Source organism: Polypterus senegalus, chromosome 15 (assembly GCF_016835505.1).
Source record: "Polypterus senegalus isolate Bchr_013 chromosome 15, ASM1683550v1, whole genome shotgun sequence".
NCBI lineage: Eukaryota > Metazoa > Chordata > Cladistia > Polypteriformes > Polypteridae > Polypterus > Polypterus senegalus.
Window position 1 is genome coordinate 54,133,946 of NC_053168.1, and position 144,179 is coordinate 54,278,124.

General features: G+C 36.5%; 1 protein-coding gene and 1 pseudogene across 5 annotated transcripts; one reads left to right on the forward strand and one right to left on the reverse strand.

Annotated features, from left to right (window-relative positions):
- Window positions 1-7,454: 7,454 nt before the first annotated feature.
- LOC120515488 lies at window positions 7,455-102,074 on the reverse strand (annotated as a pseudogene).
- Window positions 102,075-114,544: 12,470 nt separating this feature from the next.
- Window positions 114,545-123,108, forward strand: LOC120515767 (transcription factor Sp8). Of its 5 annotated transcripts, none has more exons than XM_039737057.1 (2): window positions 114,545-114,670; window positions 121,387-123,108. In XM_039737057.1, the coding sequence occupies exon 2, from the start codon at window positions 121,420-121,422 to the stop codon at window positions 122,743-122,745; it is 1,326 nt and encodes a 441-aa protein (XP_039592991.1). In that variant the 5' UTR covers window positions 114,545-114,670; window positions 121,387-121,419; the 3' UTR covers window positions 122,746-123,108. The 5 variants fall into 5 exon arrangements, with proteins under 5 accessions (XP_039592991.1, XP_039592994.1, XP_039592992.1 ...); XM_039737060.1 differs by lacking the exon at window positions 114,545-114,670 and adding an exon at window positions 114,689-114,762; XM_039737058.1 differs by lacking the exon at window positions 114,545-114,670 and adding an exon at window positions 117,486-117,591.
- The last annotated feature ends 21,071 nt before the right edge of the window (window positions 123,109-144,179 follow it).

A 144,179-nucleotide genomic window follows, 5' to 3' on the forward strand; every position in this document is an offset into this window, starting at 1 on the left:
TTCTTTAAAATTTAGTGGTGAGGTCCTATGTTGGGCTTTCCAGTTTTGTTTATTCAATAAAACTGTTTTTTATCAAAACAAAGAGTTTTTAACAACATTGCTTTTAATGGCAAAACATGTATTGAGATGTTCATAAAGGGCAGCATGGTAGTGCAGTGGTAGTGCTGCTGCCTCACAGTTAGGAGATCTGGGTTCGCTTCCTGGGTCATCCCTGCGTGGAGTTTGAATGCTCTCCCCGTTTCTGCGTGGGTTTCTTCCGGGTACTCTGGTTTCCCCCCACAGTCCAAAGGTTAGGTGCATTTGTGATTCTAAATTGTCTCTAATGTGGGCTGGTGCCCTGCCCGGGGTTTGTTTCCTGCTTGCACCCTGTGTTGGCTGGGATTGGCTCCAGCAGACCCCCTGTGACCCTGTAGTTAGGATATAACTGGTTGGCTGGAGATGTTCATAAATTAGTGTGCTAAGGCAAAATCAACAATCCAAAGGGCTTTTTACAAACAATCCCTCCTGCTAGCAGACCTGGGGAGGTGATCAGTATTTACTTCATCACAGCTCTATACAACCATTCTTATGTTAGTGGATCAGTTCTTGCAATGTGCATAACTCATTCCTTTGAGAAAATTACCTACACCTGAGGAACCGCCTAATGTTTTTGTTTCAGAGATCTTTCACTGTCACAGTTTTCTAAATTGCATTATTGCTGACAGGAGTCACCAATTCATGTCCTACTTTTGGCAATTCTTTTGTGCAAAATTATGCTGTATCCTTCATCTTATTGCAGTATATTACCCTAAGTCTAATGTTCAGACTGAGGGGATCAGTTGAAACCTGAAAATATTTTTATGTTGCAATCTGAATATCTTTCAAGATGATTGGACATTTATGTTGCCACTAGTGGAATTTGCCTGCAATGTTTTATACCACTCTAATATTAACATTTCCCTGTCTGACACTCCACTCTATATGGATTTCATTCTCCACTGCACAGTCTTCAGTATGTTTTTCAGCATCTTCAGTATCATTTCTAGACTATATGAGACACAGGGAATATAGTGAGAAAATATATATAGACTGTGGAATCCTATTCTATCCAGTTTGTAGATCATAGACGTCATGTTGCCTCTTAGTTTAGAGTCAGACTAGCGACACAAGACATTCGTGTGATTGTTTCTTCCAGCAAATGAGGGCCATGATTTATTAACACATATTCTGTTCTTAAATGTATTGTTCTAGCCACCTATAGATTGGTTCTTTCAGGCCATTTCAAAATTCATCCCAAGTTTCCCATCTTAAATCTGTTCATTATGGCCTATGGTTTATCCAAACCTGTAAAAAAATAATAAATAATTAGTAAATTTTGACAGTTGTTATAGGGTAGCATTCTGAGGCTCCATGTTACACAGATTGCACCAAGATTCAGCTCTTTCCCAATCAGGGTTTATTTCAGAGTCAGTCGAAGAGTTTACTTATTCAATAAAATGAAAGAAGGTGACAAAAACCTTCATCCTTCTTTATAAAAAAAGACCTCAGGTTGAGAAAGACATCTTACGTTAGAGAAGTGAGGACTTAGAACACTTATATTACCTTGACAGATGACTTCCACCAAAATATCCAGTTTTGCAACTAAGCTAAGCTAAATTCAACATTCAGTGTCTTTGCTGGAAAAGTTGTCTGCAAATGTAAAACTGGTATTTCTCCCATCACATTTTAATAACGGTGCTTTCCTTATTTTTGAAGTGTATACTCATTTTACCAAAGGCCCAAATGAAAATACCTGGTGTGTTCCATATTTTTACAGATGATTATTGAGACAGCACAGCATTACAATTCACAAGTCACCACTGGTGTCTTTATCTAATCCATAAAGAGAATTAAAATGTATACAATCCTTTGCAACTTACCTTTATGAAATTACTAGAAGAAATAGCCAGTGCTTTAATAATACATTTGAAGTTCTTCTTTGTTTAAAAACACTTTCGTTCATCAATTTAAACTACTGAACTACACAATTTATTAAACAGTCCATGAGAAAAGCATGTATTCTCCCAGTATGTTCCTACTACATGTAAATTTTGATATTAAGCTTTTTATGCTGATCACTGAAATAAATCTACTTGGAAGTTGCAGCCCTTTAAATGAAAGAACAGTTGATGTGATGCATTGAGACATGCATGGACTCCAGCAGTATGTTTTAGTATTTACAGTTTCCTCTATAACAAAATCATTGGAATTTTCAGCTTTTAATTTTTCACCACTACAAAATTATAGAAATGTAATATCTGAGACGTGACAACCATGAAAATTCCAAAATGTTTAAGAATTCTTTAAGATCGTGAATAGTCTCTTCATTGTGTACCATGACATCAAAGGATTTATATTCATTTGAAGTCGTTATTTTTTTCCTAGATGAATTTACACAGCTAATAACTCTTTATTGATGATTTTTGCTCCTTTATATAAGAAATATAAAATCAGACAAGATGCACATATAAATGACGTTTGTAAAATAAGATTTAATATGACACACACAAAAAAAATATTATTAGGTTATTTATCATACAAGTAGAAACACATATCTTAAATAGTTTGAGGACTGAAACTGAAAAAATATCTCAAGGAACAAACATTATGTAAGTTTAGTTTAATAACTATAGTATAAATGCCCAAAGTTGCACAGTACATTTAAACACTTGATATAACTTATAATAATTATCTATTGATATGTGAATCAAGTCATTTACAGAATACTATTATATTTTATCCTTATGACTCCCCTTCGGCAGTTTTCTAGTGATTTCAGAGATCTTCATACACGTCCATTTTAAGCAAATATTTCTTTGTACTACTCTCTGTCTTTGAATATAACCTTTTTTTCAAATGTTCCTGAATATAGTTAAAGGATTTTAAATACATATCTTTTATATTGTCTGAGTTATTCTTGTAAAAGAAATACACACAACCCCAGTCTCCAAAAAGAAAATATTACACAGAATCTGTTGCACTTTACAATTTAAAGCTGACACAGACACACCTAATCTTTTTTATTTCAAAAGTTAGTTATGCTAAATCTCTATGCTTGTTCTGAATGACATCTTGTGTCTTTGTACCCTTTAACTATGTCTTAATAATAGTATCCAGACAGAATCCAGAATCACTTATTAAAGGAAGTAATCTTTTATATACGGAGCTACAAAAATGCACTTGCAACTAGTTTTAAGTCTTAATTTAATAGTGAAATATATTTTACAAAAGAATAATTGCCTGTTACTCTCATTGTATTTGTTTCATTGTTTCATTGTTCACGAGTTAAGGGTAATTGATTCAAAGCATACATTTTGTTTTATTTTCTGAATGTGAATCTTTCAATATGCCCATAAGTATGTCATATTTAAAAAAAAAACTTAAGCGTATTTCACTGCTCCATTTGATTTATCATCGAATATTTTTGTCTTGCTCATATTTTTCACTGCACTGCCCTGCTCCCAGTCTTCATGAATATACTGACAAAATTTCTAATCAGCATAATTCATAGATTTTGAGTTACTGTAACGACAGACACAAATATACAAGGTCTATTTATTTATAAGATTAATTATCCCAAGTGATGCTTATGTTAAAATATCTTCCTTACCAATGCACTATAATGCTTTTATTATAATATTTCCTTTGTTTTTGATAAGAACTGAGGAGGAGCAATTGCATATGTGGTATACTCAGGATGCACCAATCAGTTAGTCTTTGATTGGATTCTACTTGACTCATCAGTTTATGAATGGCTGATTGTTTACCAGTTTTATGGAAAAAAAAGATGAGAAGTAAATGTGTGGAAGTGTTGTCCTCTTGGTAAGTGAAAAGAACCCAACAAAATGTTTTGTGGTATAGCAAGTGTCTCAATGAGAGAGGGGCAGTAGTAATGGTTGATATCAGTGAGAAGATTAGAGAAGCTAGACTGAGATGGTATGTACGGGGGATTGAGAGTGGAGGATGTGAATTCATACAGCAGCTGACTCTTATTAAAGAATATTCTATACTAGCAAAATACTCGCGCTTCGCAGCGGCGAAGTACTGCCTTAAAATTTTTTATTAAGAAGAAAATTAAACCTTTTTAAACTGAGGGAAAATATACCAATAATTATTTGTTAAGGATCTCTTTGTATACCATATTGTCAGTTCCGCCCTCCGGTTGTAATATGACCAAGCTGTGCGCTGAGCTTACTCTTGAGCATGCAACGTACAGTTGGCCATGTGAAAAGTAATCTTGTTTCAAATCTCACAGCTTGGATTGCTGCTGTCATAATCGGTTTGAGTTTCATGGTTTGTTTCAATTACGACAGTATTTGTTGGACTTGTGTTGAAGTGACATTCGGCATCTGTCAAGCATTGTAAGCATACAACCGGTTTCATAGATAACTTTACATCCAGCTTTTGAGAGTTTAAACATTCATAAACATCAAAGTATCCACTACTGAAATCGTCACCTGTGAACATAAGATGTTTAAGAGGCATTGGCGGTTGTCGAAAGGTGTAAAATATTTGGCCATTTCGGTACACCTGAAAGCAACAACCGAACAATTCAGCGGCAGCCATCAACTCACATGCAGAACCATAGGTAAAGGGCTTAAGCATTTCCCTCTTATAGTGCTCCTGTGTAGTATAATTATCTCCTGTACCGTTATCAGTCCACACCTTGAACCTGTCCCAGTCATTCAATACATAAGACACAATGTTCCTCCGGATATCAAGAGTGAGCCTGATATGGCCGTGCAATATGTAACAAAGACAATGGAAAAGGCAGGTGCCATCTCCGGGCATGGAAACCACTCGGTAAGTGACAGTTCTTTGATCGATGGTGATCACCTCGATAGACATGTTAATGGGGGTACGGTTGGAATGATAAAGGAAATGGGTACCTGAACAATGTAAAGTAAGTCTAAAATACCTAAACAATAACTATAATCGTAATAAATGAACAATAAAACAAGCCGTGGATTAAATAAAAAGGCTGTAGTTATCAGCAGGGAGACGTGAATCCCGAGGCGAAGCAAGGAAGGGAATGTAGAGACTGGAACGAAGGACGGCCTTATATAGGCAGGCAGTCAACAACGTGCAAAGCGTTGGGATGGGGGACCCAACGCCGCCTCACACGGTGACCAAGCTGCAAGCTATGGACATATATATGTACGTAAGTAGGATTCAGTTAGTGTTGGGAACCCGTGTACCAAATTTCTTGAAGATGGGCCCATAAGTAACAAAGATCGTTGAAAAGTTCAATATGGCGGCGGACAGTGGCATCATACCACCGAAATAAGTACCAAATTTCAGCCTTCTACCTACACAGGAAGTTGGAGAATTAGTGACGTTGGAAAGTTCAATATGGCGGCTGACAGTGGTGTCATACCACCGAAATAAGTACGTACATTGGTTTCGGTTAGCGCAGGGAAGCAACCTACCAAATTTCGTGAAGATGGGGCCATGAATAAGAAAGTTCAACATGGCGGACGTTGTTGACCGTTATGACCATTACGTGTAGAATTTCGAAATGAAACCTGCTTAACTTTTGTAAGTAAGCTGTAAGGAATGAGACTGCCAAATTTCAGCCTTCTACCTACACGGGAAGTTGGAGAATTAATGACATTGGAAACTTCAATATGGCGGCCGACAGTGGCATCATACCATTGAAATAAGTACGTACATCGGTTTTGGTTAGCGCAGGGAAGCCACCTACCAAATTTTGTGAAGATGGGACCATAAATAAGAAAGTTCAACATGGCGAATGTTGTCAACCGTTATGACCGTTACTTGTAGAATTTCGAAATGAAACCTGCTTAACTTTTGTAAGTAAGCTGTAAGAAATGAGACTGCCAAATTTCAGCCTTCTACCTACACGGGAAGTTGGAGAATTAGTGACATTGGAAAGTTCAATATGGCGGCCGACAGTGGCGTCATACCACCGAAATAAGTACGTACATTGGTTTCGGTTAGCGCAGGGAAGCCGCCTACCAAATTTCGTGAAGATGGAGCTATGAATAAGAAAGTTCAACATGGCGAACATTGTTGACCGTTATGAACGTTATGCGTAGAATTTCGAAATGAAACCTGCTTAACTTTTGTAAGTAAGCTGTAAGGAATGAGTGTGCCAAATTTCAGCCTTCTACCTACACGGGAAGTTGGAGAATTAGTGAAGTTGGAAAGTTCAATATGGAGGCCGACAGTGGTGTCATACCATCAAAATAAGTACGTACATTGGTTTCGGTTAGCGCAGGGAAGCCGCCTACCAAATTTCGTGAAGAATTATGTAGAATTAAGGCAGTTCTGAAGGCGAAAGGGGGTCAAACACCGTATTAGTATGGTGTTCCTAATAATCCTTTAGGTGAGTGTATATATATACATATATACACATATATATACACAGTTATATATATATATATATATATATATACACACATACATATACATGTAAATATATATACATTGTAAAAAGGTGCTATATAGGCGCCGGACCCGACACAGATGGACACAGTGACACATATAACAGGTACAAGACCTTTATTTTTTTTCACCCGTGGGCGCATGTCTTCCCCGTGACCCACAGGCAATACACAGTCCCACAAACCACCAGTCCAACTCACAGCAACACCACCTTCCTTCCTTTACCACCAGTCCTTCTCAAGCTTTGTCTCCTTCCTCCCAACTCTGGCTCCTTGAGTGGTGGTGGCTGGCCCTTTTTATAACCCACCCGGAAGTGATCCAGGTGCTTGACCACCTGGTCCTAATTGCACCTCCGGGTGGGGCTGAAGATTCATCCAGCCAGGCTGCTGAGTCCATGCAGCTTCCCCTAGCGGCTATCCGAGCCCCCAACCAGTCTGTGGAGGACTCCATCTCCCATGGAGCCCTGCGGGTGGTTGGGGAATGGAGGCTGCCACCAAGCGTCCCGGGGGAGGTACTGGAGTGCCCATGGTGGCTCCCCCGGAACATAAGCAGCAGGGGAGTCCCTGCCGGGCATGGGACCCGGCTGTCCGTCACAGTTCCCCTCCCTCAGATGAGGCTTGTGGGGCTCATCGGCCTGCCTCGCGAGGGCCAGTCCTCTCCAGGACAGGGAGTCGGCCTCCTTGGCTCTGCAGCTGTGCCCTGTAAAAATATAATGAACAGGTCTGGGGGTGTTGCCCCGACGTCCCTGCCACTTGGACGTCCTCTCCAGACAACACCTCCAGAGGTGGCCACCGTGACCACAGGTAAAGCACAACCCACCCCCTGCAGCTCAACCCTTGTGGAAGCAGGCAGGAAACTCCTGCCCCTTCACCCGCTCCGAGGAGGGCTTGTGACATGTTCGCCCCTCCACAGTGTAGCCCTGCTGCACTGTCACACCAACGGGCTTACGCTGCACCTTGTCAGGAGTTCCCAACCTCTTTGTCCGGATCCTCCTTTTCCTCTGGGGTGCCCCGACGGTCTGGGTCCCCTTAGGAAGGGAGACCCTGTGCCGTCTGGACCCCTCTAGACGACCGCAAGACCGGCAAAGGCAGATGGGACGGAGTTGTTTGGCAGCCGGCATTCACCAGCTGCCTCTCCGCACGCTCCTCTGCCACACTGTCGGTCATCACGGCTGCGTCTCGTATAGTGGGCGGAGCCACCTGGTAAGCAGTACTGACCATCACTCCGACCGCTGCGCTCTGTCCCCTTTCCTCTATGGCCCAGGCTTCACCTACCTGTGCCGTTCCGTCCTGTAGGCTCAAGGGTGACGCCCCACGTGTGCGAAGCCCCTCAATAAAGGCTTCCAACGGGGCGCGAAGTGTCTTGTCCAGTCCCTCCTTCGTCTTTCGCAGGACCTGCAAAACCTTACACAAGGACTGCAGGGGCAGGAGCACAGATTGCACCTCCCGCGCAGCCCAAGAAAAGGTACTGTTATCGGTCGGAGGTGGACTTGCGTTCCCCTTGTCCCCTCCCGTCGACTGCGAGCCATAAAGGTTCTGCGGCTCCTCCACAGGCCTCTTCGGGTACTCCGGAGGCGTGGGGAGAGGGTTTGTCGTCTCTGCCTGCCGACCTTCCTCGGCAGGCAACTGATGCACGCTACCCCCCCCATTACCTGCTTCGGCAAGCCGCTCCCGCTCCTCCTGTGGGGACACCGAGCTGGGAAGCTCGTCCGGGCTTTCCTCCCACAGGCGATGGATCGGGCCCTAGGGAAAGCACAGCTCCGCCTCGCTCTCTCCCGAGCTTTCTCCGCCATCCCTCCATGGACAGGCATCGTCTGGCCACCACCGGGTGCTTCGCCCCTCGTTACCTAGGAGGTAGGCTGACATGAATGCGGAAACCCCTGTCCACGGCCCGTCACGTACCTCCGGCTGAAACCCGTGGCGCTGATTGGTATGGCGGCGTCTGGCCGCTGGCTTCTGTGTCTGCCCGGCTTTCTTCTTCCCCATTAGGAGGTGTCTTTAGAAGCTCCTGGGTGTTTATCCCACGGCCCCTGCTGCAGCAGCGTGCTTCGGTGTGGTGGGGTTGCCGGAGGCCTTGGTAGCGCTCTATCGCGCTGCACTGCGCGCTCTGCTTGCAGCTGTGAGCACGCTATCCCACAGCTGTGCTGTGCGTGTCCGCCGGCAAGTCTTGCAGGCGCGTACCTCGGACTGCGGACTCGGTGGCGCGCTTTTGGCGGTGGCGCTGAAGTCCAAAGGGCGCTTCTCAGCGCTGTACTCAGATAGAGCACACTCCCTGCCTCAGGAGTGTGCTCGGCGCTGCGGTGCTGTATGCGCTCTCCGCGCTGGGCTATACGTGCCTCTGGGGCTGTGCTGGGCCGTTACACAAATTTTCTTGCAGGTCCTGGTCCAAATGGACGGGCCGGAATCCTGCCGACTACACCAGTGTAAAAGGCGCTATATAGGCGCCGGACCCGACACAGATTGACACAGAGACACGTATAACAGGTACAAGACCTTTATTTTTCTTCACCCGTGGGCGCACGTCTTCCCCGTGACCCACAGGCAATACACAGTCCCACAAACCACCAGTCCAACTCACAGCAACACCACCTTCCTTCCTTTACCACCACTCCTTCTCAAGCTTTGTCTCCTTCCTCCCAACTCTGACTCCTTGAGTGGTGGTGGCTGGCCCTTTTTATAACCCACCTGGAAGTGATCCAGGTGCTTGACCACCTGGTCCTAATTGCACCTCCGGGTGGGGCTGAAGATTCGTCCATGCTGAGTCCATGCAGCTCCCCCTAGCGGCCATCCGAGCCCCCAACCAGTCTGTGGAGGACTCCATCTACCATGGAGCCCTGCGGGTGGTTGGAGAATCACCGTCAGCTATGGAGGCTGCCACCAAGCATCCCGGGGGAGGTACTGGAGTGCCCATGGTGGCTCCCCCGGAACATAAGTAGCAGGGGTGTCCCTGCCGGGCATGGGACCCGGCTGTCCGTCACAACATATATATACACATATATATATACATACACACACATATATATACATATATATACACATATACATATCTACATATATACTATATATACACATATATATATACAAATCTACATATATATATATGTACATATATATATTAGGGGTGGGTCTCAATTAAAAAAATTAATCCAATTAATTAGATACTGTGTAATAATTAATCTTGATTAATCGTATGTAATCACACATGAAAATTTGCCCCAAATCGCAAATGTTTTTTTTTAATTTAAAAGGGTTTTAGTGGGCGACAGAATCAAATAATAGACATGGAAATGAATATTGTAAACTCAAGCTCTTTTAATTTCTGAAAAAAAAATGCTTTTAAACTGCATTTGAATTTAAAACAGAAACAAAAATATCATCCCTGGTTAAAATTGGGCAGGCTTAAAAATAAAGTGGTAGTTTAAGTACTTTAAGTACATTTTCAGAATGGTATTGTCTTTAAATAATAATAACCAAAATTTCAACATCAAGTGCAGTTTTTCTTCTTAAAAAAATAAGTCAGAAATATAAAAGATAATTTGACCAACTTAATCTTTAAACTCTGAGTTATCTTAGCCAAAATTATTTTGTACATTAGGCTAAAACAGTGTGATCATTGAACATTTTGTAATTAGATGTAATTAGAATTACTAACGGTCACGGAAGTCCAATGATCCCCAGTAAGAGCCACAAAGTCCGCTTTCTCTAATACATCTAATTTTGCTTGCTTTTCAGTGTGCACAAAAGCATGCTTTTATCAAGGCTTCGGTCGGGTAGTCTTTTGAAATGAAATTTTCCTCCGATCAGTCGTGGGAACTCGCTTTATTCCGACTCTAACATTTTTGTAGCTGTGATGTGTGCATCAGTGTAATCGATGTACCAGGAAATCATGCATTGACAAAAGTTCCCCTTTGCTTGGAATTGAAAGTGTGATTAAATGTGTTATTTTTTAATGCGTTATGGAGTACATGCATCGAAGCTTCTCAGCTGTGCTTGTGCTAAGAAAAGGAAACATTTTAAAAATAATGTAACATGATTCTGCGTTAACCGCATATTTTTTCATATGTCCCAAACCAAGGAGATGCAAGGGTAAAATGAATCGGAAAGCGTGCGTACATACTCAGTGCATCCATTCTCGGGAATTGAACCTCGGATGTCGGTGCTAGAGGCAAAGCCTCTACAATTGCGCCACTGCGTGTGGCTTCTCTATTTGAGAGTACGTACATCGGGGTATATATATATTCGCAGCGGAGTAGTGTGTTAAAGAAGTTATGAAAAAGAAAAGGGAACATTTTAAAAATAACGTAACATGATTGTCAATATACAGTAATTGTTTTGTGAGTGTTATTGAGTGTTGCTGTCATCAAGGATTTGATTATCATTATTTCTTTCAATCAGGGTCGTATTTGTACGATGTGTTGTGTTCAAGTTACATTCCGTGTTTGTCAATCGTTGTAAAGATAAGAGGTTTCATTCATCGATTCGTTTCTTACTGCATCAATAAACAGCTTGTCTTCCTCTTTATCTGAGATGTGACACACTGCATGCACATTTTTTTTTTTACACTGTCTTCCTTTAGCGGCACATTGACTTTTTCCACCGTGTGCTTTGTTTCCGCAGTAGCTGCACTTATGAATATGCTTGTATGTATCAGACGCTTTATATTTTTTTGCTGCCTTCTCAATTGTGTAATTCGCTTGGTGTTCATGCATCGAAGGTTCCCAGCTGTGCTGGTGCCATCTTGTGTGATGTCCACGGCTGTATGTAATGTTAGCTAAGACCCGGCACTTAAAAGTTTCTCTCGCAGTTTTGCTGAGTTTGTGCCAAACACCACCCTGACCATCTCATCTTCTTCTGCATAAGCACAGTCCTTCACCCGTGAATATTTAGCGGCAGTGTTTCTATTGGATTGCCGTTGACGGACGGCCTCATACGGGCAGGCACTAAATTACAAACACCAGCGGCAGCCTGTCTATGCACTTAATTTAAACTTTAGGTTTACACCGTGCTTTGTTTCTGAAGTAGCAGCACTCATGAATATGGTTGTATATGTCAGTCGCTCGCTTCTTATTGTTTCTCTGCCTTCTCAATTATATAATGCATGTTTTCTTCAGCGCTTTTTTGAGCTCTTCGTGATTTTCTACATACTGCGTTGATAGTCAGTTCATGTGATTACGTGGGAGGCGTGATGACGTCTCACGAAACTCCGCCCCCCACGGCCATCCAGCTCAACTCCATTACAGTATATGGAGAAAAATAGCTTCCAGTTATGACCATTACTCGTAGAATTTCGAAATTAATCCTGCCCAACTTTTGTAAGTAAGCTGTAAGGAATCAGCCTGCCAAATTTCAGCCTTCTACCTACACGGGAAGTTGGAGAATTAGTGATGAGTCAGTCAGTCAGTCAGTGAGGGTTTTGCCTTTTATTAGTATAGATAAACATTTAATGGTTATTTACTTTATCATTGCAGTAGTATATCAGCAAATCTGCTCATGTGTTCTCAGCCTGTATTCAGTAAAGAGTGCTACTGTATATAAGACAATATACAGATTTGAATCCAGTCTTATTGGATACATTCACTAATGAAAGATAACATTGCCTGGCTGTGAATAAACACATTGTCTTTGTAACACATTCACACACATAGTTAAAAAAATTAAAAAGAAAGCTACAAACTAAATGTTTTGCTTATTTGTCTTTTAAATAGGTATAGCTAAGCAGTCAAAATGTGTCTATAGCATTCTTTTTAAGTTTTCAGCCTGGAAATAACCTTTAACTATTTTTAGTTTATGCAAATGCATATGTGAATTGTCTAACCATATACAAAACAGTATTATTTGTAAAGTTGTATATGACAAACTAATATGCCATTACAGTACACAAACAAAACAGTACAGTAACAAAATTTGAAATAATTTCAAAACCAATGACCTTATGTTTAAAAAAGATTTACACTTTTACTCTTATGTTTATTTGTCTAGCAGACGCTTTTCCCCAAAGTCACCATAATTGAGTAAACATCACTCTTGTGGTCTTTTGAGGAACAAGTGTTACAGGGTTTGTTACAAGGTTACAAAATCATCACAACTGAAGAACTTGGAGCAAAACACAAGAAAGTTACAATTCCTAGGTTACAAAACCTAATAGCAAAGTTATATAGAAAATCACCAAACAAGGCAGTCTACAAATACAGGTAAAATTCCATTACAACGAATATCTTTACAACGAAATTTTCATTACACCAAAGTACAGTGGAACCTCAGTTCACGAACGTCTCAGAACACGTACAGATTGGTTTACAACCAAAAAATTCACCAAACTTTTGCATCTGTTTACGACCACACACTCGGTATACAAACAAGTCAGTTTCCCTTTCGGTTTGTGCGCACAGATGATTTCCGCATGTGTTCAGTCTCTCCCTATGCATGAGAGAGAGACACACACACAGGCGCGTGAGAGAGACACACACACACAGGCGCATGAGAGAGAGAGAGACACACACACAGGTGCGCAAGAGACACACAAATACACAGGCGTGCGAGAGAGACACACACACAGGCGCCCAAGAGAGAGCAGACTGGACGCATAAGGCAGAGAAGGCAGTTAAAGAATGCACTGGACTTGTATTTGTTTTCACTTCTGTTTACAGCGATCGGTTCGCAGCGTGCTGCAATGTTACTTTTCTTGGTGGTTTACTAAATTACGGATTTTTCAAATGTTCATTTTTTTTCCCTGTGCTTAAAACTCATTAAAACAAAAGTGTTTTTAGCGAGCGGTTCGTAGCGCTGAACTTTTGCAGTGTTAGTTTTCTCTGTTGTTCAAGGTTTTCTCAGTGTTATTCAATGTTTTTACATTTGGTTTACTATTACTCTCTGCATTCTATGGTATAATGAACTATATTTGTGCTTAAAAATCTTTAAAAAAAATATATTTACATACAGTTCGTACGATCTGGAACGGATTGATTGTATTTACATACAATCCTATGGGGGAAATGACTTTGCTTTACGACCAAATCGGTTTACAACCAGAGTTTTGGAACGAATTATGGTCGTGAACTGAGGTTCCACTGTATTTTTATGGTCCCAACAGTTTCCCCATATGACACGAGTCTAGAGAAATCTTGTTACAATGAAATATATTCAGTAGTTACTTTCATTACAACGAAGTGTCCAAAAGACCTTGAAATGCCTGAATGAATCATCCACAGAACAGTTAGTTTTGTGGTCGCAACTCAGTTGTGCACAACGATCCCCAAAAGAAACATTGTAAATTTTTTTTCTTTCTTTGAACTTTCCTCGTATTGTTTTTTTTGTTGTTTTTGTTTTCTGTGGTTTTCAGTGATGCCTTTTGCTTACTGCTCATCAACATTTGAAAAACATCCATTGGAATTTAACTCATTGTCACCCTCGTATAGAAATGGCAGACACAAAAAACGACAACAGTTGATATCAGTAAAAAAAAACTAACTTGTTTGCGGCTCTCGATTCCGGCAATAAGAAAAAAGACATTGCCAGTGAATTCGGAATTTCACCATCGACACTGTCAACTTGATTGAATGATTGAGCAAAAAAAAAAAATCTACGGTTGCAAATGTATGAGAACTGCTGCATTTGAAGACATCAAAAAAGCAGTTTTTATATGATTCAGTAAAGCTCGTTCAAGAAACATTCCTATTAATGCGGCACTCATTCAAGAAAATATTATGTTTCTAAACTCTCTTGGGACCTCCCCCAACTGGACAATACGCTGGAGAACATCCTGAAGTGCGATCACCATGTCTGTGGAAGACTGTTTATCTGTTTCCAGGGCAACAGCAAGCTCAACACCGGTGAAGTAAACAGAAAAGATCTCGATGGGTGATGCATGGAACATTGTAAATACAGGGAACAGTATTACTTGGCCACTAAGCTAGCCACAACCCTGCCTGACAGCTGTGTTTGTGTATAGGAGAGTGGTGGATCCTGCTACAATAAATAACTATGCTGTTCCTGTTTCAAGCTGAATAAAGCTGGTTTTGTTAAAGTACTGAGACTCAGCCTTGTGTTTTGGGGTGCAAGACAAGGACTTATAGCATGACCACAATCTTTTAGGATTTGCTTCTGTGGCTCCTCACTGCACTGCTGTGAGCTTGCTGTTGCCCTGCTCTGGCAACAGACAAACAATCTTCCACAGGCACAGCACTTCGGCATTTCGTCCCATTGGGTTGGGGGTGGTCCCAAAAGAGTTCAGAAACCTCACAATATGAAGAAGAAAAGGATGATTCGGCTTCTGACTGATAACTGTGCTGCACACAACATGCTTCCACATTTAGATAATGTCCGCATTGAATTCCTCCCACCCAATTGCACAACAGTGTTTCAGCCATTGGATTTACCCTGAAAGTGTATTATTTCAAGGAAATGCTGAGAAACATTCTTGTCAGCATAACTTGTAGACAGGAGGAGATTAAAATTAACATGAAAAAAGATATTGAAAGGATTGCAAACGCCTTGATGGAGGTTAAAGAAAGCACTATAGTGACAAACACAGAATCTCATTACTACAAAATTTTCATTACAACAAAATATCTTTTAGGTCCCTGGCAGTTCATTGTAATGAAATTTTACTTGTACTTCTTAAACACATTGAGGAAGTCAGAACTTTGAATGGATGTGAACTGCTTTTTCTACTTGCTAAGAACTACACATGAAAAAAGAAGAGTCTAGGTTGAGATTTGATGCCACACAGATGTGACATCGTCGGATGCCATTTATTAACAGGCCTGCATGGTTGAGAAGGAGCGTAGAACTTCTCCAGTGTTTCCATATACTGTATTTACAGTAGGTGCTGACCCAATGAATACACTGTAGGCAAGGATCAAGGGCAAATTAGACAGATTAGTAAATGTCTGAATTATATTATTGGTAACTAGCTTTGTTAAGAAAAATGTATTTTCTCTGAAGTGTGGTGCTTGACAATTTAATTATAATGAAATTTAATTAATAACACTTAATACTCCAAATTGAGCTGTAGAAGAAAAGTTCAGGGATATAAATATCACTTGTTAAATGATACAGTATATGTACAGTATTGATGTGTTAGTGAATCCCACTGCTACACTTAAGCAGAAAAAACACATGGACAAAAACAACAATAAAAAGCTACTGCTTATCCAAAGACCATTTTTATTATTTCATAGATGTCAGTAAATAAAAGAAAGAAACAAAGAGAGCCCATTAAATTGAATCCAAATGATTCTTTGATACAGCCTTTTAAGAACATGTTCACCACTGTTTTTGAGTATCCCACTGATTATGGGTCAACATTACAGCAAATAAATGGCCTCATAGCAATCTAACGTAATGGTTATGATCACATGTAATTGGTGGGAATTGTTAAAAGCAAGTGGTCTTCCTGCTAATTTATAGCCCTTTGTCAAAAGACCATAAATCAGAAGTCTTAAAAATATCATCCCTATATCATGACTGACAGGACAAGCACAGGTAAATGGATAGGTAGGTATGAGACTAGATTTATCTTAATTTAGCCCTTTTTGCTCATAGATTTTTCTCTTTTTTGGTAGAAATGTTTCATATTTTATCTTGAATTCTTTGTTAAAAGGGAGTCACAGATGAAGAGTCACTGTAATTTTTAATGGGGATGCTTTTTAAGTTTGTTCTCAATTACTATTAAACAACAACCTCCATAAAACGTTCTGTATGTAAATGAGATTTTTTTTGCAACTGTCCTCAGCATAATTGATACAAACCTGTAAACAGCTCAGAGGGTGAGGTTGCCATCTTTAGAAAGTTTAATTTGCATTATGATGTCTGGCATATTATAATATTCAGTAAGACAACAGTTTTCCCAAAAACACTATATATATATCCAAGTCATAATTACATGCATAGTATTGACAGCATTCCCAATTGATATTTTTAATATATTACATATTTTATTTGAACTTGACATTTTTTATTATTTCTAGAAATAAGACATTAATAAATTGTTTGCTTAAACTAGTTTCAAATGAATGTACTAAATGGACCTTTACTGGTTTCTTACATATATTTCAGTAAATTGAAGGTGAGCTTTAAAATAGGTCATTGAGTCTGAACCATTAGCAAAGAAATTCATATTGAAAGAAGAGGACCTGGGAAAAGGAAAATCAGATTAAACAATTAGTGTCAATTAGCCCAGGCAAAATGATTCTACAAACAATTGGTCTCAAGTGCCCTGCTTAATTATGTGCGACTTTCACCGCTCCTTATCAAGTCATACGTCTGCCTTGATTCATGCTTGACTCTTGAGTTTCCCAGTGGTACAATTAATTATTCTCCTGTAAACAAATGCTTGATAATAAATGACACCACAAAACAAAACAGTTTCTTATTACCAACGCCTTATGCATGTGTTACTGAAGCATAACTGAAAACCGACAAAAAGGCATCAATAAGTTACAATGGGTTAACATAGAAGAGGCAGTGTTATCTTGGCTAAATCTATGGATAGGTTGAGAAGTAATTATAATGGCAACACTAATAATAAACTTTTAATTCAATTAGTTATACATTTTCATTGAACCAGAAAAACATTGAATCTTCTACTCTTTATATATTTTTTGTGAACATTTTAACTAATGTTTTCAGTCTGACCAGGAAAGGCATTTTTTCTTCTAAATTAATAACACACTTCATACAAGTGTTACTCCCTATTGGTTTTTTGAGATGTTTGGGTTAAATCTTTTTTGTTCTTTAATTGATTTATGACATATATAGTTTATTTACCAAGCTAACAATATTTGTATAGCAAATACCCTTATAATATATCCACACACACATACTTTCAGTATGCTTTCTGTTTAAATAAGGATTATGCTACCAGTTAATCCTAAAAGGTTCTTTTATTAAAATACATTTAATTAATTGCTGTCTAGACTTATTCTTAAAATGACAGTGTGTATAAGAAAACTGAATATTCTGTTATTACAGAAGAAATTAGGTTTTCAAAGCTCTAAAACCTTTCGATGCCATATTATTCCTAAATCACAGTAATGATACAACATTAAGGGGTGTAAAAACCTTGCGTGAACACAATGCAAATATATTTCCACTGGTTATTTTAATACAAATCTTTATGTCACATCATTGGAACAACTAGGGAGCACAACACAATGTGCACAGAAAGCAGACAGCAGGCACAATGACATGTTAAATTACCCACATGATGAATAGCTTAATGAACCCCCTTGTGTTGATCAGGCTTGGCATTAATCAACAGACATGAACAGATTTCCTTATTTTCTCAATGCTTCTCTGATAAACTGCAATTTCATTTAACCTTGGACTGGAACTTTAATAGCTTCCACGGGACGACTGTCAATACTTTCCTGGCTGTACAGTGATTAAATTGCAAGGCTAGATATGTGTCATGATTTTCCCCACATTTGATATTAGAATCTTTAGTTTCAACAAGTTTCTTCCTAAGCCAAATTGAAAATTAAACAAATCTTTACATTTGATGTACATTTTTCCATAAAAATACTGACATCTCCAATACATATATCTTGAGGTGTAAAATAGAGAAATAGAAAGCAGCTTTAGCAAGCTTTCTTAATAACAATTTATAATAAAAGCTACTTTCCATATTCACAGATATGAAATACAATATTTTATTTATTAGAGGTATATTATTTTTGAGAATAATCAAATGTGTCTGTTAACATTATCAACAGAGCAAAATGTTATGTATTATCTATTTTAGATATTCTTGTGTTTGTGTCTTCTTATATAACACAGCAGTATCTATATTAATATATACTATACTCTCTCCTCTGTGTGTGTATATATACACACACACACACACATATATATATATGATATATAGTACCTGCTAAATAATGCAAAAAGTACACAACACGTGTTTTGCTGTAATTGGGGCTCATCAGATTACTCACTTTTGCTTCCCCTTGCCTTGATTTGCTTCTCGCAACTGAGTTTGCATGGCAGATGTCTGCCAACTGGCCAACCAACTGTAAGCTTTACCTGGTAGGTAACCACCCAAATGTCGGATTGTGAACAGACCTCTATGCAAATATATATATATATATATATATATATATATATATATATATATATATATATATATATATATGTATATATATACAGTATAACACAAAAATACATACATATATATAGTAAAATGTGGTACATACTAAATCAGAAAATGTCATATTTTTCTCATTGAAATTATATTTGTGTATCTTATGGAAACAGGTTTCAAGGGTGCATGGCTGATTTGGATGTGACACAAGTATTTAACATGATTTTTCCTTTCCCCATCAAATGTGAAGATCACAACCAAGAAGAAGAACAGTAACCTTACCTTAAGATCTGCCTCTTCCAGTTATTAGAGGAACTGTCTGTCATTTGCAACACCAGTAGTGTGCTGGTCAATTGCTGTTTCCTAATGCTCTGGCACTAATCTCACTTATTTTTTTTACTTGATCTACTGGCGGCCATTCTGACATTTTGCCAAGGGAAATTAATCTGCAGTCTTTTGGGATGTGGGAGAAAAGTCTCATAGATATGGAGAAAATATACAAATTCCATATGGATAACAACCAGGAGCAAAATTCAGACCCAGAATGTTGGATCCTTAAGGCAGCAATAATTACCACTCTGCCAGATTTTCATAGCAAATTATCTGACATTAAACCGGTAATGCAGAAACACATATTCTTAATATAATGAATACTCTCATCTTAAAAGTAAACTCTGATTTAATGATCCAGATGTATTAATCTGTGTATTGTTAAAATGGTTATATTTTGAGATTGCTTATTTGTCTTTATAACTGAAAATGCCTTCACCCCCCTCCACATCACATACATGCACACATACAAGAGAAAATAAATAAGGCAACTGATAAATGAAACATCACATCTAGTGACCTGGGTAGAGTCTTAATGATTTGTTTGTATGCTGAAGCAAGATATTTGCCTACTGTCCTTGTCTTTTTAGCATAAATTATCACAGAGAATTCTGCCAGTGCCTGATTAAAAACAATTGTCAAGGAAAGGACACAAGATCTCGCTTAACAGATTACAAGCACAACTGATGGAAGCGAGCACTTCCCCCTGTGGGAAATGGTGCCTTGCACTTTAATTAACTATTACATTCTGCTTGGTTTAGTGGTCCTTTAGAATAAAATGTCAAAATTCCCTTTGTTTTTCTTCTTTCTTGTTTAAATATGTTTGCATTATGTTTGAGAGAAATAAACTGAAAAACCTGTCCAATTCCAAATGTCCTGTAATATTGAGAGTTTGCAAATTCATGGCTGTAAAATAGCATTAAATATTGTACCTTATAATAGACTGGAAGGTACATAAATATTGAATACATGCTTAATGGAAAGCACATCTTTTGAGTTAACACGACTAATTACTCATATTCATTCCTTCTGAGGGTCATGGATTGGAGTCTTTCCTGCAATCACTGGATACAAGGCAGAAAGCAACTGGGTGACAGTCCATCAAAAGAATCATAATGAAAAACATGTTTTCATTTGAGTTTTTGTTAAAAACACATGCATACATCATAAAATCATTCAGAAATGTATCATTTAGTTCTATTCTACAATCTTGATCAGCTAATTTTAAAATCTAAAACTGCTTACCCAAACTAATATATATATATATATATATATATATATATATATATATATATATATATATATATATATAAATAAAAAAAAAAGAGGTCATAAAGTTTTGGGGTATGCATCCCCGTATACTGAAAGGAAGTTCATTTCCTTTGGTCAGTTCATACATAGAACATACAAGACAAAAAATACAGCGACAGGCGGACAATTTACGGGGTGGGAACGGAATTAGACAGATGGAATGCTGGGAAGGAACCATGGTGGTTGATGGTGGTAATGACATCATCAGGAGGGGACCAGAGGACAGGAAGGAACCTGGAAGTGACTTGCGTCTCTACCGAGTCCGGGTGAATTCATGTCGGTGTTGCTTCGTTTTTTTTTGAGGGAACAAAGAAAGAAAGGTTAGTACCCTGTCGTTGTCCCCTTGCATGATATGTCACGGTGGGCTCCCTATGTGCTCATGCGTGACTATATATATATATATATATATATATATATATAAATATTGTTACACACATGCAATTGGGAGACAACTTGAGGGCTCATCCAGTTGTAATTCCACCCTGAGCCTAGAGTTGGCACTCTTACCTAATGCCTCCCTTCCTTTTGTGCCTACTGATTGGACAACCACCAGGCATGATGATGCCACTTCCAGGTTATCGTCTCCTGGCCCTGTTCCTTCCAGTCTGGCTTCCTCTTAAGGGGTAGCACCGCCATCTTTGCCTCAGTGAACAATCTGACTCCATCTGTAAAGACGTTGATCTCTTTGCCTCCTTTCCTTGATTTCTTCCATCAAATATTTGGGGCCTTCAAGGGGTTTGCCTTTCTAACTGTATTTTGTTTTTTATTACTATATATATATGCTATATATATATATATATATATATACACACAGGGTGGGAAAAGTAGGTTTACAGTTGTTTGTATGGAAAAAGACATGCAGGTTATGATTGTTATTGTTACACTAAAGAACACTGTAATACTAATAATAAGAATAAGAGAATAATTCAAATAAATAATGCAATAATTGATACATAAATAATAATACAACAATAAATTGTGTGTTTCACATACTCACAACTATAAAACTACTTTTCCCCACCCTGTACTTTTGATTAGGTAAAACAATATGCCACATTACAACAGTGGAAGCTATAAACAAATTTTATTTCTGTATACAACACTATTTTTATCATTGAACTACTTTTATTACTGTATAGAACACTAATACATTGTTTTACATTTCTTCAAAAAAATATAATAAGTATTAATAACAAAATATTCTGTACTTGTCATGTATCTCTCTCATGCTCTTAAGAGTTCTAAGAAGCAATATCAGTACAATTAAAAGGCAGAAGCACAGCTAGGAGATGCTGTATACTGTCTACCACATTGTACATCTTTTTAAGAATAAATGTAAAAATATAAAGAATCATCAAACAAGCCAGTATTTTTCATGTTTATTAGTAAACACTGTTTATTGTATCATTAGCTTTTATGAAAAAGTTCCCAATTCTGTGAAGATAGACTTAGTCAAATGTGCCTTTCTCTTAAATAACACAGCTAGAGAAACATGCTTGAGTCTGTAAACGTCTAGTGTTGTACAAGTAACAAGAAAGGCAAACATTTTGTCTTAAAGCCTTTGTCTGCTCCACCCCCACTTCAGCTTTGACAGGCAGATACAAACTTTGACTATTATCTTTTTCGGAAGTAATGCCTTCTCCAGAGAATAATTAGGTTAAGTTCAAATAGGAGACTAATCCCTGCTACTTAACTTTAACGGATTGTTTGACTTACTTATCTCAAACCAGCTTACTGCACTGACAGAGGTCTAGAACTTCTAGGATGAAGTGCCTGAGTGCTATGAAATCTATCCAGGCAGCAAAAATCCAGTGTTTATGATTTGTATGGCTGATGTTTTCATTTAAATGACTCTCTTGTCATGGATTACACACAGACTGATGAACTGTAGGTGATTGTGATACTTAAGTTTCTGCAGAACCTTGTTTCTTCTATATGAGAAGCAACACATAAAGTTCGTTTTGAAGGTTTTTTTTCTTTTATAAATGATTAGTGATTTTGAACATTTCTCTTGCTTCTAAAATTTTCTTTAGTTTTCATTCTTTGCATTTTTGTTAAGTTACTAGAAATACTGGTTTTAATGGCTCTTCATTTTAATTCATTGTTTGTTATTGTCTTATTATTCTCTCTTACAAAACATAAGTTGATCTTAAGGGTTAAAGCAAATGTTTAAGAGGTGCTGACCATTAACGTATTTCTCATCCATGAAGTATCACAAGATGGGCAGGACAGCTGTAGCTTTTCTGCTTCTTGGACAGAGCAATAGTGAATGGGATGACAGATGCAGCGACACTTTTTCAATAATGGGCAGGAACTCCCCTCTGACACAACACACAAGATTGACAGCCTCTGGACCTCTGTTTATTTTAGTGTAAAACCAAAAGCTGACACAATACATTCATTTAAACAATCAGACGTCTCAGAGTTCCATTTTATAGATAGATAGATAGATAGATAGATAGATAGATAGATAGATAGATAGTTTGGATTAATATGTTGTTTTTGATCCAATTAATGAGAAAGTTAACACAGGACAATGTGCATCCCAAAAACATTCTTCATAGCAACTGATGGTAAAATGAAACAAATGTGCAGCAATAACTTCACATATCCTGAACACAGGTAAAGTTATATTATTTCACATTTTAACATGTTTATCTAATTAAAATCTATTGGCACAATTAAAGACACCTGATTTTAATGTCGAAAAACATCAATCAAGCTGCACTTCTCAACCTACCAGGATCAGGTCTTTACTATTTCAAAAGTTCTTGCATAGCTCAAAAGTACAGTAAATTAAAGATTCAAAAATGATGAAATTAACTTTTCAGCAAAAAATGGAGGAACGCTGGCATATTTTGCAGGAACAGTATGCTAGTCAGTGTTTTTATACAGTGGTAATGCATCTGTACATTTTTTGAGCCTTTTTATCCAGTTCATGGTCACAGGGCAGCAGAGCCTTCCCTGGCAGCATTCACCTCATGGCTGATACCAAGCCTGGATGAGGCCCCAGTCACGAGTAATGCATACAGTCATCCAGTGTCAAGTCTGTTTAGTAAAATCCAGGATCACGGTGGGGTGCAGCCTGTCCTGACAACACTGGGTAAACCTCGATTGCATTTTCCATTCCAGGATACGTCTACACACATGAGTGAACCTGGAAACCTAGGGTTATTGGAGACTCTAATTGGTGAACCTGTGTCACCAAAATGTGGGCATTTTTTATTTATAATCTATGCTAAAATGCACAACTTTAAGATGTTTGAAAAAAAAGTGGAGAAAACCCATGCAGAGACTGGAAGAATACTTCACAAAGACAGTGTCTGGCCATGATCCAGTCTTTTGGAGCTGTGGGAGAGGAATGTAAATCATCTCAAAACTATACCAGTCACACTGTTAATACGTGATTTGTAAAATTATTCTAATTAATTTTAATCAGATATCTGCATTTTAACATTAGGCATCTTAAGTGAGGTTGTGGCTTGGTCGTCGTGTTGGTGGTTCAATTCTTCTCAAACACTGTTTTCTTCTGATAACTCAAATATGTGCCAATTGGGCGATGCTACTAGTGTAAACTTTGGATTTCTATGAAGTTCCGCACAACTTAGCAGGTTTTGGAGAGTTAGTAAATATTGGATAAAAATTTAATTCAGAAACTGAAAATAGTTTTATTTTTATGTAGTGGATTCTGTAGGTGACATAGGTCCATTGCTAGCATTTGTTATATTTCAGTAAATGAAAATGAACACAAAATCAAAGAAATGTGTAGAAAATACAGTAAGTGCCTGTCTTTTGGAAATGTAATTCATTGGCGTACTGTGTCCACCACCGCTAATCATTTCGTGTACCACTTAATGCAGTTTTAAGAATGTGGGGAGCTGAAGCCTAACCCCACTGCACTGCACATATAGCAACAATCCTTGGGTGGACTGCCAAGTCTGTTAAAGGGTCCAAACCCTCACAGACATACACTTTTTTACAATGGACTCAAGTTAAAGTTAATAGTGAAGCGAACAAAGACATTTTTGGAATGCTGGAGGAAAACCAGAGAACCTGAAGGACAATGCTTGCAGATAAGGGAAGAATATGTAGATACAACAGAGACACTGATCGAATAGGATAAACACATTGTTTTAAAATAAAATGTGCTATAAAGTACAGGGTTAGAGAGACTCTCCTGGTCCAGTTTTTCTCTATCATGAATGAGAACGTGGGGCAGGTATGATGGTTGGAAAACCCTATGAGTAGGGAGTGAGATTAAAAACATTACATAAAAGGGATGAAAGGTCACTTTAAAACCTCAGACATTTCATAAGTATTGAACACAATTAGTCTTCTCATGAATCTAAGAATTATTGACTAAATTCTGAACAATTTTATTAGTAAACATGACTTATACAAAATTTTGGTTTATACATATGTCGTGTTATTTTCTAACCTGCTTTATCCAGATATGAGTCACGTCGGGGTGGAGCCTATCCCAGCTAGCATAGGATGCGAGGCAGGAACAAACCAAGAATATAATAATATTGCAAGATTATACATATATATATATATATATACAGTAGAATTTATAGAATAAACACTGTTATCTATTTAACAGGTGCTATTGTTATTACATTTAATGTACAATGGGAATTATTGGTTTAAAAAGTGGTAGAAAAGCATTTACTAAATTTATTCAAGCCAGATGTAAAATAAATATTTTGTAACATACTGGATGTAGCTCAGCTGAGAAATACATGATGATAACATTAAGTATTCATGTTATATGATTAATGACTGTGCCTTCATATTTATAACATATAGTAATAGAAAAATTGTGAAGAGTTGAAAAAAATTAGGTATGTGTAAAGTAATAATAGAGAAACTACAAAAATATATGTACACACTCAGTCTCACAGTACAGAGAATAAGGTAATGTAACTTAAAAAGTAACCAGGAACTTTCAATAAAAAGAAAAGTGAAAAGAGACAAAAACAGCAGCTGTCTGGTTGATTAGCAACAAAGGTTGAAAGGTTAGCATGCTGTTAACTGCCCATTTGGCCTGATAGACATTTATATCATTGTCTATGGCAGAAGAGACTGCTTGAGCGCCCTCAGATGTTATGTCTCCTATGGTTTGTTCCTCTGTGCATGGGGGGTTTAAATATTCATAGTGTCTGGAGCCAACATTTGGCCACAGTGTATTCTTATGGCAATTCACTTGTCATGATAAACACTTTGAACCTTAATAATTCTAAATATGTCTATGCAAGATTCCAGCAGATTGTTCATTTTCAGTTTCTTTCATTGCTTAATCTCAATATATATATTATATTTTACACACACACACATATATATATGTACACTTCAACTTTGTTCTCATATACTTACTTTTAATACTTTCTGTTTAACTATAGCTGTAGTAATTTTAAGTGCGTGCAGACCACCTACACAATGCTACAGATCCAAACATTTATAAAAAATATATTAATATTAACCATAATATTAATAAAAATGTTAATTAAACATCATGTTTTACAGACCTGACAACAGTCTTCACTAAAGTATAAAAAAGCAGTAACATATTAAAAGTAAAACAAAAAAAAAACATTTAATCACATTAACATACACTAAGATGTAATAGTAATTATAAAAGCATAATAATAAAGTCAATTAAAAGCAGAGCAAAATAAGAAGGTTTTAATAATTTTTTTTTAAAAAAGCAAAGATTGTCAATGGCTCACTGGTAAGAAATTATAAAGCTTGAGGATGTAATAATAGAAAGCTGATTCACTGTATTTAACCTAATTTTAGGAATAACCAACGGAGCACAGTTTCATGATTTGAGTGGCCGAGTGGGAGTATACCTGACAATCATGTCCCTAAAATAGAAGGGCAAGGCCATGCAGGTACTTAAAATCCAATAAACAAACCTTTAAATCACTTCTTGAGGGGATAGGTAGCCAAAGGAGAGCCTTGAGAACACAAAAATATGATCGTTATTAGTAGTATAAGTTTGAATTCTCCCTTTGGCATTTTGAGCTGTTTGAAATGATGGAATAGCGCACCTTGGGAGGCCAGCAAAACGAGTGTTGCAGTAATCCAATATACAAGATTCAAATACATGAGAATGTTTCCCATATTTAGTGCAGGTAATGAAGTTTGGCTGCTTTTAAATGTTATGCAAAAATGCATAGTTTACAGATATTATTAATGTGACATCTAAAACTATGATGACTCTTAGAATCTTGGCCAAGGAAGGTAGCTTCCAAGAAGAGCATATCAAAATAAGGCTGTAAACCTAACCTCTATATGCTCTTTTCTACTTACTAATCCTCAGTTGGTGTTTAATGGTAACAGTTTGTGAGGCATCTTATCTTTAGCAACAGTAATGCAGATGTTAAGCATGTTACTGGCACCTTGTACCAGGTATACAGTTGAGTATCATCAGTATATTGATGAAAAGAAATATTGAATCTACAAGTAACACTTGCTACCTGACACACATATAAATGAAATGGCATTGGGCCAAGAATCAATCCCTTGTGAATATCAAGGGAAACAGTGTAGTGTTGAGATCAAAAAGGACATTAAGGTTATCTGAATCATTATTTATTCTAAGATCATTTAGGACTTTCAAAAGAGATGTCTCAGTAATATGATAAATTCTGAAACCCAGACTGGCATAATAATGTAGGTTAAGATAATTATTCAACTAAATAGTCACTATGTCTTGAATACTTTTTCAAGAAAATTAAAACTAGAAATAAGTCTATAATTGCTCAACACAAAATGGTGTTATTGAAGGCTTTCTTCAGTAACAGCTTAACAACAGTAGTTTTAACACAGTTATGAAAAATTAAGATTGTATGCTGAAAATTAATTGAAAAGTTCCTTGAAGTGACTGGTGGTTATTGAATTAAGAGGATAGCTAGAATAATTCCAAATGCAGTAATTTTAGTAAGCGCTGGCAGACTAATTTTGGAAAAAGTGCACAAATGACCTTTAGTAATCTTGGAAATGGAGGATACAGCAAGAGTCAGGGGAGCAAGTCTTCATGATATTATCTGTAGATAGATAGATAGATGGATCTTTATTGTCATTGTCACTTTTACAAAGGAACAACGAAATTGAAGGTAATGTTTATAATATTATTACAAAATGTAGCAATCCCATTAGAGATATCCTTAAAATAATTGAAATAAGGATGCTTGAGTAGTTACTTGATAGTAGAAAAGAGAAAGTTGAAATTATGTTTGTACCTGTCAACAAGGCTAGAGAAGTAAGAGTTCATTGTTTAGTGCTTGCAAATGTTTCTTAGAAATATAATAGTAAACAGTTAACTTAGTCGATTTCCACTTCCTTTCTGCTTGTCTGCATTCTCTCTTAAGTTTAAAATTCTTCAAGAAAACTTCCTTGGAGCATTAGCAGACAGAGTCTTGTTTTTCAGTAGAGCAACAACACCAATACGGTCAACTAAGCTTAGTGCTGTAGTTCTTGATAGATTATCAACATTCATTTCAGTCAATGGAAAAAAGGAAGCTACTGTATATCCTCTGCAAATTCTTCAGCAATGTGTGCATACTATTTAGTCACAGTCCTTTCAACGGACATGGTCTTTGAGAACATGACAACTTCAACATAGTTATGTGTGTTTGCTTGTAATAAAATGAATACCTATTCCATGAGCAAAGACTAAATTGCAGAGAAACTGTTGGTGTAGGTATAGAGGCAGCTCACACCAACATAGTGTTTCAAGCTCACATGAAGTCTGGATATTTTTGAAACATCCTGCTGTACTTGAGTCTGGTTTAATAGTGTTTTACGTTCTAAAAGTCAGTCTTCTGTTGATAAGACCATCATGTAATGTACAGTAGGTGACTTGTTTTCTCTTTCCCTTTTACAAGCTGCAATACAAAATTTACTATGTAAGCCAAGTTACTCAAATGGCACGATTGACAAACCAGGGTTTCAGACAGTCATTATATAAAAATGTACTTCCTGTGACCAGTATAATGGTCATAAAATGTTAAATATTTACGTTGAGGGGTCTGTCCAGTCATCACCATTTCCATTTCCATTCCCAGAATTAATGACTTGCCTTTTCTTTGGGGGTCTGCTTAAATTAGTCAATTAAAGTTTTAAACGTGCACATGCAGCCACATTTATTATTTTATACTTTTGTCTCAGGTAATGCTGGATGTCAGAACCTATTCTGGCAGAAATGGGAATTAAGCAGCAACGATCTCTGAACAGTGTGTACAAAAAAACAAAAAATTACAAAAATATGGGAAAGAGACATACAATGTGCAGAAGTGATTCTAACCAGTAATCAAACTGTGGTCCATCTGTACTGTATATCTATATAGTAAAATGCTAAGAGGTGTAATTTCATCACTGAGTTTTTCTATTTAAACTCAATCAGATTTCAAGATACAAAATTTTATGAAAACCTTATTATCTGAAACCATGCATAAAAGTTTCAGAATGTGAATTTCATTAATATTATTAAGCTACTTAAAATAATAAAAAAATAATCAAAAGTCTAAATTTGGGCACGCCTCCCTAACTCAGGATATTCATAAGAAATTAAATAATTTACTATATGAGGTAGACGTACGTATAAGAATAACTGCATGAAAAATAAGAATATTTTAATAAAATATTAAAATACTTGTCTCAATTTAAATGTTTAAAGTCTAAATACTTTTGTTCCATCCATCCATCCATCCATCCTCTTCCGCTTATCCGAGGTCGGGTCGCGGGGGTAGCAGCTTAAGCAGAGAGGCCCAGACTTCCCTCTCCCCGGCCACTTCTTCCAGCTCTTCCGGGAGAATCCCAAGGCGTTCCCAGGCCAGCCGGGAGACATAGTCCCTCCAGCGTTTCCTGGGTCTTCCCCGGGGCCTCCTCCCGGTTGGACGTGCCCGGAACACCTCACCAGGGAGGCATCCAGGAGGCATCCTGATCAGATGCCCGAGCCACCTCATCTGACTCCTCTCGATGCGGAGGAGCAGCGGCTCTACTCTGAGCCCCTCCCGGATGACAGAGCTTCTCACCCTACCTTTAAGGGAAAGCCCAGACACCCTGCGGAGGAAACTCATTTCAGCCGCTTGTATTCGCAATCTCGTTCTTTCGGTCACTACCCACAGCTCATGACCATAGGTGAGGGTAGGAGCGTAGATCGACTGATAAATTGAGAGCTTTGCCTTACGGCTCAGCTCCTTTTTTACCACGACAGGCCGATGCAGAGCCCGCATCACTGCGGATGCCGCACCGATCCGCCTGCCGATCTCACGCTCCATTCTTCCCTCACTCGTGAACAAGACCCCGAGATACTTGAACTCCTCCACTTGGGGCAGGATCTCTCCCCCAACCCTGAGAGGGCACTCCACCCTTTTCCGGCTGAGGACCATGCTCGGATTTGGAGGTGCTGATTCTCATCCCAGCCGCTTCACACTCAGCTGCGAACCGATCCAGAGAGAGCTGAAGATCACGGCCTGATGAAGCAAACAGGACAACATCATCTGCAAAAAGCAGTGACCCAATCCTGAGTCCACCAAACCGGACCCCTTCAACACCCTGGTTGCGCTTAGAAATTCTGTCCATAAAAGTTATGAACAGAATCGGTGACAAAGGCAGCCCTGGCGGAGTCCAGCTCTCACTGGAAACGGGCTCGACTTACTGCCGGCAATGCGGACCAAGCTCTGACACCGGTTGTACAGAGACTGAACAGCTCTTATCAGGGGGTCCGGTACCCCTTACTCCCGAAGCACCCCCCACAGGATTCCCCGAGGGACACGGTCGAATGCTTTTTCCAAGTCCACAAAACACATGTAGTCTGGTTGGGCAAACTCCCATGCACCCTCCAGGACTCTGCTAAGGGTGAAGAGCTGGTCCACTGTTCCGCGACCAGGACGAAAACCACACTGTTCCTCCTGAATCCGAGGTTCGACTATCCGACGGACCCTCCTCTCCAGAACCCCCGAATAGACTTTTCCAGGGAGGCTGAGGAGTGTGATCCCTCTATAGTTGGAACACACCCTCCGGTCCCCCTTTTTAAAGAGGGGGACCACCACCCCGGTCTGCCAATCCAGAGGCACTGTCCCCGATGTCCATGCGATGTTGCAGAGACGTGTCAACCAAGACAGTCCTACAACATCCAGAGCCTTAAGGAACTCCGGGCGTATCTCATCCAGTCCCAGAGATGGGAGAGCCCACCTCAGAGTCCCCAGGCTCTGCTTCCTCATTGGAAGGCATGTTAGTGGGATTGAGGAGGTCTTCGAAGTACTCCTCCCACCGACCCACAACGTCCCGAGTGAAGGTCAGCAGCGCACCATCCCCACCATATACGGTGTTGACACTGCACTGCTTCCCCTCCTGAGACGCGGACGGTGGACCAGAATCTCCTCGAAGCCGTCCGAAAGTCGTTCTCCATGGCCTCTCCAAACTCCTCCCATGCCCGAGTTTTTGCCTCAGCAACAACCGAAGCCGCGTTCCGCTTGGCCTGCCGGTACCTATCAGCTGCCTCCAGAGACCCACAGGACAAAAAAGTCCTATAGGACTCCTTCTTCAGCTTGACGGCATCCCTCACCGCTGGTGTCCACCAACGGGTTCGGGATTGCCGCCATGACAGGCACCGACCACCTTGCGGCCACAGCTCCGGTCAGCCGCCTCAACAATAGAGGCACGGAACATGGCCCATTCGGACTCAATGTCCCCACCTCCCTCGGGGCGTGGTTGAAGTTCTGCGGAGGTGGGAGTTGAAGCTACTTCTGACAGGGGACTCTGCCAGCCGTTCCCAGCAGACCCTCACAACACGTTTGGGCCTACCAGGTCTGACCGGCATCTTCCCCCACCATCGAAGCCAACTCACCACCAGGTGGTGATCAGTTGACAGCTCCGCCCCTCTCTTCACCCGAGTGTCCAAGACATATGGCCGCAAGTCCGATGACACGACCACAAAGTCGATCATCGACCTGAGGCCTAGGGTGTCCTGGTGCCAAGTGCACATATGAACACCCTTATGCTTGAACATGGTGTTCGTTATGGACAATCCATGACGAGCACAGAAGTCCAATAACAAAACACCGCTCGGGTTCAGATCGGGGGGCCATTCCTCCCAATCACGCCCTTCCAGGTCTCACTGTCATTGCCCACGTGAGCATTGAAGTCTCCCAGCAAAACGAGGGAATCCCCAGAAGGTATGCCCTCTAGCAACCCCTCAGAGACTCCAAAAGGGTGGATACTCCAAACTGCTGTTCGCGCATACGCACAAACAACAGTCAGGACCCTTCCCCACCCGAAGGCGGAGGAGGCCACCCTCTCGCCCACCGGGTAAACCCCAATGCACAGGCTCCAGTCGGGGCAATAAGTATGCCCACACCTGCTCGGCCTCTCACGGGGCAACTCCAGAGTGGTAGAGAGTCCAGCCCCTCTCAAGAAGATTGGTTCCAGAGTCCAAGCTGTGCGTCGAGGTGAGTCCGACTATATCTAGCCGGAGCCTCTCGACCTCGCGCACTAGCTCAGGCTCCTTCCCTTCAGAGGTGACATTCCACGTCCCAAGAGCCAGTTTCTGTAGCCGAGGATCAGACCGCCAAGGTTCCCGCCTTCGGCCACCACCCAACTCACACTGCACCCAACCTCCTTGGCCCCTCCCATAGGTGGTGAGCCCATGGGGAGGAGGACCCACGTTACCTCTTCGGGCTGTGCCCGCCGAGCCCCATGGGTGCAGGCCCGGCCACCAGGCGCTCGCCATCGAGCCCCACCTCCAGGCCTGGCTCCAGAGGGGGGCCCCGGTGACCCGCGTCCAGGCAAGGGAAAACGTCGTCCAAAGGTTTCTTCATCATTGGAGGTTTGTTGAACCGCTCTTTGTCTCATCCCTCACCTAGGACCAGTTTGCCTTGGGTGGCCCTACCAGGGGCATAAAGCCCCGGACAACATAGCTCCTAGGATCATTGGGATACGCAAACCCCTCCACCACGATAAGGTGACGGTTCAAGGAGGAGAAATACTTTTGTTTTTAAATGTAATATAAAATTGTCATAGTTCACGCTCTGATAGAGTGTTAGGTCCCTAGTAAAGGAACAAAAATAACATGACTTTGAAACAGTCTAAAACAATACCCCATATGCTTATGTTTGAAATTTAGCATTTTTAACTTTCTGGGAGCGACTCTTAGAGTGCTAGGACCACCGGCAAAGAATCAAATATAAACAATGTTACCATACTCATAATCAGTAACCTAAAAATAGCATAAAAGAACAATCCTCATGCCTATATTAACGTATCCCATTCCTTCAAGTTTTATGAAGAGGAGCATCTTTTTCATATTCCATTAAGGTGTGAACACCTGTGGTTGGTTGCTGTAACATACAGAAATTCAAGTCTTTTTGATCATTTTTGTCAAACCATTAAAAAAGAATGTGCAAACAGTGGTTTGTGAAATGTCATTGTTACTATCTCCCAGAATTCCTGCATCACACAACACTTCTGACATCATAGACGTGACAGTGTAAAGGTTGACCTGGGCATCTAAGTGGTATCTGAATTTGCAGGTAAGAACCTTCTCTTTCTGTTTTCCAAAAGACCTTTCTTGATTTTAAATTCCTGGTTAACACAATTTTTTGCTCTTCTCTTAACTTTGAGTTTTGGTTAGTGTTTTTGGCTCAGGCAAAAGATTGATTTGTCTCACAGTTTTGACCTTACTTTGTTCACTGATTATATTTATCTCCCAGTCATCTTCATCAAAACTAACTAATGAGACAGTACAATAAGGTTTTTCACAAGTTTGAATTGTGAACTTTTACACATAACTCACTTTACAAAATTAAGAACAAATAAAAACTGACAACTAAGTTCCATTGTATAGCCACAGTTTAAGTTCCCAGTTTAATTATAATCCAAATACTTCAAAGAAATACTTAGTGCAGAGTTTGTGAAAAGAAGATTCTGGTGTTGGAGTCCTGGAGCATTGCATGTCATCCATTAACGATGAATATATATGTGAGAGAGAGTTGGCAAGGCATTCCTGCTTCAGAAATGGAGGACAAATGAAATTCCAGATGCACATATGTTAGTTAGGTTTATATAATAAAATTTGGTTTGAAGTGTAGAAAAGAACCCAAAGATAAAACTCAGAGAAATGTCAATGACTCAAAGGTGGGTAATGGAAGAAGATGATCACAACATTGGTAATGACTTAATGTTCAATGAATCAGAATTCTTAACTTGCATTGGAAACACCACAAGAAGCACCAAAAGAGACAGTTTCAGATTGTTTTATTTATAGAAAAACATCCAGCATTCAAGCAAGCATAACCACTTTACTTACTTTTTATCTGTTTGAGGTTTCCATAATGATTCATAGTTTCCCATTTGAAATTATTCAATATTCTGAACCTTGTGAAACTGGAAAAAGCATTATATAAAAATAAACTGTAATTTTAACCAAGTTAAACTTGATTCAGTGAGGGCTGATTATGCTTGTGGGAGTCCGGAAGAAGACACTGCAACTTGTCTAAAGAAGGAGCCTACATATTGTGATCTGTTCATTTAGCCAATAAAAGGTGCCATTTTGCTTGCCTTCTTATTGCAAGAAACTCCCAGAACTTTAGGGAGACTTGAAATGTTTGTAATTCTAACAAAGTGGTCAGTAGGTATTTCACTTTTCTAAAAAAAGAGTAGATGTGTGTTGGCTAATTGTGTGCACTTTAACACAATCTCATTGGTAGCCATCATTAACAATGCTATCTGACCATATGATACCCCATTGCCTAATTTTTTGATACATACTCTGTTACAAATTTTGAAAAGATACCCTGTTCTCAGCAAAATAGTACCATCAAATATTTGAAAGTTATTTTTAATGAATAAAATTTGTATTACTATTTAAACAGATAAAAGCAAAATAGTATTTTAAAAAGTAAATAATAAAGATTATTCAATAATCTATTAGATTATTGATCCATCAGTTTGTTGATTTTAGACTTAAATAAAACAACAGAATTATCATGAGGATGCACAAATCAAAAAAGCTGGGCAAAAAAATGTTTATAAGGCAGCAGAATAGAAAGAAATTTATGTAAAATGATGAACGAGCGTTTATTTATTCCATATAGTTCACCATTCTTTTTTCAGTTCCAGTGTTTATGCAAACCTCAATAAGCAAAATTTACATAAATTTTCAATTCTTAACTGTGTTTATGCAACCATAACTACCAAAATTAACATAATGACAAAGGCATTTATCAAATATGCAAGAGACAGCAGTGTTGCTTAAAAATATTTACTGCTTTAGTGATGTCCTAAGATTTTCATATATAGTATTTCATCTGTAAAAATTAATAAAAACCTTCCATACGGTAGCTACCTCAAAGAAACACATTCTTTATAACATAAATAGAGAATTTAGCAATGGATTATATAGTTGTCAGTGACATTCTTGAAGAGTATTTGGTACTGCATTCAAATTAGTAATGCTTGCACTCTGCCAAGAAACATATAATATTCTATTTGACACACACATCCTAAGAGGATTTCCCCACATAGAAGTTGCATCTTTAGAAGGTCACATTATTTACAAACAATGCAGAAACAAATTGGAAATAAATCAATGAAAATGGAAACGATATCTTATAATATCACAAAACACACTAACTAAACAAATTATTGAGAACAACTGTATACCTGATTATCCATGTAATTATCTAATCAGCCAATTATGTGACAGCAATGCAACATGCTAAATCTTGCAGATACAGGAAAAAAGCTTCAGATAATGTTCATATCAAACACCACAATAGGGAAAAATGTGATCTCAGTGAAGTCGACCACTGCAAAATTATTGGTGCCAGATGGGCTGGTTTGTGTATTTCTGTAACTGCTGATCTCCTAAGATTTTCATGTGCAGCAGTCTCTAGAGCTTACCCAGAAAGGAAAGAAAAGCAAAAATCTAGTGAGTGGCAGTTCTGCAAATGGAAATGCCTTATTAATGAGAGAGGTCAAAGGAGAATGGCCAGACTGGTTTGAGCTGACAGAAAGACTACGGTAACTCAGATAACCACTCTGTACAACTGGGGTGAGCAAAAAATAATCTCAGAATGCAGAACATGTCGAAAACTGAGGGAGATAGGTTACAACAGCAGAAGACCACATCTCATTCCACTCGTGTCAGCAAGGAACAGAAAGCTGAGGCTGCATGGGTACTGGGTCACCAAAACTGGACAGTTGGAGACTGGAAAATGTAGCCTGGTCCGATATGGCACATAGATGAATCCATGCACCCAACTTGCCTTCTGTCAGCAGTCCAGGCTAGTGGTGGTGGTGGTGTAAATGTGTGGAGAATGCTTTCTTGGCACACTTTTGGCTCATTAATACCAATTTATCATCACTTGAGACCTATTTGAAAATTGTTGCTGATCATGTGCATTCGTTAATGGGCACAATTTACCTATCTTGTAATTCCTACTTCTAGCATGATAATGCACCATGTCACAAAGCAAAAGTAATCTTAAACTGATTTAATGAACATGACAATGAATGCAGTGGTATTCAGTGGACTTCTCAGTCTCACAGAAGATTTGCAGGATGAATGTGCTGCACTCACGTCAACATAGTGCAGAATTTCAAAGGAATGTTTCCAACATCTTGTGGAATCCAAGCCATTACTGTATTATTAGTATTAGTGTAGTGTTCCTATATATATATGTACCTGTATGTAACCTTTATCAAGACCTTTTCCATTAATATATATTTTTTTGTTTTCATGTAACAGCTTTTGAGTGGGGAGTGCTAACAACATTTTGATCCTATTTTTCATCAGTGTTCCAGCTATAAGAAAGGTATGAAGAAATTGGAAAAACATGGCTCAGTATGATGATATTTCAGGTTGCAATTACAGCGACTCTTTTGCTCTGTTATTACATAAATGTCATTATCATTTAACACACAGGTAGAACATGGAGTTCTCATTATGTTCTTAACAAGAAAACTATTAATAGTAGTTGTAAGTGCCAATAATAGAAAGTTATTTATTATGTTAAATTCATGTGCGTGTTTAATTGGAATGGAATGTTAGTTTTACTTTGCTAATGGAAGGTGATGCTTTACTCCCTGTTATTGGAACATTCTTGACAGTTTGCTTAAATTCTGATGTAACAACAAAGTGAACTTAGATAGAAACATGGAATGTTAGATAGTTCACTTGCAAATGAAAATTGTTTTGAGGCATACGTATGTGTATGTCACATTGAATGTTTACTGTGATTTGTAAAATAAACAGTAATGAATAAATTAACTTAAAGAAATATAACTAACATTTAAAGCCTTAAACAGAAATATCATAAGTGAATTATTTTTTGTGTATGTTGTAAAATATTTCTCTTCATTTATCATTTATGTATGAACTGTTTTTTCGTTAAATTTCAATAAAACAAAAATGAAGGTACCTGAACTGTGGGCCTTTTTTTGTATGCATTACACTCAGTGCTCATACCTGCAGTAGATGCAAAATTTTGAAAACATTGTAAACAGCAGCAACAATAGTAACTGTAAGAGTAGAGCATGCTGAAATTCTAAAGGCCAATGGCCATTACACAACATTCCCAGTGTTTTTCTGTCACAAGCTTTATTTACGTAATCTTTATTAGTCAGAGAATGTTGCCATGTGCTCCTGTGATTTCTAGTCGTATAGTGTGATATACCCAGCAATTCAGTCCAACCAGTCTATAAACACGAAATGGAAAATGTGAGTATGACAGCTCCCATCCAATGAGTGCAAACTCTGAGGTAAAATGCACATAATGCAGCTATGAGGAATAAGGACTACAAGTATTTTGGACATGACAAACAGAAGAAAGACCTCTCTGTCTGGTGTTGCATATTTTTTGTGCCATCACAGAATGGAATTATAGGAGAGTGAGGCTGAACTCGCCATACCTATAAAGCCTTCACATGGATACCGGCTCTGCCATGCAGTACATTATACTTTTGTTTTCAGTAGACTAGATTACTGTAACGCACTCCTCTCAGGACTACCCAAAAAAGACATAAATCATTTGCAACGAGTGCAGAATGCAGCTGCTAGAATCCTAACTGGGAAAAGAAAATCCGAACACATTTCTCCAGTTTTGATGTCACTACACTGGTTGCCTGTGTCATTCATGATTGACTTTAAAATACTGCTTATGGTTTATAAAGCCTTAAATAATCTCGCCCCATCGTATATATCGGAATGCCTGACGCGTTATATTCCAAATCGTAACCTTAGATCTTCAAATGAGTGTCTCCTTATAATTCCAAAAGCTAAACTTAAAAGAAGTGGTGAGGCGGCCTTCTGCTGTAATGCACCCAAAATCTGGAATAGCCTGCCAATAGGAATTCGCCAGGCAAATACAGTGGAGCAATTTAAAACACTGCTGAAAACACATTACTTTAACATGGCCTTTTTATAACTTCACTTTAACTTAATACTGATACTCTGTATGTTCAATTCTTCATAATAACTATTCACAGGGGCTCCAAAATCCATACTGACCCCTACTCTCTCTTCTGTTTCTTTTTCCGGTTTCTTTGTGGTGGCGGCCTGCCCCCACCACCTACTCAAAGCATCATAATGCTCCAACATTGATGGACTGAAAGCCAGAAGTCTACGTGACCATCATCATCAGGGGCCTCATGTATAAACGGCGCGTACGCACAGAAATGTTGCGTAAGAACTTTTCCACGTTCAAATCGCGATGTATAAAACCTACACTTGGCGTAAAGCTACGTACTTTTCCACGGTACCTCATGGCTTGTCGTACGCAAGTTCTCCGCTCGGTTTTGCAAACTAGCGGCACCCAGCGTCAAAGCAATGGTACTGTTCTTGTGTGATTACTCATTATTTTCATGACGCGGCTTTATAAATACACAGAAACTAACCGCATATTGTTTATTAGTGTAATGCATCTGATTGTAATTCGTAACAATATAATGATCCAGGGAACAGCCATAGTATTCCAAATACCATAACTGCTTTAGTGTTGTTACTCTCACTTCTTTTTCTTCTTCTTCTTCTTCTTCTTTCAGCTCCTCCCGTTAGGAGTTGCCACAGTGGATCATCTTTTTCCATATTACTCTCACTGCACCACGCGGAGTATTTATATCACTGTATCTGAGTGTGAATCACAGCAGCAGCTGATCGGAAAGAGAATTATCGGTATAAAGCATTAAGCACACGCTACCTCAGCCACGGCAAAACGTTTCAAAGCCTTTCCTGTACGGACCTCGCGGTTCAGAAACAGTTTAATCCCAAGAACTTTAAATGCACTCAATCAATTGCTCCTTGTAGAACGGTTTGTACTTATAAGTACAATCACCTCACTGTAAACTTGCACTACAGTTATAATATCTCACAACCTGGGCCACTTTATAAAGCGTATTTACATATGATGACGATATCATTTTAAGGTGAAATGCAGCAAAATATGTTTGTTAAATTATACACATAAAACTTTAACTTCATTTAAATAATCAATATTCTTCACTGGCAGTGTCGTGAAGGATAGAATAATTAAACATGTACTACGAAGATATTTCAATGTTCTTTAAACGTTTTGAAGAATCGGCGCTATGCTTACAGATGGCTAAACGCGTCTATTACAGAGCTGATTGTATGGCGATCGGTTACTTGGGGAAAGAAAAGCAAGGACTCTTGGGCGCCACGCCAATATATATTGAATATAAAACAGAAAGAGAAAATAACAACACAGCTAAAAGCAGCGACAAATTTCGACAAAAGATAAATGCTTGTCATGAGCACGAGGCTCATGAAACACATGTTTAATAATGTGCTTTAGCTCCTATCATCATGAAAATGACATCATGCATACATCTCAGTATTTTAGTTATTCAGAGAGCTGTAATATCACAAATTTAATGGACTCTGTGTCCAGTTGGAGGAAGAGAGCCGGTTTAAGAAGCAAGTAGTGATTCACACACATAGATCACATACGAGTAGAAGATCAAATACAAAACAAAGCATTTAACATGCTACTTTAATTACGATGTAATTTTGAGAAACTGGTTAATTAAACGATTTTAAGATGAAGTTTATAATGTTTTACTAAATGACAAAATAAACTACGTGATTAAAGTGGAAAATTCGAGATTAAAGTTGACATTTCGTGCTTTTTCCCCACCGTGTGCCTTTTTTCTCTGTACCCTAATAAGCTTTCATATGACACTCAGACAGTGGGCTTACAACTCGGCTTTCCACGGCGACTTTGATATGTGACTTCTTTTTATTTCCGCACTGTGCGATTTTGTGAATGTGAGCTTTCAAGTTTCTCCAACACGCTATGCCACTCGATCAACTTCCTTTTGTTGATTATACCACGGTTTATTTGAACAAATAGTATGTTTTTCCTTTGCCTCCACTTGGTATTCGCTGAAATTCTTATATTTTCCCTGTGCTTTTCCCATTGTCTTTTCACAGAAGGCTGCGCTTAAGGGCGATTTATATTGATTTGCATATTCAAATAGGTGTAATTCTGGGAGGATTTGGGGCGTTACATAATGCGCGTGCACGAGCGTTAGTTTTCACGCTGATCGGGATTTATGTAACGGAAGAACATGGAAGTTGAGATGCACAGATTCCTGCATCTGGATTTTTCTGTGCGTAAGCACATTTCGGCTTTTGTGCTTACGCCATGTTATAGTGCGAGTTCTACGCAAGGCGTTATACATGAGGCCCCAGGTCCTTCCATGAAAACCCTAAATACAAAGAGGACTGTTTGACTTATGTTAGGTAGATTGCCCAGAGGGGACTGGGCGGTCTCTTGGTCTGGAACCCCTACAGATTTTATTTTTTTCTCCAGCCTTTGGAGTTTTTTTTGTTTTTTCTGTCCACCCTGGCCATCGGACCTTACTCTTATTCTATGTTAATTAATGTTGACTTATGTTTATCTTTTATTGTGTCTTCTATTTCTCTATTCATTTTGTAAAGCACTTTGAGTTATATTTTTTTGTATGAATATGTGCTATATAAATAAATGTTGATTGATTGATTGATTGATAGGCTATCAGAAAAAGTGTCGGCCTCGCAATACTTTGGAAATGTGACACTATGCTGAAAAGATTTGCCACAGTTGTCTGATTTGATATACTCTACAATTTCTAGTTGTATGACATCCCCAGGCATCAAGATCAGCAACTAGAGTCATCAAGTTTGACATCTCCAACTAGAAGTTATGTAATCTGACATCTGCTTAACACACCATAAGTTGACACTCTCTGGTACCATGACAGACAAAAATGCGTACCTAATGTACTCTGTAACCCGGTTTAAATACCATTTGTGCAGTTATGATCCTGGTTTCTGAAACCTGAGAAAACCTCAGTATAGTAATCACTCAACAACATTTCTATAGCTGGTTCAGTTATCACCCTATGGATTTTTCTCTGTTTCTGTTTGTCCAGGCAACATTCCCAGAATAATAATAGCAACGATAATATTCAAATCTGGTAATAAATATAAAAACATTTGCTTTCTATAAAAGTTACATTTCAATGACCATAAAACTTACATATGCACTTTAATGACCCTTGGTCTTCCAGTAGAAAACTATTATCTATATTTTCATTTAATGCTTCAAAATGTGGAACACTTTGTATTACTCAAAAGTCCACTGTTCTAGACAGTCAAAATCAATTAAGATATCCGTCATTTACTCAAATCTGCAAAAGCAGATTTTGGTTATCTAAGGAACTAGATTTTTCAAATGTGACAAATAAGAATGAATCATGTAAAATACGGTGTTGAGGTTGAATACAAACATGTGGAACCAACATTGTAAGATTAGTAGGGGCTTTTATGATAAACCAAAATAAAAACTGTGTGCTTTAATTGGTAATTTTAATCAAACAAAGCTTGCAGTTCTATTGTGAAAAAATAATTATTTCCTCTGTTTCTTTTTTTAAAATGAAGTTGCGTCATGAAGTTCCTGCAACGCAGCATCTTGTATGGTATGAAACTGAAATATGCATTCACAATATTCAGTTCATTGCAGGAGGCATCCATAGCAAATAGCATATGCCAAAATTGAATGATGTCATGAAACACATGAGAAAAGATTGTAAAATAAATATCAATGTTGAGATGATAGAAATATCATAAAGACTACAGAAATAATCCAAAATAACTAAAGTGCATGACAGATAATTGTTCTCACAAATGAAGCCAAGACAAATGGTTTGCTTGGGGTGATAAATGTGCAGTGTGGCATAATAGTTAAGTCTTAATGCTTTGGATTTTGAACCCATAAATTGTGGGTTTAAATTCTGCTACTGACATTGAGCAAGTTTTTCCAATTGGAAAAACAAAACAAGTTTAACCAATTGTATCTCAATGTCCCTCTTAGATAAAGGTGTCATCCCAACATGTAAATGCACATGAACCGTGTTAAGTTATTTGAGATATATCATACTTCATAAGCTGGTGGTGTACCTCACCAACAGTGTTGTCTCACAAGCACAATAGCGATATGAATTTATGACTATTCGCATTCATTCATTCTCTTCATTGGACGTTCCATGTAACCTAAACATCAGATAGTCAAAGGAGAATTTTCATTACCAGCTCAATTAATGCAAATACACCATTGTGGGGAACAGCAAATGCTTCAAAGATATCTTATTAGGAAATGATCACACCAATTTATGTGGCACATGTATAAAGTATCAGCGGGAATGAATCAGACCCTTTAAGGCTGAATAATGCAGAAAGGATGATGAAAAATGAGGGGAATGTTTTGAATTTAAGCACATATTAATGTTGTTTTGTTTTGTCTTTTAATTTTCCCATTTGTTTTCGAGTTTTCTTTAGTCATATTTCTTTTTTCTGTTATCTTTTGATGCTGGTGGTTTCTTGTTTGGATGACACTGTTTGACATGTTGTACTTTAAGTGATACTTTGTTGTGGATGTCATTATCCGGGGTGTGCAAGCGCATGCTGTTGTGTCATAACATTTTTTAAATATGATATGGTGAGGTTAGTACCTCCTTTTTAGTTGTCTGTTTTTGCCCTGGAGACTCTGTCAGTTTGCTTGTTTTTTGTCAAAGAAAGAGATTTAAGAGCTTCTAAAGAATAATCTTATTCTAAACTCTTACTTTTGTTTTAAATCATTGTTCTTATTTTGTCTTCTTTTCTATGACTCTCATTACATTATTATTTTCATGAGTTTGTCTAATGGTATAAATACACTTAATCTCTGCTATTCAATAAAAACTACGTAAGGAAATCAAGCAGCTACTGAGAAGATACATTACTTTTGTTTACTCTGACTAAGTAGATCATGACAGCGACAAATATAAGAAATTTGGCACTATCTTTCCTACTTTTTTGACCCATAGATCACTTCATGGAATACAATAATCCTTATCTGTAAAGGAACCCTGATGGTGATCAGTGGTTTAAATAATCAAAGATTGCTCCCCTCTCTGCCTGTTAAAATGTATCAACACTTCAAATTTCATCATCAGGAAGAGAACACAGAACTGCTGTCTGTGCTAATGCAATTTGTTTGAGTATCCTGTCTGAAGATTTCAGTAAAGTTTATTTCTGTAACATTATTACTACTGTAAACAGCACAGTAATTCATCTTTGAGTAGCAACCTAAAGGCATGGCATTGAAAAATTATTTTCCTATATGACATTAAACTGAAGATAACTGCATGAATAAATGTGTAAATATTCAAAATTAATTTTTGACATTCAAAACTTAGATAGACTGTGTGGTTTTTCTCTCTTTGTTAGGAGATTGGATATTGACCAGTTATTAGATAAAAAAAGTAACCTCAGATATGCAGTTTTTAGAAGATCTGGCCTTTTACTTTGTAATTGTATTGATTTCGTTTTATGTTGTAGCCATGTTTAATAATATTATAAGCATATACTTACTGTTCCCTTGCCTTTCCACCAGTAAATATAATGTAAAACGTGTTTTGCTCAAGTTCCTGTCACAAAAGCAGACCACAGACATAAAAAGGTTTGAGGCAGCCACCCATATATTTTGCCAAGGCTGCAAAATGGAGTTGAAATTGATTGAGATCTTCACAGGGTTGAGTCCAAAATAGAACTGTATTATGAAAACATGGTGGCTTTAAAGCGCAAGACTGGAAGTGACATCATTAGTACCAGAACCAGAAGTGATGGTCTCACTGGCGCCAGAACTGAAAGTGACATCCTCAATGGCACCGGGACCTGGCGAGATTTCCCGTGGATGGTCTGCAGAAGATTGAGAAGGAGAATTAGTCCAGCTCGCCACCCCCTGGTCTGGCGCGGTAGTACTATTCTTAAGGTAATTCAGATGTTTCCCAATCGCATGTGTGAGACACCCCATATAAGCTCTTTCTTTTCCAAACCCATATAATTGATTGCTTTAACATAAGTAACAGTACGGATAAATATTATGTATATTATCAATGGAGTTCTCTGAAAAGAGACTTATCTCAGTAAGGACAACAGCAATGACAATAAAAGTACAAAGGTTTATGATTATGTGTCTAACTGTGATTTACAGTGCAATCTAAAAATTGAAAATAGAGACAAGTGTTTTATCAAAAAGCCTTCTGAAAGGACAAAAACAATCTCGAAAGATCTGACTACAACAAAACACTAGTACATTGTGAATGTAATTATCCTATACATTCTATGTCTCAAATAAATACTCGGAACTGTGGTTAATAAGACTTACAATTTATGTATATTAAAGTATGAAGTATACCTTCAGAGCAAGTATGTAACTGAAAAAATAAAAAGCTTCATCAACGAAAACAATTGTAAAATTGAATCGAGTCACATAATTTGCATTTAGGGTTTAATTTTGTGAAATCAAAAAAAACATAATACAACAATATTACTAAAACACACTTTAAAAAATGTATTTAAAATTGAGTGATGGGGAGATAATCCTAAAAAATTAAACTAAACATTTTTGGATTAATTTAAAAAGTCAGATTGTGATCTACTGTACGATTGGTCAATGAAAAACTGTGTATAAATAAGATGAAAGTATTGCTAAATCTTTTACACTTCCTAATATATTTTTACTGTGTAAATTTAGATATAACTAGTAAATTCACAAAATTTGAAAATTACACTTTACTGCAGTATTAGCCTGCCTCTATCTTACAAAGTGAAAGACAAGTATATGATTACATGAAATGAGAAAATATTAAATTCTGCCAACAGAAACCATTTAGAAAGTTTTCATTGTATCTTTTGATTGATTGACAGCTTTTTATCTGTACTTTCACAAGATAAGGAATGGCTGGCCACATCAGCTGATTAAAGGACGAGGAGATGAACAAAAAAAAAAATTGCAAGGGTCAAACCCAGAATGACTAAAGAATGTTCTGTCAAAACTAAAAGGTGAGTCTGAAATCACAGTTAAAAAGAAAAAAACAAGCTAGAAATCAAAACTATAATACTTTTAGAAAAATGACAAAGTCTTACCAAATTATACACAATCTGGGAAAAAGATCTTGGCAAGATCCTGTCATAATTAGCATTATGCTAATGATGACTCAACTTCTGGGAGCATGACCTAGCAACCAGGTCCTGCATTGTAGCAAATGCTAGGCAAAATGGTAACACTTCTTTAAAATAAATAAATAAATAAATAAATAAAAACAAAAAATACCAAAATAGTGTCCCAGAAAATACAAGCATAATGATAACAAAATTGAACATCTTCTCAAATTCTCCAATATCAAACACCTGAAAAACAAGTAACTTCTTTATTGCCTCAGGGTGAGACAGAATGATTTTAATCATAAGGACCAGGGGCATCATGTATAATGTTGTGTGTAGAATTCACACTAAAACATGGCGTACAGACAAACGTGGAATGTGAAAATTAATGCATGTGCATGAACCTACAGCCCCACCCCAACTCATAGAATTTTGCATATATGAATATGCAAATCAATATAAATAGCCACTTCTGTTCAGACTTTGTGCAAAAGACAATGGCAAAACCACATGGAAAAAATAAGAATGCCAGCAAAACCGAATTTAAGGCAAGGAAAAACATACTTTTTGTTGGCTTAAGCAGTGGTATAAGCAACAAAAAACTGATGGAGTGCAACGGCGTGATGAGACACTCAAAAGTTCAAGTTCAGAAAGTGTCCGAAATAAAAAAGAAGTGGTCAGATATTAAAGTCAAAGTGAAAAGGCAAGTTGCAGCCCACTATCTATTTATTCCCTTTCAGACAATATTACAAAAGGTGACCCCCCTGCTGAGGTAATGGTGCTGCTGTGCCCAGCAGATCTTTGGGCACTGGCTACGCACATACCTCTGCTTCGGAAAGTGCTCTGTGCTGATGGACACTGTTCTGTAGTCACAAAATGTAATAGTGGTTGCTATAAGAGATATTGCCAATGAACTAAGGAATATATACACATTGACAACAAATTAAATGAATTGGTTAAAAAAAATAAATGCTGCATGTGATTACCTGTTTTTACATTCCACTAATTACATTCAAACGAAGTTGTAACACTGTACGATTTGGCTGATCATTTGGTGGGTGAGGGTCAGGTTCATCATACTAAATCTCTTTAGGTATGGGCAAACCACGATTGTGTGCCACAGTATGCAGCACACTACATGCTTGCACAATGCAACACATTTTCTGTGGGCTATAGAGCAGCACATTAATAGAGTGGAAATGCTTTTTATTTACATAAGCAAATTCCTTCCTGAAGGAGCCTTTATAGTGTAGCATTGTCACCGAGCACTACAACGGATAGATTCTCTGCTCTTTACATGGCTCTTTGAAGTGACTCGCTATCCTTAAAGGACTGCTTGCCTTTTGCCACACTAGTTAGAAATAGTACCTGTGACTGTGTGGAGTTGCCATTTTAGGCTCTCCTGATTTAGATGATGTAATACCAGTTCAATCTTTTGGTGACTCATCCCTGGTTGATGTAACTTGTCCAACATTACTGCAGTAGCAATGTGGGTGCAGATGAGCAATCTGATTACATTTAGAAAACTGGACATTGCTGTGAATTGCACTTTCCTGTTTGCCAGTTCAACCTCAATGTGAGGAAATCTTATTTATGAGGATAACAAGTAGGCAATACCATCCCATACAGCTGGCATTGCATGACTCATTGATGTTTGTGAAATACCCACTCACATTGAAAAGCTAATGTGGCTAAAAACTAGAGAGTGGAAAGAACTTGCAAACAAGCAGGAAGAGCACAATTCCTCAAAGCCTGCCTTTGTAAAGCCAGTGCCAGTTCAGCACACAGCTCCAAGAGGAATAGACCTATAGAAGCCAGTCATTATCATCTGTGAATCCACACTCTCTTCTATTTCTTCCATTTGCAATCACTTCTAACAAAGCTAAAGCAGCTATGGTAGTTGGAATAGTTTGGCCATTCTATGCACCATTATATTGTTACAGAATTATTACAATCAAGTGCATTAAATTTATAAATGATGCAATTAATATATCCTGTGTCATTGATTCTTATTCTTCTTTCGGCTGTGCCTGTTAGGGGTTGCCACAGCTGATCAACTTTTTCCATATCTTTCTGTCCTCTGTATCCTGCTCTGTTACACCAACCACCTGCATGTTCTCTCTCACCATATCCATAAACCTTCCCTTAGGCCTTCCTCTTTTCCTGGCAGCTCTATCCTTAACACCATTCTCCCAATATCGTACTCATCATCTCTCCTCTGCATATGTCCAAACCAGCGCAATCTTGCCTCTCTGACTATGGCCCCCAACCGTCCAATTTGAGCTGACCCTCTAATGTCCTCATTTCTAATCCTGTCCATCCTTGTCACACCCAATGTAAATCTTAGCATCTTTAACTCTACTACCTCGAGCTCTGTCTCCTGCTTTTTGGTTAGTGCCACCGTCTCCAGCCCATATAACAAAGCTTGTTTCACTACAGTCCTGTAGACCAGACCTTCCCTTTCACTCTTGCTGGTACCTGTCTGTCACAAATCACTCCTGAATCTCTTCTCCACTCATTCCACCCTGCCTGCACTTTCTTTTTCACTTCTCTTCCACAATCTCCATTACTTTGTGCTGTTGATCCCAAGTATTTAAACTCATCCACCTTCGCCAACTCTACTTCTTGCATCCTCACCATTCCACTGACCTCCCTCTCATTTACACACATGTATTCTGTCTTGTTCCTACTGATCTTCATTCCTCTCCTCTCTAGAGCATACAGTATCTCCACTTCTCCACGGGTCTCCTCATCCTGCTTCCTTCTATGACTACAGATTACAATGCCATCAGCAAACATCATAGTCCATGGGGACCCCTGTCTAATCTCATCTGTCAACCTGTCCATCACTATTGCAGATAAGAAAGGGCTCAAGCCGAATCCTGATGTAATCCCACCTCCACCTTAAATGTATCTGTCACTCCCATCGCATACCTCATCATTGGCACACTTCCCTTGTACATATCCTGTACAACTCTTATGTACTTCTCTGCCATTCCCGACTTCCTCAGACAATACCACAGTTCCTTTCAAGGCACCCTGTCATGTGCTTTCTCTAGGTCCACAAAGACGCAATGCAACTAATCCTGGCTTTCTTTGTACTTCTTCATCAACATCCACACAGAAACAATAGCATTGCTTTGATGCTGGGTGTCACCCGTTTGCAAAATTGAGCAGAAAGGTGTGTATGCATGGTGTGAGGCTACCATGAAAATAGTATACATCTCAAAATGTGTCCATTTACTGTATATCTGAGGCCCCAGGAGAGTAGATTAGATTAGATTAAATATACTTCCTTATTCCACAAGGAGAAAGTCAAGCATACTCAGTAATAAGCCAAGGTCAAAACTGAAAGTCAAAATAATCCATTGTCAAACTGAAATCACTAACTAGAACTCAAAGATCTAAACCATAACATAATAATCATAATACCAAGAAGACAATAATTAGAGGCAAATGTTGATTAATAAATGAGTGGTTTATCTATCAAACTTGGATACTGAGGAAATACATGTGTGATCACTAATTAAACACCCTTTACCTAGCTTTGAAATGGCAGTGCCCATAACAAAACAAAGATGGTGTCATGGCATTGTGATAAATATTTTTCAATTTTTCAAATCATTATAACACAAAAAACTACTGTTATAATTGGAATCATTGATAGTGAAAATACCTAAATATATTCATTACCGATAAATGTTCAAATCCACAAAAAAACAGCAAAAAACACAGATCATAGTACACAGTGCTTTAGACACAAGAGAAATACAGTATATTGTTTAAAATTTCATAGCATTGTGAAATCCATTCTCAGTCAGAGCTCTTTAAACTAGTCACTGGGCACATTTAATACTCATAAATTCTAACCATTTAACTAACCTTTAATTGCCAGCTATTTATTCTATTTTCTTTACTTTCCTTGATTTTTTTTTATTGGAGAAGGAACACTTAAAATATATGAATCTACTAATTGAAAATGTATTTATAACACAGTATCCTTTGGATATGTAATAAAAAAACTAACATAATGAATTTTAACAGCCTGTAATGCTCATGTGAAATATATAAAAGTATTGTAAAAGGAAAGCTTCTTGTTACAAAAAAAACTTGATATTTCACCTAACCTAAAGTATATCTCAATCTGAACGATGCAGAATTAAATATTTGAAAGTAAAACTAACATGCTTTGAATCACAACCTCAGTTGCTTGAGAAATTTTCAAAGAAGGCCACAGACATGGAAGAATGGGGAGAGAAAAGTTAGTAAAATGTCAAGGTTTTGGGGAGTTGTTCCCCTTCTGAGCAGCACTGGGTACAAGGCAAGAGCCAGTCTTTGCAACAATCCATTGCTGAGCACACTTATCGACACATTCAGAGTCATTCATCTTGACCATTTATAGAGTAGTCTTTTACCTTAATGTGCATGTCTTTGGGAGGTAGCTGAACAATACTGCAGAAAAACTTGTGTGTATACATGGACGATACACAAAGTCAAGGCAGACAGTAGTGAGGCCTGTGTTAGGCCTGTAGTAACCTCCACATGGCTCTTTTGACTCATTTTACTACTGTTATGCAAAATGATGCACGAGGAAGAAAGAGAAGGAATGGTCTAAAGTGTAGCTCATTGAACTCATTAAATGGTCTCTGAAAGCCAACATAACAGAAGAGCTGCTTTTCAGTAATATGTTACCCATGTCTTATGAAGGTTCCTTCCTTCAGCATCTAAATGGTAAATTTTAAATGATGGTTTACTTAATCATAGTCACAACACGATCCACAATTTAAAAAAAACACATATTGTAACAGTCTTAATTCACTGTACTAATAATGAAGGGAATTACTACAATGGACTGAGGCTGTTATTTTAAAATGAGTTCATTAAAAGCTCAGGAAAATTGTTAAGAGTAAATTTTGCACAAACGTTAGGAAGTTTTCTTTACACAGAGAATCATATAAGCATGGAATAAGCTATCAAGTAGTGTGATACACAGTAGGAATTTAGGGACTTTCAAAACTCTACTTGATGTTATTTTAGAAGAATTAAGTGGATAGGACTTACAAGCCTTGTTGGTTTGAATGGCCTGTTCTCATCTAGATTGTTCTAAGAAAAAGAAGAAGACAAAGAGAGAAAAAGGGAGATGTTATGTGTTAGAAAATGAGGTGGCTCATTGTGAAATAGAAAGTTTTAATGAGTCTTCCGTTTAAATTTTGTTTGTATAGCCTGTAAAATTTTGATGACAGCAATAAGTGTTTGTGTTTCAGTTTGATAGCTAGGATATGTTGGAAGGGTTTGCTAAGTGGAAGGAAAGTGCTGAGTATGAGAGGAGCTGTGTATTATTAATCAATCTTAAAAATAAAGTCATCCTCATTACTTGCAGTTAAAACTGAACCTTACAAAATAGTATATCTGATTTTCTTTCAACATGAAGTTATAGATTTTTATATGTAAATATGATTCATTCATAAATAAAAATAAAGAGAATCTTTACTGCATTGAGTGCAAACAGAAGTACTATATGTGGATATGTATGCTTGTATCAAATATATCAAAACATAAAACCTGATAATAAAATCTTCTTCTATATCTGCTGGTCAATGTCACTTTGTCAGGTTTTAAGCTACTGCCAGTGCCCCCTTATATTTAAAAAGATAAATGAAGCTGTCCAAATCCATGTCACCAGCAATTGAACGGAGAATAGCCAAGATTTCCCTTATTGCTTTTAAACTGCTGAAAAGACAATCATCAATAGCTTTTGAGTAGAATGAGCCCATTACAAGTAAAATTGCCTTTAAGCACATAAATCAATAGAAAATTGCACAAATTTATTTGATTTGTAATATAGAACCTATTTTTGTGTAACATGATTGTGGATATTCTTGTTCACCCAGCCTGTAATAGAAATTATCAGGCACCCAAGTGCGAGAGAACACCTGTTTATTTTCCAGTTTGACATATCGTTGTCAAAACAGAACCTAAGGTGACACTTCACAGCTCTGCTCAGCTGTTGCTTTAATCTGCACTGAAGCTCACACATTCATAAAAACATTAAGTAAATGTGGTTTGCTAAACATTTCTTACTTTGTAAACAGACTACACATGCTAATTATAATAACCTCAGTAATACTCTTAAGAGTTGTACACTCTTTGAAATGTGATAACTGACTTTCTTTTATATTTTGCTTAATCATAAAACAGTATTTTTAATTTGATTATTCATGAGACGAATGGTGCTGATTGAATGGTCTTGTGATTTTCTACTCTAGTTCAGTAAAATTAAACATAATTTTAGAAAATTGAAGCTAGTCTGCATGATTGTTCCCCGTTATATTAAATATGGCACCTGGACAAGACTTACATTTGAAGTACAAGGTAGTTAATGAGCTTGTAATGAGTATTTTAGGAAAAGTACATCAAAAGTTACAGGTGTATCAAGGACTGATCAATCCTCATAAAATATACAACAAATGGTGGCCCATCGGTCAGAAATGGACTTTAAACATTGATTGTGCTGATTAACAGATGGGTTGCACTCAATCACTAAAAGCTGAGTGCAGCAGTTATACCTAAAGGGGCATTTATTCATACAAAACTCATTGTATCATGCCAAGGATGCTGGATATAATAAATGTTGAAACATACTAAGGGGAAGAGCAGGAGCTGGTTAATATCACATACAGTAAGTCAATAAATACAGTAATGCAGGAAAGTATAAACAGGTGGTTGGTAGTAGTGGAGTAGTTTTGGAGTGATTTGAGCCTCAACATTCTGTCCCTTATATGAGTCGTACAATGTGTATATACCTGTACATCTTTCTGTGACTAGATGTAGAATAATATTCCATGTCACATGTCATGGAAAATCCTGAAATTAGTTATTGAGCATAGTAGATTTAACTTAATGCAGTGACCTTCCCAGTCACCAGGGGCCTCACACATAACGCTGTGCGTAGTATTCACACAAAAGCGGAAATGTACGTACGCACAAAAAAATCCAGATGCATAAATCTGTGCGAATTACGCCTCTTTGAATATGCAAATTAATATAATTAGCCCTTAAGCTCAGCATTCTGTGAAAAGGCAATGGCAAAAGTACAGGGGAAATAGAAGAATTTCAGCAAATACCAAGTGGAGGCAAGGAAAAACGTACTATTTGTTGGTTTAAACAGTGATATAAACAACAAAAGGAAGTTGATCGAGTGACATAAAGTGTCGGAGAAACTCGAAAGCTCAAGTTCACAAAGTCGCACAGTGCTTGAAATAAAAAAAGTTGTCAGATATCAAAGTCGGCGTGAAAGGGCAAGTCGTAGCCCACCGTCTAAGTGTCATATAAAAGCTTATTAGGGTACAGAGAAAAAAACATAGGCACACAGTGGGAAAAAAGCACGAAATGTCAACTTTAATCTCTAAATTTCCACTTTAATCATGTAGTTTATTTTGTCATTAAAGTGGAACATCATAAACTTCATCTTAAAATTTAATTTACTAGTTTCTCAAATCCCATTGTAACTAAAGTAGCATATTAAATGCTTTGTTTTGTATTTGATCTTCTATGTGCTCTATGCGTGTGAATCACTACGTGCTTCTTAAACGGGCTTTCTCTTCCTCCGACAGGACACAGAATTCATTACATTCGTGATATTACAGCTCTTTGAATAATTAAAATACTGAGATGTATACTTGACATCATTTTCATTTGCCATATGACAGCAGTTCAATAGACAGCATGGCTGAGGCAGCGTGTGCTAGATGCTATATACTATATACTGATAATCCTCTTTCCAGTCAGCTGCTGCAGAGCTGTGATTCCTCAATCAGATACAGTGATATAAATACTCTGAGTGGTGCAGTGAGAGTAATATGGAAAAAGATGATCCACTGTGGCAACCCCTAACAGGAGCAGCTGAAAGAAGAAGAAGAAGGTGCAGTGAGAGTAACAATGCTAAAGCAGCTATGGTATTTAAAATAGTTTGACCACTCTGTGGACCATTATAGTGTTACATGTTAATTACAATCAGATGCATTAAACTAATAAAAAGCATGCGATTAATTTCAGTGTATTTATAAAGCCATGTCAGGGATGTGGATCTAAAAAAGAAAGGGAAACCACACTGGAACAGTAGCACTGCTTTTATGCTGGGTGCCACCAGTTTGCAAAACCGAGAGGAGAACTTGCATACACCAGGGTTGGAGCTACCGTGAAAATGTGCGTGGCTTTACGGCAAGTTTAGGTTTTATACATCGAATGTGGAATGTACATTTACATTTGAATGTGGAAACATTCGTACGCAACATTTTTGTGTGTACACACCATTTATACATGAGGCCCCCGATTTCAATCTGACTAATCATCTTGGTAAGGGTGAGAGAGAAAAGCCATTTAGAGTACAGAGCTACCTGCAGGTAATTTCAATTTTCTGTTGAACACATTGGCTTCATCATGGCCTAGCATTCATACTAAAAACTTTAAATATATTCTCGAATGTATTACAAATTGTTCCTGCTGTCAGAAGAAGTAGGCAACAAAATCAAAAATATAGAATATAAATTATATAATGGAGTATCTAATAAATTATCTGTTCACTACACTTCATCCATACATTTCCTGAAACCAGTTATTCTATTAAAGGACAGCAGGAAACCAAAGTCTCTAATGGCAACATCAGTGTCATTGCAGGAATCATGCATGGACATAAACTTATTAACTAACCCAGACTCACTAATGGAAGGCTAATTTAGATACTTCAGTCAATCTACATTGTACATTTGGAGATATGTGAGGAAATCAGTTTACCAGTAGAAAACCCACACTAAGAACAGAGTTAGTGACCAGGGGTCTCATTAATAACGCTGTGCATAGAGCTCACACTAAAACATGGTGTACGAACAAAAGTGGAAATATGTGTATGCACAAAAAACTTCAGATGAACAAAACTGTGCGTGAGTCATCTTCCACACAGTTCATCTCCATAAATATATAATAATAAAAAAATAATAATACGATAAAAAAAACAATGAAAAATATAAAACATGAAAGCATAAGTACAATATACATGTACATATAGTGCAGATAGTGCAAATGGTTCATAAAGTGGCTCAGGTTGTGCAATATTACAACTGTAGTGCAAGTTTACAGTGAGGTTATTGTAATTCTATGTACAAACAGTTCTACTTGATGAACTGATTGAGTGTGTTTATAGCTCTTGGGATGAAACTGTTTATGAACCGCAAGGTTTGTGCAGAAAAGGCTCTGAAGCATTCGCAGAGTTGAAATAGACTGTACTCATGGCTGAGGCATTGTTAGCTATAATTGTTCTCCAGGGATAGATAATGTATCCCGATAATCCTCTGTCCTCTTGACACAACCCGCTGTGGAGCCTACAGTCAGCTGCTGTAAAGCTGCGATTCCACACTCAGATACAGTGGGTTAAATTACTCTGAGTGGTGCACTTAGAGTAACAACGCTAAAGCAGCTATGATATTTGGAATAGTTTGGCCATTACATGGATCATTATATTATTACCGGTTGATTACAATCAGATACCTTGAATTTATAAACGATATGTGGTTAATTTCAGTGTATTTGACAAAGCCCCATCAGGGATGTGAACTTAAAAAAGAAAGGGAAACCACACAGGAATAGTAGCACTGCTTTGTAAATATTGCTTTCCTTTGATTCTCTGGTTTTATGCAGTTTTTGCTCTATTCTTTGGATTCTCATACTGGTGTGCAGATTTAGACTTGGTTGTCTTTTTGTCCTTTTTAACCTTAACCTTATTTTCTACTTTGTACTCTTTGATTACTTTTTTATCATAAATTCCTTACTTATAAACATTCTTGTTTTAAACTTGTTTATATAAGCTAGAGATTTGATGGTCCCTCTCTCCTGAATGACATTTTTATGCATTTTCAACTATTAAAGTATATTTTGAACTTCTAAAGCCAGCTCCTCATTTTTAGGCCTTTGCAAGTTTCAGTCTGCAGATAGTGGTTGGGGGCTGATTGACTTGGGTGAACTCAAATTCCCCAAAGTTAGCTGTTAAATAACTCTATTAATCCTCGCCATTTTTATGGAAGCTAAGAAAGACAAAATTCAATCAAAAACACTATGCCAGGTGTTAATTTCTATTTTTGTTCTCAAATAACAATGCAAATCCTTAAAGCTCAAATTTCCCTACCAGTATCATTAATGAATAACAATGTGAAATTTCTCAAAAAAGCTTTAGCAAAACAAATAGAGAATTACTCAATACTCTGTATATTGATTTTTGACTTCTTATTTAAAAGATAAATTACTTTTAGATTGACAAAAGATGTTTATAAAATTTTATGCTAAATGCGATTTTTGCAATACTAGAAGTGCATATGGTGAACTATCAGTCTTTGATTTGGCCCATTATATAACAGCTTTGCATGTTGTAGAATTGCACCATTGGGCATGGGACAGTTGCTATAACAATAACAATTATTAAGTATTATTCTTAGCATAGCATCAATTATAGCCAACTCTTAGTCTGCCCTATACACTACATCAAAACAGCACTAAGATATTGCAAGAGATGGCGTGTCAGCATTACTATGACAATGCAACGTCTAGCATTGCTAACATTATGACAGAACAGAATATTACAGAAGCATGCCATGGATGCTTGTAGAGCTTTAAAGCAACATTATTATGGTATAAAGGTAGCAATTAACATATTTGGTGTGACTGTAACAAAATCCATGGATTAGCACACAGGTCAGAGATCTGGTGGAAAGGGAAAGAACCACAGTTTGAAATATATGAGAATAAGAAACAAGAGTAAAATAAGTACATTGTAATTTAATAATCTTCTACATTTAAGGTTTATTGAAAATAAAATTACATTGATGAATGAAACAAAAACTTACTAAATTGAGTATCAATGAAATATTTTTTTCTTGCTTTCTAGTTATATTTAAATTAACCTAATGGAAGTAAAGAGAATGAAGAGGGTTTACATTAAACATGTTTGACACAATTTTGCTAGCAAAAAGATGAATAGAAGAAACAAAAATTATCTAAATATATTACTGTGTGTGGGTGTGTTTTATTTTAAATCTATCTATAAAATCCATTATTTTTGTTCTGGATACGGCTTTGTTCAGTTGATTTCTGTGAGGCACCCAACCATACAGATGCTTCCTGAGCAGCTTATTGTTACAGTTTGGATGATCAGGTCTGTTTCACCATTTTTCAGAAACTGCCTGGCAACCTGTTGTGCTGGGTGACATCTGTTTCTTTTTTACTCTGGCCTATAGTTTCTATATTTAATTTGATTTCCCACCAAGCTCAAAAAATTGTCCTTATGACAGTATAATTCTAGGTCATTCAGAAACAGACAGTGTCTTCTGAGATCATTTTTTAGACTGTATTATTATACATATTGCACCATTATATTTATTCTAATGAATATGATAAAAAAGCTATATAATCACTAGATATCAATTGTTGACACAACCTTATTAAAATCTCAAATTTTGTTGACATAAACAGTAAAATCAAGACAAATCCTTTTCCAACATTAAGATTTTACAATTAATAACATTTAAAAGAAATACAAATAGAAAATCTCCAGGGTAAAAAAATACATATAAATCAACTTTCAGAAATGTACACACTGTCTGCTAAGCCTTCTGCTCTCCAGCCTTGCGACTAAGTTTCCCCCATGTTAGAAACTGGCGTCAGGTGCTTAGGTGCTAAGGTGAATAGCAGCCTATAGTTTGTCATATGCGCCGTGGCAGGCAATGCCTTTGCAGAGATAATAGTAGCCTGTCTATCTATCTATCTATCTATCTATCTATCTATCTATCTATCTATCTATCTATCTATCTATCTATCTATCTATCTATTCAAAGCAAACAAAAGCACTATGAAATCAAGCTACAAGACTGGACAGTGGGGTTCGATCTTAAATTTGTATAAAGACCTATTGGAGCTCTTTGAATAACTACAAAAGCAAGTAAGAAAAGTAAGAAAATCAATAATATAGTTGAAAGAAAGCAGTCATGAAAAAATAGCAAGCCAAAGATAGGCAGGTTTGTCAAAGCATAAGGGAAAAAATCAGCCAAAGTTATCCAAAAACAAAATGTGGAGGCAAAATTAAGACTAAAAACAAAGGATAAACCCCTAATTTAGTGCACCAAATTTAAGATTTGCCAAAGGGCAAATGCACAAACATGCATGAAAAGGCTTTACCCAGGCATCATTTTTTATCAAGTGTCTGTATTCCAGGTAATATTGCTTAGCAATAAAGGATGATGGGAGGACACAGGAAAAACCTGCATGTTCAAAGGCAGACAGCAAGAACTGTCCTTTTAAGAGTAAGTAAATGTTTTACAGTTGTAAGGAAATAACATGTAACTATTCTCTCCAGGCAAAGTATTTTAGTGAGAGGATATTCAATTTCTCATTACTACCTTCTGAATCTTTTCTAGCTATTCTGGTGACCCTCTTGTCCTGTTGAGTGAACAGAAACAAGGCTCTGAGTCTTTCCTCACTTCTTAAATAAACTTTCATAAAAGAAATGAAGATGACCTAAAAATGTCCAAAACAGGATCTACACAATAAAACCCGTACAACTAAAATATGCATGTAAAATGCTAATCATTACACTTTGTACCTTAAAACTTTGGCATATTTGTCAAAGCTCAGACTGTTAATTCCTCTTTTTTTACTGTACTATAATTGGCCGGTTTTGATTACATGTTTGTGTACCTGCATGCTTCATTTTCTTAAAATCTGGTGACCTGAAATTACGTAATTAAAATAACAGAATTATAATTATATTTTTATAGTAAACAACAAAGACTTTTTATAATGTAATGATTTTTGCTCATTTAATAGCAACAAGTTTGTTTTTATTTGAGTTTTATTGAACACTTACCTATGTTACATGTCAAAGACAGGCAATAGAATAAATTAAAATATATTTGATATCTTCTGCCATTTTTGTACCTGCAGCATTCCTTGTACACATTTTCTCTGTATCTATGTGTGTCTGAACCTCTTCTGTCCGGCGCTTACTTTCTGAAGCGTATTCTGGTAAAGCCTGCTGCTCAGACTGTCATTTTAAAACACCTTGTTTGCTACCACTAAGAGTTGAAGACCCCAATTACCTGCTGTGAAAACATCATTCGTATTCTTTTGAATGCTTCCCATCTTTGGAGGCAACTCTTAGCATGCTCCCTATGCTTTCACTCTTCCTCGTGTGTCTGAACCTCTCCTATTTGGCAAAAATGAACAATTAGATCAAAAGTAAACTGACCAGTCAGATTTGTTGGAGGGACTGGATTCACAGACATACACACGCACATGCGCGCGCACACACACACACACACACACACAGTTAGTAGCATTTTATTATATACTAAATTACAGCCAGTTTGTCACCATACATTTGACATGCAATGTCAACCACCCATTTCTGCCAGTGTGATATTTAGAAGGTTGCATGCCCACAACTTTCATGCTGAGTCCTAAAATTAGGCATACTTCTAATGTGTAGCTCTCAAATAGAAACGGTGAGCAAATAAGTTAAGACATGCTGATCTCGTATGCTGATTTTCATACTGACTGGACCACTACTTCTTGGTGAAGTAAATATTTACTGTTATCGTATACTGAATATATAGCACAATAAAATGTATAATACAGTGCACATTATGTTGATACTGCAGTCATTCTCATCTATCTTAAATTGTCTGTTACTAGAGCGTCTGTTTTCTAATAATATTTGTGTTCACCTTTTCCTTTCTCCCAGAACATGTAAACATGACTGGATTTTTGCATAATAAAGACATCAATTTGCAAGCTGAAGTTGTGGGTTGCTTGGAGAAGTACTTGGCTGCCAGCTGGGTTTTGCCACGCAAATCAACCTTTGAAGACAAAGCTGGAAAAACAGGTCAAGCACTGCCTAGCAGTGAAAACTTTTATAATACGGCAACAAAGAATATAAATAAGGAAAGATGAGACAGTTAAAGGTAACTCAGGTCAAGGTAAATTTGTTTAAATTACAATTTCTTTTCGTTTTCTGTCTCAATAATGAAATGTTTAATAAAACAGAAATCATAGTAGGTACTAGGCTGTTGCATGACTAAGAAAGTTAGACAGTACATTTAAAGATGTGTTGTTTTCCTTTATTTAACTTATTAAAAGACAACTGAAGGCAATGCCAAAGCGACCCTTTTTATTCTGCCCTATGTATGAATGTTTTAATTTAAATTATTTAGTACTGTTCCTATACATAAATTATTTTAACAATTTTTTTTAAGAAGGATGTCATGATGGTAAAGTGGTTACAGCCTCAAAGCTCTAGATTTGAATGTTCTCTACATATACACGTTTTTCTTTTGTACTCTAGTTTTTATCTACATCCAATTTCAAATTGCCCGATGGTATGTGACTGAGAGTAAGTGTGAATGTGCCACATCCTGCCCAAGGTTGGTTACTTCCTTGCATTTAATTCTCTACTTTTGCCAAGTATAGAAATAAGTTAGCCCAGAGGCTCTACCTGGAGTGTGATCCTTTAATAGCTCTATAAGACAAGACAGAGTTCAAGATGGTCTCTGGGCCACCAGAGGACAATGTGGCTTGGCTTGATGGCCCCATGACTTTGTAGGCATTAACTAATATTGTAAATAACTACAAAGCTTCTGTCAATTAAACTGTGCATAGAATTTTAAGGCCATTCCTTGCCAGACACATATTGAGACTAGAGCCTAGAGATGAGCTGGAGCTGGGGAGGAAGATAAGCCTAAAGTCAGGAGAGGAGTGTCAGGTCGAAAGTGTGAGTAGAAATCTTTTGTGTCTTCTGATCAAGACAGTGAGCCAAATGTACTGGTAGAGAAGAAAAAGCTAACCTTTAGAAAGACCTGTTCTTGGCAGGAGGTTTTAATTTCCTGTATACCTACAATACTTATGCTTTAAATAGAGTATTTCCTAACATGCCATTGGCTTTATCATGTACCTGGGAAATCCTCTTTTAAAGGATGTAAGAGCAGCATGTAGGAAAAAATGATTTGTAACAAACGTGCAGATAAACTGATTTTCGAGTGAACACAAAGAATGTTGTCAATAAACCACTGAACAGTGGTTGTGTAATAAGAACTTTGTTGAAACATGTTTTTGAGCAGTGATACCAAGAAATAAAACTAGACAGTAAATAATTTGATATGAACTTGGAGGTAAGATAAGATCTTCTGATTGCTGAGTTGAAAGGCTTCATTAGGAAAGTGAGGTTGTATTATGGAGGTACTAGAGAAGGATGTGGATTCCTTGTGAAGCTGTTTGCCTGTATTTATAAAACTTGAAATGAACTGATTTAATTTTGTAATACACATTTTGGATTGGAAGACATTAATTTCTACTGACTGGCCTTGAAAAGTGACTGAAAAATGACATCATAGCTTCATAACTAAAGTTTAGGTTATAATAATAATAATAATAATAGTAATAAAATAATATTTCTTTACATTTATATTTCACTTTCTCGGTTTTTGAAGCAATATACCTAGTGAGTGGGGAGCCACTTCAGCCACTACTAATGTGCAGCATCCATTAGCAACAACAGCCATTTTTGCACCACTATGCTTACCACACACTAGCTGTTAGTTGGTGAAGTGATGAGAGATAACCAGTTAGAAACAGGATGACAAGGAGGCTAGAAAACTATGAGGACTGATAATTCCTGAGATAATTTATGTTAGGTAGAATGCCCAGTGGGGGCTAGGCGGTCTCATGGCCTCGGGACCCCTGCAGATTTTGTTTTTTTTTTCTCCAGCCCTCTGGAGTTTTTTTTTTTTAATTTTGTTTTTTCTGAACTCCTGACCATCGGACCATACTTTTTTTTTACTTGTTACTTAGTATTGTCTAATCTTATTTTCATGTTTCCTTTATCTTTCTTCATCTTGTAAAGCACTTTGAGCTACATCATTAGTGTGAAAATGTGCTATATAAATAAATGTTGTTGTTGTAGAATGGTTAGGAAATGGAGGGTAATTTAGCCTGGAGATTGGGATACACCTGCTTTTTACAAAGGATGGGCATGAATCATTTATGACCACAGAGAGTCAGGACCTCAGTTTTACGTATCATCAAAAGGATGGCGCTATTTATATAACACAGTGTCCCTGTCACTGCAATGGAGCATTGGGATCCACATTCAGACCACAGGGTAAAAGCTCCCTGTTGGCCTCACCTACACCTGTTCCAGCAGCAACCCATACTTATCCTTGATGGTCTCACATCCAAGTACTGGTCGGGTCTGAACATGCTTAGTCAGGTGGAAGATCTGTTCTACAGTTTATGTAGTATTTTATTTTTAATTTTGGTTATCTGCATATCAACATAGACATCCATAAGTTAATGTTTATTTTTTATGTATCTGATATGTGATAGAGGAAGTTGATTATTTAGCTAAAAATATCTAGACTGTAGATTTTAACTGTTGTGAGATTTCTGAACTCCCAAATGGGATGACATGCTAAAGTGCGATTGCCGCATCTGTGGAAGACTGCTTGTCTGTCACTGAGGCAACCACGGATTTGCAGTGCTACAGCCATGACCTTGCCCATTTACTGTCTCTGCGTATAAGAGAGTGGTAGATCCCGCTGCAATAAATATTACATAAATTCCTGTTTCAAGCTGAATAAAGCTGGTTTTGCTAAGGGACTGAGGCCCAGCCTTGTTTTGGGGGTGCAAGACAGAAACTCATGCGTCACACTGTAAAGCCTTCATAGTATAAAGGAATATTTTGGACAAAATTAAATAAATAAATATACAACTAAATAAAAGTACTGCAAAATCTGACAATAAATAAAGAAAAAGAGGAAGAAATGTGAGTGTAAACTCTAAATGCATCATTAGGAGCCTGCATCTCAAATGTGTGTTGCAAATGTGTAGTCTGATAACCGAAGGTTTAGGTCTGGTGTACCAGGCTTTTAATGCTCACATTCAAGTCGTTAGAAATACCAGCTGAATTCACATAACACCTAATTTTGACACTTACATTATAGTACTCACCTTTAGATTTTCCTGGAAATAATGATTTAAGTAATCTCCATTAAAAGGAAGTGAAGATAGCAGGTGATTTGTGGATGAGCATACACCTGATAAATGGTAAAACTTTTTGTGGTCCTCATTGGATAAACCCTCCTTTCTGAAGCGTGTGTATTTGTTTTTTTACATCACCATTCCTAATACAGCACCTGGTCAATCTGATTTCTTTATAACCAGAAATATAAAGATTTTGACAGTTTTTTGTCAAGTTTAAAAAAGTGTATTTTTAATATGTCACTTCCACTCATTGCGAGTGAGCAGTGTCACCACATTATACTTGTTTATTTCAAGTTCAATTTTTTTTATTGCATATCTGATGTACAGGAAAATTCTTACTTTCATGTCTTGTCAATAAGCAGCATATTGCCACTCTTTGGTGCTGTAATCAGCAAGGTATTACAGATTTAATGTTGACCTTACCTTCAAACCTTCAGGATTCATCTTCCAACAATTGGTGTGTTAGAACAAATCTAACCTGAAACTCATAAAGACAAAATGTGATTATTACAATGCATATGTTACCTTGCCTATCCAAAGGAAAGCACTTGAGGATGACTAGGGTCAAAAAGTTTTCATCATGACTTAGTTTGCTAATCAGGGTGTTTCTCCTGTTTTATAATAACACTTTCTGTCTTTTACTATATAAGTTATGTATTCTATCATTTTAATCACAATAATAAGAAGTAGAAAAATACATTTATTTTTAGTATATTTGTTCATTGTATTTGAAATTCTTTACAAAATAATTAAACATTCTATTTCAATGAATGAAAGAAAAGCTATAGTTGTCCTTATGTCTACTGTACTGTGCAGGGCTGTCTTAACATTTGGGCACAATGGGCACTGGCTGGTGGCTCCAGTAGCATAGGGGCCTGTATGTTTCTGATGCCTATGTATGTTTCTGTTTTGCTATTAAAACAGGGGCTCCAGTGCATTATTTTGCTCGAGGGCCTTTGATGCTGTAAAGGTGTCCCTGGGTGCAAGGTGTACATAATAGACTATGCCTTGTAAGTAGTGGCCATATTTTAAATCCAGCACTGTATTTGAGATAAAAACAACATTTTGTAAACATATACGTATATCTCAACATAAAATTTTTGTTTAGAACGTTAGCTGTCCTTTATAAGTATATAATTAGGTAGTCTACTTATTATTCATTTCATTAAGAGTTTTCTGGATGACTTAATGAATAAACAACACATAAGTACATACAGAAATGTTTGACTTCATGGAACTTTACAACTGTATAATGAATCTAGATTACTTTTTCATGACTTGTTAATTTTATGGCATAGCATAGTTCTATTTTTCATTGTTCTAGTAACATTATAAATCTATGGAAAATTGTAGCCAAAAACTGCACAAAGATACTTTTCAATCACACTTTGTCATTAGAATAAAAAACAGTGACTGTTAGATATACTATGAATCAAAGCCAGATCTGAGCTTTCTGAACTTCTGGTTTTTATGGATAAATAAATCATTAGTTATGTAAAAATAAGATCTTGATTGTAAATATTTAGTATCTCACTCTGCAGTGTAGTCGTCATGTTGACTGTTTTAGTATTCCACAGATTTGCTATGGTGATGGCTTAAAAATGCCAAATTTAACTGCGTTCATTACAAAAAAGTTTTGGCACAAAGTTTTAATGTAGCATCTGTCTCTGATTCTCTATGCCGACTTGGCAGCTAAATTGAAATTATGGGAGGCTGTGCCTGAATTTGCCAGGATTTGTGAGTCAATCTGTGCACATCTTGATAACTGCAGAGTGTCCACCAATCTTGTATAAGTGTTTCATCCCTCTTGGAAGCCCTTGTGATAATGAGATGTGTGCCTCCATCATGGAGAATGCATTCTAGTTTACGCTTGATATCCAGCTTTACAAAATTCAAAGAGGCAAAATATGTAAAATACACAAATTTCTTTCTAAATACACAGTTTCTCAAGTACTTGAATTTCATGATAAATAAAAACAGAATTTAAGTGAGATAGATTCTGAGTACTGCTCATGCTCATGATAGACTTTTCATTAAAAATCTCTGACTTCTTTTGTTTTTTTTGTATGTTATTGACCATTACACCCTATATCCAATTACAATTTTCTTTAGTGCCTGAGAAAAAATACAAGTAAAACCTCTTACTTCTCATCATGCCTCCTTACAGTTCTTGGGCTGCCCCCTCAGATTAACACAGACATGTTTTTACCATATTCTTTTCATCATTGGCTACCAAGTATGCTTAATTGGTTAGTACCAGAAGTTCAATGTTTATAATCTGGCATGTTCATAAAACAAAACACTCTTAAATCTGTGTAATACATTTCCTAATTTCTATCATTGTGATTTACACTTGAAATGGTTATGAAAACTTTCTTCTATATTTTCCTATTTGCACATAGATATATCTTGCATATACTGTAAGTACAAAAATAATAATATTTAGTATGAAGTATGCCATATTAGCTGAGAAAGTTGACTATGTTACCGATGTAAACCCATAGAGATAAACTGGAAAACATGACTTGAGTTGATATTCGGGTCCAAAACTTTCACATAGGTGTGAACTTGTTTAAAATATTCTGAATATAGGGAATTATGCAATTTATCGAGCTATTTTTTGTAAATAGTAATTGAATAAGATAAGTGTGCTTACTTGCTCACTATTGGAAATCATTGAATTATCAATCCTTTAGACCTTTTCCCAAAATGAGATATACTGTATACACTGTGGGAAAATTAATAAATAACAAAATAAATCCTATAAATAAAATCATATTCCTGTTTCTTCACAGATGACTGTTTGAAGATGTGTATATGCTGTCTTATTTGCTTTAAGAAGGTACATAAGCAAAACTAAGCTGTTTTTGCCTCCTGTTTTTGAGGTCTGTGGTTGTGCTTTTCAGCTCAGAATGTGGCCTTTGTGAAATAAAGCTACTACCAGCTATTTTTACCTTCTCATCTCACAGAAAAGACAGCTTAACTGAACTGATGAGGGCATCTAGCAATTTTATTTTTTGGATGTTCATGAAATTCATGTCTTCTTGTCTGACATGTCAAAAAACATCTCTTTAGCTCTTTTGAATCTGACTATATATAAAAAGCTTAAAATTCCAGTACATAAGAGGGAAACTTTGGAGCAAGTGTTACACAGTATCCAGTTGTTATTCACTTATAGACCTCTTTTTACTTATGATAAGGTGAAAATTGAATACATTATTTCTGTTTTGTCAGACATGTGTTTGTGTTGCTCTCACAAACTTTCCTTTAGTTTTGGTTAATGTTTTGCATAATCTATTCATCTTGTTTGTGGACAGCAGGGACTCTTAGTGTCTGAATATGCTATTTAAATTACATATTTATTTATGTCACAAATTGACTTTCTAAATATGCTAAGGATGAAGTAAATTATTGTACCTTGAACTCTGACTTATAATACCTCAATAAATAATCTTCACATATTGTCCCATTCATTAATGATGAGTGACCTCCTTACAGTTGATCTAAGTAGCTTTTCCCTAATTTTGTTTTCTGAGGAGTCTCTGGTTCTTTTTTTCTTTGCAGTGTGAATGATGGCATAGTATTTTACCTGTAATATGGCCTAAACAGTAAGTAATGCTTTTTAATATAGCATTTGGTTTTAGCCAACGTGATTACTGTAATACTCTTTCAGAGCTATCATGAAACAATATAAATCAGTAGCAGCTTGTTCACAGCAGTAAGAATCTTATCAAAAAAACTGAATATTTGATCATATTTCTCCAGTAATAGCATCATTTCATGGGCTGGTTGTATCCCATTTTTGAAATGCCCTGAATTGTCTTTAGGGCTGTGAAGTATTGTACACTTTTCTGTATTTTCCCTATTCTTAATCTAAGATCTTTAAACACTGGCTTTGCTTAATGTTCCAAGAGTGAAGCATACAACTACTGGTAAGATAAAGTTTTGCTTTTATACCCCTAATGACTAAATAACTGATAGAGATATTGTACATCAGGCTAGGACTACTGATCATGACAAAAACTATGTTTTTTATTTGCCCTTTTCAGATTTTATTTATAACCAATCTATTGTAAAAAGATTAACATTAACACTGCATGGTCATATATTTTAGGTTTGCCTCTTTTCACAACAGCGACTGTTTTTTCATAGCATACAACTATAAGTTAGTTGTAATTATTTGGATTTAATATTACCATTTACCAATCACTTTACAGCCTTCCTTGATGTTAGGAAGAGTACAGATGCTACAACTATTGATAGCAGCTACATAAAATCTTCTAGGAAAGTGTATTATAACAATAATGAATGTATTTGTCACATTTTTGTACTTTGGAATACCTCAAGGTGCTGACTGGCCTTGGAACCTCTAGAGGTTTATTTTCACCAGAATCCCACCAGCTGAAGTTTTTGTTTTCCTCTCGTCCTTGGCCATCTGACTCTGAATGTTTATGAAGAATGACAAACATTTAAGGGATGTTGGAATCTCAGCGGGGAACAACCACCATAACTGCAAACTTGTTGCAAAAGCCTCAGAAATACAGTATAGATTTTATTTTCCTACTCTGTCAGAGCTCCATTCTTCTATGCTGCTGTGATCAAAAGACAATGCTCTTCTTTTACGGAGGTTGGGTCAGAAGAGGTGGAGTTGGTCTCGTCCGATGCGAGAGATGGACGTCTGAAGTGGAGCTCCGCTAGCAGTGGTGCTATTTTTCATATTATTTGCTTATTATTCAGAGATATCCTGTATTTATTCAACCCGAGAGGGACCGCTACAGTATCTGTAAACACATATAAACATGGCCAACAAGAAGGGGGGTCCGAAAGAATCGAAGACGAAAGCTACATCCAAGCTGCGATCAGCAAGCCCTAGTTCGAGATACGGCCTCTCAGAGACAGACCTGGATCAGATGGGCGAAAGTACAGACTCCTCGGGACCACGGTCCGCTACATCGTCGCCGGCTGAGAGCGAAAAGGGGAGCGAAGGTGCGATCGTGAGTGCAGATGTGGATAGCTCGCCGATTGGAGAGGATTACCTGAAACTGGAAAAGGCCGGGAGGTCCGTGGCTTCAGTTACGCAATACGCGGGACTGGAGCAGCGGGACACCGGCTTCAGCAGAGTCTGCTGCTTCATCTACGGCACAAGAAGGCACATTTCAGCTATCTGAACTGAAAGTGTTGCTCGCTGAGCTAAGGCAAGATATAAAGAAAAGCGAGAAGGCTAATGAGAAAGCAACGGCAAAGGCACTTGAGAGACTGAAACAGGAATTACAACAGGAAATCCAACAGGCAAATGAAAGGCTGCGCCAAGAGGTACAACTTGAACTTCGACAGGTGCTGGGTAAAATTGAAGAGCGCATTGAGAAAAACTCAGTTAAACTGAGCACGCTTGCTGATCGATTGGAGCATCTTAGTGAGACATTCACGAATCGGATCGAAATAGCCGAACATCTAGCTGCCAGTGCCGAGGAAAGAGCAGTAAATGTCAGTTCGAATGTAAAAACTCGGAGAAAAACTTGGAGACAGACTGGCTGCTTTAGAAGATGGGAATAGAAGGTATAATGTCAGAATTGAAGGCTGCCGGAGAATCGAGAAAGTTTAAACCCGTGAAATTCGCAACTGAACTTTTTCTAAAATAATCGGGGCGACTTTAAAGCAGAATCTGAGATAGCAGCGCTTACAGACGCTGATCAAACACCGTCAGACCCGACCAAGATCTTTTATAGTTCGTTTTGAACGATTATCATTTAAGTTAGAGGTGATGGAACTCCTCAGGAAAAAAAGGAAGATATTATATATGAAGATTGCCACATTCGCGTCTTCCCTGACTTCTCTCCAGCAACAGCTATCAAACGCCGCCTTCTATAATATTAAACAGCGGCTACGGCAAGCCAATGTCAAATACGGCCTCCTGTATCCGCAAAACTGAAAGTGGAATGGCAGGGTCATTTCTATGTTTTCGCTAGCAAGGAGGAGGCAGAAAATGAGTTAAGAAAGCTGATCCGGGACTATTCTGATACATAATTGTGAGTCATGGCGGTAAATGATAAAGCTAGGATTAATAATCTACTGTCTGATCTATTTGTTTTAAAATACGGGTTTTTATCAGCATATATTCTCATATTCTTATATTATTATTACTTACTTATTACTTATCATTACTTAGTATTACTAGGGCTAAATGTTTATGTTTTATTGTGCTTAATTACGTTTTCCTCCTCTTTTTTTTTTTTTCTAATTATTTCATGTGTACCCTAAATGAGACTGTTCAATATCATACCCTTGGTTTGCTGTTATTGCTATTACTGCATTAAGACTTGTTATGCTTGTTTTGGACACATCTTTAACACCATCACCTGGGTTTATTATCTGGGGATATCATCTTAATGCACTAAAATTGATGAAGATTATATGTATATGTATGTGTGTATATATATATATATGTATATATGTATGTATATGTGTGTATATATATATATGTATATATATTAAGTGCAAAATTCTTTTTTTTTTTTTTTTTTCCTCTTTTAAAGACTATATTGGTAACAGATATCTCTATCTTTTAACCTTAAAGCGCCACTGCATGGGGGCTTGATGTGCTTTGGACGTGCTCTGTCTCTGGGTATGTCAGAGGACTGGGACTGCATGAAGTGGGTTTTAGCCTCACCTGGGGAGGCAAAAAGGGAGGGTGGGGGTTAAGGGGAAGAGAAAGAGAGCAGGCTTGATCTATATCTAATCTATCATCTCAATCTTTATAATTATAACTATCAACGTAATAATAAGCTGCATGGCAACAACTCTTGGGGGAATAGGAAATTAAGACCTAAACTATTTCACTTCCAGTTAAGACTATAATATGACACCAAAAACTCAGAATCAGTGTCTCCATGATGGGACAGTTAACTTCGTAAGCTGGAATGTTAAAGGCCTGAATCACGAATTAAAGAGAAAGAAAGTACTTTCTCACCTAACAGGTCTAAATGCTAAAATAGTATTTTTACAGGAAACCCACTTACTAAGTAAGGATCAGTTCCGCTGCAAAAGACTGGACTGGCCAAATGTTCCATTCTAGTTTTATAAAGAAAACTAGAGGGGTGGGAATTCTCATACATAGAACAGTACCATTTGTAGCATCAGATGTAGTATTGGATCCTGAAGGGAGATATGTGATGGTCATGGGAGACTTATCTAACTGTAAAATGATTTTGATAAATGTTTATGCACCTAATGTTGATGATAAGGAATTTATACAAAATTTATTTGCATCCATTCCCAATCTGAACACTCATAAACTTATAATGGCTGGGGACTTTAATTGTGTTCTAAATCCACTTTTAGATAAGACTTCCTCCACAGGGGAACGCAACTAACACCGCAAAGATAATTACAAAGTTTATAACTGATCACAACTTATCAGATCCCTGGAGGTTTTAAACCCAAATTCAAGAACATATTCTTTCTACTCACCAGTACATCATTGCTACTCAAGGATTGATTACTTCTTTATAGATAATAACTTCTTGCCTAAGATTAAATCTTGTAAATACGATGCTATTGTTATTTCAGACCATGCTCCGATGATCTTGGAGCTGAAATTACTAAGCCCCATACACTCACCCGCAGATGGCGTCTCAATCCGCTTCTATTAGCTGACGAGAATTGTACTGAATTTATATCCAAACAAATTGAATTCTTTCTAGAGACAAATACATCCCCTGAGATCTCTGCAGGAATACTCTGGGAAACTCTTAAGGCCTTCTTAAGAGGACAGATTATCTCATATCTTTCCCACAGAAATAAATCCGAGCGAAGAAAGTAGCAGAGATAAAAGCGAAATTACTAAAATAGATGAAGAACATGCCAGACTACCAAGCGAGACTCTACATAAGAGGAGGCAGGCTCTACATTCAGAATTAAACCTCTTGACAACTAAAGAAACCGAACAACTAATTTACAAATCCAGACATCATTATTATGAACATGGAGAGAAAGCTAATAAGCTTTTAGCGCAACAAATTCACAAGCAAGATGTATAACGCAATCTCGTAATTACTAACACGAATGGAGATAAAATCATCGAACACAAAAATATAATGTACACTTTTAGAGACTACTATAAATCCCTATATACTACTGAGTTTAAAGAAGACAATATACAATCTAATGCATTTCTGGATAAATTACAGATACCACAAATTGACGCTATTAGTGTGGAGGAGCTCGATAAACCTCTGTCATTATCAGAATTACTGGATGCTATAAAGTCACTCCAAGGTGGAAAAGCAGCAGGCCCTGATGGCTACCCTGCAGAGTTTTACAAGAAATTCTCCGCTCAGCTAGCTCCCTCCTATTAGCAACATTTACAGAAGCCAGAGATAACCAATCTCTTCCACAAACCTTTCGCCAAGCACTAATCACTGTCTTCCAAAACAAAATAAGGACTTATTACAATGTGCATCATACAGACCAATTTCACTTCTGAATAACGACGTTAAAATACTCTCTAAAATCATAGCTAGAAGGATGGAGAAAGTGCTCCCTCAGTAATATCACAAGACCAAACTGGATTTATTAGGGGCCGACACTTATCTTCAAATCTTCGACGCCTGTTTAATGTAATATACTCACCAACTAAATCAAACACCCCAGAAATATTATTATCATTGGATGCAGAAAAAGCATTCGACATGATTGAATGGAAATACCTTTTACTATTTTGGAGAAGTTTGGGTTTGGCCCGAACATTTGTGCATGGATTAAATTACTGTATACTAACCCAGAAGCTTCAGTTTGCATCAATAACATTTGCTCAGACTACTTTAAACTAGAACGTGGCACAAGACAAGGATGCCCTTTGTCACCACTGCTGTTTGCAATTGCCATTGAACCACTGGCAATACATTGTCGAAATACTGATCAGATAAAGGGGATTAGCAGAGAAGGACTGGAACAGAAAATCTCATTATATGCAGATGACATGGTACTGTATATATCGGACCCAGAAAATTCTGTGCCTGCAGTCTTAGCAGCACTCACAGAATTTCAAAAGCTCTCTGGTCTCAGAATTAATCTGAATAAAAGTGTACTCTTTCCGTGAATTCGCAAGCATATAATATTAGATTAGACACCCTTCCTTTTATCATTGCAGAACAGTTTAAATACCTCGGGTAAACATCACAAGTAAACATAAAGCTCTTTATCAACAAAATTTCGTCGTCTGTATGGAAAAAATTAAACAAGACTTGCATAGATGGTCAACCCTTCATCTCACACTAGCTGGAAGAATTAACACTGTTAAGATGAATATTCTTCCTAAGCTCCTTTTTATTTCAAAACATACCAATATACATTAATAAATCGTTTTTAAGCAATTAGATTCAACAATAACCTCATTTATTTGGAATTCTAAACATCCACGCATCAAAAGAGCGAACCTACAAAGACAAAAGGCAGAAGGCGGCATGGCTCTACCTAACTTCCAGTTTTATTACTGGGCGGCAAATATACAGTCGATAAGAACCTGGACACAAATAGAAGAACATACACAGGCATGGACCGCAATAGAAGTAAAATCCTGCAGTACTTCTTTGTATTCCTTGCTTTGTGCTCCAATAAACACACGTTATCGGCAATACACTAATAACCCAATTGTGCTCCACTCACTTAGAATCTGGAACCAATGTAGAAAGCATTTTAAGACGGAGAAGCTTCTTTCTGTGGCACCCTGCAAAAGAACCACCTCTTTCAACCCTCACAAACATATGCAGTTTTAATATCTGGAAAAATTTGGAATTAACTTGCTTAGAGATCTTTATATAGACAACGTCTTTGCATCCTATGAACAATTACATTCCAAATTTAACATTCCAGCTACAAATTTCTTTCACTATCTTCAAATCAGGAACTTTGTTAAACAGAACCTTCCAGATTTTCCTCATCTTGCACCCTCATCCACGCTGGAAAAATTATTGCTCAATTTCAAGGAGTTAGACTCCATCTCTACAATATATAAAATCCTTTTACAATCCCTTCCTTTCAAAGATCCAAGAGGACACTGGGAAAATGACCTCTCAATTAATATATCAGAAAAGGAGTGGAAAGTAGCAATGCAGAGAATTCACTCAAGCTCCATATGCAAAGCATACAATTATACAACTCAAAATTATATATCGAGCACATCTGTCTCGACTAAAACTCTCAAAATGTTTCCAGGGCATGATCCAACCTGTGAACGCTGCAAAAGCCCCAGCCTCACTAGGTCACATGTTCTGGGCCTGCTCCAAATTAACATTATTCTGGACAAAAATTTTTAATTACCTCTCAGACAGTCTTGGACTCACAATCCCTCCTAACCCATTAACAGCTGTGTTTGGGGTTCTTCCAGAGGGTCTTAAAGTGGAGAAAGACAAACAAATTGTGATTGCATTCACTACACTGTTGGCACGCAGACTTATTCTGATAAACTGGAAGAACCCAAACTCTCCTCTTTTAAGTCAGTGGGAAACTGATGTGTTATATTATTTAAAATTGGAAAAATCAAATACTCAGTTAGAGGATCTGTGCAGACTTTTTTCAAAACATGGCAGGATCTAATCAGTAATATTTTGAAATGATTTTATAAAGCACAGAGAATTTGTTGATTTAGGTATTTTTAAAAGCCTTAAATTTTACACCGTTTGGCTTGCTCTCTCTCTCAAGGGTGGGGATCGATCTGTTCTTAGCATAATTCTTTTTTTTTTTTTTTTTGTAAAATTGATTGCTATGTATTGATTGTAATAAAATTAATAAAATAAAAAAAAAAAAAAAAAAGAAGAGGTGGAGTCAGGGAGGAGTGGAAATGACATCATGTGTATTTGGGCAGGGCCTCTTGTGACTGGAAAATGGAATGGAAGAAAAAGTTATGGACAGCGTAACTCTTGCTTCAGTTGCCACAGCGCACAATTAAATTAGTCCCCATAACATTTTCATGAAGTTAACATGTTTGACAGTATATCATCAAGTCAGACCTTTGCTATTATAACTGTTATATATTTAAAAACAACCCATGATCAACAGTAATTTAACTCTGTTGGGGTCTCTATTAATTTTTATTTATTCATTCATTTTTTAGCTTTGTAATTGTAATTTTTCTTTTACTTTTTATGATACGTTTTGTATGAAATGTGCCATATAAATAAATGTTGAGTTGCAAGAAAAATATCAGCTTTGTTTAATGAGCCAAACAGTGTTAATTGAATATACCCAACCACAGCTAGTACTAGTACTTGAGGCTCTGTTTGTTTTCAGATAACTCCCTTGATCATCTCTAACAAAAAAAAAAAGAAAAAGCAATTTATTCAATATTGTTGGAAGAAAAATCTTGTGTTTACAAATGATTCACTACAATCATTTTAAATAATCTTCCCAATAAGTAGTCTGAAAAACTGCCTTGCTAAAATGCTGGTTAGGTACCCAGGACAATGAGACTGTTTATTTCTATTTATCAGAAAATTCCTCATTCCATATTGTTCTGGATTTCCCCAGGTGGCAAAAGTTTAATCTTTCAATCAGTTGTTCTTCAAGAGAAATGACAGTGTAGAGTGAGACTTCACTGGAACCTGTTTAGGGGAAATTGAACTAACAGCACAGATTTTGTCAGTAGTAAACATTTTAACAAGTGAATTACTTTCCCAGTAGAGTGGTAATTGTAGTGTTGTCACTCAAAAAACTGATCGGGAAGATACATTTTCAGACTAAACAATAAACAATCATGTTCAAATTAACATGAATGTTAGGCCAGGCAGCTGGGTCAATAAGAATAAAATGGCCTACACTATACCTTGGCTGAATACTTTGGGAGTTGGTATAGCATTTGATCATTGTTGTGACCTGGACAGTTCAAATGGTATTTAAGAGGTATCTAATAGTTAAGTGAAACAAACTTTGTCATACACAGAAAAATGTCATTAGGTTCAGTGCAGGGGTCCTACATCGAATCAAACAAATAAGAAGAATTATCAGGTCATTCACTCTATTCTGAAAAGTTCAGGGACAGTGCTAGTTATAATTTGTTGCTTATAATGACATATCCTTGATTATAAACAATGTTTCCCTAAGTAAATGACCAATTTAAAACTACCTATTAAAAATAATATTATCTAAATAATATTGGAGAGTTTTTCCAAGGAAAAGAATAATTGTATTATTTACATATATTTATGTTTAGACTACTAAATAAATAAGAGTTTTTCTCCAGGTCAAGCCTAAATCGTAACCACTAAGTGACACTTTATTTTATTTATTTTTTGCGGTTGCCACAAACATCTGTGTCTTTATCCAAATTTTTGACAAAAACTGCAGTGACCTTCCTCTCAGCAGCATTGAAATCTTTAACAAATCCAAATCAAGGTTGTGGGTTGTGGAATCTCTCTTGTCGGCAACGAAAATCATTCTTTGAAATGATAATAACCACTATAGTTTTTAGGTGTCGTCATAGATGCCATCTATATTTGTAAAGTAATTTAACTCCTTAGCTAAGAATTTATTATTAATACCTATGAACTATATTCTGATGTGCTTGTCAAAGTGTATTGATCTTTGAAAGGTGAAAACGCAGTTTCAAAAGAGGCACATATTGACCCATGAACAACAGTCTAAGATATGGTAGGCAACTACTGCTCTGTGCATTTTCGGAACAATGTAATAGTAAGTCCTTGGTTCTGTGCTGTGGGAATGTCTAGACAAGGGCCAAATGAAGGAGTGACACTTTAACTGAAAAATCCAAAGTACTAAAGAAAGCACTTTTGTCCAGAAAATAGAAATCTACAGACTGAAAACTGATTTCTGGTGCGTCGTTGTTGTACATACTAGCAGGACCAGAAGGGGTGGGATTGAGACGTTGCAGCAGAAGAGACTTCATATGTTACCTGGGGACTTCTCCTCCATTCTAGGAATAGAAACTAAACCTAAACTAGTGATAATGTAACACCTTTAGTCTTAGATGAGTTCCCCTTTGCCAAAACCCACAAAACATTCTCCAAGCTCCCTTATCTAACAGCAGTTAGTTATTTTTTACTAGAGGTACAAAAATAAGATTCATTCAGCGTTCGATTGTATGTACAATATACTGTATGGCTATATAGTTCAGTGGTCTATATCCCTGTGTTATCAATAAGACTCCATCAGCCCGCTACCCACATATTGTACAAATGTAATTCTCTTATTTTAACAGGCATCAGCTACTGCTGATCTGAAGAATCTCTCTTGTTGAGAAATCCCTTAGATTTACAAATGAAGTCTTTATGTCTTTTTTTTTTTCTTTTTCACCTCGTTGCGTAAGTCATAAAGCGGTGTACTGTTTTGAGAGCTTTTTGAATGTCATAGTCTAATCAGCCAAGTACAAGAAAATTATACCTTTTTAATTTTGCCTCACGCCCAACATATTCCTTTTAAATCCTCAAAGTTCAGGCTTTATAATAGAAAAAAAGTGAACAATCATTTATATACGTAATAAAGGGAAGCCATCATATCTAACAAAACAACTACTAAGCTATGATTTGCTGTGTCTGTTCACAGTTCAACCTGGGGGGATGGTTGGATCCTTGTAAAGGATGAGGAGGTACAGATGTCTGAAGGTAAGTTTTGCAATTATTTAGAAGAAAGCAGGAAATATCTATGATTGAGAAGGGTACCGGAAGTCCCAAAAAGGCCATTAAAACAAGGGACACAAATAAAGAAAGTGAGTTCACTTCTGGCTGCTGACAAAGACAGAACTTTTTCCACGGCTCACTAAAGATGTACCACAGAATTTTCAACAGATGACTTAATTTTGCCAACTAGGGAACAACCTTAGACTGGTATAAAACCTGAGAAAGAAACCTAAACTATATATTGTAATTGAAAAGCCCAACTCTGGTAACTGGGGAAGAACCCAGACATTGCTAAAACTAGGAGGAATCTCTGATGATGTGAATTTTGTACAATTCTCTTGGTAAATAACAGCAGTACACATGTCAAAGGGAGTGTGCCCTGATAGCATGATCAAGGATGGAGGTATATTTGTCTTTTTTGTTTTGGAGATCAGATCTCCCCGACATGATCAAAATGCATAATATTATTATAATAATTTGCCACTCGGCCTGTTCATTCACTGTTCTCAAGAATTAGTGATGATGAAATTACACTAACTCATAAATCAAGATATTTTCTTTCTCTGTATTTGTTTTGGTTTATGGCAAACTACAGAGCTATGTGTTTTCTAATTTGTTCATGTCTTTTTTGTTTGCCTTTTAATTATCATGTTTCCTCACCTTTATTTGCCAATGCACATGTCTTCAAAAATGAATGGAGTTGTTTTTCCAGATCTTGTTCAACCAGTTTTCTCTAACATGTTCTATAAATGTCAATGCTTGTTGTTTAGGATGTATTACACCAAATACTTCCTGCTGTATTGCCTTGTTATAGTCACTGTGAAGCAGATTACAAAATAAAAGATTCCTGTTTACTTTTTGTCTTTTTTTTTTACTGACTTGTATTTTCATTTATGAGCTGTAGTACCAATAAACTTGTTCAGTATTTTTTTCTCAAATTGATGGGTTGCTTATCCAAATTAAGAAGCAGCAGATTACTTTTGATAGTGTTATAGAAGACCAAATGTAAAAGTCTGCATGCTTTCCTCTTGACATGAAAGCTTTTTAACTGAAAACAAAACTATTTTAGTCTATTTGTGCCTGAAATACTTTTATTTGAGATCTAAGACTCTTATATGCAAAATCCACTAGCCTGAGTATTAATATTTATGCTTATTCATAGCACCATCTTCACATCTTGTTCTTTCTCTGACCCAAGTAAGAATGTTTTCTAAAAATAAAAAGAGAAACTGGATTACCTGGAATGCCAGTTGTATGCTTTAAGCACAGCATAGTACTTTAGAGGATGGCCACGAGGAGACACCTATCTAATTACTTTGATTTCTAAGTGGTCTTTTACCTCCTAAAGTGAATTCTCATATTTGAAGAAATTGCATGAATCTGTGGGTACAAATGACTGTTTCAAACCTTTAGAGTTTAAAATTTTGAAATAAAGTTATTATTTAACTTTAAGTAAGTAAGTAAATAATCCATTCTCAATTCAGTGGTTTTACATATCAAAACATCAATAATAATTGTATTCCTTACAAAGTCCTAAAATTATATAAATGAAAGAAGAATAGATAGCATATTTTAATCTAAGATTTATTCAACAATTAGCTGTGTAAGCCCGTGTTGTAAAAAGCATGGGGTCCTAGAAACTATTGAAATTTTCAGAAAAAAAATGAAATGAACTACTTTGGGCATCTCTTTTCATTTAATTTTCATTTTGTTTGTGCATTAGTGGCTAAGCAACTGTCTTTCTTCTGAGGTTTAATTTTGCTGATGTGCTCACCTTGTTTGTGTATTAGCAGTGGGAGGAAAAGTAAAAGGCATACAGTTTTGCTGATATGCTTGCCTCGCTTCTCTATTAGCCGCTAAGTGAGTGACTCTTTCTTTGGAGGTTTTGTTTTGCCAACATGCTGGTACCTTACCCTGACTCCACCTCTCACTTACGGAATCGATAGACACACACACTTCCATGCAAAGACGAATATATATAAGATAACAAAAAAAAAAACAACATAAAAAAGCTGTGTGTGACAAAGTTATTATACTCTTACTTCTTACATATCAGTTAAAAATTTACTAGAATGAAATGAAGCAGATCAAGTGCACTGGATTTGCTGATGATCAGTAAGTGCTACCACCTCTGTATAAATGCAGAACATTTGACACGTGGGTCAGGAGAAATTAGGTTTGTGGTAACACTGTGCAAAGGACAGAAGGCAAGTGCAGTTATCTCAAAGAAGCAATTGTCACTGCTCATCAATCTGCAGAAGGTTATAAGGCCATTTCCAAACAAGTCCATATTTCTACAGTAGAAGGGATTATTTACAAATGTAGCATATTCAAGATGCTTGCCAGTCTCCCCGACATTTAGCTTTCCAGCAAAGGCATGTAAATATCAGACCATATGATGCTATAAGAAACTGCAAAAAATTCAAAAGCTACAGTACTTTCAGGGATTAATTCATAATAATAGCATCTAGAAAAGACTGAACAAGTAGAACTTTCATAGGAGGGTAGTGGCAGGATTGCTCAGGTGATGCTCATTTGTTTGTTTTATTATGTATCTGTTTTACCATTATGACAGTAAAGTCATCATGGGTATCATTTTGTAAGATTATGTTTTGGTAACATCACTTTGTGTCTCTGGTTTACATGGGCACCACCATTTTGTATGTCTTATCTTTGTGACGCTAAGTGGGTTCTGTTATGTACAGTATCGTTTTGAGATTATGTGTATTTTCTGTTTTTTTTTTTTGTTAAATTGGACTTATTATTTTCAATGTATTTTTGCAATCACTGTTTGTTAATTATTCTGCAATTATGAACATTCCCTTAAAGTGTGTGTCCATTTCCTGTGTTCTATGGGTGATACCCAAACAGGTGGGGCTACCCTGAGATCATCAATCCAGAGACTTCCTGCTGGCTATTTAAATCAAGGAAAAAGAGGGTCTCAGGAGTGGTGCATCAAGTTGCTGGAGTCTTTTGTATGTATTATTGTGTCTTTTGGAATTACTGTTTTATTCTATTATGTTCTGCTCTGATCTTTGGTTACTCACTTGGTTTGTGTATTAGGACTTGGCTACACGAGATTGCCTTTTAAGACATCTGCTTTTTGCTCTTTTTGAGTACGTTTTGTTATCTCTGTATATAATCTTCAGTTGGATCTTGATCTTTGTTTGTCCGCGAATGAATTAGAAGAAGAAGAAGCACTAGATGGCAGTAGAGAGACAGCTAAAACATAGGCATTGCACTAAGAATCTCCTCCAGGCTTATACTACTGAAGACTGTAGTACTCCAGTCACACCTCAAAACACAGACATTCAAACTAAACAAATTGTTGTGCTTTAAATTAACTAAAGAGATCTTCATTTAGATCTTGATCTTTGTTTGTCCGCAAATTCCACGCATGTGTAGACCACCTTCCAGTTTAGTACGTTGATAATCACAGATGTCAACAATTTGCCTGAATAACGAAAGGGGTGGTGGACAGTGTTACGCTGGTAAGCTCCTGAGGCCTGGTTAGAGAATGAGATTGCCGAAGATAAAAGGTACGTGTCTACGTAACATATGATTGAATGAAAGAAAGACAGTGGGTAAAATGAATGACAACGTAACAGCACGTTCCGGAAATTATTATTGTTACGTTGTAGCCGGTGAGTGCTGCGCGTCTCACAGTTGTACCGTGGCTTGCTCACATGTCAGTGAAGTGATCCCTATTTATGCTTTAATGCTGGATACCTATGTGTCCCCCTTTTATAACCATTGCTCCATGTATATTTCCTTACTCTTTGGATTGCCACAAAGCAACCTGCGAGATTGGAGAAAGGTTGAGAAGAGATTGTGAGAGGAAACGATAGCGTCGTGAAAACGAGACGGACTGTGAACGGACAGAAGCAGAAATGCTCCCACACCACCACATAATTACTATTCGGACAGTGATTACGAGTAGGCCAGTCCTAACGAATCAATGTTCAACGGTTTTCTTTTGTAATTTTGTTTCCCTTATAAAAAATCATAATGCTGTGCGACGAAGGGCCCAGTTCACAAATGGCAGCCGCGTTTAAACAGGGAGCCCTTCACAGACAACTTTAACACGCGCAACATAGTTGGGCGCACATGGCTAGTTCTTTATAATGGTTCATTGTTTTGAACTGTCTTTTCAAGCCAGAGTTTTCACAGTTTCTCCCTGTTGTAAGGCATTTTTGATATTTTGAGACTTTTAATTATAACTTGTTTATAAAGTGACTAAAAGTGCAGTACTCTGTTGGTAGTTTCTGTACACTGCCAGAAAATAGCTAATTTTAATGCATATTAAGTAGCCTACAAAGGTTTGGTTTTAGAAACAAAAGATATATCATGATCTACACCTTAACATTGCTGATAACACATATCTCAAAACCAGTTATTTTGAGTTACACAAAGAATCTTGCACATAAAATATATTTAACATTGGAAAATATAAGGCATATTTCCTTAAAATGAGAAATTTATCCTTGTTTTGATATAATGTTTTGACTTGTAGTGCACAAAAAAACTCTTGACAGTTTTGTGAAAACAGTATTTTATTAAGAAACAGTATCATATTAACACAGAGAAATAGAAATAATGTTAGCAGAATAAAAAAGTCTACAAATAAGAAAAGAAGAGAAACACCATTTATATGGTTACTATGAGAAATTACTTTACAGGTCTGACAATGGCAGAATGACTTGAAGTTCAAAATTCAGTTTTAGTAAAAATGTTGTAAGAGTTTTGTTTTTGATTTTTATCAGAGCATGTTCTTGTCTTGATCTGTCTTCGCCTGCATGCAAAGGTTGCATAACATGTGTCATTCAAATATTATAGTTTTCCCCAAATGTTTAAAAACATTTCCAGAAACTATGGCTCAGTTTCTCAAAACTCTAAATACAAATTGAAAAGGGTTAAGTACTTTGTCAGAACCACACAAATCACTTGCAAAATTAAACACAGCACTCAAAACCATGCTCTCTCTTCTTGAAACGGATCCCTTCCACCTATACAATACACACAGCTGTTATATGATTACGTCTTAAAGAGCACCAAATAAACACTGATGTGATAAATTCAAAGCATTACCATCAAAAGTGTTCATGTGTGTTTTGGCTTCATGAGTCCATATTACATATTCAAATGCATGCAAGTTTGTGGAAGTAAGTTTCCTTTTTCTTGTTTTGATGACGTGTGGGTTTTTTGTCCTGAAATAGCATTACAGTAACAGTACAACATGTATATGCAACACAAATGTTGCCTGCAGTTTTTTCTGATTGCTTACACACAAAAAGTAGAACCTGAGGCACAATCACAAAAACAATCACCTCATGTTCCAAATCTCTTCACTAAGACTGCAAAACAATATGCTCATTCTCTACTTGGCACTCTGTTAGCAATTTCAAAACACGCAATTTGCAAAACATTACACACGTTTCTCTACATTACACACAGTTTGCAAAATAGAACCATGTTGTGTGTTCATTGAAAAACACAGGTAATCAAAATTCAACACTTATAGGTTAACTGGCTACACCCGATTCTCAGGTGTGGAAACACTCACAGTTATTTTCTCCACTTAGATAGCAGATCATGAGCAACAGATTTCTTATCTTGCTTTCACAATAATGGAGGCAAATATTGCTCAAAGAGATATGGGTGTGAGGGTAAGTGGAGGATGTGGACAAGAAAGAAGACTAAGAAAGTCCATAACTAAAATACTGGTGCATGGTTTGAGTATAAGGGAGGCTGGGCAAAGAGCCCAGCCAAACCTTAGCCACTTCTGTGTAGCTGGGGTCATCCGAACATTCAAAAATGAAAACAGGTAAGTAACCTACAGACTTCATGGCTATATGATACTTTTTTTACATCACTACATACAGTAGTGCTACCACATCTATGGTAGATCTATAATGTATATTGTCTAGACATACAAATTACAGTAAATGTACAAAATTTCATTTCATGCTGCACAACATCTTGCAACCTAACCATTCACATCATGGTTGTGCAGAATTGAAAAACAGCCACTTTCTGATGGAAGAAACCAGCTCTTTACCCCACAGTTGGAGGAGCATATTGTGAATATGGTCTTGGCAAACAACAGCATTCGATTGAGAGAACTTCAAAATCATTTTTTCTTCAGTAATATCAGATTGTCAGTATTTGTCCCATCTTCTTCAATGACATTAAATCAGAATGAAGCAGCTGTACAAAGTGTAATTTGAGAGGAATAAAATAACTATGAATGGTATGAATTGAGAGCCTTTCCTAGCTTTTTTGTCATTGTTGTTATAGTTACTGTATACAGTAACAGTGCATTGTTACACCATACAGCATTGACTGCTCCGCATTTGTTTAGAGTGTTCTGTAATGCTCTTGCCTTTGCTCATTCAGAGAATTATGGAGCAAGTTGCTGACAGAGTGCATCATGAGTACATTTATTTTTTCGAGGTTGGCTTCAACTTGAGCAGAACAAGAAACAGGGAAGAAATATTGTAGGGCAACATGCCATTATCAATGTTCCAGGAAAGTGAAGGACTAACATTACTATATGTGCTGCCATGGGACAAAATGGGGTCTTACATCACCATTCTGTTCTTGGACCATACAATACTGACCACATCACAACATTTCTCAACACTCCACACAATGTCATGATTCCTAATGAACATCAGAAGGGACCACAGCTGTCCAGGTATGTCATCATCTGGGATAATGTGAGCTTCCACTGGTCTGCTATGGTCCAAAATTGGTTTGATGACCACCCACAAATGTTTGTGCTGTATCTCACACCATACTCTCGATTTTTAAACTCAATTGAAGAATACTCTCATCATGGAGGTGGAAGGTATATGGTCACCAGCCATGCAGATGTGTGCCACTTCTCCAGGCAATGGAGGAGGCTTATGGATATATAGATTCAGGGACATGCCAGGGTTGCATAGGCTACTCTAGATGATACTTTCCCTACTGTCTTACCAGGGAGAACATTTTTTGTGACATAGATGAGGTGATGTTGCCAGACCCAAACAGAAGACAGGATGCTGCCTAATTGTATCCCTTTGTAATTCTTTCCTTTCTTTTTCTGTATCACCTTCTGTATTTTTTGCCTAGAAGCATACAATACAGGATGTCCCTGCCCAAACATGGGGTTAAATGTATTTGTTTTTGGAAAAATAAACTTTATTTTTCCGTTGTATGTTTTATTGACTAATGCATATATTTTGAAGAAATGCCTAAATATTTTTTGAACCATTTACAGAAGATTGAAAATGTAACATGGAACGCAGTGTTATGCATTTATCTCATCAGTGTTTAGTTCAATAAGATGGTGTACTCATTTGATACTTTGTGTGTAGAGTTTCGATGCAATAGTGTCCTTTTCATAATGGATTATATGGCTTTGAATGAAGTGTGTGCTTTCTTTTTTCTTTTTTTTTTTTTTTATTAATTTTATTACAATCCATACAAAACAATCAAGTTTTTACAAAAAGAAGAATTGAGTTAAGAACAGATCAATCCCCACCCCTGAGTGCTTTCTTAAGAGTTTTATGCTGTTTTTCACTTTGCGCAAGTAGTTTCAGGGTTTTTGTGTAGAGTTTGACAAAATTGCACTAAGGTTTAAGGAATTGTGTGTAAGCAATCAGAAAAAAATGTATTTTATGTGGTGTGTAGCAAAACTCAGTAATGTCACCTATGTAATGTAAGTACAATGAGAAACACTACAAAGAAAATTAGTGCACAGATACAAAAAGGTAACAAAATAAATATGTATTTATTACTGCAAGACAAAGTGTCCAGCTCAACTGAGGCTTCTGTTATACTTTAACAAACAATTAAATTGTTCTTCCAATTGAGTTTGCACAGGTCCAATGTCAGTGAGAGTAATTGGTAATCAAGGTGTTGTAAGTGAACAAAGTGTGCTAAATGATGCGGTTTCTGCTCAGAGATTTGCAAAACAGTGATTTAGATTGATAATTGAATGAGACCAATGGAATTGTGCTTAGAGTTTAGCAGTTGAAAGTCATATTGTTAATACACAAGCGTCACGTTAAAGAATTGTGTGCATAGTTCCATTTTTTGTGTGTACAAAATGGGGGAAAACTGTAATCACTTTTAATAATCAAAAAAAAAAGAAATATTACAGGATTAACATTTTACAGTAAAGTCTTATTATTGTGTTTCCAGGCCTGGACATCGTTATCTTCAATCCAGTGAATGTATTTGTTTCTCCCCTGAAGTTCACAATCAGTCAGTTTTTCTATTTAAATTTCAGGAGCTGCTTAATGTCACAAAACTATCCTCCATCCTTATTCTTGCATATAGTTTCATGAATACTGTTAGCTCACATTAGGACTTCATTTGAAGACATTATAACACTACTTACCTATATTTCATCTATCTGCCCAGCAGTTTCTGTTGAAGTGTAATGTTCCACTTTTCTGGTTATCTTATAAGTTTGAATAATATTTGTAATAACTCTGAAGGAGAATCAATGTTAATGACATGCAAAATACCCTTAAGGTGTGTAGTCATGTTAGCAGCTGCACATATTACCCAAAAGATTTTAATGTTTTCCTAAAATTGGGATAATTAGAGAAATAGTGCGTTGGTGTGCCACAGAAGTTATGCGGTAAGCCTCAGGTTAATAACTGTATCCAAGATGGCTGCTAACATGAACGTGGGCACTGTGTAGTCACCTCTGAACTTCCTATCCTGCTGTAACAGAATGCGCACATCCTAAAAGGGAGACTGTCAGGGAAGAGATTGAATTACTATTGAAACATTTAGAAAAAGTTCAATGTCTCACTTTTAAGTATAGTTTATTCATTTGTAGAAAACTAAATATTGAGGTATATCAAAACCTTATCATAATTGTCTTGCATACTATTTGGACCTCAGCACCCATATACTTGGCTGCTGTTTTTCATTAGAATGAAATTAGATTCTCTGGAAACAGTGTTTAGATTAAGCGGAATTCATTTTATGGTGTTTCTAAACATATATTCAGTTTTTTGCTCTCATTTTTCAACTTTGATTGTCAGATAGTTATTTTTTATCTGATCATGTACCAGATTTGCCCAAGCCATCACAATTATGTCCTTTAGAACATACATGTTTTAACCTTCAGATCTGATCCAAGACAGTTCACCACTGCAGACAGAACAATTCCATTAGTATGGGTAGCAAAAAACATGAGGGTACTGTAGCACCAATAGCACAAGATCCAAGTGTAGTATAGATCAGATGAAATAACTCTGCAATGTGCTATATCCTTAGCAAGTCATTGTTTCATTACAAGACAAACCACAACATGTACAATGACAGTTAAATGGAAGGAAGCTGTAGTCAGTGTTGCTTGCAGCTATATTTACCATTAGTGATTAACATTTTTATTTTTGTTTTGCCTAAGAAAACAATGCATACTGCACCATAGGCGTAGTCATATTATCTCACAGCTCTTTCGTCCTATACAACATTATCTGGTGCCTTTCTGTCTAGTGTCTTCATGCTTATCCATTCTTCATGTAGGTTTATGCAAGGTGCTTGTGTTTTCTCTCAGTTTTAAATGATTTGATACTGCTATAAATAGATATTAAATTACACTTTTTTGTATATGCAAACATGGGATGCTCATTTTAGCAGAGAACACTGTGCATCATGTATTCAGAGTTTAAAAGTTTTTTTTCTACTTCCTATTGCCCAGATCAAAATTAAGTCACTCAATATAAATATAAGAAAGACTTATGCTTTGCATGGTAATAGAAGCATAAATCTTAATTTAAAGCATAACAATAAAACATCTTCATGTATTCAAATCCATCATATTACACATTACACCTTGTAAAATGTTTATTCTTCATGTGGATATAGGTTGTTGTTTTACTATAATCCTCTTTATGAAGGGGTAATTCATACCTTCAAATAAGTTATTTATTAACTCTCTTAACTGTTTATCCATTTCTACTTCCAGGGTATTTAGCACTGTGGTGTGATACATCTTGCTATCACCATTCGATTTATTTTAGAAGAATACAAAATCTTAAAATCATCTGTCTGTATTTATACTGGGGAATTTGAGACTAAATACTTATTTTTGTACGAGAACAAATTACATAGAAAAGCAAAAGTGAATAATGGTACTGCCTACCACTTAGGAGCACTACACAAAGTGCTCTATTTTTCCTGAGAATTAATATGAGAAAGTGACCACTGATTCTATCTAAATTACAATATAAGAATGAAATCATACCAAAAGTACACAACACATGTACCTCTTTAAAGTGCTGGTGTAAAGACATAATTTTGTACTTAAGGTAAGATATGCCTGCTTCTACAAAACATTAACAATTATGGAGATAAACTTTGGAATGCTTTGCTTAAACAGACAACTGTCTTTAAGGTGGTTCATGACAGGAATGTGGTACTGAAACACCTTTTAAAAAAGACACTCATAAAAAGCTTTGTTTTATTATTCAACTGCCTCATAAGGTGCTTAATAGACGTGAGAAACTGCGTCGAGTTTCTGCCAGTCTCACTCAGACCAAGATGCCGTACTATCTGTGAAAACTGTTCTGCTATTTTTTTATGATGTCCAAAATTGTGAGCACAGCATCAAAGCTATTGATGTCATGTATTTAAACCTAGAAGGATGACTTGATCATAATTGGGAAGTTTTAATTTGATTGTTTTTGCATGGCAGCTGTCACCATTTACCCAGCTCAGAACAAACATATGTTGACCCAAATATGTTGTATCTGAGTAAGCTTTTTGATTGGTAGTGCATGCTGTGTGTTGTCACACACGTGTGCATGGGAGGCAGCTAAAGGGTCCGAAATGAGAGTAATTCCATGCTAGACCAGGGGGAGGCGGAGTGCACTGTCCTTTTTTATCACTTTCCTGCAGACCGTTCATGTGAAATTCCACCTGTACTAATGATGTCACTTCCGGTTCTGGGTCCTGGGATGACATCACTTCCGGTGAAGAACCCATGACCGAAGAGACTTCTGATGATGTCACGTCCGGGTCTGAACCTATGGAAGAGGACCCTTACACTTCCACCTACGATGACTTCACTTCCTTTTCTGGCCTTTAAAACCGCCATATTTGACTAACCTCATCAGTTCTGTTTTGGACTCCATTCTGAGCACATCAGTGCTAGCAATCTACCCATTTGCAGCCAGGGAATATTATACAGGTGTCTGCCCCAAACCTTTTTATGACTCTTGCGTCTGTTTTTTGTGACAGCGTATATTACGCACTCTTTTTTCTTTTTAATTTTTAGGCTTAAATAAACTTTCAGTACAGTATATACATTTGGTGTCCACTGTTTGACACTTACATGTTAACACAAATAGTCCATTCCTCCACACAGGCAATTATATTTATAGCTCAATATACAATATATAGTATGGAGACCTAGTCTGGAGGTTTAGTTATTGTTTGAGCAAACTTTAGAATAGATAAGATACATGATCCAAATGACTTTGACTGTGCTTTATTGTGTCAGATATGGTAGGTTCAGCTTCTCAGAAAGAGGTGCCATCCTGGGATTTTGTAAAGTCTCTAAAATTTAGCAAAGACTGTTATAAAAAAAAATGCAGTGATTACAAGTTGTATGGGCAGAATCAATATGTTAATAGCCAGACTTATTCCATCCTAGCTGACAGAACCACCACAAAAACTCAGATAACAGCTGTTTAAAATAATAGTGCTGGGCAAAGAATCTCTGAACACACTATGTGGGAGAAGGCTAAACCCGTCTCTACTATTCTCAGCTAGAAATGTGATGAAAAGCTACACTGGTCACTTGGTTTGACAAAAGCTGAATTCTGCTACAACATGAAGATGATAATGTCAGAAAGTGTCATAAACAACAAGAATCCATGGTATGTGGTGGTAAGTATAATGGTTCTGTGGATGTTTTCTTTGCACACATCGAAGATCTTAATACCAGCTAAGTAGAACTAGGATGCCATATCATATCTAAGCATTGCCATTTATCATCTATATCCCTTGAAGTCCACAGTTTTTTTTCTCAAATAAATAATTACATCAGTATATTGTGATATGTTCAGTATGGATGCATTATCTCAAGTGGGCCCCATACATGTAACATTGACTTCATTCTACTTCAGTGGTCTACACAGCACCCAGATCTCAATTCAATAGTTCCCTTTTGGATAAGGTTAAACACCACAAATATGGGGCTAAAATATCAACAGATATTGAGTCAATATGAACCAAAACATTTAAGGATTATAGCTAGCACCTTAATGAATAAGCATCTCAAATTATCCAGACTTTTCTGGAGAGAAATATCCAGTAAGATATAGGAACACCAAATAAATTTGCCGTTTAGTGTATGAATTACTTTACCAACAAATTGTAAACCAGGGTACAAGAATGAGTGAGTGTTTTATGTTTACCCCTATTTTCATCATTAGATATTCTTCTGGCTACCTTGTCCTGCTGTTGTAACTGGAAGCAGTCCTAGGCCTACAAAATGTCTGTATTTTTCAATTAGTATATCTATATTTTTCAGTTTAGAGTTCTGTGGATGTGCAAATAAGTAGGAGATTTAAATGTAATATCAAAGAAATTAGCATTGGTGACAACCACAAGATAGAGAAGCATATACATCAAACCTTAAATACTGATCCATATGCGTTGGTTTAGGGTACAGATCAACTTTCAAATGTCCCCCATTGCTGATGGAAATTTCACAATCTAAGAAAGCTAGCCTGTCCTGTTTCATGTCCTCCCTGGTGAACTGGATGTGTTTGTCTACTGAGTTGATGTGGCCAGTGAATTGTGGTACTTCCTGAGATTTGATTTTCATCCAGGTGTCATCCACATACCTGAACCAGTGGCTCGGTGGTGTTCCAGGATAGCATAATAGCGCCCTCTTTTCAACTGTTTCCATTGGCCAGAATAGGTGAAACTGAGGAACTCATGGCGCACCCATGTTTCTGCCTGTAGTACTGGCCTTTGTATATGAAATATGTGGATTGAAGACACAGTTCCAAGAGCAGACACACATGATCAGTGCTAAGAATGGTCTTTTTTCTGAGTGTGGGGTCATCCTGTAATCTCTTACGGACCACCTCCACTGCTTCCGTAACTGGAACGCAAGTGAATAGACATCTAACATAATACAAGACCATAGTGTCATCTGCCTCCATAATAACATCTTTCACCTTCTCTACAAAATCCAAAGTGTTCTGAATATGGTGTTTTGAGCTGCCTACCAACGGGTTGAGGACAGCAGCTAGGAACTTTGAGATGTTATATGTAACCAAATTGATCATGCAGACAATGGGTCTTAACTGTGCATCCTGTTTATGTATTTTCGGTAAACCATACAGACTTGGTGTAGCTTCCCCTGGGTATAATCTGTGGTATGAGGTCCGGTCAATAGCGTTGTCATGCACTAACTGCTTGAGACAATTTATCACCTTTTTCCTGTAACCACTACCTGGATCTTGTTTAAGGAGTTCATAAGTGTTTTTGTCACTAAGCAGAGACAAACGTTTCTCATGACAGTCCGTCTGGTTTAGCACTACTATGCACCTCCCCTTGTCTGCCGGAAGGATGATGATGTTGTCATCCTTACTGAGTGCCATGAGAGCCTTCCTCTCCTAAATAATGATATTGGGTGCAGGGGGCTTAGCATTGCTGAGACATGCCAAAACTTTTATCCACAGTTACTCCGCTTCCACCTCTGCAATGTTGTTATTTCTGATTGCTGACTCTGTGGCTGTGATCAGTTCCACTAGCCAGATTTGTTTCGGTTTGACAGCAAAGTTTAACCCTTTAACAAAGACTTTTTTTCTGCTTGGGATTCTTCACCCACTTGTCCAAATCCTTGGTTTTTGTCTGGCATCCTTCTCTCTGTTGGCTGTAGAGGACACTCCCTATCGTATGCTGATGTTTCAGGCACCCCACAAGTAGATCAAACTTCCTCGGCTACCTGGTCTTAGACTTTTCATGCTGTGCTAGACAAGCCTTCTCAGTGAATTCAATCACCTGTTGAAGCGTTTTCTCATCTAAAAGTGATGAAAGCCTTTGCCGGATCTGCTCCTCTTTAGATTTCATAACAATAGTAAAGTTAGTTTGCCTCACCCATTCGTTTAGCAGCTGGCTCTGTGCCTTCTGTAGGATTTTTGTAGCTCAGAGACCCTTCACTGACGATACATCTTTCACCATCTTACAATGCGGTGATTGCAGCCATTCCCCAACTCTCTGTGAATGGTACTCTTGACTATTGATCAATGTACAATTTGCATATCATTGATCACACGGCCCATTGTTAGTCAAAGGTGCTAGTTCGGTCATTAGGCCAAGGTACTGTTTATAAGGTTGGAAAAACATGCAGTCAACTGAGACTGAGGAAGTCACTTGATGAAACGTTTCGGAAAAAAAAATTATGTCCAGATGAACAGAATCAACTTTCTAGAAGTTCCTTACCTGGATTATTGAGCATGCATCGAGACAATCTAATGAATAGAAAAACTCATTGTAAAAGCTACCACAAAAGCCAGAATTATTGTAAGCCACCCTAATTAGGTTTGTTCATGAGAAATATAATAATTTAATTCATGAAGTAGAAGTACATAATAAATAAGAATAGTTGCATCAGATATTTGAAATATTAAATGTGTGCTTCAATTTAAATGTTTATAGTCTAAAAGTTCTCAATTGTAATCAAACATAACAATGTATTCATAATCACTGATTTTGAAACAATATATAACATGCTTATGTTTAAAGTTTGTCGGTTCTGACTTTCTGGTAGTGGCTCTTAAAGGGCTAAGACTTATTATTATATTATCGTATTCATATTCATTATCATATTCATGATAAGCAACCTTGAAGTAGCATGAAAAGACACTCCACTGGCCTTGTTTTCTGAAAAGCAGAAACTCTGACCCCTCATATTCCATTAAGGGGTGAACCCCTAGGGTTGGTTAATGTGAATTGCACAACATCAATTCCTTCTGTTCATTTTTGTTTAAAACACCTGTTGATTTATTCTTTATCATAAAGTTGCGACTTCCTGCACAAAATATGGTCCAAAGATGGCCTACAAATTAGTGGTTTTTCAGCGTGAAGGGGCCAAAAATAGCTGGGAACCCTAAAAAGCCTGAAGTCTTGCACAATTAGACATCCAGATGAGTTGACTGATATTTAATATGTGGGGGTTTTCTTGTACTGTAGACTCAGGAGGCACTGGACAAAAAAAAAAACTGAAGTAAAATGAAGTGTTCTCAAGTAATTTTTATAAACATACACAGTAAGACACTTGTTCAGACATGGAGCAGATGTCCAAAGAATTGTAGATCTAGATAAAATGAGTAGTCCTCTTAAGCATTTAGAGACACAGTAAATACTGAAATCAACCATTATTGGGTGGTGATGAGTTGTCACTTGTCCTTGCAGGCAAAAATAGGGAGTAATGCCCTAAACACGACACAATCATTTGCATACTATAATATCCATACCTTGCCATGTTAGAGAAGCCGGCTTCACATTATGCAACTTCTGCTTGGAGGGGATGCCAAACATGACATCTGCAGTTGGTAATCTAGTTACAGAGGATCTCATACTACATGACTGGGGATCACAGGGGATGACACACTACACAACTCCATGATGACTTGGCAGCATAGTTTCATATTTCAAAAGTATCTCAAGCTGACTCCTTTACTTCACTGCCAATAACATGCTACTTGGTGTGCTGTATTATCTGACCTTTTTTTCTTTTTTATTCTGTTGTGGTATGCAAAACATGAGACATCACCTCCACTCTGTTTGTGAACTCCAGACATGTGATTTCCTCGGTTTCCTTGTAACAGCCATGCATGCATTTAATTACCATTTGTGTGTTTATTGGATTCTCACATACATATAGCCTACTTCTATAACTTAATATAAAATCAAACCTGTTTTATTCAGCTGCGAGTGAGTCACAGACTGGTTAGACTAAGTTGCAGGGGAAGTCATACTATACAACTGACCCCAACTTCCTAAAATTATATAAATGAAGTTTGTGGCTGAAAAAAAGTGAATTGTGAAAGAACCTTAAAATGTTGTAGAAAACTTCTGCGCAAACTATACAGAGGTAGCAAAAGGGCCAGAAATTGAACCCTGGTCTCCAAGAGCTGTGAAGCAGCAGCATTAAACACTGCATTACTGTGCCCCCCTTAAAGAGCTTTTGAAATATTATATAATTAGAAATAATGCACATTATTGTGTCTTAAAGCTCTAGAGATCTGTGTTAAGTTCACAAAAGTTACACTTTTTTCCCCATTTCTATGACAATCTTCCCTGTATCTTTCTGCTTCCGCTCAATACGTGAGGCCAATACTTAATACTTAATTAATGCAGACCGTGATCATGGGAATGAATGTCAATGTGTACATTCCATATGGGATTCACCCTTGCCCTGGTCTAGAAGTTGCAGAGGTAGGCTTCCATTCCTCAAAGGGATGTATTGAACAAGGTGTTCAGTAAATATACTGTGCATATTGTGCTTATATATTTATAGAAATGTTATATTTTGATAAATGAATGGAAAATGCAGTAATTTAAGGGAGAATTATGACATGTTTAACACATTTACAGAGAGATGCAATGTCATTAAACATAAATAGTTTTAAGAGACACTTTTAAACTAGGTATTGAAATGTATTTAGTATATTTAGATAAATATTAATTATCACAGTTAAGTCTGAAATAATTTCCCCTGATTCCTCAACAGTGACGCTGATTGAATAATGTAAGCTACCTTTCTTCCATTCTAGCATGCTCTCTTAAATAGCTTATGCAAAGTAAATAGTGAAAACACATCCATTTTATTGTACTGTATAAAACATGTGTTACAATTGCACTTTAATCAAATAGCACAGCCCCGAGTAACACATGTACTTTTCTGCCTCACTGACACAATAGTGTCTTCTGTCTGTGTGATTAAAGTGCCGCTGGCATGATGTGTGCTCTTATTCCAGCTATTAGCATTGGCATAAGAGGTTTATCATTGTCTTTATGGTTTTTCTCTGGCTTATTTTTGATTCTGTACATTGAATGAAGTACTACTGTACTGCTAGTGGATGTCATCTCAGTTTTTCTTATCTGGTTGCTCTTTATGGTGAATATGGTGCTCTTACAGCACAGGAAATCAAGTATACTATATTTTGACTCATAGTTGCCCTTATGAAATCATAATTTTAAGTAATTAAAGGAAATAATATATACTGTGCTGTTTCTTTTAAAATATATTCTGCTTGATTCATTGTGATTTGCTCATATTGTTTCGCTCAGACTGACACTCAGTGTTTTGCTCATAGATCTTGTTGAAATCCATTCCACTGGTGTTCGGTGGTTTCTAGTCTATAGGCGCCGTCTGTGTTAGAATGATTCAGCTGAATTTTTTCAAGAATCAGACAATAATATTAGATAAAATATTTTTCTTCCTCTTCATTTCTTCCCACTTCCATGTGCCTGATCAGCTTTCTCCATACAGTTCTGTCCTGCACCTCCTTCCTAGTCAACACCTTTCCTTCAAGACTTCCTTTACTCGTATCCATTCTCAGCTTTGGCCTCCCACTTCATCTTCCCACATTCTTCATTTTCCATCACTCTTTTGTCCACATATTTATTTACTCTCCTCATGACTTTTCCATACCACTTCAACCTACTTTCCCAGGCATCTCTCCTGCTTTTGATATACCTCAGATTTCCTCATTTCTTTTTCTGTCATTGTTTGTAATGTCACATGTCTATCTTCTCATTCTCATTTCTCATTTTCTATGTCAAAGTACTTGTGTTTGAACACAGACAAAACAGAAATGTAGATTATTTAAATGAATGATGCTGATCGTAACAATATTTTGTCATTATTTAAATCAGATGAAATTGCCATTAGTTTTACTGAATTAGTCCACAATCTAGGCATTATTTTTGACACTAGCATGTCATTTAAAGCACACATTACAAAACTATCCAGAACATGCTTTTTTCCATCTTGAAAACGTTGCGAAAATTAGGCATTTTCTAAATATGCAGGATACCTTTATTTCTAGTAGGATTGTCTACTGCAAATTGTTCTTTATACAGCTTTCAGTTAATGCAAAATGCTGCTGCAAGAATTATTACAAGAACAAGAAAATATGAACACATAACTCCAGTTCTTAAGTCCTTACACTGGCTCCCATTTAAGTTTAGGGCTGATTTCAAAATATTCATTTTAACAAATAAAGCCTTAAATGGCCAAGATCATGCTTACCTATGTGAACTTACAAACCAGAGGGCACATTAAGATCTCAAAAAGCTGGTCTGCTTATTATTCTAAGGATTAATAAAATAACATTGGGAAGTCAAGCTTTTAGTTACAGGGCAACACTACGGAATGGTCTGCTTGCTACTAATTCAGGCTGAAGACTTACAACTTCAGTTTAACATACTCTGAGTAGAGCTGCCGATTAGCTGTGCATACTAAATCTCTGTTGTTAGTTGTTAGTACTAAAACATAAGTAATATGAAATGTATAATCTGTTACTAAAGATTGCATATTCTGTTTCTCTTCTTGGTATCCTCATGAGGCACTTGGTGACACTACTATACTGCCAAGTTGATTGCTTGCCTTTTGAAAAGTCATCTCTGATATAAGGGGTACTGAATCTTCAGGTAGAAGGGTTGTTTTATTAGATTGGCCATCCCAGCACTGACTCAGCTGTGGAATGGCCAGTATGATGGAGACAGCTTGTTGGCCAAGGTTTCCAGGACTCTAAACAGATTTGTATCCGCATATGTGATAGATCTGCATTTAGTGAGTGTTATAATGTATTTTTGTATTTTGCTTTGTAATTTGTACTATTACAATCGTACTATTATATTGTATTCCTGAGGTGGCAATAATGGATGGAGAATCTAGCTCTATGAATTGGATTACGTGTGTTCTGTTTTGTGTATTGTATTTACCCCATTTTGTGCCATCCATGGCACACCCAACCTACCTACCTCTCTGAATTGTCTTTCTCACAATTTCTTCCAATTTTTTTACAAGGGTATTTGTTTGGGATTTTTCTCCTGTCTTTTTAGGGATTCAAGGCTGGGGGGCTGTCAAAAAAGAGGGCATGTTAAAGCCCTTTGCAGCACTCCTTGTGTGATTTTGGGCTATACAAGAACATGGAACAGTTGCCTCTCAACATCTTCTTGTTTCCCTCTTCACATATGTTTGGGATTTGTTTTCAGCATATTTCAAGTTTAACATGTTCTGCTTCCCACATCCACCATATTTCAGATTAAATGATTATACTGCTGATATTTTCTTTGGAATTGATCTTTCTCCTGCTGCTTTCTAGAAAAGAGAAATGTCCTCTATGTTATTCACAGATCCTCCAGAGAATCCCACTCCTGTCTCTTAAGAACGGGTGAGGCAGAATGGCAAAAGAAGAAGATTGATCATGCAGTCCATGCTCTGCCTGCTATTTTTCATATGGGTATGTGCTGCTAAGTTTTCATTTTAATTTTATATAGTATATTTCTTTTTTGAACAAACAGCACTATGATACAGGTTTAGCTCCAATTTCCAAGCATTTGTTTTGAGTCTGCACATTCATCATGTCCTTGTGGGTCTTCTCTGGTTTCTTTAGTTTACTCCCACATTTGAAAAACTTGCATGATATGTTGCTCTGCAGTTTTTAATTTGCCAGGAATGAGTGTCTGTGCCTTGTAATAAGAACATTAGAACATTCTAGACGAGAACAGGCCATGCAGCCCAACAAAGCTCGCCAGTCCTATCCACTTATTTCCTCCAAGAAAACATCAAGTCGAGTTTTGAAAGTCCCTGTCTTACTGACTACCACACTACTTGGTAGCTTATTCCAAGTGTCTATCGTTCTTTGTGTAAAGAAAAACTTCCTAATGTTTGTGCGAAATTTACCCTTAACAAGTTTCCAACTGTGTCCCCGTGTTCTTGATGAACTCATTTTAAAATACAAGTCTCGAACCACTGTACTAATTCCCTTCATAATTTTAAACACTTCAATCATGTCACCTCTTGATCTTCTTTTGCTTAAACTGTAAAGGCTCAGCTCTTTTAATCTTTCCTCATAATTCAATCCCTGTAGCCCTGGAATCATCTTAGTCGCTCTTCTCTGGACCTTTTGTAGCGCTGCTATGTCCTTTTTGTAGCCTGGAGACCAAAACTGCACACAGTACTCAAGATGAGGCCTCACCAGTGTGTTATAAAGGTTGAGCATAACCTCCTTGGACTTGTACTTCACACACTGTGCTATATAACCTAACATTCTGTTAGCCTTCTTAATGGCTTCTGAACACTGTCTGGAAGTTGATAGCTTAGAGTCCACTATGACTCCTAAATCCTTCTCATAAGGTGTACTCTCGATTTTCTGAAACTCCCATTGTGTATTAAAACTTAATATTTTTACTTCTTATGTGTAATACTTTACATTTACTGACATTAAATTTCATCTGCCACAAATCTGCCCAAGCCTGTATGCTATCCAAGTCCTTCTGTAATGATAAAACCGATTCCAAATTATCTGCTAATCCACCTATCTTGGTATCATCTGCAAACTTAACCAGATTGTTACTTATATTCCTATCTAAATCATTCATATATATTAAAAATAGCAGTGGCCCTAGCACTGATCCCTGTGGAACACCACTCTTAACATCGGCCAGTTCTGATGAGGTTCCTCGCACCATCACCCTCTGCTTCCTGTGTCTGAGCCAATTCTGCAACCATCTAAAAACATCAGGGTGATGTGACCCATGCTGACTGTTCAAAATAACTCCTGTCCTTGCCATGTGTTGCTCAATCTTATCCTTAATAATTCCTTCCATTAATTTTCCTGTGATGCATGTTAAGCTTACTGGCCTATAGTTGCTTGGATCTGCCCTGTCACCCTTTTTATATAATGGGATGATATTTGCCATTTTCCAGTCCTTTGGAATCTCTCCAGTGTGCAGTGACTTCCTAAAAATATGTGTCAAGGGTTTATATCTGTACTCACTAGCCTCCTTAAGAACACGAGGATAAATATTATCTGGTCCTGGTGATTTGTTTAATTTTATTTTATTTAATCTGAGCAGCACTTCTCCCTCTACAATTTCCAAATCCCTCAGTACGTCCTTAGTTGTCACGTTTACCTCTGGGAGGTTATCCACTTACTCACTTTCTCACACCTCAGAAAAATGTAAGTTTAGGGCATCCGCTATTTCATTGTCTGTATCTTTTAATTCCCCTTTACTATTCCTGATGCACTTGACCTCCTCCTTCATTGATCTTTTACTACTAAAATACTGAAAGAATCTCTTAGGGTCTTCTTTCGCCTTATCTGCTATATTCCTCTCCAACTGCCTTTCAGCCTCCCTGATATCCTTCTTAATGGTTGCCCTCATTTTCTCATACGCTCTACGATTCACTTTGCAGTCATTAGTCTTATATGCCTTATACAGCAGTTTTTTCCTTTGCAACTTATTTTTTAAATCTTTATTAATCCACCATGGAGTTTTTTTTAGTTTCCTATTAATTCCAAATTTAGGTATGTGTCTGTCCTGCATTACATGTAAAACATTTTTAAACCTGTTCCACTGCTCCTCGACTGTCTCCATACTTAAAAGCTTATCCCAGTCTATCCTACTTAGACTTTGTTGCATCTGCTCAAAATTAGACCTACCAAAGTTCAACTTAACAATTTTAGTCTTTGCATCTGTACTCTTACAAAATACAAAAATTACAAAATGAGTAATGGACTCATTGTGCTCAGAAGTTTATATATAGTTATCATAACATGGGCTTTCTAAGATTTCTTTGAACGGTTCAATGCATAATTTTGACCCTATGTAGATTTTAGTAAATGCAAAATAAATTCAAACTTGTGCAACAAATTCTTGTTTTTTAGAGTCCTTAACAATATATGCTGTAAAATCATTCCACCCCAGTAAAGGAACAGTTCAAAAAAATCATTGAGAGCCCACAATTACCATGACATTCATGCCCTTGATGGGTGTTTGTAAACTTCTGACTACAACTGTACATGCTGTGGTGGATTGCGTTCTCCCTTACAGAGAGTGTAATGCTGATGATGGGATAAGCTTCTGCCTCCCACAACTCTTTGTTGGAAGAAGCTGGCGTAAGAAATAAAAGAATACCTATTGCAGATTTCTATAGTGAGTACCATTACAAGGATATTTACAATCACATACTTACAGTATAATTATTTACATATATTTTTCACACTTGGACCAGAAGCAGGTTAAGTGACTAACATTGAGTGACACAGTGATTCAAAGTTGAAGATGAACCAGTAACTTTGTGGTTTAAAGTCCAATGACTAAGTCAGTCATCTATATATTCTTATGTTTTGAAAATGCATAATGCAACATAGATGATGTTACTCCATTCTCATGTTACTCTATTGGAGATATAGATCTTCATGGTCCTTATCTTAATAAATAAATTCAGTTAATTCTTCAGATGGAACAGAAACCTGAAAATGTTATAATACAATAAGAAATTAATGAAGTATCTACTGTATGTTAGAAAGATACTTATATACTGTAGCTGTAGTCACTAGTGTGGTTCATGTATAAAAAAGCCACATCTCTCTATTATAATAAAAAATCCTGGGATGAGACATGACTTTTTCAGAGAGATACTTTCATGTCCCATAAGACGAGACTTTGTGCCAAGAGATTTAACCACTCTCAGGGCTGGAAATAAAAGACAAAGAGTAGATGACAAAGTAGAACGTTGTAAAGAATTCAAAAATGTTGGCGCAATATACAAGCAGAGTAGGTTAGAGATAATGAAAGTACTAAAATTCGAAAGTGTCATAAAAATGATAGTAAAGATTGCATTAGCGCAAACAGATGGAAATTATTACTCGGTGAAATAACAGAACAGTGAAAGGAGATCGAATATATTGTTTGCATTTAAGTCGGACAATTGTAGATCATCTAATTTGTTTTGCCTCCAGGGAAAAGTAATGTCTGATCCCAATGAAGAGGCGTATCCGCAAGAATTAAAAGATTTGTTGCTTGGTGAAAGTAAAATCCATATACGTGAGTGGCAGAGATACATAGTGGCTGGCACGTAATGTAGGCTGGGGGGGTTGGCGAGCAAAGTGAGCAGGGGGCAAAGCCCCCTAGTACTTAAAATTGCAAACAATTGTCTGTCCTGTGTGGTAATGTTGCTGGGTATGCAGCAAAGGGCAATGAAGAATCTTTCTTAGTATGAACATAAAAAACACAGATCTGTATTTTTAAATCTGGATCAATTTAATAACATCTTGATATCCACTTCACATTTTTAGTACTTACAATAAAAAAAAAATCTTGATTACTGTAATGCCGTTTGTAGTTGGGGTGTCTTAGTAGCACAAATATTAGAGCTGTTACCTCACAGATCCAGTGTGCTGGGTTCAATTTCTCCTCCCAGCCTATTGTTTGTAGAGGTGGCATATCTGCATGGGTTTTCCTCTGGGTACTCTTGTTTTCCTCCCACTTCCCTACAGATACGTGAGTAATGGTAATTGGTGATTCTAAACTAACCCAGAGTTTGTATGTGTCTGAGTGAACCCAGTAATGAACTTGCACTGTCCATGCCTGTATTTTGCCTTGGAAGCCAGTGCTTCCAGAATTGACTTTGCTCCTCTGTGAGATTTACATGAATGAAGTGGGTTTGAGAATGTTATATTTTGGTACTTTTTGTGATTTCAGTGGAAGGCCTGCAGAACACTGTATTGTCTCAAGCTTTCTACCTCAGTATATTAGTTGTAATTAAGACATGCAAAATGAAGACATAATTGAGAAACATCCATCTGCATTGCCCAAAAATGTGTAATTAGTAGTGTAAATGAGGTCATTTATGTTAGGTGGAATGCCTAGAGGGAGCTAGGAGGTCTCGTGGCCTGGAACCCCTGCAGATTTTATTTTTTTTCTCCAGCCGTCTGGAGTTTTTTTTTTTTCTGTCCTCCCTGTCCATCGGACCTTACTTTTATTCTATGTTAATTAGTGTTCCCTAATTTTTATTATTTATTTTGTCTTTTTTCTCTTTCTTCATCATGTAAAGCACTTTGAGCTACATTGTTTGTATGAAAATGTGCTATATAAATAAATGCTGTTGGTGTTGTAAAATTTGAGTATCATACTTAAGACTTGCCATTCTTTTATATCAAAACAACAACTAGATTACCTAAACAAACAGGCCAGAATTTATGGAAAAGGTAAAAACAGACGTTTGATGACATTGTCATTTTCTTTTTGTATTAAGTGTGCTTTTATATTAGTTAACATATTCGATTAACTTGTTGAGTTCAAATGTAAAATGCTTAGCAAAACAAATAAATGCATTTTTGACTTTCCCACACATCATGCTTTTGGCAAAAGTTAATTTTGTTCCAAACTAAAACTCTTCAACATGACAGATTCAGAGTTTGGATTTCGCAAGTGGGAATTATGAGATCCGGAGATGTTCATGAGCATAGAATTACTATCAAGAGGGAATGACTAATGAATATGAATGAATGGAAATACAAAAAATCCAAAGGCAATCCAAGTTTGCCACTATAATGTTAGTCACATTGACTCTTACACTACCCAAGCCTCAGGCACTGAGCTTTTTCAGAATGAACACTCCTCCTCTTGTTATTAAGGCAAAGGGCTGCTAAGCACTACATGTACTAAAGATCTCAGGAACCAAGAAAACAGCTGTTGCCAGCATGGCAGGTAGTGACTTGGAATAAATTGTTTTGTACTAATCTAAAAACATGCTCTTAACTTTATTGGCAACTTTAAATGGTCTCGTTGTGAATGAGGATATGTGTGTGAACCGTACAATAGACTGACATTACATTGGGAAAGGTTGGCTGCTGGGATATGTTAAGCTTTTCAACAGCCTGTTCAGAGGACATAGAAGAAACACATTCAAAGGATGTTTTCTGTCACATTCACAATTATTTTGATTATATGATTTATTTTCTGTCTCTCATTTTTCTTCTCATTTTATTGTGCTGAATAATTGCTTTTTAGTTTCCCTGATATATTAAATACTTTAAGATGAGGATTACACTTTTATATTATTACTTATTGTTTGGCTGACATTTTTATCCAAGACAACTTATAGCATTCTAGAAATCACTGGTTACATTTATTTTGTTTTTCCATTTGGAGCTCAGGAAGGTGAAGTGATTTGCAGTGTCCTTAGCAGGATTTGAACCCACAATCTCAGGGTTTGAAGTCCTAGGTTCAAAGCCTTAACTGCTTTGTTAAACTGCCTACTTAAATTTGTATCCGTTCATATTTTAAAAGACACAACTGTACCACTCTTTTCAGATGACTTACTTTCTCATATAACTGTACCTTTTAAAAAAATCAGAAGATTAGGGCAAAAAAATTGAGCTTCAAGCAAAATTTTCTTCTTTCTATAATTTATTGCAACAATTGCTACTGAATTTTGTTAAAAAAAAGCTACCAAAAGCTTTTCATAAAAGGGAAATAACTAAAAACTGAAAGCAATTTGAAACATCATAAATAACTGATCATAATTTAACAAGATTACATGATGAATGATGTAAAGAATGTAAAGAGTTAACACTTAAGATAGGGCCACTATATATTAAAAGTGATTTACAATCTTCTTGTCTGCTGTTGAGGAATTGTAATCTGGTACAAGTGTTGTAGTAATTGACTGTACAGTTATGAAAGTGTAATAATTTCAACAATGCACTTAAATGTGTAACATTTTTGGACTCTTTAAAGTGTCTAACTAGAGCCACTTAGTACAGAATGCCTCTATATACTGTAAGCATATTCTTACAAATATTGGAGTGTTGCATAGCCCAAAACTACTGCAATAACAGAGCATACAGAACACAGAAAAACATAAATAACTCTCTTTCTAAAGTATATTCTAAAGTATATTGTCAAATATTTTATATTTAGTTAAATTAATAACTACTGCTTTTATTAGCAAGAATTATTCAGTGTATATTCTGAACCTGGGTGACACGGTTGCGCTGCTGCCTCGCAGTTAGGAAACCCTGGTTTGCTTCCTAGGTCCTCCCTGCGTGGAGTTTGCATGTTCTCCCCGTGTCTGCGTGGGTTTCCTCCCATGGACCAAAGACATGCAGGGTAGGTGCATTGGTGATCCTAAATTGTCCCTAGTGTGTGCGTGGTGAGTGGGTGTGTGTGTGTGTGCCCTGTGGTGGGCTGGCGCCCTGCCCGGGGTTTGTTTCCTGCCTTGCGCTCTGTGTTGGCTGGGATTGGCTCCAGCAGACCCCCCATGACCCTATAGTTAGGATATAGTGGGTTGGAAAATGGGTGGATGGATATTCTCAACCTTTCCTACCTGAATAAAAAAATTACCAATGATGTAACAGACTTAAAGAATAAAATGCTTTTGATTCTGTTTATTCTGTTTTGTTTATCTGACTGGACTATGCCAGCAATGTTTTGCTTGGTAAGAGCAAACAGAGAACATTTGTAACATTAAACTTTGGACAAGTATACATGAATGTGGGAGTAGCTCTTTAGACTGTATAATTATCTGACAAAAATGTTCTTGTTCCAACAGTATGACAAGCCAGCTATAAGCAAAAATATTTATGGAAGAAATGTTGTATAAAGACCAGTGAAACATGCTAGTACTTTTTGCATATTACCTTACAGCTAGGCTGTGTAACATCTGCCATGCTTATTTAAAGATGTATTCCTTCCTAAATAAAGAAACTGGACAAAGCACCTGTTTAAGCATTGGACAATGTACACCACATAACAGTTGAATGGAGACACACCTTCCCTTCACAACTGTGGAATGGATGTGTTAAAATGGATGGTAAGAGTTGTTTCATCACTCATTTATAACAGCACAACATTGGTAATTGTTTTCCTTCTTTGTTGTCCTTTGAAACTAATGTGATTGAGGTGCTGTTTGCATTTGGTTCATGCAGTAAGAACAATTTTGTGCATTTTCCATTTATAATAATCAAGTATGTATACTCTAAGTAAAATTCCTCATTATTTATTACAAATGCCCATGTGGGATACAGTTTATGTTGGGCAATATAAAGTCTGAATTAAACTTGAAATATGAAGCTTTAAATCAGATACTGATCTTGCTTTTTCTTTTAGTTGATTCATGTGGCATCTTTGATTTCTAGTCAGTCTTCCCTGACTTTCTGACAGCCAATAATGCATGATGTAAGTCTTTTCTGATGTCTTGGCATTTTCTCCAGTGGTGTAAAGCAACAAATTATAATTATTGCTGTTACCCTGCTTAAATAGTATAAAATTATAATTTTAAATTGATTTAAATGTATATGCTTTAACTTGTATTGTTATTATGTCCAATAAGACTTCATATATATATATATATAAAAATGCAAAAGGCTTGAGAGATAATATGCAAAAAAACAAACAAAACTCACACACACAAAATGTAGCACTAGAGCAATTTACATAATTTCAGGGTAAATAGATCGCAACTGTGGGTCTAAAAGATTTGACAAACACACAGATATATTTTACTTTCCAAACACTAAAGCGATACTTGCATACTGTAACTTGTACTCTGAATTCAATAAATTTAAATTCAAAATTAATTTCAAAATTTACTCTTAAGTTATTTACCATTATGAATGTAGCTCATAACAGACTGCAGTTTTCTGACATTGCAGAATATTTGTACATCATAAATAGTGTTAAAATACTGTATTTTAAAAATATCTTTTATTTAATACTTAATATATGAACAATATACTTGCAAAACACTCTTTCCATGCTCAGTTGGCTTAACATAATTAGGATATACTGCATTAACACTGTTTACATATTCTACCTCCACATAAGGCAAAATCTGGCAGCATGGGAAATGGAAAGAGGGAACAATGTGCTGTTCTCTCTGTTTAGGTGAGATATCATGAGAAGGACTTTGTTATGTTTCAGTCAGGGTCTTTCCCTGGCTCATATATGTTTTTTGTTTATTTAATCTTTCTGTTATAATTTATATATAATTTTGTATTCTTGATTATGTTTTTTTCTGTCTGCATTATATTTTTATTATTATTATTATTATTATTATTATTATTATTATTATTATTATTATTATTATTAATCATGTTGCAATTTTCTATTAGGGGTTTTTGAAGTACTTTTCATTCTTATCTGCTTTGTCTCCTAAATGTGAAGCCTAGGGAGGCAGGGCCATCTCACTTCATTTATTACAGTGTATGCTCTGACACTCATTTCTCTTTGGCTATCAGTCTTTAATATGTGACATCAAGATGTTATGTATATAAAAAAGTTAATTTCTGTTTTCATACTATAAAACTTGGAGTTGTAAGTATTGAACATTTTTAATATCTGTGATTAGAAATCAGGGAGACTCCCACTGGCTGCTGACTAAATTGCAGAGGTTAAGATGAATCAATATGAACCTCACTTTATATGATAATCATGGAAGATAGTAATTTATAACCAGATATGCATTCAGCATTATTATCTAATTATTGGTGAAAGGCATCAATGAAGTAAAACATAATAAGCTACATCAGTCAACTAGTTGCTGTGTTTAACACTTGTGCCAACAATACCATTTTGTAAGACTTACACCTTTTCATGGATCAAGTATGGCAGCCAAAACCCAACAGATTTAAGCTCTTTTTGGCAAAAATCAGCAGTGGCCTAAAAACTGGAAAAATGAACATTAAAAAAATATTTCCTTGTCTGAATACTGTAATCCATTTTCAATTGATTTCTATCTTTGGGAGAATGAAGATATTTTTAAAGATACATGAGTCAATGATTTCTATATCCTGGTGATACAGATGGTGGTGGAGAAATGTTGGAATGTGGTAGGTTTCCATGACTTACATTAGATCACTTGGTAAAAGAAAAACATCCTGTTGTGGCAATGGTATACTCATGTATGAAGGACCTTTATTAGTTCTGTGACAAAAATGTTGCAAACTTACTGGAATGGTTTCGAAAACATGACTGTGAATTCAATGGAATTCCCAGTCTCCAGCTAAGAATCAGTAGAAATCCGCCACCAGCTACTCTGTGTCAAAAATTGGGCAACTAGATATAACACAGTGTGATGTTTATGTCCTAATAAATGTACCTCATAAAGTGCCCTCTCAGTACACATAATTGGCACATGAGAGATTCTTCTTGAGAACTATACAGATACTGTCTAACATAATAAGGGCCAATATGGATTGCCTAATAACACCTTATATTTCAATTAGGCAACAAATTCTTTAGGTAAACACTCTAATCAGGACCATCATTGCTGCTGTCTCCTGTGATTTCTATGCTGTATTTACATCTTCCACACATAAACATTCTGAATTAAAAAAAAAAAAAATACATTCAAACTGAATATCTTTATTTATTAAATGTGTTTAGAAATATTCCAATTGCTGTTTCTTTCCTCTTCATGCATTGCCCCATGCTGTTCTTCCATCGTCCACACTTTTTTCTTCTCTTTATCTCCTCACTGCAGGCATCACACTGGTGTAGTACAGAAAGGGGACAACCAGAATCAGAAACGCTACTAATAATCCATGGTCAATGCACAAGTTCATCAAAACATGTGAAAAATATTGAATACCCTATAGACTTTAAAAGAGAACTGCACAATTCTCAAGAAAGTCTTCTGTATAATAATTTGTTTTCTCTAATATAAATCCACTTGTATTTACTTGTTATTATTTAAGTTTAGAAAAAGAGAACAGCGCAGGTTTACAAATAAAGATTTTCTCTACTGCCAAACGAATCATCAAAAAGTGGGCATTTTTGTAAAACGGGTTTAAATTCAAGATTAATTTCATTCTCATAGAAATAGAACAATGACATTCTTAATTTTATGGCACCCTCAGACTAGTGATAGTAATGCAAAAACAGCAATAGGCATGAAAAAGTCAATAAGTACTACATCATAAATTGGCAGTGAGGAATTCAGTAATCCCATACTTATATCTAAGGCAAGCTATGTTTTATATGTCCTGGACAAAAGGGCACTGTGCATCAGTAATATTCTTTGTCAGTAGTGCTTTGCAGTCATGACCAGGCAATACAGCAGGATGTTATGCATCCAATGATATAGATTCCACTGTGTACCTGCAGACATTGGTAAACATAACAGGAGACACAAGGGCTTTCCTCAAATGTCTATGGATGCAAAGGCATTTTTAAGACATCAGCATTGGTGACTCCAAGGAATGAAGCTTATGACCCAGCATTCCACAAGATAAATAGGAGTGTGCATTGGCCTACTACTTCCTGCAGTCTATGGCTAGCTCCTCTGCTCTCATTAAGGTAGAGATTACTTCCTTTTATAATGAGTGATATTGCTTGTAGCCTTGTCATAACAGAAATAGTGTCACTCAAGATGTTTGTCTAAAAAAATAAAAATCTTTTATTCATTAATTTCTTTTTTAACATTTTTCTCTTAATTTTGGCAATTCTTACAAATAAAGTATTGATTTTATTGTGTTTAGTATGGGATAATCAATAATAGTTGTTTTTTGACAAAAACTTAGAAAGTATTTCCGCAGTTATCCATTTTCCTGCACAATCTGTGGAGTTTGGCAGAAAAATAAACACTGTTGTACATGTAAGCATAGTGGGGCTCTTTTGAGCAGCGATTTGAAAAATACACAGAGAAGGGATTTAGGGGTAACACAATTGCTTACCTGTTTTCCTCTTTCATCCTCAGACCTGAGGAATATAATATGAATGAAGAACACTGACCCACATCTGAGAACTCCTGGTATTTTAGCTTAAAAGCCTATAAAGCAGGAAGTCCCAATCCTTTGGGCTAAACTGTAGCTAATCTTCCTTAAATCGAAAAGCGCATATCATTAGCAGTTGAATTGAGATACCCCTGGGATCCCCAACTCTTTCATATTGTTTTTGTGTGTTCCATATACAACAATCAAAGTCTGTGCATCAACAGTCTCTAAAGTTGGCTTGCTGGATAGGAATGGAGGTATGTCTATCATTTACATATGTTTCACTTATCGACATAAAAATGAATGTAATGAGAACATTAGCCTAATAAGTTCTTATGTTTCAGCAATACCAGGGCGCCCAGCAATTTAAGAATAATGGCCTTAATCCACAATATCAGCTTGAGATGTGATAGTATTTTATACAGTAATAAGGGTTGTTTTATAAGAGGTGAAAAGTTTTCATTTCCATCTGCAAGACATAGCTTACTACAAACGGTGAGGTAAGTAAACAACCATTCCTGTATAAGTATATAAATGTATTGCTCAATGAAATGTGTTCTAGGTCAGGCTTTGAAATCGAGAAATCATGGTACCTAGATGAAATATTGGCATGCTTACCTTCTGCTCCCAATTGTAGGAAGCTACTTTATTAAAATAGCTAAAAAAAGGAATGTCCACCAGGTTTATATAAGTTTGAACAATTTAGTTGTATTTAGCAAGAAAAATATTTATGGTCTCCAGAGAGTGCAAAAGAGTGCAGTTTTTGTAGCTGTAAAGTAAATTTGTGATGTCATCTCACATTGTTATTAATATCGGCCATATGCTACAGAAGTATTCTTTAGCGCTGGCTCTATAAATTCCTGCATGTATCACATAAAACACAGTGGCATGTTTTAAACAAACTTCTTAGGCACATGTCCTCTAAATCATGAAAAAAGTAATATCCCATTTTTAAAAAGCAGCAAGTATTTTGCTTTTTCATATTAGACACTTAACAGCACCCTTATACATACAGTGTATACAGTACATATATACATACAGTATGTTGGCAACACCTTTTAGCAGCATAACAAAATGTGAAGAGGTCTGAACCATGTATAAGGTAGTGCAATGTCTTGCCTATTATGGAAAACTTTTCTGAATGACGATAAAATGAAATTGGTATCCAACTTAAACTAAATAGGTACAAATGTTCAAGCACCCTGCCCATTTAATAAGATTACATAATAAGATTATACTTGTTTTGAGATTAATATCTGCAAAGATGGCTAAATGATTTGTATTGGTGGCACTGACACTATTATTTTTGTGTTGCTTATCTCATTATCTGAGATCTAACACTATTTGTTTCCATGATACTTTCCTGCCTTGTGCCTGAATGGATTAAGTGGGCTTGGTGATGAGTGCGTGAATGAATAAAATTAACTCCACAACAAACTGTGATACATGCAATTGCAAGTGACAATAGAGAGAAAGGTTATAGAGACATGTGTTTTCTTCATTAAATAATATAAAAAGATAGCTTTCAACCCCATTCAACACCAATTTTAAATAATCTTTACATCATTTTAGTCATCTGTAAAAATTACAGTTCAAAGATTTGGGTCTTACAACCTCAAGTATGGAATGCTTTACCACCTTTAGCACCAAACCTCTTCCATCTATATTAAAAATTGGAAAATGTCAGATGCAATAGGGAATAAGTAGAGCATTACCAATTGTTATTATGTACAACGGCTTTTATAAATGTTCTTTGAACGTACCTAAAAACTATTTGGATCCAATATGTTAAAAATAGTAGCTAATTCACTTAACTCAAAAGTGGAGCAATCAAAATCAATAAATTATTATACTATGCTTTCTAAAAAAATGACCAGGAAAGTACTGTGTGGTCAAGTTAGGAATCACAAGTCCTAAAGAGTAAATGTTGGGGTGCCAACCTGGTTGTTCCCATTTACTTCTAACAGAAATGAAATCAAAATAGAAGTGCCCAGTGGCATGGAGGTAGTGAAAATAAAAGTAAACAAAAATTAGCCAAATCGGGCTTCTGATCTCTTATGCTTTAAAGCTCTCTGCCATGCTCTGTTCACAGAGTGACGCCTCCTTTCATCAACCTTATGACATATAAGTGGGGGACTGGAACAAATGGAGTCAGGAGCCCTCACTGAGCATCTCCTGAGCTGTGGAAGGAATAGGAAGGAATAGGAAAGGACCTGATTAGCAATAGTGCCCCCTCTTGACCTAGGGTGGTATCATATACCTTACAGGAGAACTGGAGAGTGACCCACAGACGTGCATGTGTAACAACTGTCATGCCTCAGATGACATAAGGTATGGATTGGAGTTTATTAGAAACTGCTCCTAATGGCTGAATTCCCATTTCTATTAAACATAATCAATGTTATTTTTAGCATTTGCTTTTTATCATGGAAGAATTATTAAAATGTTAGCTTCGCAACTTTTCTTATTACCACACTTACTAAATATAGCTAAAAAAGCATTTGTTATACACGAAAGAGCAAATTTACATCTATGCCTGTATTGAAACTAGTCAAACTGTTCAATCCAAACTTCAAAAATAGATATTGTGGTTGGAGAATTTTTTTTTATTTTTGTAAAAATATCCACAAGATTTTAAATCCACCATACCTCAGTTTCTAAAGTTACTTTGAGTATAGGAAATTTACTCTTCTGGTAAATGAGCACTGATAGTATTAAAATTACTTTTGAAATAACTTAGGCTGGAAGGCAATAGTTATTATTTTATAGTTTTTGTTGACTACAGAAATACTGTATATACTCTTCCCAAAATATGTGCAGAAACTTTTCTAATCTGTTGGTGAGCAAACTGTCTCATCTCTAAACTTGGCAAGTCACATAAACCATTGGACAAGGGTACATTTGTCTGAACATAACCAGTAAAAAGAAACATTATAAGTACCCATGTTCATGGTTAAGAGACAGTTATATTGTGAATACAATTTTTGGAGCTTATTATTTAATTTCAAATATATTTTTTTAATTATTTCAATATTTAATGTAGCTAAATGATTTTACTTTATATTCATGACATTTTAACTTCACCATTTCATTTGCTGTTCAGCAGCATTTCAGATCCATAAATATTATTGAGCTCAATTTGCCTAACACCTTTATTACACGTCTCTTTTTGCTCCTTCATGGTTTTGTACTGGGCAAACGTGTGGTTCTTCACAAAGACTCTACTGTTAAGCTTTTGTTAAGGCTTGATCATTTCTCAATTATTAAATCCATATTAATTCACTGGGTAATTTGTTTTTGAAACAGTAGATCTCCAAACTATTCTCCATTGAGCATTAAGGGTAATATAAGATTCTTTTACTAAAATACAATCTCCTTTTTGCATATTCAGCTTTAACAAATGAAATGTCTGTGCTCCCATATATACTTCCTTTCTCTTCTATTATATAAACACACTTTACTGCTGACATATCTATAACTTTCTGAACCACAACTGGATTGACTTGACCATTTCTCTACCAGGACTAAAAACAATTAGCTAATTCAACACAATTTCTCTTATGGTAACTGTAAAGTAGTGACATCTAGGCAAAGAGTATCCCATTTAACATTAGAAAAGTTCATGCCCTCTTTATGGAGAGCTCTGAGAAACCAGAAACCAGTTTTGCAAATCAACCTATGTTTTGGACTCTTATCTTCTGCTTATTAAAATTCCAAACACATTGAACTTCTCGTTGGCATGACAACATGATTTTCCTTCCCGTTTAGACTAGCTGGTTACATTGCAATTTTCTGCACAATTTCAATGCACTTCTTTTCCCAAGACCAGAATATTTAATTGAGAAGAACAAGGTTAGAAGTTGAGCCTTTAACCTTTTCAGATACAAGCATCCAGTAAAGTGTTATACATAAACCTTTTGAGGTAGTTAAAGCATAGAATGTACAACTACACAGTGTATGGTTTTATTCATAGTGCAAAGAAAGGGGTCATAGTGGCATTTGCATTTGTCATTTAGCTCTTTAGGATGATACCTGGAAACCAAGTGCTTTAGTATGCTTTATGGTACTTTAAAGCTTTATCTGTGAGAAAATATTTACACTGATAAGAGGTACTTTATTAAAGCAGCAATCATTATTAAACACTTAACATTTTCATGCACTTTATACAATTAAATAACTAGTATATTCCATTAATACAATATAAAATCAGAAAGAACAGTAGAAAAATACTTGCTTTACAAATGTATGTGTAGTGCTCCTTTCATTAAAGAATTTCTCTGAAATAGCCATGCTTAGAATTAATGTCTGAAAGTACAGGATGAACCTTTTAGCAAATAAATGTCAAAGATTGTCCAAAACATGCACACTGATTGTGGTAGAATATATATTTTGTGTCCAACTGTATTGTGATACTTTTTATGCTTATTTAAGGTCATTTGTCTGACAGCTCTACCTTACGGAAAAAAAAAAATCATGATGTAATAAGTATGTAGTGTTACCCAAAGAAGTGAAATTTGTTTTTCAAAACATTATGGCAGAGTCAAGTCTTATTATTATGTGTTTTATCTGTCTGTGTCTGTTCCTAAGATGATCACATAATGTTGACCATTATTACGGCTGAGCATCTCCAGGCTAATTAAACCCTGTGATTTTCTCTACTGAAAATAAGCAATATCGAAATTTTGGGAAAACTCATGTGATGAAAGAAATGCAGCAAGAAAATGTTTGCAAACATGTGCAACTTGAAGAGCTATGGCATGTAAAACTTTAGAGAAACAGACTGGATAGAGTACATACAGAATGGCTCATAGTGAAAAGTGAACTGCAGAGAGCATAAAAGATTAGAAGCACACAGTGTACCACCAAGCAGCTTGCAGTGATGGTCTGTTAACGGAGAGTAAAACAAAACGGCTTGAGAAGCTAAATTTCTACGTTTCTATATGTGTACTTTATGGACTCATATCATGTACTTTTGTGTTAAACATTTTGTCCAGAATAATTACTGTCACATCAATAGACAGACAAACATATGAATACATAACATATACTTAAATACATATTGTATGTCATAAAAACTAATTTTCATTATAGAAAATAATTGTATTTAATGAGTGCAGAAGCAACAGTTTTTAGCACCAGTGAATGACCAAAGATTTTCAGAATGACTCAAATGTGTCTCTTAGGGTTATTGACTGAATCAACAAAACTTTTCTGGTGGTACTGTTGGCATAATCATTTATTCATCATTTTAATTAAGACTTTTGTTCCATTTATAAGGAGAACGAACAAACAATTTTAGCAATAACAGGCCAAACATAGCTGGTCAATCCCTATTTACCTGACTTTGCAAAATACCACCTGTGAAATTTTTGAAGGCTTACTGTTCACAACATTACTTATTAATTTATTTCACACATCTAGAGTTAATTGTATGATAGAATAATGTACCCTTAGCCAGCTTCCACCTGTGCCCACCTTTTTTAATTGGTTCATATACTTTTCCAACATATAGTACTAATAGATTAATACAATTATGTTATCTATCTATCTATCTATCTATCTATCTATCTATCTATCTATCTATGTGTGTGTGTGTGTGTGTGTGTGTGTGTGAGAGTACAGTATTGTGGCATGGTAGGACTGCACTATGGACCTAACTGGATTATCAGTCTGGTCACCAGTGATATGGATTTTGCTCATTCTCCTTGTGTTTCTGCAGAGTCTGTCTGGATATTCTAGGTTTCTCTTTCTTCTAAATACAAAATGTTAGGTTAATTGGTGACTTTAAATATGATTAGAATGAGTGTCTGTTTGTGTGTGAGTGTGAGCAATTGTGAACAAAATTACATTCTTAGTTGTCTACGACCTTATGCTATATGTTATCAATCTGATCTGCAATTCCATGATGGAAAAAAAAAGTTCAGGAAATGAAAGGACAGAGGAAGAAAGGGAGGGGGCAATATATGTCATTCATGTGCCACACCCAAAATTTTTTTAGAAAATTTTCCCAAAATGTTAAAGTGTTTAAAAACTTTTTGATTTATGTTAAGAAGACAAGGAAATATTTCAGATTAAGTTTATGTTTTATATAAATATGGCAAAAATTCTATTATACACTAAAATGCTGTCAGTCTTTTAACTCAGTATATAAACTGAGTGAGTAAAATAGCTTACTTGCATTTTAGAAGTTTTAAAGATATTAACTCAACAACATATCTTAAAGCTTAACTCTTTCTTTGAATGTACATATTATAAACAGAATTTTAAAAGTTTAGTATAATTAAATGAACTTTTTTTTAACTATGTGGTGTAATACTATATAGACATAGTTAATACCCATAAAGGCTTTTGCAAGCCAACCTCGCCAGGCGTAGTGACAATGTAAATTGTTGTACTGCATGGTTTTCAAACTTCTGTAATGGTTAATAGTGACCCCTACAGTTGAAAAGGTGCATTAGTTTTGGCTTTAGAGGTCCATGAACAGACAAAATAAAGTCTTGCTTAAATATGCAAATACATTAAAAAAAAAATGGAATATACTGCTACATTGCAGAAATGTTATTTATTCTGTTCATTTCAAAAGACAAAATTCTGTACAGGAGGATATGGCTCTAAAAGATTCTTACAAACATGAACTGACTAAAAATAGAATACTCCTTACCATTCACACATTTACTTCTCAATGTTCCCTAAGCAGTGGCTATAAAACAACCATTTTACGGTACACTACAATTAAAAGAAGTGACTTTTTAAACTGTTTTGTGCAGCAATATTGTTATGTTAAGATAGAATACAACTGCATAGCATATTTTTTCTCTAGCCAATAATTCTGGATTAAATATGATGTAAATGTTTAGATTTCTAAATATCTGAAGTCAAACTTAAAAGGTCTGAAAATTGCATACCCACGAGAATTAAATTCTATGTAAAGAAAGAAAGAATAACAAATTACATTTTACCCATCTTCGGATTGCCCGGTCCGATTAGGTAGTCTAGGATTTGTGTATCATTAAATAAAAAATATATTTTGAAAATTTAAAACTACACTTCTAGAATTTATACTAAATGGTATATAAATATACACTTCCGACATTTGTACATAGGTATATTTCACATAATGTAATCATTTACCTATGGAAAGTATATGAAGAGGCAGAATACTTTTGATTTCAAATTCCGAATTCTTTCAGTGCTGCTTTTATTATGTATTTATTAGGAGGATATACACAAGAATACAACTGTAAGACGGACCTGCGCACACTAATTCAAAATCAAAATAATATTAAACCTCTAAACGACCCCCGGAATAACATGGAACTTTTTAAAGAATTTAAAGTTTCCATCTGAACTTTCATCCACCCAGTTTCAAACCTATTTAACGAAGCCTTTCCTGGCAACATCGACCAGAAGGCAGGGATTAGCTTTGGACAGAGCGAAAAACAAAACAGCAAACCCTACTTTTGTACAGCACAAAAAGAAATTGATTTTCATGGCTCATTTTTTAAGATGTGTATTATATTAGTGGTCCTCTGAAAAGAAATGTGTTTCACAAAGCCAATAAGGCTGTCTATCTGTTACTGCTATACGGTATTTTAGATTTACCCCTCGATTTCTCATCAGCCCTGATGTAGCCTATGATTATTCTGCGGTCAATACATGAGAAACACATCCAGCAGCAGTGATAGCGCCCTGGTTGCTGTTTTGCAAAGAAAATGTTCCCACCTATTATTGTGTACAAACTGCTCCGTGTGACATGTGTGTTACATTATCGTGTGCAACTCAAGTGGAAGTAACAGCTGAGCACAATGGGCAAACAAGCAAGTTCAAGCCCATTGGGTCGCAGCACTTAAATACAGACTACCTGTGAGAATTTTTTTTAGACTTGTGCGGTGTGGAGATCGGCAGGAGAAGCGAGCATTTCAACATTTAAGCTTCATTGCGTGTAAAATGTCAAAGTGGATTTTCTCAACTATTCAAACCAAAGCTCATTGTCAATCCCGTAGTAGCCCACAGGAAGCGATAAGGTTTCCAGTCATCCTGGTGGATAATACATTTTTTCTTCACAAAACAACATACTAGCTATGAAAACTAAAACCAGTTTATTGATTATATTCTGCGCTTGGTAACCGATGATAAGTTATTCTGTGCAAGTATTAAATGCGCCTACATTGACCATTGACATATTTTATTATTATATCAACTACAGCTTGATATGCGACTTGAACAAAAGGAAGTCAAAGCAATTAGGTTTACGAATATATTTTTTTGACAATAGTTGATTTAAATTTGCCCCAATTATTATATTTAATGGTGAATAGACAAAGAAAAAAAATCACAGTAATGTTGTACAATTAAGCTGTGGGGGTGTGTTAAAAATTTGTAAAAGAAAATATATGTACCGGGAGAGGCGGAAGAACGTAGTGGGAGGAGGGCTGCCAATGTTTCAGAGGTGACTACGTTGGACAGCTTTGCTTTAAACTTTTATAAATTACCGGCAGGTTTATTTAAACAATTTTCTGTATAATAAGGGAAAAAGAAGTTGGAATCAATAGGTGAGCGTAAATGTATTTTATTCTTCCTTCTGTATTTACTTCGTGTTAAATTTGTAAGTGCAAAATCGGACAGACCTGCGTCGGAAGTTCAGGTGAGTAGAAAACGGTTTCAACTATGTCGACAAAAGGCATAACACATACGGCTGCTTTTATATTGTGTTGTATTCCATAACACAGCCACATTTACAAGTTCTGACTAAACAAACAAGCAAGGAGCAAAGTCCTTAAACGGGATATGTTGGAGCGCAGTCGCCATTCGCCAGTTCCAAGACAGTCAGGTGAGATAGATAGATAGATAGATAGATAGATAGATAGATAGATAGATAGATAGATAGATAGATAGATAGATAGATAGTGTAGTTATTAATAACAAAGTTTAAAATTACTAAATGCCTCAAATGCATACGTTTGCTAGTTACATTTCTTCGCGTTCCTCAACTTTCTAATGCGATGGCGTAAAGGTATATATTTAGAGAAAGATTTTTTTTAAGACTTTACACAGTATACGATGCCTACAACTAAGACTAGATGCTATTGTTTGCAGCTATTCTTTCGCTTTCAGAGCAAAGTACTTTGATAAATAATAAGATGCTAAAATATGTTCCAAATGTTGTCGATGGCTATTGTATAGATTACAATAGAACAAAAAAATAAGTGCACAGTAAACCTATACGTGTATCCGATATGATGAGATACAAAACAAATGAAAAAGGGGTATTTTGCCGTACAAAGAGTTGTCAGAAAAGGCTTAATCAGGCGAGTGGTAAGAGATTCCTTCCAGTTAGTCATTTTAATGCGTGCCTGGACTTCAATGTGCTGCCGTGTAAGGCTTCTACTGTACGAGGTGTTATTTCCCGATAAAGAAACTGCGGGTCTCGCTTTTCTTTCTCCTTATAAAATTATTCGCATTATTTATGCTACATTGAACGATCTAATTTCTTCGTGATAGTCAGCTAATTGCTCCGGCAGGTAATTAGAAGTAGTTTATGTACCAGAGGGCTTTTACAAGTGCCCTTCGGATTACCGACTTGCTTTGTAAATTACCATATTTGCAAAAAATAAAATCTTCTCGAGCCAGTTTACGGTGATGAAAGCGGGGCTCCTTTTTCACGGCTTCGAGCAGAATTACTCGAAAGCACGCGATATTAAACACATTTTGTTCGTGCTCAGCGGGCCAGAATAACGCGGTCATTATGGCAGCGAATGGGACAGGTTTTAAGCTGGATTTCATGATGGCAATATACACCATCCATGTGGGAAAAGAATGCTTTAAATGGGGACATCTGTTCCGTGTTGCTCATATAGCCCTTACAGTCAGGACAGACTTAAGAGAGTAACCTGTGCCACCTTTTGAACTTGTTGTGACCAGAGGGATGGTGACAATTGCATAACAGACATGCAAAAAACACAGTTCTGTCTAGTGCTGCATAATATGTGCTTTGTGGAGTATTTAAATTTGTCCAAAACACGTTTCTTTTTAAAAGTTTTTCCTACTAATATAGCTGTTTTCAAATTGTATTTTATTAGTAAAATTAATAGCACGTATATGACAGTATTACTCAGTGTATTGCGTATCTGCATATATGTGCATGTATATTGCATATTTAACACTATATTTATATGTGTATATATACACATACAGTACGGTAATAAATACAGTATATTTTACCACATTCACATTGATTAGTATCTTTTCTCAAACCCGCTGAATCAATTTCTGACCATTATCTCTTTTACTTTATATTTTATCACAGTAGGTTTTAAACATTATTAAACATATATTATTGTGGGAAAATATGCTTTGTTGTGTTGAAGTGGTATGTTTTAAAAAACCCTTAACAATGTTGTCTTACTTTTGTGACATGAGAAGAGGCTAATGATTTAATTCCACTTGTGAATTGTGAGCACTACGTTTTACTTCAAAGCATCAGCCATGACTGAACAATTATATAGGTCTAGGAATTAATTATTGCGTATGTGAAAAGTTTACACATAAAACTTATTAGTTTATTAAAGGTTTTATTGATTTTTGATACGCACATCTCAATAAACATGAAAAATTGGCTTTTTTTTACTGGCAGCAACTAATGTAAAGGGCAACGGATTTAAGAATGTAATTACAAATACAAATAAATTGTCTCTGCATTCCTGTTTTTGACGGCTTCTTAAGTACCACTTGATTTTTCCATGGAAAATTTGGGAATCAGTTCAAACTAAAATTAAAGCGAAGTGAAAGTGTTGAGCAATTTAAAATTACACATTTAGCTTTTCTAACCTTTCAAGATATCTATCGGACTCGGCATGCATTTCGGAAAACATTGTCTTGATTCCTCAAGATCACCTTATTACATTCTAAATTATTTCACACATACAGGGAATACATACCAACACAGTCGGTTTCATCACTTAGCCAAGAAATAAAACTGCATTGTCCCTTGTAAGTTTGTCAAATTTTCACTTATTAAATGCATGATGCTTCCACGTATTTTTAAAAAAGGATGCATACAGTATGTGCCCAATTCTAATGAAATTTGGCAAATGTGTGTTATTTAGAAACTTGGAAATGACATGCTGAAAGTTAAAGAATATTTCCTTATCCAATAAAGAAGACACCTCTGACGCATTACAGTCAGTAGCTGTCCTTAACAGAAACAGAGGAAACCGTTAGATCCCGCAGCATCTCACGCGTTTCACGAAGCGCATTAAAGTGCTTCTGAACACATGTTTTGATTACACCAGTGGAGCGCGAGCTGCCCCTTATTCGTAATTAAACACAATTCCCAAAGTAACATTTATCTTCCAGGAGCTGTTATTGCTACTGTCAACTGTCTGGAGGAGACGCCAAGCAATCGTCTTGTATTACCTCTTCTTCTAACTGGACATAAAGAGACTTAATCAATAATATTGAGAAGAACACCTCGGTATGTACTTGGGACACGTGTAGACAATTATGTGCGGTAATAAGAGCAGAGCCTAAAGGGGCACGGGTACCTGAAATAAAAAGAGCGAGTTATCAGCCTGCATGCGGGTCTGCAGAATATGGTTACTACTACAAATTATTTTAGTTGCATTATTATAATTGCTGTTTTAAGGTGTACAGAAGATGGCAATATTTTTATACATGTAGACTGACATTAAGTATAAGGAAGAAAATAAATGTAAAAAGATTCTAATTCTTTTAAACTTTTTTTTTTAGACTATCGGTACGCACTTGGTTTATAAACATTACACCCTTGTTAGTGTGGGGCTCTGGAAAGAATTTTTATAGTATAATGCATAAATAATAAGTTTGAATTGATCGGTATATTCTCGTTTTAACGCAGAATGTTTTTTTATTCGTGTGTAATCATTAGTTTACTGAATACTGGAATTTTACGCGCTATTACCAATTTGAGAACAATGTACCAGTCCGCTGTAGCTTTAATACCTTACACCACATTTCAACTCATTGCGAGCTAATATATTATAGAATATAATAACAGTCAGTGAAAAGCGATTTTATATATTTATATATATATATATATATATATATATATATATATATATATATATATATATATATATATATATATATATATATATATATATATTCACAATACACACACACACAGACACATTTAAATTTAAATGTGTGTGGATAAGTGCGAGTGCTATATTTATATCAACACACACATACACACATACCGTAAAATGTAGCCTCTGTCTTGTAACTGTCATTGATCATCACATTTAGTGAATGGTTAATCGTTACTGAATATATGTTACAATGTATGCGTGATAACGGATTGCAAGTGTTATATTTGAGAATGTATTTTATAAAAATGATCTTAAGTAATGGCAGCCCATCAACAGTTAACATTTTCTATTTGGCATGTAAAGGTATGTTGTAGGTTTGTCTGCAGCCTCGCCTGGATTCCCGAATGTAAATTAGATCCAAAATGCTGTTGTCCAAATCGAAGAAACAGAGAAATTAATCTGGGCGACTATCCATCATAGTGTGTAATAAAGGCAGCGACATGGATGAGACAGATGATATGATTAAGGAGCTGTGGTCGTTTTAATTAACTTTTTGCTGTCCTGTAATGATCAAACTGGTCAACAGACCCGGTCAATAAGCATGTTAATATCAAACAAATAAAACTGAGGATGATTAAAAACCTCCTGGTTTATTAAATTTGAAATTCAAATGAAATTTATGCTGTTCCTGCACACAGCATGCTAATGGAGTAAATCTTTATTGGGGATGGATGCCACGGGGTCCTGCGAATATATGAAAGCCCAGATTTTCATAGTGCAACACTTGTGACATTGCTTTTATTGAATTTTGCACTGTATAAAACATTTTCACAAGCATTTTTGAACACTTAACAATATTTGCTGAAGTAAAATACGTAGATTTTGGTGATTTAAGATAATTTTGTTTATGTTCTATCTGTATATCACACACATTTCATATGATCCACGGGTGTGTGATATACAGAATTTTGCTTTATCACTTTTACTGTTGAATGGAATGATGTGTATTTATAAAACTCAAACAGGCATACAGTACATATAACAAGACAAAGGATAAATAATCACTCTCTTCAAACGGGGTAAATGTTATTTTTGTTCAGTTATGCATCTGTCAATTATAAAGCAAATGAGGGAGAAAAAAATACATGTAACAGCGATAAATGTTCTTGAACAGCTTTATTTTTAATAGTAAAAGAATAAAGTAGGCACGATACATAATGCTCTATCTTCAAGTAGAAAACCCTTTCCTGATCTGTTGGATAAATGAACTTCTCTCGACTCCTGCAAATGAAATATAATAAATGATACAAATTAAATGGCAAAAATAAACATCGCTATTCGAAATGAATACAATTAAAAGAGAGGGTCTAAGGCGGAGGAGTTAATTCCTTTTTATTTGTTAAGCCGAGCTCCCTCCTTTTTCCCACCTCTCCCTCCTTCTGGGCCGCCCTGCCACGCCCTCTCAACATGCTAAAGTCATCCTCAACAGCAAGCTCAAATAAACACAGCATTCATTTCCTCAACAGCATCCCCTTAAGAAAGTAGAGTCTATTAATCCTCCTCTCAAAAATATATTAGCATTATAGCATGACAGTAACCTGCTGTATATGTGTGAACGGCTTAGAAAACTGCAACCTCAAGACGTTACTTACCACGCGCAAACTTAAACAGCAGTACGCTTTAAATAGAGAAGAGCAAGTGACTAGGCTGAGTGGTTGAATTAATCTTTAATGTTTCTCGTTTCAGTTAAAACGGACCCTAATAGTAATTTAGTTAAACGACAGCGAACAGGTTACACGTAATAATACCATCTTAATTTGTAAAAACAATGAGGCTCATTGAGAAACATCTTCAGAACTTTTCTTGGTTTCTTCTTTAAAGCAAAGAAAACAACTAGGTTACAGGGTAAATGGGGAGACCAACTGAAAATTAAAAGGGTCACATATTTGCATGATTCCAATAAAACTAGTCCCTTACCGAAATATATACCCACTTCATACGTTAAATGCATGCAATTTTAATCAGTCTAACGCATTTCAGTACTATTTTATCTTGAAGGCAAAAGTAAAAACAAAAAAAGTCACAAGCAAATGACACGCGCTTTATTTCAAATAAATTTTGGACCCTTGACACGGAATAACAAGGGACTCTGGGGTGGGGGCGGGGGTGTTTGGCAACAAAACAGTAAAAAACTTTACCGATTTGTTCGCTGAAGTTTGCCTACCTCCGTGGGCGGGTTGGGGGTGGGGAGGTGGTCCGCTGATGACCTCACGGTAGAATGTGGCAGAGCGTCGGCTCTACGATTCTGATTGGCCACCCGTGTCCCAGCGGCACTTCAAAGCCGGAGAGGAGCTACAATTGTGGTGGAATGGGCGGAACAGATCATTGTATTGCACACCTCTAAAAAAACACTGCTCTGATTTATAAATATAAAAAGATCCTCTGAGGAGGGCACTTTTTGTGATGGCAACTTCACTTCTAGGGGTGAGTCTAAGGATTTTCTTGCTGGTTTAATTAGTTCTTTTATTGTCCAGTGGAGGGATTAAAATAACCCCGGTCAGAGAAGGGCAGTCAGTCGCTTGATTATGTTTTAAGCAACTGGGTCTAAAGAGAAATACTGGACCGGTTACTTATTGTAAACAGGGACGATAGATGCATTTAAGACACGGAGACGTCTCTTGGATCACTTAGTGGAAATCCGTTTAAGGTTAAACGAGAAACTTCTTATTCTGATTTTTATCTTTTACATTTATTATTTTTGTTAATATTGTTCCGTTCAGCTTCACATTCTACAGGTATGTTGACCAATATTTCTTATCTTAATTATGTAGGAAAATATGTCTTTGCTTTGTGTGTTTTTTTCTTGTTTTTGTTATCAAACAACTTTTTTCAGTGAAAGCAGTGTTATCTATATTTTGTATTAATATTTAACTAAGTATTTTATCAACTAATCTGAAACGTTAGTGTTCTTGTCTGTATTGATGGTATAATCAAGCACTTAAACTGTGTATTTTTACATTTTATTTATTTACATTTACTTTTTACTTTAAAACGCAAAAAAGCGTTACGCATGTATAGGCTACCACTAATACTACTACTACTACTACTACTACTACTACTAATAATAATAATAATAATAATAATAATAATAATAATAATAATAATAATGCATCAATTTTCTGTTTTCTTGTGTTGACTAGGAAGAGCCGAGGTTAGGATCGACTCCATTAGCCATGCTAGCTGCTACCTGTAATAAAATCGGCAGTCCAAGCCCTTCGCCATCCTCTATTTCGGATAGCTCCTCGACCTTTGGAAAAGGCTTTCATCCCTGGAAGAGATCCACCGCAAGCAGTTGCAACTTGGGCTCCGCTCTGTCTACGTTTGGCGTTTCTGGCGCGTCTCGCAATGGAGCGGGGCTCACTGATTCTTTCAGTGCTAATAGCTCATCTGGATCCAGTGCCTTTTCCTTGACTTCTAGCAGCACTACCAACACTCCCTTTGGGAATGAGTACTCTGTTTTTCAGGCGACCGTTTCCAATAATTCACAAGACGCCGGCCACCAACCTGTTTTTATTTCCAAGGTACACACTTCAGTGGATGGCCTGCAAGGTATATATCCGCGGATGAGCGTGGCGCATCCGTATGAGTCCTGGTTTAAATCTTCTCACCCAGGTATACCAACCGGAGATGTGAGTACCACTGGCGCTTCCACTTGGTGGGACGTCGGTGCGGGCTGGATTGACGTGCAGAATCCAAATGGAGCGGCGCTGCAGACATCCTTGCACTCCGGCGGGCTCCAGACATCTCTGCACTCTCCTCTGGGAGGTTACAATTCTGATTACTCAGGCTTGAGCCACTCTGCTTTCAGCACCAGCGCTTCTCCTCATCTCCTTACTACGGGGCAGCATCTGATGGACGGATTTAAGCCCGTTTTACCAGCCTCATACCCAGACTCGAGCCCGTCACCTCTAGCAGGCGCTGGGGGCACTATGCTAGGAGGAGGTCACACAGCCACCTTGGCTGGGTCTCCACGTTCTTCAGCTCGCAGATATTCGGGAAGAGCCACCTGCGATTGTCCAAACTGCCAAGAGGCTGAAAGACTGGGGCCAGCCGGGGCCAGCCTGCGCCGGAAGGGGCTGCACAGCTGTCACATCCCTGGTTGTGGAAAAGTGTACGGAAAAACATCCCACCTCAAAGCCCATTTAAGATGGCACACGGGGGAGAGACCTTTCGTCTGCAATTGGCTTTTTTGCGGCAAACGCTTCACGAGGTCCGACGAGCTGCAGCGGCACTTGCGCACACACACCGGCGAGAAAAGATTTGCCTGTCCAGTGTGTAATAAGCGCTTCATGAGAAGCGACCACTTGAGCAAACACGTTAAAACCCATAGCGCCGGAGGAGGTTCGGCGGGCTCAAGCTCCGGGGGAAGTGGGGGCAAAAAGGGGAGCGATACAGATAGCGAGCGCAGCACCCCAGGCAGCCCACATTGCCACTCCCCAGACCTTATACAGCCCCCGGAGGGAACGGTGATGAATGGCCACAGCAGCTCAATCGAGTGAAACCCTGAACAGTCGTAAATACGAGACGCACCACCCAAATTATTCCTGTATAAATTGTAAATGTTATATCCACGGACTGTCTGTTGTGGATTGTCACAGAGAAGCGAAGAGAAACTTTTACCAAGTCCCTCAAACTGTCAAAACTGAGCTCTATAAAGTGTGTAGGCCAAAGGAGCTTTAGCGAAATAAGTAATTGTAGGTAAGGATACCGTTCATAATGTAGGCTCCGAAAGCCTTTCTGGTCTTGGAAGATATTTTATTATTGTGGTGTAATACGTTTTATTGGACCAACGTCAATCTGTTATCCTGTTCAGCACACATTTGATCAATAAACTTCAATGGCTTTAAAAGCTCAGCAAGAAACAGTTATATTTGTTTTACTGTGGGTACAGCAGGATGTGACATAACCCTCTTTACTGTAAGGGAGTTTTGTGTGTGTGTGTGTGTGTGTGGGGTCATTTTATTTTCATATAAGCTGATTTGTAAACCTTCTCTCAGCAGACATATTTCAAGCTGTGTTTTTTTTTTAACCATTTTACCGGTATTCGGTACATGCAATAACAGTTGCATTATTTTAAATTGAAAATATTGTGACCTTTCATTTAGGCAAAAAGAAAAGTATTAAAACAATACTTTTTAAACGAAGTTTTGCTGCGAAAGATACATTTTGGGAATACTTTTTTTTTTTGGTGCATTGAGGGTTGATTATTCTCGCAGAGAGAAAAAGAAACTTTTAAACCAGTTTTAATATATGTTACCGATCTTCCGTGAAACTGCACTGGCCCCGGTTATCTGGACCACACGCAAACACACAGAGCCCAAACTTTATAAAACATCTGCATAGACAGTGTGCCCTCAGTTTTAAAAGTGAATTATTTTGTACATCACATGATCAAGGACTACAGAGTGGATCACACAGATTGTGCAAAAGATTACCTTTTACACCGTTTCTTTTAATAAAACGCACAAAGATTCAAAAAACGAGTTTTTACTATCTTTTTACTAAAATACTTGGCCCTACTTAAGACATGTAAGGCTAACCAAAATGGGCACTTTATTATTAAAAAGTTTTAACGGATGGTGCGAATATTAATAATGCATCTAGTGACATTCTAAAATGTTGATTTCAAAAATTCTGTCAGTTGTACAGTTCTAAACATGTTTTGGTTTGTCCTTTATCTACCTTTCATTTCGCGTGTTTTATATACGATGTGTCTTTTTTAACCTATGTACATTTTGAACGTATTTTTTCTATCAGATTTTATCTTCTGCATAACAGTGAGTTGCACTGTAATTTCATTTCAAGAGGAAATAAGAGTTTTAAATCGTTTCCGACATTTACTTCGCACTTTTCATCCATAATAATAATAGTGGGATCATGAGGACAGATTAGCACATTTTGGAGCACCACTGTTAAAGTGTGAAATGTATTTGTCCAGGAGACGATTTTGTATAATATGTTCTTGTAAATTGCTTCTAGTAAATATTTGAATTATATGGGAATTCAACTTTTTTTGGTCAAAAAATCATTAAAAAATGATAAAGAAATGAAAAAAAGGTTATTGTCAGAGTACTATTTAAGTAGCCTACAAGTTGGACTTGTATCTTGATCTGTATATCAAAACGCACTTTGGGGGATTTGTTCAGTGTATAGGAAAATATAGATCTGTAATATGCAGACATATTTGATAAATATTTAAATGCAATTAATTTAATTGAGCATGTTTACTTGTTTGCATATGCTTACAGTCAAGATATAGTTTGCATTTCTCCTACATACTTTATAACAGTGGGGTTTTAAAACAGAAGGCTTCTATCTAAGTCAGAATGAATCTGTAAAAAAAAATCATGAATTTATTTGCCTGCGGAACAATTTCGAATCTACAGGAGTTAAAGGAATGATTAAAATGCAACAGTACATATTATTTATTAGGAGAATTCTGCAAACAACGTTTTTCCTAATTTTCAACAATCAGCATTAAATGTATTTCTATAAATACTGGAAATAAATGAGTTTTAAGTTGAAAACAGTTCATTTTTCATTATTTTAATTTGTGTATTGGAAATGCGGATGTTGCATTTCATTAATAGTTGTACATTTTATTTATTAAACATTTTTAGAAACAAATTCGGTGTACATTTTTCCCAATATGCTTTGTATTATTACATTGTTTTGATTTGTTTTCAGGGGTTGTACTTGTAAAACTTTGCCCTGCATGTGTGAGTACTGTGTTTTAAAGTTTCCGTAGCAAAAAGTAAAATGTGTACATTTTGCACTGAATGACTCGGGCTATTCCTAGTTGCATTAAAATGAGAAATGTTCTTAAGTGTCATATTGTAAAGTATGCAATTAAAGAAAAAAGAAAACAAAAAACGTACTCATCGCAGTTAAAAAAAATATATCGGCATATTCAGCTTGTGATGAAAAGCGAGAAATGTGTCTAATCTGCTGCAGCTCTGAGAATGCATTTTTCTGATGCAGTTAATGGATGTTTGAATGCGTGGCTTATCAAGTACAGCCATATGGGGGAACTTATGTTACTTCACAAGTGGAAAAAAGGAAAGAAAAAGAAAAAATATATGTTAAAACAGTGGTTTCATGGATTGTAATTTATTTTTATTCATATTCCAGATACTGCCGTAAATGCTTTCTTGCGCTGTTTTTCGTTGTAGTTAAAATGTACACATATATTACATATAACCATATGTACACATATACACATATAACATACCCATTAAACAATTTGTTCTTTGTTAAACAAAATAATCGTCGTGTAAATCATACGGGAACAATTCTTGTAATTAATCTGAAATACATGGCATAAACTGAAATTTGATGATTTGTGGTACTCCAGATCTATCTCTTATTGTTTATCTCTCACGCAATGATTAGATGCATCAATACATTCCATAGAAAACATTCCTAATCACGGGAACCTTTAATTTGTATAAAGAGGAAGTTATAGAGGCCATAATTAAATACAGGTATTTTATAAAAAATCATTGTGTTTCAATTATGTTATAGGTATACCTTAACCGGCTGTAAATGTATATATATATATATATATATATATATATATATATATATATATATATATATATATATATATATATATTGATATGAATGATTTTATTATAATCATTGATAATAAAACATTGTTCCGTATATGCATTCATTTTCTAAATATAAAGCATTTTTAAACTCCGTCTAGCAGCACTCTTTTTTGTCATGAGGTCACTGCTGCCGGGACAGGCTCCGGCCATCTGCGACCCTAGTTGAGATTAAGCGGGTTTGAGTATTTTACATTCCAAAGTACCCGTGCAGTCCCTTTTCTATATTCAAAAGGGCGATAAGGTTTTGTTACCAACATGTAATGCCGTATAATTTGTTTTCAGATGTATCTGATCTGTTCAAATTTTCAATATGAAACTCACATTTTAAGCGTATTATTATCATTTAATAATTTTTACATTATTACATGTTTTACTTTACTTATCCCAAGACTTGCAGTTTCTTAGTGATAATAGTTGTAATGTGAATGTATAGACTGGATATTACTCATATCTGAAAAGTGCGACAATAAGGATTTTCTCACGTTTCTTTATATCTCACTTGAACGAGGAAATTTTTTTACAAAGAGTCACAGCACACATTCCAGGAAAATAATTTACTTCCAGGTTATTCTCATTGGAAGAACAGTCCTCCATTTAGGAATCAAAAATACAAATTAATACAATTATAGTTATTTATCTCATTATTTGATTCTCTATACATTTACAAATAGATGGATATGACGCGGAGTCTTCAATATTAAGAAGATAGTTTATATTATTGGGGGACTGGTTTAGTGCTGTATATGCATTACACGGTGTGACTACTGCATCAAACTAAACGCGTTTCTAAAATGATATATGAATACATAAATAAGTAAATAAATGATGAAATCCTCTCTCTAGATGTACCCTAGAGGCTTTCTGACTTCAACGTACTCTTCTAAACGCAATACTTCGGCTCGTGTTTAGGAGATCTTGTATTTTTTAACTGGCAGTTTACTTTGAATGTAAGTACAAGGTCAACGGGGTTTTGGGTGTGCGATGATCACATTTAATTTTGTTGCGGTAACTTCTTTATTCTTACAATTACACCACTAAGGTAAACTATAATGTCATAAATTCTAGTACACTGTTTTTTTTTTTAAATAGAACTGTTCATAAAATGTACAACTTTAGGAAGTGCAGTCCGACAACGTAGCATCCTGATCTCATATAATGGTTATTTGATAAAAAAGGTTAGTGAAGTTAGAATAATTCAATTTATGATTTTTTTTTTCCTATAATTGCATTCCTTAAATGTGTCGAGAGGGTTTATCGTTTCGTTTCAGCGCTTGTATATTTATAAGTAAAATAACTTTGGCTAGTTTCACTATGTTCGACATACAAGTAAATAAAGCCGATTTATTAGTTTCGCAATATTTATCATACGACACGCTTTATGTCGAAGTCCTAACCTGAAAAATATTAAATAAAATAAACTGCTAGACGTATTGGTATTAATTTTTAAGTCGCATAGAAATATTCAACTAACATACAGTTAGTTTTTGTGCTAATAAATATATAAATTGTTAGTTGTATTTTATAAATGGAATTCTTTATTGAATTAAAAGGTACGCTTAGGTTTCAAACACAATCCTTTTTCTACAAAATAAACTGAAATGTTGTAGTTAGGCTAATTTGAATTGCAACTAAAGATAATACGATCGGTCTCTGAAAAATATGAGGAATGAAAATAAACGTTGGTCAACGCATATACAGAACTCGTTTTATATTTTCTTTTTGGTAATATTAAGACATAAGTGCGTGTTGTCCATAAGTTTTCAATAGTGTGAAAAGTTTAGATAATTCATAGGTAAGGATTGAAGTTGTAGCCCGACAAACGATTCCGTCCTTAACTGTAAGTAAACAGCGCTCTCTTGTGTTCAGAGTGCAAACGGGCCTCCCTCGCACATCGCAGAAAATCATTTAAGATTCTGTTTAAACATCGTGTATCTCACTGTGTACGCGCTGTCCTTGAATACCATGTTTTACTAATTTATGTGAGTTAGTAATATGATATAAAAATGTTTACATGGCAGTTTTGTTGTGAGTGAGATATGCTTTAAGGAGCTGTTTTGTAGCCTTTGGGAAAAGTTTTTTATTCTAATAATTAAAACGTCTACTCCCAACCTCACCTCTCTCTCAAATAATTAAAAACTAGACAAGGATATCATCCATACAAACAACATTATTATGTGCTTTTTGTTTTTCATTGACGTATTTCTACTGTAGTTGGAAAAACAGATTTTTTTAATAGCGTGCAAATTTGTTAATACTGACAGTACAACGAAATAATACCGCGTGAGTCAATACTGTCATTGCTAACATGCAGTGCATTTTAATTAGATCCACTCGTATTTATGCTCCACGTTTTTGAGTACTTTCGTCGCAGAGTGTGTTTCCAAGCATCTAACAGCGTAAAACATATTGATTTAAAATCAACAGGTGTCAAGAATTTCAACAAAGATACTAAGGTGAGACTAAGAGACTGCGCAGAGAGAGGCAATACAACACTGACTGAATTTAAACACAACCAATCAGAAAACTGTACAAAGCAACTAATATCACATTTCTCAAAAGGCGTATTGTACACCCGTACGGTCAAATGGTTGTTAAATTGGGTTCAGAAAGACTATCCGAGTGAGATTCGGCCCTGTCATTTTTAAAAGATCAAAAAGCTGTAATAACACGCATTTCTAATGGAAAAATCACGCATAAAGGTTTAAAAAAATCACACTTGTACATTACTTTGCATTACTGATAAAGCATGTAAGCCTACTTAATTGTAATTCTTTAAAATGCAGAAGTTTTAAAATGTTAATTTTAACATGATGGGCGTGAGGTTTTTTCGCCGTAATATTAGAAATATGTTAAACGTATACTTTTAATAATGTATACAAATGTAACTAATTTTACTAAAGAATGGAAAGTGTAGTGCATGTTTTTTTCATTCCTACCTGTTTCGATACAGTATTCCAACGGAGAGGCCGAGTCCGATAACGAGTTACGCAGCCACAGGGCGCACTGCTAAGCTCCCAGGAAAATCTGATCAATGCCTTCAACAAATGTTATATGAAAAGTTGAAACCTGCGCGAATAAAGCGAAGTTCAAAAATGAATTCATTCAAAGCTTTACGTTATGCAACTATGCATGGATTTTTCAGCTTGAACTCAATATGTAGCCTAATGAGTGTTGCAAAATGTCAGAGGACACGGCAATCTTTATTTTGCAAATGACCTTTACGTGAAAGAATTTAAATCGGAAAAATAAATAAATAAATAAAAGAATTTGCGATTTAATGCATTGATAAGAAAGATCGTTTTTGATTTTTTGTTAAAAAAGAATTAGACATTAGAATTAGTTTAAATTAGACGTCAAAACTTAAAACATTCAATAACATTATTTTTATTTATATTTAAAATCTTCATAGGAAATGTATGCCTTTATTAGTTACTGAAAATGATTTAACATTAAAATATCTCCTAAAACGAGGCACTTTAGAACATTTAAGAAAAAATAATAATAAACTTATTTAAACATATTAATTGAAACACAACATAAAGTTGTAAGGTAATTATCCCTAATAGGTTTAATAAACAATCAGTGCAATTTTTTCCAAACCTTTAAATGCTTATTATTAGTTATGAATATCTTCAAGTGGAATGCTTTTGTTAATTTCCATTCTTTACACCTTCTTGAAGTTATTTTTGTTTTAGACTACACATAATAAATGCAGTAATTCTAAGTGAAAAAAGTATTGTCTACAAATAGCAGTACCTACACAAAAACCATGACAATATGTATTTGACACAAACACATTTCAAATATTTTGATTTTGCATTTTTTACGTTCGTTAAGCAACCACATTATACATTTTCAGACCCAGATTGTTATTATGCTTTTTAATCAGGAATATAGGGGATATTTTAAACTTAAAACCAACAACTTTCACAATCAAAAGTACAGTATATTAATCTTTCCATGTTTATTTCTGAGCTCTCTTTTTGCCTGTGGGAGTTTCAGAGATAATTTTCCCTGCACTTGACATAAGTGATGCCAAACACTTCTATATGAACAAAAAGGGAGATTTAATGTCTTTGAATTATTTTGCAGCATATTTTGGGGCTTTAAGCACGATGGAATCTACATGTTAATCTGATGGAAATTAGGACAAAAGTTGTAGTCATCTGAAATGAAAAATTCTCTACAACTCTGCAAACTCTTCTCATAACCCATTTTTAATAAAACTGTTTGTGCTCAATTGATTTATTCTTGTATAGCATATCTAAGACTTTGTCAATTTATATTTTTCAGTATAAGGCCAATAAAGCTTTATTAACACATACTTAAAAAGGAGAAAATACTCTAGATTAAAAAAAAATATTTTCCCCAAACTGAACAGGTGAACTAAATTGAAGCTGTTTGGTTTTGGATTATTCTGAAAAATAAATGACAAAATAACAAATAAATTAAATGTTATACATTCATTCATCTACTTTCTGAACTGAACATTATCCCCATGACAGGGTCATGGGCAGCAGTTGCTAAGATCATTTTGATCCAAATCATTAATCTCAAAAGTGATGTCCTCTGTAAATGTTGATAAGAGTAGAAGTTAAGCAATAAAAGTGACTTACTGTCTGCTCAGTATGCTCAATAATGTATGTAAGGTCAGTCATTTATAAAACAAGACATATGGTGAAAGGTTTGTCTCACAATGTAAGAATGAGCATAAAAATGTCTTCAATGTCTTTTAATAACATACAAAGCAACAAATGAAAGTCACAGCATAGTACTGACTCAGAGTTACATTTATTTGCAATGCCAAAGTCATAGAACGCTGATGTCCCATTTACCTTCAGAACAGCTTGGACCTGTAAGGGCGAAGACTCAAAAGGGTGGCAAAACTGTGAGGCAGGAATACTGTGCCAAGCAGACTGTCTTCTGTGCCAACATTATTACAAACTAGATAGTGATGAGTTTGTTTATCAAGCATCTGTACTACCTCATCCTGTACATGAAATGAGATTTAAAGACAAGCAAGACCAGCGTCACATTTGAGGAACCATGTGTCATTGAGGATTATCCTCTTTATAAACAAGATATTTGTAGACGGATGCACTTATAGTCAAAACAAGATGACCCTCACTGTCAGTGATGTTAAAATATTTTATGGCCTTTAATTATTACTCTATTTATACCAAGGGACACATTTGGTGCCATAAAAACTAGCCCACATCTTTACATTTCCTTCATCAGTTCTTTGTCTGGAACAACTTTCACTGGTAAACACTACAGTGTCCATTCCCTAACTCATGCATGCTTTTCTAACAGAAGTAATACTCAGTTGGGTTGTTGACTGCCATCTGCCATAAACGACAAGTGCTATGAGCTGTGTGTTCTGATGTGTCTCTTTCATCACTGCTGCAGCACTGATCCACTCTAACCTGTTAGTTTTCACAATCCATGTCAGTCTTTGCTGTCATTTTTAGTCAGTATCCTATTCCTGACCAACAGACTGCAATTGGTTGACTATTTTGAGTGATGAACTATTCCCAGGCAGGAATGTGTTCAACATCTCTTAAAACTTAAGTCTTATCCATTACTTCTCTGGAATCAATGCATGTGATGCAGTGGTATCTGTCAACCTATCGTAAATAACTCTGCCTGCCCTTGTGATGATAATACTCTAATATCTAATAATCTCAGCATGTTAATTGGCATTGAATATTAGGTGAAACATGTTCTCAAACAGGCTCAAAAAGTACTGATGGTGATAACACACAGACAAATAAAAAACTCAAACAAAGGAACGTGAATTTGTGAAAACCAACTTTACAATACGAGTATATTTGAAAATGAACTATTTTAAATAAGATGAAATGTAATTGTTCATTTCCAGTTAATTTATTTCTTTCAAAATCCAAACATTTCAATCCACAATATTGCAAGAAATTCACAAAACATTAATCAGAGGCTACACATATTCATCCATCTATCAGTTATATGAGTTTCCTTTTTTCACTACAGGGTCAAGGTGTACTGTATATAAAATAAATTGTTATGGTAACTACTTTTATTAAAGAACTTGCTGTTCTCTGCAACTGCGCCCACGTAGTAATGAAACAGGACAAACTTTAAAAATCAATAGGTGTTGGCACTGTATTTGATAGTGTTCAGATCTGATGGGAGAGCGTCCCCCACATGGGAAGAAAAACAAGTGGTCGTGATATCTCTGGCAATCAGCAGCTACCCTCTAAAACACACATAGCTCAGATCTCTCTCTCAAAAACGTCAAACGTCATTCCTTAGCAGTCTGTAGATGATAATGTCTGTTGAACAAACAGGTATCTCTAGCTAAGTAGAGGAATGGTATGCTCCAACACATGGTGAGAGGTAGACCGATTTGAACGGAGGCTGGCATGTGAGTGAGGAGGGCCCCACCCTCTCCCCTCAGCCCCCTTTGTCTCTCTTGGATTTGCACAAATAAATCGTACTGCAAGCGAACTATGATACTTAGCGTGATGAGAGAAGTCACAAAATCAACTGGAATGTTCAAACAAATTATTGAAAAAAACCCGATCTATATCAAATAAGTAGTTCTCTCATGAAAAGTGGACTGACAGACAGATGTTGGATTATATATATATATATATATATATATATATATATATATATATATATATATATATATGTGAACGTTGCCCCGGACACAGACAGGCTGACCCACTCAAGTCTCCCAACGCACTTTTATTTTTCATTATTCAATACAACAGTCAATGCTCACAAGCCCCAATACCACTCAGTCCAGGCCAATCCAATGCCTTCTCTCTCTCTTTCTCTTCAAGCCGCCTCCTGCCACCTCCAAAGACCTTGTCACTCTTCCACCTGAGTCTTGTCCCTTCTGCAGGGAGGCGGCCCCTTTAAATAAACACCTGGATGTGCTCCAGGTGTATTCCCAGCAATCTCCCACCGACACGCCCCAGTGTGGTGGAAGTGCCGGCTGTCTTTTTGAAAGCACTCTGGGTGTCCCCGTTTTCTCTTCCCCCAAGCACTTCCGGGTGTGGTGGAAGTGCTGAGGTCTAGGGTTTTCCGGGTATTGGGGTCCCCCTGGCGGTAACCCCGGGTCCCTACAGGGTCGAGCATCCCAGCTCTTTACCCGAGGCCTCCAGGGCAGTCGCCCCCTCGAGGTCTGGAGGAGGCACCAGCCCTCCTCCTGTTTTCTCAGGCGTCCCGGCTGGGTACCACCTCCATCCGATTGTGACATATATATATATATATATATATATATATATATATATATATATATATATATATATATATATATATATTGTGAGCTGGAGAGCTGATCACACCCCAAATAGAGACAAACGCCCCTGGGAAAACCACAAAGCCTGAAACACTGACTATCCTCACATTGCTCCTTATCCTTGCACTATAACGCGTAATACAAGCCTCGCGCGGTACTCCGCCGACTTAAAAGCCGTGCACAGCGCCTGTCAGATTTGGAATTGATTGTTTGCTTTTATCTCTCTCTCTTTCTGCTCCTAGCGGAACTGTCATCTCTGACTTGTCATGGAGCACGTTTAAGCTCATGTGTTTGCAGTGTTTGAATAAAAATCCTTCTTGTTTCTATGACCTCCTGTGTCTCTGTGCAAATCTGTGACCCAAGCGTGACAATATATATATATATGAATGGACAATCAGGTGTTTTCTTTTCCATTTAAAGTTAAGTAGTCAGTATATAAAAGGTTAAGATGATGTATCTAAAATGTCATTTAAAGAGTTACAGCAGCATATAATATTAATTAAATACTCTAAAAACAACACAACTTCTCAAAATGTATTATAATGTGAAATATTTATTATAGTTATGTTTAACTATGCTGTTCCCTTCCTGTCTTCCCGCATATTGTTCCTGGTAGAAAACCGGAAGATTTTGAAACAATAATGGGAATGCTGTATAAATGATTCAGAGCCTTACAAGTCCTCATTGAGTATTTACAAGTGCCACTTAATACAAAGTGCAAATATGAGCAAACTTTGCTTAATATTAATGAGTTATGCCAGGCGCATATAGTCATTTGTCATTTGGGAGTTATATTCATTTGTAGTGTACTATTCTATAAGAGAATGCACTAAGTATATATGAAAAACAGGAAATTAAAAGTCTGTGTTATGAATAAAGATAATTAAATTAGATCTTTCACAATTTTTAGTGGACTTAGCAGATTTACACAAATGTTTTATTTACAGGATATAACAAAGAGTGATGGCTCAGCAAACTGATTAAAATATCTACATATTTCAAAATACTGTACATCTTTCAATTAAATCAGACTTAATTATTTTTAAGTAATAGAATATGCAATTGCTTTGGAATGTTCTTTTCCTCATGGTTTTGAGGACATCCCTTCCATGTCTTTTTCAAGTGGCAAACCCCAGAAAGTCCTTCTTTAAACTCCTTGACAAAGCTTCAAGTGACATATCACCTTGGTGGCAGCCAACCTTTTTTTTTGACCAAATCCTATTCAATGAATAAGTTACTCGAAACAACTGTCACTTATAAAGAGCACAACTTGCTCTAAAGAAAAGGCAGGATTAAATGCATGAGGAACAAAACAAAGCAAGCAATGAAAATGATGCTTATTTTATGATTCACCTCATTAACAAGGTAAACATTAGACAAAATGAATATCTAGAAAAAAATGTGCAAAAATATGGTATGCATATATTTCATATTCATATTCTATGTAATTCATATTACATAGAATTGTGCATGCCAAAAAATATATATATAGTGTACAAGAAGAAATTCCATCAATCATTAGGAGAATAATTTGGGTTTCAATTATTACAATTTAATGAAATTACTGAAATGATATATAGATAGAATCACCAAAAGACATAAACAATATTTCCTTTATATTATATATAGTTTTTCTTCAAATTTAATCAGTTGAAATGCAATGAACAACCTAAATTAGTAAAAAGGTAAGCAATAAGCTACCATAGGTTTTAATTTAAATTTCAGTTTAGAAAAACTGAAAAAAAGAAAATATCAGAATATTACAAATGATTCTTCTTTAGGTAACAACTAATAGGTTACAACCTACAGATGTTCTGCAGCAATTAAAGTAAATTAGACCTTGCAAGCTGAAGAAAACTATTTGCACACACAGCAGATGCTATGTGAGACCTTTAAATGTATCACATCATTACAATGGGAAATATGCAACACTTGTATTGCCTATGCAAGAAATGGATGAAGAAAAACACCATGAAGACATTCACATGGCAACATTTAAGTTTGATGATTTGCTTCACCACATCAAACCATTCATCAAACATCAAAGCATGGAGATTGATCCTTTTGGAGCTACAAGTCTGCAGTCACATGTTGTTAGTAAACAATGATGCTGACGTCTTGTACCAAAACCTAAACACACACACCATCCATACATCTATTGGTACAGCAACTCACACGTGTGTCACGTTAATTTCTGATGATGTTCTCAGAGAACGTGTCAAAAGAACGCTGGGAATACGCGGCAAACGTGATTCATGAGCTCAAGCATTATGAGCATGAAGTATATACAAGCCCTTAGAAGTGTAGGCCTTTCATTTAGAGAAACTGCAAAAAAATCAAAGTATCAGTGCACCCTCCAAAGGCAATTGGAAATTGGATAAAACTCTGATAGGATGAGATCTGGTAGACCCAAAGTCACAACCCAATCAGAAGACAACCAGCTTGCCTGATAGGCACTCAACAGCACAGCAGCTTCAAAAGCACAGCTGAACAGTGGTAGAAAAAAGCAAGTCTCAGTTTCTACTGTGAAAAGATCTTTCACACATCCCATTGTCTACACCTTCTACCTTCCTCCCTTTTTGCATCTCTAGTCTCCTCCACCCCACCAAGTGAATTCTCATTCATGCTCCACCCAATTCAGATTTCACCAGAGCAATGGTGGCTGGCCTCTTTTATACCAATTCCCTGGACTACTTCCAAGGTTGTTTCTAATCTTCTTGGAAGTACCTCCAGGCCAGGCATAGCTATACAAAACCCCAGTCTGCCTAGAGTTCTGGAGATCCTAAATATCATCGCCAAACTGCTTGTATTTTTAAACAAAAGTCTAGACGAGACTACATGGACTTTGATAGCAGCCTCTTGCTGCCAGCAGTTACAGAGGTAGTGAATGTGCATTTTTTCTTGTGCCTTCTCCACTATATTTATATCCCTGCTGCATCTCCACCCACTATCCCTGCTAGAACAGCTTACAGTTGGATTGCTGTCCGGGAAGTGTTGCATCACTTGGTGATAAAGGCCCTAACTCCAATCACACTGTATGTAAAAAAAATAATAAATAAATTATATAAATGGCCAAAAACAGTTCCCGTGTGGTAATATGGTCACACACACACACACACACATATATATATATATATATATATATATATGTTATTTCAGAATTGAGTCAAGTCAAAATTTTAAAAACTTTAAATACTTAAAAAGTAAGCTCTTTACTAATATTGAATTACTTATACTAAAGAGATTGGAGATCCCTTCTTGCCAAATATTCAACATATTCCAGGACATGACACATTCAAAGGCAATAACTGCACAATGCTCAACTTTTATACTTTTTCTGCATCAATATTTTATCTTGGTTCTGAAACAAATACATTACACATAAAACCATAAACACCATTAACTTGTAATGACATATTTACTAAATATAAGCTACAAAGTCAGTGCTCTAGAAGACCCTTTTCAGATTCAGACTGAGGAAATTTTGAATACAATTGGTAAATTAAACATTTAAAAACATTTACAAATTCAGTGCAATTATTTCAGGATACATCCAAATCATAATCAGGGGATACAAAATACGTAGGTTATCAGGAATTCTATTGTATTGACAAAATTGATGTCTTAGGCTTAAAGGTTTGTCTTCTGAAAAACGTACAACACCCTTACACATTATCAATATTAATCAATATAATCTTAAACATTGCAATTTTTTTTCGAAACAGTGAACATCTACCTAATTTGTATATCAGTTGATTAATGTTAAAAATTTCTTTAGCTAAAATTAAAATTTGGATCAGTTTTATCTATCTATCTATCTATCTATCTATCTATCTAATTGGTGTATAATAAAAGTAGAAAAGGCAAGGGCCCCTCTAATGTTATGAAAAATGCAAGGAGGCCATCTAGTGACCAAAGGAGCAAATAATCATTTCCAGGCAACACTACATTTAATCCAAAATTCTAAAAACATTACCTAAGTGACTGAAATTTTAAGCATGTTGTACTTTGCTAACTCATTAGGATTTTCTCATTTTAATTTTAGTTAATGCTTTTAATGTAATATTTGAGAAACTCAAAGCACAATCTACACTGTTGAAATTCAAGTCTGAACTGTATAAAAAACACTTTGGTGATGAAATTTTTCACACTTGCAAATTGTTAAAATTGTTAAAAGTGGTGCATCAGAAGGATGCAGTTGCAAAGATGTCACAAGCAATCTGGAAAAGGCAACTGTACAGGAAGTGTGCTATTTCTGTGATAGTGACAGAGATGGAAAAGTCTAGGGATAGTGGTGTTAAAGTAATGGTGGCAGTGGGTGGGAAATAATCCATAAAATTTCTGCGGCTAGTAGTGACAGAACAATTAGTTGGCATTAGGCAAAAAGGAAATTGACGGACTATAGTGTTGTTGTTTAAACAAAATAGTGCAATAGAAAATAGAAAGTGGTAAGATGGCTGAGGTGCCATATCTGGTGTGCTCACTTTCAGATCATGATTACTGTGTTAATTCAAAATTATTGAGAAATATTTGTTGTTGGTGAACTGTATTTACTATGTTTGGGTGTGTTTCTGATGACATATGCTGATGCATTTTATCCACTTCAGTATTGTTAAGTTGATCATCCTCAGGTTTTTCTCCTCAAGTGTGTGCAACTGAACTGATAAATGCTGTGTAGTACACAGACTACAATGTTCATCTTTTTTTGTGAGAAGGTAAGCAAATTGTAAAAAAAAAATACAAACCCTTCTTTAAAAAAAAAATAAATAAATAAAAACAAACACAAAAATGTGCAGCGCGCAAAAATCTTTGGATTTTTTTCCTGAGAACATGGGAGCAGTCTCTGATGAACACTGGCAGAGGATTACAAGGGGACAAAAACTACCAGATGACTACTTTTTGAAAATAATAATTATATTTAAAAATTTTTTGCATAATTTAATCTTTTTTCCAAATCTAAATATTTAATTTAAAAGTGACATTGATTTGTTTCTCTTAAACAGTGGGTTTTTTTTTTCAATTTAAACCTTCATCTCTCAAAAACTGAAAGTGACAAAGCAATTATGTTGCCAGATTTGAAATCACCACCTTCAAATTTATAAAGAACATGTGACATTTTTGATTGGAGTGATTTTTTTTAGATCAATATGACTTGCTCATTTGGGGAAGAATATTTATTTCTATTCACGTAGTTGCACAAGGTTCATCAAATGGGGATTTAATCCTCATGCGAGTGATGTCAGTAGCACCATGTCTGGAAACCGACAGACTTCATGAAAATGTTTGAAGGTTACATACTGTGGCGTAACAGCTATATGGGTACTGTACACATTGATAACTGAGCAGCTTATTGAGGAAGAACTCTTCCCTAGACTATCTCCCAGAATATTTTCAAAAGAACTGCAAGATGGACAATTATGGTAATTGGGATTTGAACAAAAGTGGTTAGGCTGCACTAACAGTCTTGATTGCTTTTTAACCAAGGGTCAGAATATGAATATTCTGACCTTTTAAATCAATTTTGCCTATTTGCTTTTGTGATGTGTCTTTTTCTATATTGCAGAATAATTTGATGTTTCAAGAAATTGATACATGGTTAAATGATAATTTTCTACATAGTTCAATGAAAGCAGTTTTGTCATGTTACTTTTTAGCAATTTGAATTATGACAAAAAATCTGAAATAACTTTAGAAAAACCTATTGTATGGCATATGCAATGAGGTGTTCCCACATTATTGTTCTAATGCTGCTTTACAAATATGTTTCCACATAGACAACTGAATGGACATCTGTGCACACACCATATTCATATTGCCAAAAACAGGATACATCAAAAAGGACAGTCACCCAATAACATAGCATGTCTTTAGGAAATGGTAAAGAACTCACAGTACTTAGATAAAAACTTATAATAATAATAATACATTTTATTTATTTGTAGGCACCTTTCTAAACACTCAAGGACGCCAAACAATAGACAAAACGCAGATTATATACAAATGTAAAATACAAAAGTTAAAATCAGACAGAGCAATTGTAATCAAAGAGAAAAAGCAGTCGTAAACAAATGAGTTTTAAGTTTAGATTTGAAAAGTGAAAATGATTCAATATTTCTAAGCTCAGATGGTAGTGAGTTCCAGAGCTGGGGAGCAGAACAAGTGAATGCTGTACTCTCCATAGTGGTAAGATGGACGAAGGGTACAGTCAAGTGGATGGAGGAAGAGGATCTAAGGGTATGAGAGGGAAAGGCAACATGGAGGAGATCAGACAGATATGGAGGGGCAAGATTGTGGATGGCCTTAAAAGTTAGTAGGAGAATTTTGAATTGAATTCGGAACTGAACTGGAAGCCAATGAAGCTGCTGCAAAATGGGAGTGATATGGTGAATAGAGGGGATTCTAGTAATGATGCGGGCAGCTGAATTCTGGACCAGATGAAGCTTATAAAGAGATTTGCGAAAAAGACCAAAGAAAAGAGAATTGCAATAATCCAGACAAGAAGTGACAAAGCTATGAACAAGGATAGCAGTGGTGTGGGGAGTGAGGGAGGGGTGAATACGATTAATGTTAGCAAGTGGAAATATGCAGACCGGGAGATGTTATTGATGTGGGACTGAAAGGATAAAGTACTGTCAAGGATGACACCCAGACTGTTAACCTGTGGGGAAGGGGAGGCAGAGGAATTATTAATAACAAATGAAAACTGATCAGTTTTGGATAATGCTGATTTTGTACCAATGAGGAGAACCTCAGTTTTGTCACTATTTAATTTAAGAAAATTTGAAGAAAACCAGGATTTGATTTCAAATCAGTAAGTGAGGAGGGTGGAAAGGAAGCAGTAGGTTTGCTAGTGAGATAGAGCTGGGTGTCATCAGTATAACAGTGGAAGCTAATGTTATATTTACGAAAGATATTGCCAAGGGGAAGGACGTAAATAATGAAAAGAAGGGGCCCCAGGACAGAGCCCTGGGGCACACCTGAAGTAACAGCGGTGGGTTGGGATGTGAAAGTTTTAAGCTGAACTAACTAAGTGCGGCCTGAGAGGTAGGATCTGAACCAATCTAGTGGAGTGTGGGTAATGCCAGTCAAAGATAATCTATTGAGAAGAGTAGTGTGACAAATAGTGTCAAAGGCTGCACTCAGATCAAGGAGGATGAGAATAGTAAGTAAACCAGAATCAGCTGCCATAAGGAGGTCATTAGTAATTTTATGCAAACATATGGATAATATAAAAATTTACAAATTCTAAGCAATAAGAAATATTCCATCTGTCACTGTGGTTTATGCTTTAAATGGCTTTAAAGAGATATATGTTCTGATTTTGCTATATTTACATATTGTCATATGTGTTTAGTTTACATTTAAACATACGGTACATATAAATGAATTTGATAAGCATTAGCAGTGTTAAACATTATGTAAAAAAGGTTGTAAAAAAAGGTTATTTTCAAGAACATCCATTGTGAGACAAAGTATAAAATATGATAGAGCAGACAATCAGGCACAAGATCTTTCATCTCGCCACCAAGTTGCATATTAAACTTCTTGTTACTGGTTGAAGGTTTATCATAATGGTTTAACATCTGACACTTTTTTGTTTTAAAAGACAGGTCAAGCTACAGGTAAAGTCAAGCTACATGGCATTTTTCTTTATTACCTGTTTTCCTGTTTCAGTGTCCAGTGCATCTATTTTCCATTTTAGAAGTGTGCATACACATATATATACAGTACAGGCCAAAAGTTTGGACACACCTCCTCATTCAATATGTTTTCTTTATTTTATAGCTAGTTCATGGATTGATCCTACCTTGTGCTGTATTCTTTCTGGGCCTGACGCGACACTGATAGGATAGATGGATAGAATAATTAAACTTGTACTACAACAATATTTCAATGTCCCTTAAAAGTTTTCAAGAATCGTTGTTGTAAGCTTACAGATGGCTTAACATCTATTAACAGAGCTGATTGTGTGGCGATTGGGTATGTGAAGAAAGAAAAGTAAGGACAGGAATTGGAGATTAGTACATTTGAAAGAGACAGTACTGCTACAATAATTTCAATGAAGGTCGCGCACAATCACGCATTATATTCCCCTGTTTAATAACATGCTTTAACTCCTATCATCATGAAAAAGATATCATGTATACATCTCAGTATTTTAATTATTCATAGAGCTGTAATATCACGAATGTAATAGATTCTGTGTCCTGTCGGAGAAAGAGAAAGCGGAAGCACGTAGTGATTCACACACATAGAGCGAAAGATCAAATACAAAACAAAGCATTTAACGTGCTAGCTCTTTATTATATATATATAGTGATAGACGGCTGCACAGTCGGGATGCCTGGGATGTGGAAGGACCTGGGAAGTGCCAATATCTTCCCCAGGACATGAAAGGGCTACCACCCTGGGGTACAGGAGAGCCACAAGATCGGAGCTGGGACACTCCATCCTGTTGGGGCACATTACCAAGGCCAGGGGATGACCAAACGTTCCAGGAAACAAGGACTGCAGCACTTCCACCACAACAAGAAGTGCTGCTAAGCCCGAAGACAGATACACCAGGTGTGCTTCCGGGTGCTTGTGCAGCATTTCCGCCACACCTGGAAGTGCTGCAGGAATCTCGTCAGGAAGAACCTGGAGCACATCTGGATACTGGATTAAAGGGGCCGCCTCACTCCATTCTGAGAGCCAGAGTCGGGAGGTAGTGTGAGAGCGCTTCACGGGAGAGGAGTTGAGGCGTCAGGAAAAAAAGATTATAGTGCAGGACTGTGTGTGACTTGTGTACTGTGTTGTGTTGGACCAAGAATACAGCAATAAATGTGTGTTTTTGGACATAGCTGTCTTGGTGTCTGTTCATGGTCGAGGCCGTCTTTCACAATATATATGTACATATATTGTGCCTCCTCCAGACCGCGAGGGGGCATCCGTCCTGGTTATGTTGGGGGCCTCAGGTAGAGGGCTTGGAAGCCCAGCCCTGTAGGGACCCGTGGCCACCGCCAGGCGGCTCCCCGATGCCGGTTTATCCCGTGTGGTCCTCGGCCGGGGCGGGAGCCCGGCCAGGACGCCTTGGAGGACCAGAGGAGGGCGTGTGCCTCCTCCAGACCGAGAGGGGGCGTCCGTCCTGGTTATGCAGGAGGCCTCGGGTAGGGGGCTTGGAAGCCCAGCCCTGTAGGGACCCGTGGCCACCGCCAGGCGGCGCGCCAGTGCCTTATCATCCGGAGCCCGCACTTCCGCCACACCAGGAAGTGCCGGGGGGAAGACGACAGGGGACACCCGGATGGCTTCCGAGTGCGCTGCCGGCACTTCTGCCACACAGGGGTGTGGCCAAGACTAATTGCCGGGAAGCAGCTGGAGCCCATCCGGGTTCCCATAAGATGGGCTGCCTCCCTCCAGTCATTGGTGGATGTCGGGAGGTAGTTGGCAGAGCTGGAGAGAGGACAGGAGGCGGCCAGAGGAAAGGCACAAGGACTGTGAGCCTTGGACTTTGGGGGAATCGGTGCAAGAGGCACTGGGGTTGCACATGACCACAAATTGTAAATATTGTACAATAAATGGGGTGTGTGGGTGAACAATATGTTGTCCATCTGTGTGTGTCTGGGCCAGCTTTTACAATATATATATATATATATATATATATATATATATATATATATATATATATATATATATATATATATATATATATATATATATATATATATATATATATATATAGAACAGTTTGGACACACCTCCTCATTCAATGTGTTTTCTTTATTTTCATGACCATTTACAGCACTGCATCACTCTCCTTCTTGGTCAAATAGCCCTTACACAGCCTGGAGGTGTGTTTGGGGTCATTGTCCTGTTGAAAAATAAATGATCGTCCAACTAACCTGACTTCTGCACAACACAACTGGTGGTCCCAACCCCATTGATAAAGCAAGGGATTCCACTAAATAACCCTGATAAGGCACACCTGTGAATTGAAAACTATTTCAGGTGACTACCTGTTAAAGCTCATCAAGAGAATGCCAAGAGTGTGCAAAGCAGTAATCAGAGCAAAGGGTGGCTATTTTGAAGAAACTAGAATATAAAACATTTTTTAGTTATTTCACCTTTTTTTGTTAAGTACATAACTCCACATGTGTTCATTCATAGTTTTGATGCCTTCAGTGAGAATCTACCAATGTAAATGGTCATGAAAATAAAGAAAACACATTAAATGAGGAGGTGTGTCCAAACTTTTGGCCTGTACTGTATATATATATATATATATATATACAGTGAAAGTTAATAGACCTGACACACTTATTAAGGTTTGGGGCAGCCAACATATATTATTCCTGGCTGTAAAAGGCTTTTAAATAGCACAGAGAAGTTCTCAGTCCAAAACAGAAATGCCATGGGTTTTCAGAGATGGCGGCTTTAAGGGATCAGACAGGATGTGACGTAAGGGAACTGGAAGTGATGTTCTTCTGATGTCAGATTGTGTGCCGGAAGTGATATTCTTCTGGGTGCCGGAACTGGAAGTGACATTCTTCTGGGCTACGGAACTGGAAGTGACATCATCCGCTCTGAATCAGACAGGTTTTCCCTCATCTGGGGCCTCATGCATAACGCTGTGCGTGGAATTCGCACTATAACATGACAGAAGCACAAAAGCCGAAATGTGTTTACGAACGAGAAAAATCTAGATGCAGGAATCTGTGCGTACTCCAACTTCCACATTCTTCTGCTCCTTAAATCCCGGTCAGCGTGAAAAGTAATGGTCATGCACACACCTTCTGTCCCGTCTCAACTCCTCCCAGAATTACGCCTCTATGAATATGCAAATCAATATAAATCACCCTTATGCTCAGCCTTCTGTGAAAAGACAATGGAAAAAGCAAGAGGGAAAATGGAAGAATTTCAGCGAATACCAAGTGGAGGCAAGGAAAACGTTGACACCAGTATTTGTTGGTTTAAACAGTGGTATTAACAACAAAAGGAAGCTGATCGCCTGACATAGTCGCACAGTGCCCAAAATAAAAAAGAAGTTGTCACATAT

Coding starts and splice junctions, on each gene's coding strand:
- LOC120515767 (XM_039737055.1), top strand. CDS start 120,650: ATGGCAACTTCACTTCTAGGG. Junction 120,671..121,386: donor TGGCAACTTCACTTCTAGGG/GTGAGTCTAAGG, acceptor TGTGTTGACTAG/GAAGAGCCGAGGTTAGGATC.